Source organism: Engystomops pustulosus, chromosome 10, assembly GCF_040894005.1.
Source record: "Engystomops pustulosus chromosome 10, aEngPut4.maternal, whole genome shotgun sequence".
NCBI classification, from domain to species: Eukaryota; Metazoa; Chordata; class Amphibia; order Anura; family Leptodactylidae; genus Engystomops; species Engystomops pustulosus.
The window spans coordinates 26,208,226-26,352,404 of record NC_092420.1 but is presented as its reverse complement, the minus strand read 5'-3'; the positions used below and the strand labels follow the sequence as shown (position 1 = coordinate 26,352,404).

At 42.8% G+C, this 144,179-nt stretch overlaps 2 protein-coding genes and 1 long non-coding RNA gene across 4 annotated transcripts; 1 reads left to right on the top strand and 2 right to left on the bottom strand.

Moving 5' to 3' along the window:
* Positions 1-36,586: 36,586 nt before the first annotated feature.
* On the bottom strand, positions 36,587-42,636 carry LOC140105208 (uncharacterized). Its single transcript, XM_072129164.1, has 3 exons — positions 42,586-42,636; positions 40,216-41,150; positions 36,587-37,303 (listed from the first exon to the last, which is right to left on the bottom strand). Exons 1-3 carry the CDS (start codon positions 42,634-42,636, stop codon positions 37,264-37,266), a joined length of 1,026 nt encoding a protein of 341 aa, XP_071985265.1. The 3' UTR covers positions 36,587-37,263.
* Positions 42,637-64,834: 22,198 nt separating this feature from the next.
* Positions 64,835-122,282, bottom strand: LOC140103592 (protein Wnt-7a). Of its 2 annotated transcripts, none has more exons than XM_072126732.1 (4): positions 122,240-122,282; positions 109,479-109,705; positions 84,045-84,316; positions 64,835-68,256 (listed from the first exon to the last, which is right to left on the bottom strand). In XM_072126732.1, the coding sequence occupies exons 2-4, from the start codon at positions 109,573-109,575 to the stop codon at positions 67,777-67,779; spliced, it is 849 nt and encodes a 282-aa protein (XP_071982833.1). In that variant the 5' UTR covers positions 109,576-109,705; positions 122,240-122,282; the 3' UTR covers positions 64,835-67,776. The 2 variants fall into 2 exon arrangements, with proteins under 2 accessions (XP_071982833.1, XP_071982832.1); XM_072126731.1 differs by lacking the exon at positions 122,240-122,282 and adding an exon at positions 119,192-119,911.
* On the top strand, positions 86,557-143,704 carry LOC140103593 (uncharacterized). The gene is made up of 2 exons (XR_011850141.1): positions 86,557-86,626; positions 143,240-143,704. It is a non-coding gene; the product is annotated as an uncharacterized lncRNA (long non-coding RNA).
* Positions 143,705-144,179: the final 475 nt, after the last annotated feature.

Below are 144,179 nucleotides of genomic sequence, written 5' to 3'. Positions count from 1 at the left end.
ATAAACAACAACCCACAGGGGTTACAAAGAGTATGTACTGAAAAACTCAAATTCGGCTTATATTCGAGTAAAAAAACATATTCACCTATCCAAAGCCCCCCCAGTAAATCTGCCCCAATGGTTTGGTTTTAATACTGCATCATGTTATAAGGCTTCCTGAAGGTCATGCTTGATGTCAAAGGAGCTGCCTTAGGCCCCTTCCATACTTGCGAGTGTGATGCGTTGAGCTCGCATCACAATCGCAGCGAGTGCTGCCAGGATTGCACGGCCCGAACACTGCAAACTGAACTGACATGCTGAGTTCAGTTAGGTTCGCAGCATTCGGGCTGGGAGAATCCCCTAGTGGAGCATCCATGGCTGTAAGTCTTCGTATGCCTACACTTCGGCCTTAATTGGCAAACTCGCCGTAAGGAGAACTCTTACTTCCCAACATCTCCTCAGTCAGGACTTTGGGGGCTCCCATTTATTTGAATGGAGAGTGACCACGCATGTATAACAAACTCTCTGTTCAACGAGAAGAGGGTCAGCAGGCCAAGGGAAGCAGAAGCAGAAGGCTTCCCACATCTATCGAGGGACACATATGTCATTTCACGTGGATATATCAATAATAGGGATAAGCCGGACCAATCTGGTTTGGGCTCTACAGGTTCGACTTTACAAGTGGCATTTAAAGGGTTACCACACACATTATGGTTTGGGTCTTCTTATCCCTAGTCATAAACATCATACAAGAGGATACCCCTTTAAATCTATAGATTCAGCTGCAACATTGTGTTCCTGCAGTAGCAAAACATCTATGCAGGTCACTTTCAAGGTTACTTAAAAATCCTCTTTATAGTAGGGGGGTACATTACTTCTTATAACCTCAGATTCTGCAGAACATCTTGTTGTTTATTTTCGCTTTACAATCACTCTTGACTCGTGTGGTCTCTGATCACTTCAGTAATGTTTCATATTCCTATTTTTTGCATTAGGTTTAGGATATATGTTATCTTCTATAAAATACACAATACTGTACAAGGAAATTGAAATAATTCCACTTTAAAAAAAAAAAAATTATTTAAAATATTCATTGTACTCCGTTAGAGAGACTGATTTAAAAAAAGAAAATCACTTGGTCTCAGGTGAGCCTGACCATTATTAAAAAAGCATTAGGGTAATGGGTTCTCCTCTGTAATGGGACTTTTTAACTGTAGGTTTCATCACCTGCCTAAGGTGGGCCTGGGAACAACAAAGGATAATGACTGCGCTGATGGATCCTGTGCCGTCTCTCTGTGTGGCAGTCATTTTCGAGCTGTCAGCGTGGTGCTATCTCCTCAAACACAAAGCACCTCACATCTTGTGTTGGTTTTGATGAAAGAGACTATTTTCAGCCTCAGAGGGGAGACTTCTGAACATTTTGCTTCACAGCTGCTACTGTGCAGAGTTACACACAGGGCACCGACCGGCATCTTCTGCTCCAATTATAAAGTTCTCTGGGAAAATAAAATCTGGTGATTAAAGTTTTTCCCTTTAAATATAGTACATACATATTTATACTGATGACATCATTCCCCTTCATGTTTTTTAACAGAAAGATAAATATAGAGATAGATAGATATCAAGTAGATAGATGGATAGATTGTAGATAGATAGATAGATAGATAGATAGATAGATAGATAGATAGATAGATAGATAGATAGATTGTAGATAGACATATTGGGCCAATGCATCACTTGTTTTCGTGCTTTTTCATACTAGCACACCGTTTTTGCGCCATTTTTGCAACTAAACGCCAAACTAGTTGCACAGCAAAAATAACCTTGTTTCCCTCATTTATCCTACCAATCCAAATGTTTTCCTGTGACTAATAATATTCATCACTTGCAACTTTTCATTCAGGTGCAAAAACGGGCTCAAATACACCCTAGCCCAAAGGTGGCGTTAACTGAGAAGTAAGCACTGAGCCCCTGTGCAGAGCAGCTCATCCCAAGCAGCAGAGCTCAGCAGACACTAGTACAGATAATACAGACACTACACACAGATAATACAGACACTGCAGACTCTATTTACACTTCATGAGCTTCTATTTACTAAACAATCTACAGAAGCCTCAGCTCAGAGCAGGACAGAAGAGAGGTTTGTAGGATTTTGCAGATACTACTGTACAGAGAAGTATCCTGTGTAGCAGGATGACCCCACTGGCGTCTGAGGAGGATACTGGGCAGAATTACAGGGGTGCAGCAGGAGACCAGCACTGGGGGATCCCCTCCAAAAGAAGCCCCTGCTGAGGAGGTAACTAGGTGCAGGGTGTCACACACCTGGATGCTGCTGTGAGTGTTATCTTCATTCTGGGATGTGGGAGAGGAGCTTGTAGCAGGATCACATGTAACTGCCCCAATCTAACATTGCGCCTAAACTGTTCCAAAATTCGGCCTAAACTGTGTTAAAGTAAAGTGATTAATAAACTGTGTGATTGAAAGGAATTCGCTGGGGTGAAGATAGTGCCCGCCAGATCTCTCTCTGTGTATTGTCTTTATTGAAACAGTGTCGACATTTAGGTGTGAACCACCTTTATCAAGCGTCTTCATAAAGGTGGTTCACACTGAAATGTCGCCACTGTTTCCATAAACTTTACCTGTTTGGAATTGAGTCTTTTTCTCCATTGTGCAGACTTGTTTTTTTTTTACATTGATTATCTATCTATCTATGAACAATGGGCAAGATGTATTACTTTTCGGTGCGTAAGTGTAGTAGTTGCGCCAGAATTATCACAAGCTACAACCATCTGTGATAAGGTAATTTCCTGCCTCTGGACCATGGACCGGGACCAGTATACACAATGTAAGAGCCTCTGATGGTGCTCAGTCAGTATAGAAAGTATAGCTAGCAAGTAGAAGAAAGTAAAGGCATTTACCAGCTTTGATGGAAGCAATAACAACGTTCTTTATTGTGAACAAAACATACAGGGAGGTAACTTTGCAGGCCTCTGCAACGGGGCCGTTTCACACTATGGCGCATTCTCAAGCCAATGGCACCGCGGTGCCACCCTAAACTTTAAACAATGTATCTCGGAACCTGCAACATTTACAAAACATTGTTAACCAGTGTCAACAAAACAATCTTCAACGCTACAACGTGGATATGCACTGGAAATGTGCAAACAGGTGATTAATAAAGACAAAGGTAGGTGGACTACAGGTCTACCCATGCATCTACAGGTCTGGAAAGAGGGGGCGTTAGCAATTAGCGTTAGCAAAAGGCTAGAGTTCATAGGAATTCACTCAGTTGATTACGATCATTTAGTCCCAGGGGTCCCAAAGCTCCAAATTTTATGATACATCTACTCTCCTGCTGTCGGAGAAGTTTAGAGCGATCCCCTCCCATTGCGATGTAATTGACCCTCTCTATTCCGGAGAATCTAAGAACCCCTGGGTCACCCCCATGCTCTTTCTGCATGTGTTCTACTTCCATTCCCCTTCGTGCTTGGTCTCTGGTGCTCCATAAAGCGGGTGAACATTTTCCTAATGGTTTTACCAATGTACCAATAGATCATGTATACCACAAAATCGGAACGGCTGGTTATAAATGACATTATGACATGTTTTTCACCCCCCATCTCTTTCACCTTCAACTGGCCATTCAGATTACAGTAACCGTAGTTCCCACATCTATGATTTCCAATTGGTGCACACTTTTGAAGCCATGTGGCACCTAAAGATGGAAGTCTGCTGTGTACTAATTTATCCCTAATCGTAGTACTCCTTCTAAAGGTAACCAGCGGTCTGCTGGATGTAACGGTAGTCAGATCAGAATCCTGTACTAGTATATGCCAGTTTCTTTGTATAGCCGAACGTATCGTTTTTTCACATGGATTGTAATCAAATAGCCTTACTCTGTGCATTATCCAATAGCCCTGTAGGATACCCCCGGTCCAATAATCTTTCCCTCAATTCACTTGCTTGTGCCAAGAACCTATCCTCATTGCTATTAATCCTCCTGAATAAGTGGAATTGACTCTATGGGAGGCTACACTTTGTGTGTTCTGGATGAAAGCTACTGTGATGCAGCAAAGAGTTAGTGGCTGTGGGCTTACGGAAAGCAGTGGTGGATAAATCCCCCCCCCCCCCCGATTCTACCACAAGTATATCCAGAAATTCCAGGCTTTCGTTACCAAAAACAGATGTAAATCACATATTCATGGTATTGGTGGTATTCAAATAGTGCACAAAAGCCCGGAACCCTCCAAATAGCAGTAATATGCCTTCACGTTCGATGCATAGTGGTTGTCCAGAGAAAAAACATGGCGGCTCTCATGTTGCAGGTTCCGAGATACATTGTTTAAAGTCCAGGGTGGCGCCGCCCCCCGGCTTGAGAAAGCGCCAGGGCCGCATCTGCCATGAGGCGAGAAGAAAATCTCGCCTCAGGCGGCAGAATGCGGGTCCCTGTAAAGGGCGGCGAAATTTGCCGCTCTAAAGTGGGCGATTCGGGCGTCCATTAACGCCCGAATCGCCCACCAGCTAAATAAATCGAGCCTGTCTTTTTAAGACACAGGCGCGATTTATATGCGGAGCGACGCAGCGCCTTTCCGGCAGCTGCGTCGCTCCGTTCTAATCAGTGACACAGGCGTCATGACATCACGGCGCCTGTGTCACTGTGCGGAGCGGCGACTGCGAGAAGAGCCGCGTGAAGACGGGACCCGCGCGCCGAGGGAGCAGCTGTCTGCAGGTGAGTATTATTTTATTATTTTTCATGTACTGTCATTTATTTTATGTGGGGGAGTTATATGTGGCCATAATTGATGTATACTGGGGGGGGGGGGTATACATTACATGGGGCCATAATTGTTTTATACTGGGGGCGGGGGGGTTTGGTTACTGTATATATTGTATGGGTCCAGAATTATTTTATACTGGGGGGGGGGGGGGGGTTTGGTTACTGTATATATTTTATGGGGCCAGAATTGTTTTATACTGGGGGGGGGGTACTGTATATATTTTATGGGGCCAGAATTGTTTTATACTGGGGGGATGCAGTATATATTATATAGGGCCAGATACATTTAAACTGGGGCGGGGGGGGGGGTGCTCTATATATTATATGGGGCCAGAATAATTTTATACTGGCGGGCTGTATATATTGTATGAGGCCAGATTATTCTTTTCCTGGGGGGATTATATATTTATATGGGTCCAGATTTCAGCTGGGGGACTGTATATGGGGTACAGTATATTACTAAGCAGGGGCTGTATATGGGATACAGTTTATTATTAAGCTGGGGGGCTGTATATGGGATACAGTATATTACTAAGCTGGGGCTGTATATGGGATACAGTATATTACTAAGCGGGGGCTGTATATGGGATACAGTATATTACTAAGCTGGGGGGCTGTATATGGGGTACAGTATATTACTTAGCTTGGGGGCTGTATATGGGGTACAGTATATTACTAAGCTGGGGCTGTATATGGGGTACAGTATATTACTAAGCTGGGGGGCTGTATATGGGATACAGTACATTACTAAGCTGGGGGGGCTGTATATTAGAGGGTGCTATATATTCACATTGGTCAGGGGAGCACTGTATGTAAAAAAACATAATAACAGGGTGGGATATATTAGTTATAGGATACAGATTACTTTGCATAATTTAAGCTAAATGTTAGGGGTCTGTATTAATAAATTGGGGTGTTGTATATTGATTGGTGCTGGACCTGCTATAATTCCAGTAGAATATATATAATGAATGGATGTTTTATATGTGTGGAGAGTGCGGTCAGTTGTGCTGTGAGGGGTATATACTTTATACTGTAAGTGACTGTGGTATTTTTAGGGACGCCGGGTGGAGATGCTGCACGGAGCTGAAGATATCTGGCTGTGAATTCACCTTTGATACGTCATGGATTGGAGAACCCGGAATAAAGTCCTCCTGATGGAAGAGATTGTCATCTATAAGGTACTAGATGCCACTAATGCCTCTCAGATCCTGTAGTCAGTCACACAGTGTCAGGGAGCTGTCTGTAGGGTTGTTAATTGTTAGTAAAGTTTTCAGCATCTACTTAACAGGGACCGGGGGGGGGGGGCAGCATTTTAATATTCGCCTCAGGCAGCAAATATGCTAGAATCGGCCCTGGAAAGCGCCATAGTGCCACAGCACACCGAGGCTTGCAAAATTACCTGCCTTTATGTCTTGTTCACAATAAAGGATGTTGTTATTGCTTCCAACTGAGCTGGTGAGTGCCGTTACTTTCTTTTACTTTGCTTGCTATACTGTTTCAATAAACTTCACCATTTTGGAATCTTTGAAAGTCTGGAGTGCTGCCTATTCTATTCCTAGATAGATAGACAGATAGGGGGACATTAATCATAGTCTGTTAGACTGTTTTGAGTGTTTTTTTGCGCAAAAAACTGGCGCATCTTAATTTGGCGCATTTATGTGCCATTTTCTGGCGCACGGCAAAGTTCGGCACTTAGTGGTTTTGAGTCCCTGCGCCTTATCTGACATAGTGAGAGCCTCCAATACAGATGTTTGCACGGGATCTATCACAAATTTGCACCTAAAAAGGCACAAAATAGGTGCAAAAATGCACCTGCTCTGAGCAGCTGCACTTCCAAAAAAAATCACTTTTCATTACTAAAAACATAAATTTTAGGTTCTAAAATGAAAAATTCCCTCTATGCAACATGGAAAACACTTCGGAGCAGTTTTAAAATGTAAAATTTCTCCAGTAACGACTTCATGATTTTCTACAGGATCATCTCTGTGAGTGATTATTGTCTTATTGTACAGATCTGAGAATATTATCAGTCTCCATTTCTGTACATTATAATAAAAAACGAAAAGACTCATTTCAGCAAGAATTTTTTTTTTTTTTTTTTACATCTCTGTAACTTTGAGTCCCTGCTGTTACATCACAATGATAGTTTTTTTGGTGCAGAGATGAAGCCCTGAACTTTCTGTCATCTTTTCTAAGTCTCCTTTCATTATTGCTGACAAATGAGATCTAATAATTTGAGACAAATTTGGCGCAAATGAATCGGACAGGCGACAATTCCAAAGTGCATTTACTAAGGCAGAACTAGATCCATCATAGATCAGGAGCCAAAAAGAAGAGCAAACCAGGCGCAAAAATAGGCGAACCTGAGACCCCCTATGATTAATGTCCCCCATGGACATATAGACAGACAGACAGACAGACAGACAGATAGATAGATAGATAGATAAATGGATGGATCAAAGTTAGATAAATAAATATATAAAAAAGTCCAGAGTAGCACTGCAACCAACCCCAACTTCATGCACCTACTAAAAAAGGGGAAAAAAAGTGTTTTTTTATCCATAGCTACGTTTCCCAATACTGAAGCCTTTGTCAACATGGATAGATCCATTTAGATAGCAGATACATAAATGAATGGATAGAGAGAGGTCAACACGAAAATAAAGGGTAGACAGAATGCTGATAGATAGAATATAGACACACCAAAAAATTCTAATTCTCAATCAGAAACCTTTTTCAAGCCTAGATAGATAGAAAGATTGATATGAGATACATATATTTGATAGGTACACAGATAGAACCATGTCATGAGTGGCTGACATGTAATACCACATTTCCCCTCCAGAGGCCACTGCAGGGAAAATGTGCAGCCAGTATATTTGGCAGAAGTCAGATGCAGGACAGTCAGATGATTGATGCTGCAGCTCTTATATTTTGAGGGTCTTTCCATCTCAAAGCTTCCCTGTTGGCCTTTGAGAGCTTCAGAGTTTTGTTGTGAATCTCATCTGTGGTCAGGTAACTGCTGGATCAATCACTGACCACAACAATGACCTCTCCATGAGCAGTGTGTCGCTGCTGAGGCCAGTCAGTTATGTGACAATAATCTGGTGGCCGCAGAATAAATATTGGTTATAGGGACTTTCTAAGATATAGGGGCTCATTTTCTAAGGGTCCGAACGTCGCACTTTCGTCGGGTTTCCTGAATATTTCCGATTTGCCCTGAATTGCCCCGGGATTTTGGCGCACACGATCAGATTTTGGCGCATTGTTGCCGGCTTGCACGCAACAGAAATCGGGGGGTGCCGTCGGACAACCCAATGGATTCAGAAAAACCGCAGAATTTAAAAACGATTTGTGTCGATAGACACGCACTCACATGCATCGGGAAGAAGAAGGTGAACTCCGGCAGACCTCGGCGCAGCAGCGACACCTGCTGGATATTGGGCGCGCGACCTTAGTGAATTAACTGTGTTAAAGTAAAGTGATTAATAAGAGGCAGGAAATTACCTTATCACTGTTGGTGATAATTCTGGCAAAACAGTGCGCCAGAATTTAGGCGCAACTACTACACTTAGGCGCTGAAAAAGTGATAAATGTGGCCCGAAGATTGATAACAGTTTGATAACACACTCCTGTGCAGTGAAGGAATGTGGGCTTTGGATGATTTACTTTACTACCAATTCCAGGGAAAAAGACATCTTTTGTTTCTGGGATGCCCATGTGATAATTTACTAACTAATGAACCATGGACATTACTTCTTTATCTTTAACTAACCAAGCCCAGGTCCTGCCACACTGAAAGTTATGTATAATCCTTTGTGACACAAATAAAGCATCTCACATCTGCCTAGCCTTGCATGGTATCACTGCTCCACAGAGATTGAGATATTATACCATACTGTGTCTTGGTGTAATTTCTTTGAGCTCACTCTGTGAATTCTATTAGTTATTAGAGAACCTGAGGTTGTGTTAACAGGGGCAGAACCAACACTAGTACACTAGAGCGCACAGTACTACTAATGGACTTATGGACTCTTATGGACATATTAGTGGTGCAAGTATTATTGTTCCAGCTATGAGACTTTCATGAATATCTTTATATCTGAAAACCTACTTTCTTCTCTCCAAATGAGAGTTTCTGCTCAATTCCTTCTCGCTAGCAATATAGACAGAAGTAACTTGATACAGGGGTCGTAGCTGTTGTGACTCCCTGCATAGAGGGGGGGGGGGGGGGAGCAGTCAAAGCAGCTAGGTCTCCTGCCACCAGCTTAATAGGGCATTTATCAGGGCTTGTGCACCAGTTTTATGACCTACAGGGCCTGAAATAGGTGCAATGTTTGGAATATGGCCAGGAGTTGCGCCTATTTCCGCCACCTCCATGTCAAGTAGGAGTGGAGGGGTGTGAAGGGAGACATGTCTGTCAGTGCAATTCAGGACTGGGTGCCCGGGCTGATGTGCATTATTTTACTTCCACATATGCAGGAGCTGCCTGAACTGTCCAGACAGGACTAATCAACCTGAGCTGGATGACTCATGTACAGCGGCTGGGGGATGGTGCAGCGATTGATTACTTCTGCCTGTCAGTGAATACAGCGTTTTCTGAAGCAATGCATAATTAGAGTAAGAGGAAAAGTGCCGGGGCAGCTACAGAAGCGACAGAGCCTCAATATCATAATTTTATAATAGTTTTTTTCAGCAAAACCACTCAGCACAGGGATTATACAAGATATGCTTCTGCATCAGTGTCGCTACAGCATTCTCAAGGTAGGTTTGGTTCATAATGCATAAAAACAAATGGTAAGTTTCCTTTAAACAAATACATCAAAATCATTGGTAGACACTGTCTAAGCGCACAACAACGTCGTAATATATAAATCCAACCCACACATCCTTATTTCTTTTTACATCTTAATTTTGTTACATTTTTTAGATATTTGTAGCACTGACAATCAGAATACATGAGATGTTGTAGTATTTAGAGTCATTTTTCAGCACACACTCCAGCTCCAGCTAACACTGTCCTAAATTTCGACGCCTCTGGGCTCTATAAATACCATGGGTGTGTTCACCTGTACAGCCGGCATGTTGGGACCTTGCGGGTGCTTAGACCTGCAGAAATTTACCTTATACGAAGGAAGTATCTGTATGTTCTCATGTAGATTGTGTGCAGAGCGGAAGAAATCAGACTCCAGTAGCTGCGAGGGATTTCTGTTCACAAGCCCTTTTTCAGCTGTAAGATGAAGATCTCTTACAGTGCGAGATTTGTAGGAAATAGAAGAAATAGAATCTGCCTGATTTCGGATCATTTATCAGTTCATGTGAGACCCATGTCATTCAATATCTGGTCTCTGGTTGTAGCCCAACGATGAGGGGTAGAGCCCTAGGTGTCCAGGTAATGCATATATCTCACTCTGTTCCTGAACAACAGATAGTAGGTTCATAGTGGGTGTCCAGTGATGGGGGTCCTCATTCAAGACATTTGTCCCTGCACCAACCTCTAGTGATCTACAGATAGTTAGAGATAGATAGATAGATAGATAGATAGATAGATAGATAGATAGATAGGAGATAGATATATAGTTATAGATAGATAGATAGTTAGATAGATAAACAAATAGAAAATAAGCAGCACTCCAGACGTCCAAGTCAAGTGAAAAAGTGGTCCTTTTATTCCATGTGCAGTAGCGACGTTTCGGCTCGTGTTGAGCCTTTTTCTGGCTAACACCGAAACCTCGCCACTTACTGCAATAAAGATCACCAACTTTTAAACCATAATCTTGGAGTGCTGCCCGCTTTTTCCAGTATCTATTCATGTAAGGACCAAGCCAGGACCTGTGTGGGCTCTGCAAACCCCCCCCCCCCCCTTCCTCCAAGGGGTCTTGCAAATTGTGCGAACTTGAACTTTACTATTTTTTAGATAGATAGAGATAGATATATAGTTAGAGATAGATAGGGATAGACAGAAAGACAGATAGATAGATATGAGATGATAGATATGAGATGATAGATAGATAGATAGATAGATAGATAGATAGATAGATATAGATATATAGTTAAAGATAGATAGGGATAGATATATAGTTAGAGATAGATATATAGTTAGAGATAGAGATAGACAGATAGACAGATAGATAGATAGATAGATAGATAGATAGATAGTTAGAGATTAGAGATGAGCGAACAATAAAATGCTCGGGTACTCGTTATTCGAGACGAACTTTTCCCGATGCTCGAGTGCTCGTCTCGAATAACGAACCCCATTGAAGTCAATGGGAGACTCGAGCATTTTTCAAGGGGACCAAGGCTCTGCACAGGGAAGCTTGGCCAAACACCTGGGAACCTCAGAAAAGGATGGAAACACCACGGAAATGGACAGGAAACAGCAGGGGCAGCATGCATGGATGCCTCTGAGGCTGCATAATCGCACCATTATGCCAAAATTATGGGCAACAGCATGGCCATGACAGAGTGACAGAATGAAGCTAGATAGCATCTAAAACATGCAATAATTGACCCTGACACTATAGGGGACGGCATGCAGAGGCAGCGGCAGCAGGCTAGAGAGTGTCATGGCGACATACCCTAAATGGACTCAGGCTTCAAACCAATGGGTGGCAGAGAGGAACCAAAGGAGGTGAGCAAGAAGCGCTCAAATAATATCGGTACATGATAAAAGTTTGCCAGTATATTTTGTGGATTACACAGCAGGGTGGCGACAAAGTTAACATGGAAGCCATGAAAACAACCCAAAATTCTGCCTGACACAGCTCGTTTGATAAGGGGACCATGTATGGAGGCAGTGAACTAGTAGTAGATTAAAGGTGCTGCAGTTAAAACTATGTTAGTTGGATCTTGGCATGGAGCTGGCGCTCCGCTGCCAGGCGAGCTTTCGCCAATCCAAGCCCCTGTCTATAGGCTACTCCCCAAACAGCACTTCTAAGAACCTTTTGTATAAGATCAAGTGTAGTAGCGTTCTTATAAGTTTAGGATATGGCGGGTGAGGGGAATGTAAACAGATGCGCAAGAAGCGCTGAAATAATATCCCTAAATGGTAAAAGTTTGCAAGTATATTTTGTGGATTACACAGCAGGGTGGCGACAAAGTTAACAACTTTGATGTGGAATGCCCTGTAATAGCTCTTGGGCGGTGTGCCTTTTATCGCCTAGGCTCAGCAGTTTCAGCACCGCCTGCTGTCGCTTAGCGACGGCACTGCTGCTGTGCCTAGAGCTACCGACTGATGGCGCCATGCCCACGGATGGTAATTCGGAGGAGGAGGAGGTGGAGGAGGGGTGGGAGGAGGTATAGTAGGCCTTTGAGACCTGGACCGAGGTAGGCCCCGCAATTCTCTGCGTCGGCAGTATATGACCAGCCCCAGGGTCAGACTCGGTCCCAGCCTGCACCAAGTTAAGTGTAGTAGCGTTCTTATAAGTTTGGGATATGGCGGGTGAGGGGAATGTAAACAGATGCGCAAGAAGCGCATGATGCGCATGGAGCTGGCGTTCCGCTGCCAGGCGAGCTTTCGCCAATCCAAGCCCCTGTCTCTAGGCTACTCCCCAAACAGCACTTCTAAGAACCTTTTGTATAAGATCAAGTGTAGTAGCGTTCTTATAAGTTTAGGATATGCCGGGTGAGGGGAATGTAAACAGATGCGCAAGAAGCGCTGAAATAATATCCCTAAATGGTAAAAGTTTGCCAGTATATTTTGTGGATAACACAGCAGGGTGGCGACAAAGTTAACAACTTTGATGTGGAATCCATGAAAACAACCCAAATTTCTGCCTGACACACCTCGTTTGATAAAGGGACGATGTATGGAGGAAGCTATATGGACGACTTTTGGAGGTAGCAATGGAGACAACGTGTGGAGGCTGCTATGGAGACAATTTAATTTGGATAGTGCCTGTATGTGGCAGTCCCAAACATTTTTCAAACCAGAGGAGCAGGTAGGTGGCCCTCCAGTAAAATGGGATAGATTGAGTGCCTGTATGTGGCAGTCCCAAAAATGTTTCAAACCAGAGGAGCAGGTAGGTGGCCCTCCAGTAAAATGGAATAGATTGAGTGCCTGTATGTGGCAGTCCCAAAAATTCTTCAAACCAGAGGAGCAGGTAGGTGGCCCTCCAGTAAAATGGAATAGATTGAGTGCCTGTATGTGGCAGTCCCAAAAATTGTTCAAACCAGAGGAGCAGGTAGGTGGCCCTGCAGTAAAATGGAATAGATTGAGTGCCTGTATGTGGCAGTCCCAAAAATTGTTCAAACCAGAGGAGCAGGTAGGTGGCCCTGCAGTAAAATGGAATAGATTGAGTGCCTGTATGTGGCAGTCCCAAAAATGTTTCAAACCAGAGGAGCAGGTAGGTGGCCCTCCAGTAAAATGGAATAGATTGAGTGCCTGTATGTGGCAGTCCCAAAAATTGTTCAAACCAGAGGAGCAGGTAGGTGGCCCTGCAGTAAAATGGAATAGATTGAGTGCCTGTATGTGGCAGTCCCAAAAATGTTTCAAACCAGAGGAGCAGGTAGGTGGCCCTCCAGTAAAATGGAATAGATTGAGTGCCTGTATGTGGCAGTCCCAAAAATTTTTTAAAACAGAGGACCGGGTAGGTGGCCCTCCAGAAAAATGGAATAGATTGAGTGCCTGTATGTGGCACTCACAAAAATTGTTTCAAACAGAGGACCGGGTAGGTGGCCCTCCAGAAAAATTAAATGCATGAAGTACTATAGCAAGAGCCAGTGGGCCCTGTCAAAAAATAGCCATTTTCCTCTGCTTTACTGTACAAAGAGGAGGAGAAGGAGGAAAATGAGGAGGAGGAGGAGGAGTGGATCAATTATTCAGGTTGAGCTTCCTTCACCTGGTGGAGATTGGAAATTCTGAGAAATCCAGCCTTTATTCATTTTAATAAGCGTCAGCCTGTCAGCGCTGTCAGTCGACAGGCGTGTACGCTTATCGGTGATGATGCCACCAGCTGCACTGAAAACCCGCTCGGACAAGACGCTAGCGGCAGGGCAGGCAAGAACCTCCAAGGCGTACAGCGCCAGTTCGTGCCACATGTCCAGCTTTGAAACCCAGTAGTTGTAGGGAGCTGTGTGATCATTTAGGACGATGGTATGGTCAGCTACGTACTCCCTCACCATCTTTCTGTAAAGATCAGCCCTACTCTGCCGAGACTGGGGACAGGTGACAGTGTCTTGCTGGGGTGACATAAAGCTGGCAAAAGCCTTGTAAAGCGTACCCTTGCCAGTGCTGGACAAGCTGCCTGCTCGCCTACTCTCCCTCGCTACTTGTCCCGCAGAACTACGCACTCTGCCGCTAGCGCTGTCAGAAGGGAAATACTGTTTCAGCTTGTGCACCAGGGCCTGCTGGTATTCATGCATTCTCACACTCCTTTCCTCTCCAGGGATGAGAGTGGGAAGATTTTGCTTGTACCGTGGGTCCAGGAGAGTGAACACCCAGTAATCGGTGCTGGAATAAATTCTTTGAACGCGAGGGTCACGGGATAGGCAGCCTAGCATGAAATCTGCCATATGCGCCAGAGTACCAACGCGTAAGAATTCACTCCCCTCACTGGCCTGACTGTCCATTTCCTCCTCCTCCAACTCCTCCAACTCCTCTTCTTCTGCCCATACACGCTGAACAGTGAAGGACTCAACAATGGTCCCCTCTTGTGTCTCGCCAACATTCTCCTCCTCTTCCTCCTCATCCTCCTCCACCTCCACCTCCTCCGATATGCGCTGAGAAACAGACCTCAGGGTGCTTTGGCTATCAACAAGGGAATATTCTTCCCCCGTCTCTTGTGACGAGCGCAAAGCTTCCGACTTCATGCTGACCAGAGAGTTTTTCAACAGGCCAAGCAGCGGGATGGTGAGGCTGATGATGGCGGCATCGCCACTGACCATCTGTGTTGACTCCTCAAAGTTACTCAGCACCTGACAGATATCAGACATCCACGTCCACTCCTCATTGTAGACTTGAGGAAGCTGACTGACCTGACTACCAGTTCTGGTGGAAGTTGACATCTGGCAGTCTACAATCGCTCTGCGCTGCTGGTAAACTCTGGATAACATGGTCAGTGTTGAATTCCACCTCGTGGGCACGTCGCACAACAGTCGGTGAGCGGGCAGTTGGAGGCGGCGCTGCGCTGCCCTGAGAGTGGCAGCATCTGTGCTGGACTTCCTGAAATGCGCACAGATGCGGCGCACCTTCGTGAGCAAATCAGACAGATTGGGGTATGTCTTGAGGAAACGCTGCACTATCAGATTTAACACATGGGCCAGGCATGGCACATGTGTCAGTCTGCCGAGTTGCAGAGCCGCCACCAGGTTACGGCCGTTGTCACACACAACCATTCCCGGCTTGAGGTTCAGCGGTGCCAGCCACAGATCAGTCTGCGCCGTGATGCCCTGTAATAGCTCTTGGGCGGTGTGCCTTTTGTCGCCTAGGCTCAGCAGTTTGAGCACCGCCTGCTGTCGCTTAGCGACGGCACTGCTGCTGTGCCTAGAGCTACCGACTGATGGCGCCATGCCCACGGATGGTAGTTCGGAGGAGGAGATGGAGGAGGGGTGGGAGGAGGAGGAGGCATAGTAGGCCTGAAACACCTGGACCGAGGTAGGCCCCGCAATCCTCGGCGTCGGCAGTATATGAGCAGCCCCAGGGTCAGACTCGGTCCCAGCCTCCACCAAGTTAACCCAATGTGCCGTCAGCGATATATAGTGGCCCTGCCCGGCAGCACTCGTCCACGTGTCCGTGGTCAGGTGGACCTTGTCAGAAACGGCGTTGGTCAGGGCACGGATGATGTTGTCTGACACGTGCTGGTGCAGGGCTGGGACGGCACATCGGGAAAAGTAGTGGCGGCTGGGGACCGAATACCGAGGGGCGGCCGCCGCCATGAGGTTGCGAAAGGCCTCGGTCTCTACTAGCCTATAGGGCAGCATCTCCAGGCTAAGCAATCTGGAGATGTGCACATTAAGGGCTTGGGCGTGCGGGTGGGTTGCACTATATTTGCGTTTCCGCTCCAGCGTCTGGGGTATGGAGAGCTGAACGCTGGTGGATGCTGTGGAGGATCGTGGAGGCGACGATGGGGTTTTTGTGCCAGGGTCCTGGGCAGGGGGCTGACTAGCAGCTGACACAGGGGAAGGAGCAGTGGTGTGCACGGCCGGAGGTGAACGGGCTTGTTGCCACTGAGTGGGGTGCTTAGCATTCATATGCCTGCGCATACTGGTGGTAGTTAAGCTAGTAGTGGTGGAACCCCTGCTGAGCCTGGTTTGGCAAATGTTGCACACCACAGTCCGTCGGTCATCCGGTGTTTCCTTAAAGAACCTCCACACTTCTGAAGATCTAGCCCTCGCCGCAAGAGCCCTCACCACGGGAGCTTCACTAGTTGACAGTGGCGCTGATGCACCAGCTCTGGCCCTGCCTCTCCGTCTGGCCCCACCACTGCCTCTTCCAACCTGTTCAGGTCGAGGACTCTCCTCCGTCTCAGAAGCACTGTGTTCACCCGGCCTCTCAACCCAGCTTGGGTCTGTCACCTCATCATCCTCCGATCCCTCAGTCTGCTCCCCCCTCGGACTTCCTGCCCTGACAACAACTTCCCCACTGTCTGACAACCGTGTCTCCTCATCGTCGGACACCTCTTTACACACTTCCACTACGTCAAGAAGGTCATCATCACCCACAGACTGTGACTGGTGGAAAACCTGGGCATCGGAAAATTGCTCAGCAGCAACCGGACAAGTGGTTTGTGACTGTGGGAAGGGTCCAGAAAACAGTTCCTCAGAGTATGCCGGTTCAAATGCCAAATTTTCCTGGGAGGGGGCAGACTGGGGGGGAGGAGGCTGAGGTGCAGGAGCTGGAGGAGTGGGGATTTCGGTGACATGGGTGGACTTCGTGGAAGACTGACTGGTGGTGGACAAATTGCTCGAAGCATTGTCAGCAATCCACGACATCACCTGTTCGCACTGTTCTGGCCTCAACAGTGCTCTACCACGAGTCCCAGTAACTTCAGACATGAACCTAGGGAGTGTAGCTCTGCGGCGTTCCCCTGCTCCCTCATCAGCAGGTGGTGTCTCACCCCGCCCAGGACCACGGCCTCTGACCCCTGCAGTAGTTGGACGCCCACGTCCCCGCCCTCGTCCTCTACCCCTAGCCCTCGGGTTAAACATTTTTAAAATGAGAGTTATAACTTTTTTTTTTTTTTTACTTCTTTTTGTTTTTTTTTGTGTTTTTTTGTGTTTTTTTTTTTTTTTGTGTTTTTTGTTTTTTTTTGAGTTTTTAAAACCAAACAATCCTATCCTATTGCTATGGCTATTTTCTAGCCAAGTATCAAAGGAAGCACACTACTATGCCAGATGAGATGACACTGAGTTAGTGCCTAATAGAAATCCAACCCCTACTGAATTTTGCCACTTCGGCCTTTGCTATGGATATGTGCGCCACTAAGCGCAGAACACAGCGGTCGCAAGTCTCACTACAAATTGCTCAGAATTGGCAAGTACATGCACTGCAGAAACTACAGCCACCAGCAGATCAACCAGAAATCAAATATATAGAACGCTACTGTAGGCTTCAAGAAGCTGTTTGTATTCTCCTATGGCTATTTTCTAGCCAAGTATCAAAGGAAGCACACTACTATGCCAGATGAGATGACACTGAGTTATTGCCTAATAGAAATCCAACCCCTACTGAATTTTGCCACTTCGGCCTTTGCTATGGATATGTGCGCCACTAAGCGCAGAACACAGCGGTCGCAAGTCTCACTACAAATTGCTCAGAATTGGCAAGTACATGCACTGCAGAAACTACAGCCACCAGCAGATCAACCAGAAATCAAATATATAGAACGCTACTGTAGGCTTCAAGAAGCTGTTTGTATTCTCCTATGGCTATTTTCTAGCCAAGTATCAAAGGAAGCACACTACTATGCCAGATGAGATGACACTGAGTTATTGCCTAATAGAAATCAAACCCCTACTGAATTTTCCCACTTCGGTCTTTGCTATGGATATGTGTGCCACTAAGAGCTAAACACAACGGTAGCAAGTCCCCCTGCTAATTCCTCACAAAATGGTAAAAGATGCAAATTAAAATAAAAAAAGTAGAACGTTATTGTAGCCCTAAGAAGGGCTGTTGGGTTCTTTGAGAATCACTCCTGCCTAACAGTAAGCTAATAGAACACCCTAACGCTTTCCCTGACCAGCAGCAGCTCTCTCCCTAGCGGCATCCAGAGACAGAATGATCCGAGCAGCGCGGCCAGCGGCTAGTCTATCCCAGGGTCACCTGATCTGGCCAGCCAACCACTGCTATCGACGTGTAAGGGTACCACGTCATGCTGGGTGGAGTGCAGAGTCTCCTGGCTTGTGATTGGCTCTGTTTCTGGCCGCCAAAAAGCAAAACGGCGGGAGCTGCCATTTTCTCGAGCGGGCGAAGTATTCGTCCGAGTAACGAGCAGTTTCGAGTACCCTAATGCTCGACCGAGCATCAAGCTCGGACGAGCATGTTCGCTCATCTCTATTAGAGATCGATAGATAGAGATTAGAGATGAGCGAGCACTAAAATGCTCGGGTGCTCGTTATTTGAGACAAACTTTTCCAGATGCTCGAGTGCTCGTCTCGAATAACGAGCCCCATTGAAGTCAATGGGAGACCCGAGCATTTTTCAAAGGGACCATGGTTCAGGAATAAAATGTGTTATTTAATTGAAAAAGAATGTATGCAAACATCTGCAATCTATTCTTCACTGTTCCGCGCGTATATTATCTCCCGACAAGTTAGCAGATGTGAAGAACAGTGAAGAATAGAATAAAAACAGTGAACACAGGATCATTTAAGTGAAAAACGCAGTGAAAAACACAGTGAAGAATAGATTACAGATGTTCGGCACATCTGCTTACTTGTCGGGGTGATACGCTGTCCCGGGATCCGCTCCTCTTCTTCCACTGAAGTCTCCCCGTGCTGCCCGATGTCTCCCCGTGCTGCCCGATGTCTCCCCCGTGCTGCCCGATGTCTCCCCGTGCTGCCCGATGTCTCCCCCGTGCTGCCCGATATCTCCCCCGTGCTGCCCGATGTCTCCCCGTGCTGCCCGATGTCTCCCCAGTGCTGCCCGATGTCTCCCCCGTGCTGCCCGATGTCTCCCCCGTGCTGCCCGATGTCTCCCCGTGCTGCCCGATGTCTCCCCCGTGCTGCCCGATGTCTCCCCCGTGCTGCCCGATGTCTCCCCCCTGCTGCCCTATGTCTCCACCGCGCTGCCCGATGTCTCCCCGCGCTGCCCGATGTCTCCCCCGTGCTGCCCGATGTCTCCCCGCGCTGCCCGATGTCTCCCCCGTGCTGCCCGATGTCTCCCCGTGCTGCCCGATATCTCCCCCGTGCTGCCCGATGTCTCCCCCGCGCTGCCCGATGTCTCCCCCGCGCTGCCCGATGTCTCCCCCGCGCTGGCCGATGTCTCCCCCGCGCTGGCCGATGTCTCCCCCGTGCTGCCCGATGTCTGCCCCGTGCTGCCCGATGTCTCCCCCGTGCTGCCCGATGTCTCCCCCGTGCTGCCCGATGTCTCCCCCGTGCTGCCCGATGTCTCCCCCGTGCTGCCCGATGTCTCCCCGTGCTGCCCGATGTCTCCCCCGTGCTGCCCGATGTCTCCCCCGTGCTGCCCGATGTCTCCCCCGTGCTGCCCGATGTCTCCCCCGTGCTGCCCGATGTCTCCCCCGTGCTGCCCGATGTCTCCCCGTGCTGCTTGATGTCTCCCTGCTGCTTGATGTCTCCCTGCTGCCGTTCCGCGCGTATCTTCCGACAAGTAAGCAGATGTGCCGAACATCTGTAATCTATTCTTCACTGTGTTCTTCACTGTCTTTTTCACTTAAATGATCCTGTGTTCACTGTTTTTATTCTATTCTTCACTGTTCTTCACTGTGTTTTTTTAATTAAATGCTCGATCTCGAGCAGGGGAAATACTTGTCCGAGCAACGAGCCGTTTCGAGTACCTTAATACTCGAACGAGCAACAAGCTCGGACGAGTATACTCGCTCATCTCTATTAGAGATAGATAGATAGTTAGAGATAGATATAGATATATAGTTAGAGATAGATTTATGTGCACTTTATGATACTATGATCAGTCCTGAAGGTTTCAAAAGTTATTAAACTTCAGGTCTACAAAGTGTTAATGAGCCAGGTCTAGAATTTGCTCTCCATTATCTCTATTGGTTTCTAGTTCCATACAATATTTCCTCTTGGGCTCAGCGCTGTCATCTAAACTTTCTCCACTGAAGCGCTTATCACTTTGGAGAGGTGGTACCTGTGAGCGGTAGTGAGATATCTCCCAGCTGTCACCTGATAAAGTGTGCGGCAGATATTGGGAGAATCCACTCCGTGCGGATGGAAACACTTTGTCTAAAAGGAATTTGGGATCACTTTTCCTTTACTGACAAACGTCCGATTCTTTCTTCGCCCTTATCTAGAGGGAGTTTGTAATGGAGTCTGAGAGTGGAGTTGTGCCTTACAGTAACAAATCAGGTTAGGAATGTTCTCTGTCTGCAAATGGGTTTTAGGGTAATAAATTCTCTGATCGTCAGAGATTTCATACAGACAAAAGTGTTTAGACTTGTCTCAGAGAGAACCCTGTCACACGACTGGTGTGCACCTACCATTATTCTGAAATACCTTTAGAACACCTTGAAATGTGCCATAATAATATGAAAATTGATACTAAGAACAAATTTGTAAAGTTCTAGAAAAAAATTATAATCTGAGATGTTTTATGAAGATTTACCAAATTCCTGGTTAACATCTGACAGCATAGATTAGTAATAAATACTGTTATGCTCTAGTGGCCGGTACTGGGAACTGCAGCCAGCTATGAGCCCAGCTGCAGTTCCTGAATCAGCCACTAATCTGAACTGGACATCGAGCTCCGTTCTCTGTCATTGGTGGGAATTTATTAGGACTGGCGTTTCCAATACCAATCTTAAAATTCCCACCGCCGACGTTCAGGTGGATTTATCTACAAAGAAGCTCCAGTCTCGTTGTAGATGCGGGCACAGTCTGGCCTATTTAGACCTGTTTGGTCCAGATTTTTTTGAATTTTTGTCACCTATTCTGACACTGATAAATGTTTCATACTTTGGCATACGGAGGCAGGGACGGTGCTTGGGCCCAGAGCTGCTGGGGAGACCCACGTGAGGATGTACATAATACATAAATCGGGGTGAGGGGGGATGTATCTAGTGAATGCATCGGGGGTGAGGGGGACTTCATATAGAATAACCATGAGGGGGCGGTTTGGGATGATAAACTAGGGAATATTTTAGGGAACAGAAGACTGTTTGTTTTAGTTTCTGAATTTTTAATGCTGCCATGTGAGATCACTGCAAAAGGGCCTACTGAGGCTCCATTGCCCAGGGCAGGGGTATAACTACAGCGGTAGCAGCCATAGCAGCCGCTATGGGGCCCGCAGTGTCAGGGGGCCCTGTCCTCCATTTTGGAGACTGTTCAACCTTTTTAACACTTTTTATAAAAAAAATTTCATGTGTTGCAAATCGGCTAAAAAATGGCGTTTTGGACATTTGGGAGCTATCTTCTTTGACGGAGTTCACTGCCATGATTAACCATGTTTATATTTTGATCGACTTTTGGAATGGGCAATAAATATCATGTTTATGATTTTATTTGTTTATTTTTATTTCAGTTCTAGGGAAAGAAGGTGAATAGAATTTTTAGGTTCTGTACATTTTAATTTATTTATTAATATTTTTACTACTTTTTAGACTCCCTAGGTACTTTATCCGTAGGAGCTCTGCTTACTCCTACCATATACTGCAATACAACAGTATTGATTATCTCATTCGATCAATTGATTGAGATAACTTGTATTCCAGTAGCCTATGCTACGCTGATTTTAAAAATGCCTTTATCAGCATTCATGTATTTACTTTACCTGTGAGTTTCAGGGGAGGCAGGAGCAGCTTGTGTACCTGTATCAGTCTAGAGACGGAGTGAGCTGAATTGGTGTGGAAGAGAGGAGACTGAGACACAGACACAAACAGGCTGCAGCTGCAAACTCACCACACGTTCCTAGCAGGGTGCCAGGTAATGTGAAATAAAGTTTCATAAAGTGCTGAAATGATTTAGAATGCATTTTTAAAATCATCTTAGCATAGGCTATTGGGACCTGTCACCATTCCTGATGACAGGTTCCCTTTAAATTTCTGTGCGCTTCCATTTGTACTGAGAAAGGCTCGGTGTGTTTTAACGTTTCCACTGTTATGGATTAAATCACCCTTTTCCACTTTCTATTTTTTGTTTGGAATTCTGCCTTTTTAAATCCATATTCTGGAGGTCCGATTGTCTGGACCTTTAGCGGCTTTGCACCCTTTTTTTGTGATAAATTTAACTTTGCTGCTCTAAGCCTCTTTTTTGCATAATCTTAAAATATATTTTGCATCTGTATATGTTGTATACCAAAACACACTAAAAGAAAGATAAAATACAATTCCATGATACCTTCTGTTTGTACAATATATTACCAGTTTCCACTTACAAATGTGGTCACCATTGACTTAGCATCAAACCAATCCAATATTGTAACTAGTAATGAGTGGACCCAAACCCCGCTATTCATGTCCATGCCAAACAAAGTGGGGTCATGTCCCAGGACTTCAGCCAGAAGTTTGGGTTTGGTGACCCAACGAACCCACAAACCATAAATGCTGCTTTGTGGGCAGCTGAGCAGCCAATTAACCATCTGTTTAGGGCCAGTTTGGGCACGGCTGTGATATGCCAGGCGGGTCATGTGTCCCTGCTGCATAAGAGGCAGGGTCACCTATCCTAGGAGACAGATAAAGAGGGGCTGCAGCTGGAGGAACAGTGAGGGACAGAGTTTAGGTGTAATAATTTAAAAATTGCCCTTTTGAGGGCACATAGGAACCTATGTTCCTATGTGCCCTCAAAAGGGCAATTTTTAAATGGAGAAAAGGCTGTCAGGGACAAATAGACAATAGACAAAATGTTTTCCCTATTCATGGGTAAAAGAACTGAAGAACTGCGACAGACCATAACTGCATTTGTTTATTCTTTAACAACTGTTTTGAAATTATTGTTGAATTTGTTTGAATAAGTTTCTTTTTTTCAATGGGGTTCAGGTTTAGGGTCAAGTTTGGGTCAAGTCCGGGTAACCCGAACTGCACTTTATCCAGAAGATCAGTCAAACTTATCAAAGCCAAACTTCGACCGATCCACTTATCACTCATTGTAATATTGATAGTTAAGAAGGGAATTCTTTCAAAGACGTGGCACGCATACTGAAGATTCCGAAACACAACCCTACCTCCTCGTTTGTCATATTTTCGGATTTACTATAAAGTGGGCCGTTGCAGTTCATCGCTTCTTAAACTCCTTACATTTTTGACCACATGTTTCTATATGACCTAAGGATGAATTTCCTTAAGAACAATTGGGAGGATTTTGTTTGAAATGCCTTGAAGAAGTCTGGAGTGATGGCTGTAATAGAAGGAGATGTAACAGATCTCACTATGGAGAATCTTAGCTTTGTGAAGCAATTGTTGTGATCACAGAGGAAGCAAAGGTACAGTGTGGGAAGTTACATAAAAGACGAAGGATGAAATCGTGGGAATATCGTGGGAATAGTGCGCTGCGCTGTCATAAATTGTTTGGAAATCTCTTGTGTACAAAGAGCTGCCCTTCTTTAATAAATGTTCTGTCTCCAGCGCTCGGATGACTTACATTATAAGCTTTTTGTTCAAAAATGGGAGATTGCCTGGTTTCCATCTAAACGATCACTCCTCCGTATCACACTTTATGCCGCTCACAGACTGTATTGATTCAGAATGAGGAGTGCTGCATACCAGCTCCATGACATCTTCACTATCTACCTCATCAGGGGGTAACGCTTGGTAAACCTCCAAATGAATCCGATATTAATGTATTTTATGGTTTACATGTTGGAAGTTCATTCCTTCCAAAATGTAACAATTTACGGAAGCTGTATACATATATAAAAGTGTATGAAAAGCCTTGATTCCCCTAAAAAGGGCATATATCAGACAAAAGGGCAAAAGTTTAAAGAGAGAACATCTCTGTTGTGCTGGATTTTGCTACCCAAGACAGAAGAGATTGTTTCTTGTTTGCCTTTTCCCCAGTTGCGTAACTAGGAGAGGCAGGGCCCCATATCAGACTTCCGAATGGGGCCCACTACCCCCTAAGAAAATATACATATTTGTATACTCACACATTTATGCACTGATATCTACATTTATACACTTACACGGATCTGCCCCAGTAGTTGCCGACCACATGTGGGAAATAGATAGAAGGAATTAGAGATGAGTGATCCCTAGTCCTGTCACTTTGCTGTCCCCTTCCTCTCCATTTATTACCTGAGCTGCTGATTCATGCTGTGTAGTATGAATGATGTGCACTGTTATATACATATTCTAATGTACAATGTGCAGTATAAAATGTATATAATAGTGCACATTCTCTATTCTTTAGTGTGTCATGTTGGATGCCCCCCTGACCCGATGGGCCCCATAGCAGCTGTTATGTCTGCTACCTGTTATGTCTGTAGTTACACCCCTGCTTTTTCCCGTAATTCCCCAAGTTTTGCTTTCTACCAAACTTGGGTAGTTCCTCTAGATATGTTTAGACCTGAACAAGTTCCCACCAACCAGGGCTAGGCCCTCTCCATACAGTACACGCTCCACACACCCACTGCTAACGCACATAGTCAATGCTGGGACCATTTCCGTGTTAGTCCATGCATGCCATCATCCTGGATTCAAACACCGCTTTTTTGTTGGAGCTACAATTGGAAACACAAAAACATTAAAGGGCAGTTTGTTACGTTTTGTTCATGGTAGGATAAAGATCAGAAGGGATTGATCAAGAATTTGCGATTGTTGTGCGACTTTCTTTATAAATACCAACAGACTCACCCTTCATCACCCTCTAAGATAAATAAAACAAGACCACCCCCCATAAAAATGCAAAAAAAGATTAAGAATGTTTTGTATAGATCAAACTGTAAAAGATTTAGAAAGATCATATATTTGATTTAATTATAAGTGTCTTTTGTCTTGAAGAAATTGCCTGAGGTGCTAAAATCAAAAGAATATTCCTCTAAAAACTCCTCTAGAAATCCCCCCATGCTTTCAGAAGCCCCTCCCACAAGTTGTATCAGCTTTTTGCGTACCATTAGGTCAAGCTATCCCCACAACAGCTCAATGGCAATACAATTGATAGGGGTAAGTCGTTGACGTACCACCATAGGGAAACTGAGGCGTCAGTTTCTCAAATGAGTCTCTAATGCACCTGTCTTGTTGCTTAGTTGTGCAGTGGGTCTCCCACCTCTCTTTCTACTCTGGTTAGAGCCTCCTCTGTAGGGAGTAGTACCCACCGTTGTAGAAAATCTCCGTTTTTTTTGACAATTTGTCGCATGGGGTGTCCTTGATTTCTAAGAACAAGAATAGACTTTCGAGTTTCATAGAACAAACAAATGTGATGCTCCAGATTCTCAACCACCTCAAAGGAAGTTCAGTTTTACAACTTCTCCAATCAGCAAAACTGTTTTCAGCTGTGCTTGCATACTTAAACAAGGGTTTTCTAAACATGCATTAGCCTTCTTACACTGTTACCAAACACAGTGTACCATTAAACCCCTGGAGTGTTGTTTTTGCAAATGAGCCTAGATATACCTATGTAGATATTGCATTAAAAACCAGAAGTTTGCAGCAGTTTGCAGAAGTTTGCAGCTTAACAATGTATAGAGTATATTTATGATTCATTTAATTCATTGAGAGAAAATGTGCTTTTCTTTCAAAAATAAACAAATTTCTAAGTGCCCCCTAACTTTTGACCCCATACACATTAATTTTTTTTTGGGGGGGGGGGCTATAAGACACAATTTTTAGCAAGAAATTTTTTGCCAAAACGTATCCATGTCGCATAGTTCGAAGGTCAGGTAGATCCAGTACTGCCAGATGAAGCGTTGACAGAGACACAATCCGGTGGAGCGATGTAAAACTATAACCTCCAAAACAGCAGAACCTCTCCTTGTTTGTCCTAAGAATAATGTCAAAAGCATGTGACTGATCACATGCTCCCTGTAGGTTATGAGGTCACATAATAAGGATCAGGATCTTGTTCCTTTCTGTAGTTATAGAGAGATGACTGCTGAAAAGTGATTTCTACAAAATAGAAGCTATTAAACTGATGGCTCAGTTTTTTTGTGGAACAACCTCCTTAAAGTGTATATAAACTTTTCAACAACCTTTGCATAACTCATATGTCCAGTGTGGGCACAAGAGAAAATAAAGCACTGTTTTTGACCATTTTGTGACTTGTGATGTTCATGTTCCAGCAGATTTTCCCTCTGTAGACGTTATCTGTTGTTTGTCTGGGGACTGGGGTTGAACTGGGGACAGAGATCTAGCTTCTAAGACTCACTCCTCTTCTTTTCCTGTCCTTACGGCTTCTATGAAATCTGCAAGCCTCTTTCCAACTTGCTAGCAAGACAGAATTCAGCAATTATGTCAGATTGAAAAGCAAATAAGAAGGGAAGGAGGAGAGAGGTAAAGAGCCAAAGTAAGTCGTGAAAGAGACACTGGGGGAAATTTATAAAGCTTTGGCCATCAATTTTCTGGTAGACAAGACCCATCTTTGCCAGTTTCCTGGCCTTTCTGCTACACATGCCACTTTGGGCATGATGGGGTGGAGAGTGGGGCAGGAAAATGGTAGGCTGGGGGTGGGAGGGTGCATGAATGCCTTAGCCCAACATATTTACTATAGTCTCTACCAGAAAACCTGCTGAGACTGTAGCTAAAACTTTCACCTTGTCAGACAGTTGGTCTAAACAGGCGGAGATATCATCTGGATCTACTAAGAGGCTAGAATCTCTTAGTAGACCTGGGATGCCATGTTAATTTTAAGGGAATTTTAAGGCTGTGATTTAAAATCCCACTCTTAATAAATTCTCCACACTGTGCTCTGATAAGATACATTACAAAATGTATTATATTCACTTATAAAATTTATTTAAGTTTGTTGAAAAATAAGTGGCCATTTTAGTTTCATCTTGGACAGTCATCACACAAGGGTCAAAGGTGAAAAAAGTAAATACCCCCAATTTAATAATATTTATAATAATATATAAATAATTCAAAATGAATGGCTTTTATAATGATTATTTATGCTTCATAAGGCAATTATTTCGTTTTAAAATAAGATATGTGTTTTATGGATTTTATGTCAACACAATGATCTAATAAAAGATACTTATTGTCTTATAAAATCCTACACAGACATTAATGCAATTCCATGAAAGTTCTATAAGTGAAGTGTTAAAACCTGCTTCGTGATAAACTCATTAACTTCATCATTTTTCATGCTGGTAAGGTTTCTTTACTACCCCTATCATAACTCTAAGAAGGAAAGTAAGGATTAATAAAATAAAAATTACAATTCTGCTTAAGGACAAGGTGGAGTTGGCACAGATTTCACTTTCCTCTTATCTTTATTCTTGTTGTCTTTCTTCCAAATAAGCCTTCTCTTCATCACCTACGGGTACAAACAGTACAATTCTGAACAAAAGAATAAAGGTTTTTGTATATTGAAGTCAAAATTTAAAGGGAAGACAAACTCTTGTCAAGGAGAGAAAGCCCTCGCTTAGAAAACCTTCTCAAGCTTAACAATCGCACTTGGCCATGATGTGACCTCAACATCAGTAAACAGTGTTGATAATTCCTTAGCCTTGGAAGAGTACCATGAAAACATATTCAAGACGATATTCTGAAGACTATTTCAATGTTTATTATTGTTTTATTCTCTTTGTTTTCTACTGTTTTGGACCTGGACCCGTGAAATCCCACCCGACCTTTCCTAAATTTTATATTGTTTTATGTACCTTTATTCTATTGATTGCCTAATGTCTAGCATTATGGGGCACATTTACTTACCCGGTCCAGTCGCAATCCACCGGCGCTTTCTCCGACGCTGATTCGGGTTCTGCCGGGATTACCCCCCCCCCCCCAAATCTCTGGTTCTGATCGCGTGCGCCAAAATCCCAGGGCAAATTGGTGCAAATCGGAAAAATTCGGGAAACCCGGCGGAAAAACGCGATTCGGACCATCATTAAATGTGACCCTATGTATTTTTGTAAATATGTTCAGAATTTGTGGCGGAACTTGGCATTGGTGTACAATTGTTTTATAGTGCCACCGCGTGAAGTGTCTGCTCATGAAATTGCCTCCAGATCAAGAAAAAGGCTTCTCTTCTGGAGAATAGCATTCGAAAAAGCACTTAGTCTTTTAGCCCCGTTAGTTGCTTAACATCTATAATGGATTATCAATTTGGTAGCAAAAGAACAAGGCACATGGAGTAGACTAGATGTGGACATCCAGGTTTAATGCTATTAGCAACCATAGAACCTCTTGTATTGCTCAAAAGAATTGACTTGAACAGTAACATCGAATGTCATAATGATTTTTAACCAATTGTCAAATGTGACTCCCCCATTGAAAACAAACAGAGCAATTCCTCACCCTTTTCTTGTTATGGCATTTTCTGTTCTGAAACTGTTTCTGAAAAATCTTGATGAACAGCAGGGAAGTGGGGAGGGGGGAACTAACCTCTTCCTGTATCTGCCCTAAAGCTGAGACAAATTTAAGTAATTTAGCAGTAAATCCAGTGGGATTCTGAGATGTAAATCCACTGAACACTGCATAGAGTACGTGCAGGATCTATATAGTGACTAGCCTTGTAGTTTTCACATGGAGGACCATTCAGCATGTAATAAGTAGTAGAAACCAGCAGTGAAATGCTGTATGAGCATAGAAAGGTCTTTGGTTCCGTCATGTTTTCCCACAATGCATGTATGACTTGATGACAGAGAGAGGGTGCATTTTTTGCAACCAAAAAGGGAAAAAGACAAAAACAAATGGGAAATAGACATAGGGGACATTTATCATGTGCCCCATATTAAACCAGTGCAGAGTAGGACTAGACAGTCGTTTGCTGCACCTAAAGTTATCATGGAATGATAAATCTGGAGTAGTTTAAGAATGTATAGTCATACTTAAATCCATCTATTAATTAGTCGAGTTCCCAGGCCACACAATTTTAATAGCAAGTTCCTCAGAATTGTGTAAAACCATAATGAATTTGGCATGAGCCATACATTTTTTGGCTCATATTACTCATAATTTACCAGCTTCATAAAACTCCACCTAAAAGCAAATCAAAAAGCAATAATTTATATCATCAATTGTCTGTGCATATATGTTTAGCCTATTAGAACTTTGGGGAATAATCTTCCACACTATTGCATTGTCCCTATTCTTGTGGTTTATAAAAGTGTGTGTGGCTGTTTTGAGAGTTGCATTCCTAAATATATGATTATTGCATTACATGCATGTAATAAGTACATTACACAGGTTATTAAGTCAATTATAAAAAAGCCTCTGAGAATATAATTAACCTAAAAGACAAAAAAAGTGCTCCTAGAAAAAGGTTCAAAAGAGAATATGAAATGTGCCTTGCTCCCAAGTGTGAAATCTCCTGGATATTTCTCTATTTACTGTAAATATCTTACTTTGTAGTTGCCAATATACCCAGTTTATACGCAATAAATATAATTACTCCTAAATCTCAAGTAAGATCAGAAGTTCATCAAAAAGGCAATTGTTGGTAATTAAAGGCAATCTTATGTAGTACAACGTGTCATTAGAAGTAGAAAACATCTATATAATGGGATAATTTCGGCACAAAGGCCATGGTTCATATGAATGTCATTACAGATTACAGGCTGGTAGTCACCTAAGGAAAAGTAATCGGACCCTTGATTGATTCTGTAATTTTACAAAAAAAATATAAAACATTGAGGAATTTTTCTTTAAAGTGTTTCAACATTTTTTTAAATTATATAATGTATTTGAAATATACTCTATGGTGCCTCCACGAGGCATATATCAGTGCCTCGTGGAGGTGGCCTAGTGGGTCGCACAGGGGGTTCCTGCCCCGTTCCTGTTTCTAAGAACCTGAGAACATTCACTGCTGAATGCCAGCGTAGCACAGCCGGCAGAATCATCATGAGGTCTAAGCATCATGAAGAATCCGCCATGGCGGCGAAGGTTGGGGCTTTATCGTACACCGGCTTATGGAACACCAGTATATGAAAAATCTCCCCTATGATTTTGTGTACTCATGCACTCATAGGGAACATACAACAAGCTTAGTGTTTTTTTCACTTTGCTCTCTAGAGTTTACACCTCAATGTAGCAATGGCCAACAAGATATGGACCTGCTGGACAACTAGCCAATTTGGTGGAGGGTTAAACCAAAAAGTCAAAGAGTTCTTCAATTACAAATCATACAAGGGAATGTGGACTTTGCTAAAAGGCCACTACCTCCAGAGCAGTATCAGTAGTAAGCTGGAATTCTTACTAGAACCGGGGTTGACAGAATACAGGAAGATAAAAAGAAAGTACTATCCAGGCAACAACCAGATGCACGCTGATGCTCACGCACATGCCTTGTATACTTTGCAGTGGTGGAAAGCAGGAATATTTTGAGTACACTGGCTCTTGAAGACCCCCATAGTTATGAGATACAACATATTATGCAACCCAAGCAGGAGAGTGAATGGTCTATTGACCTCTAACCATAGCGACCTCTAGTCATAGCGATATAATATGATGTAAATTTGACATGAACCAAATTGGCCCTGTTGCTAAGGCAAAGACCATTAGGAAGAACCCTTGAATGCCTTAATTATTTTGCACTAGTGGAGAGCAGGAATCTTTGCATGTCCTGGCTCCTGAAGAGACCAATAGTTGGGTGTAGCGACTCATCCTACACAATGGGGCTCATTTACTAAGGGCCCCGCGGACCGCACTTTCGTAGGACACCCCGACGATTTCCATTTTGCGGCGCCGGGACAGGGATTTAAAAGAGGTTTTTGGTGCAAGCGATCAGATTTTGGTGCAATTGCGCCTGCTTTCATGCAACACAACTCGGGGGGCCGGCCACCGGACGATTCGACAAACCATGGGATTTAACTTCAAAATTGTGTCGCAAGCCGAGCACTTACATGCACCGGGAGGAAGATGGTGAACTCCGGCGGACCTGAGTGGGAAAACGACAGATGCAGGAAATTGGGTGCACGATCTAAGTGAATCGTGGCACAGTGCATTCCGGACGGACAAGTATATGTGCCCCAATATGACTTAACTTCCCTCTCACCACCTTTAAAATATTAAATGTGTATGGACAGCATAAACATAAATCATAAATAAAAATTGTTAGACGTGAAAATAAAGTCAAATCACCCAATGAAATGAAATTTAAAAAATTAGCCATTTTCCTGAGAGGAACCATGCAGTCACGGGCTGTCCCCACCCTTCCAGCTCTTTTGTACATCATGTTGTGTTTTTGGTTTTCTTTTGAAATGTTAAGACAACTGTGTTGCCACATGTGTTAGATCACTGACCCTAACAGCTGCCTCAGTCTCCAACCACCCACCTCATCATCCCTTGGCTCCACTGTGTGGGCGTGAACCCTATCCAACTCATTTCTTCTTAGGACTTTCCCATACAACCTGTTTTGAAGCTGAAATATTCTTCGGCATTGGGCACTAGGACGCATTGGGAACTACCTGTTCTCTACCTCTGGATTGTAGTCCTATGGCTATGACCCATATATGTGACATATAATGGTAAATTTATCAGAAAGATTTGTTATTGCTAAATTTTACCTTTGGTTTTTTGTTACTGTTTTGGAAAACACAAAAACCCGATATAGACACAGGGGGCCATTTAGTCATTGAAAAAACAAAGCTCCCAGTCGCATCTCTTGTTGAGTTATGTCAATATCATTATTTTACATGGAACATCCCCTCTGCCTGTATACAAAAACAATACAAACAGCATGAATAGAACAATGACTCAGAACATGGAACATTAGTGTTAGTAAGGAAAAAGGCTTTTCCATTGGGTCACAAATAATTTAAACTGCTTTACTAGTAGATAAAAGAAAGTGTCTCTCACTCAATAAACTCTATTTGTTAACCACTTCAAATAGCCAATGTAAAGAGTGGCCTGTTCTCTGCCTGCTAGGACCTCCAGGTTATACCTTGGACTCAACCAAACCCTCGACTGACTTTAAAGCGTAACTGTAAAGTTACTGACAAAAAAATAGTGTTAGCACAGGTGGAGAGAGCCTTTAATAACAATTCCATTGATGCATGTATCATGCTGCTGACTTCTTCCCTGTCTGAGATACTGTATATCTGGAATATTTAACATTAGATTCAGATTAAGCTATTCCTGATGTGGGTGGGAACTTCCAGGTTATGACATCAGCTCGGGGCAATGAAGCCAGAACAGGACAGCATTTTTGTAGTTGGCCGATCCGAAGATGACATTACTGAAGGGCCTTTGCCATCACACTAAGTACTTTCAAATGATGCAGGCAGCTTGTTTGTAATTGGCGGACCCAAAGCATTTGATAAGTCACATGCTTCTGACATCACTACAGGTCCTATGGGCCTTCACAACACGCCTCCTGTCATCTTTAGGTGTACTATACGGTTTCCAAAGGCAACCAGAAAGCATGGCAACTGGAGATTACCTGGGGGGGGGGGGTGCAAGGTAAAACCTCTGCTAGATGCTAAACAGCTGTAGAAAGCTAATTATAGTAAATTTGAGAAGTACTTATTTTTGCTTAGTGCAGAGCACATTGGCCTCCTCCAACCTATCGAAACCAGTGACATCCTTTTCAGATCCTTTGATACAAGTAAAAGGGTAAAAACCAATGTGGACGCTTGGATTATTCAAAAGTCAAACTGGTTAGCTGACACAGTGTGTAAACATCCCACAACTTGTTATCAGCAGCCAGTCTATGAATAGGTCTACACAGAAGGAGCCGATATGTCTTGGCTCAGGAACAACAGTTTATAAACTGCAATATGATAGGTGCTGCTAAATGGCAAGGATCTTGAGATAGAAGGCCTTGTTTCAAGGTGCCTGCCGGGCTACAAAAGGACAATGCACTTACTATGGCACCCAGCAATTAGAAGTTGCTGAACTCTGTAATAATTCTGGCAGAATCTCATGTGTTTGGGTCACCATGATCACAAAGCCCAATTATCATATAATGAATCATAACCATTCAGGTGTACCAAATTGGAACTAGGGAGATGGTTCATGTTTGGTCTTCTCAAAAGTCAGTTGGACATTATAATTTGGTTTCTCTTCATACAGCATGTCCACACAAAAATATTGTTGACTCGACAACTTCATTGGCCTGGGTCAGAAACCTTCTAAAGAATTAGATTCAGCTTTTTCTGTCATTCAAATACAGTTATTCAGCTCGACATAGAACATTCAGATATTTTTGGACCTTCATGTGAGATGAAGTAAAGTGATGAGAGTACACATAAAAGCAAGAAAAAGTCTTGATTGTAAATTTCAATTACCATCCCATAAATTTCCCAAGATTAAGGTCCTTTCATGCAATCAACGCTTTCTATCTCCTTATGTAAGTCATCACATATTCTAATTAGCTAGGGCGTCTTCCAATGTATTACCCCAAGCTGATATGCAGTGTGGACGGGATCTTGGCTGAGGCACAGAGTTTAATCATTGGTTTCACTAAGTCATTTGAAAGAAATAAAATAACTCGCCAAAAATTTTCTTGCATGAACAAGTGAAATAACTATTTGCATGATTAACAACAAGCCACACACAGCGCGTTTTATGAAGTTATTTCACAACAAAAAACCAATTTTGTCCAAAGCACCTTGGATAATTTTGCTGCAGACTGGTGAGGAGCTCAATATTTTATGGACCCTATTGTCTAATATTAACTGTACAGGCGGTCCCCTACTTAAGGACACCCGACTTACAGATGATCCCTAGTTAAAGATGGACCCTCTGCCCACTATGACCTCTGGTGATGCTCTCTGGATGTTACTATAGCCCGAGGCTGCAATGATCAGCTGTAAGGGGTCTGTAATGAAGCGTTAGTGATAATCCTTGCTCCAATTACAGCTAAAAATTTGGAAACTATAATTGTCAGTGGGGCGAAAAAAAATATTTTGTCTGGATTTACAATTATAAAATATACAGTTTAGACAAACCTATGGAACCAATCTTGTATGTAACCCGGGGACTGCCTGTATTGTATGTGGGTAAGACTTAGGGCTAAAATTAGGGCTATTGGTTTGGCAGAAATCATTTGCAATTGGATTGAGAACTGGCTGAAGGATCGTATCCAGAGAGATGTGGTAAATGATTCCTACTCGGAATGGTCACTAGTTATGAGTGGTGGACCCCAGGGTTCTGGCTTGGCCCACTACTATTTAATATATTTATTAATGATAGAGAGGCAGGAATTAATAGCACTGTGTCTATTTTTGCAGATGACACCAAGCTGTGTAGTGTAATAAAGTCTACGGAGGATGGGAGTAGTAGTACAAGCTGTGTAGTGTAATACAGTCTATGGAGGATGTTCATAGGCTGCAGGGTGACTTGGACAAACTGAGTGTTTGGTAGTCCACTTGGCAAATGAGGTTGGCAAATTGAATAACAGCACGCAATGTCCATCAGCTGCCTCTAAAGCCAGTAGGAACTTGTCATGTATCAAAAGTGGTATGGACTCTCGTGATAGGGATGTAATATTACCACTATACAAGGCATTGGTTCGGCCTCACCTGGAATATGCTGTCCAGTTCTGGGCACCGGTCCTTAAAAAGGATGTCCTGGAGCTGGAGAGGGTTCAACGAAGAGCCACAAAAAGGGGGTATGGAGGGTCTCAGTTATGAGGAAAGATTAAAACAACTAGATTTATTTAGTCTGGAAAAGGGACGACTACGAGGGGACATGATTAATTTATTTAAATATATGAATGGTCCATACAAAAAATATGGTAGTAAGTTGTTTCAACTTAAATCAAATCAAAAGACAAGGGGGCACTGTCTCCGTCTGGAGAAAACAAGTTTTAATCACCAGAGGCGACAGGGATTTTTTACTATGAGAACGGTCAATCTGTGGAATAGCCTGCCTCAGGCGCTGGTCACAGCAGGGACAGCAGAGAGCTTCAAGAAGGGTCTAACATTGATGGTTATGTTATATAGAAATGTTTCCCCTAAATCCCTTCCTCATCAAATCCCTTCCATTCCTTGGTTGAACTTGATGGACAAGTGTCTTTTTTCAACCATATAAACTATGAAATTATGAAAGACACCAACCATGGTTCTCACCCAGGAGGGAGGTACAACACTGTCATGCATACATTGAAAAAAACAGGAAATGGGATACATTTCTCAAAAAAAAGGCACTGGTTTATTTAAGAGGCAATAATAAGCGGACTACGCGTTTCGGGGGCGTACTGCTCCCTTCCTCAGGTCCATATGATTACACAGTGTTCTAATAAAACAAAAAAATAAATACAGAAATTGGCCCAGGAATCTATGTAATTGGACCAATTTTACATTAACCATAGACTATAAAGATGTATATGTACATTTGGTAATAGAGAATGTAATATTGAGTATGTAATATTTTGACCAGAATAAAATAAAATAATCATATGTAATAAAAAATTCTATCACATAAAATAAAATGTGTCTATTATAATTCATGCAATAGGTAAATAAATAAGTAAATATATAGTTAATCAGTATATAAATAGATGGGTAATTAATATTCCATGCCACATACTGGAAAGCTGGAAAAAAATGTGGTGAAATTGGCAAAAAAACACATTAGCATCATTGTGGACTCCAAATGACACCCCAATTTTTGTTCTTTGGTTCAGTGTGATCACAGCAAATATGTATAGGTTTTATGTTTTAATAGATTTTAAAAAATTAAAAGCTTTTGTACAAAAAAACGTGATTTAGCCCAATTTTGATGCTCATTTCTAAGGAAAGGGGGATGATTTCAACCACATGATACCGTCAGAGTTCTTGGCAAGTCCATGCTTTGAATGGTCATAGTTGAGGTGGCACAAGGAAGGCCTGCACAATTTTAGGTCCCTATTGAATGCAGCTTTTTGAGTAGTTCACAGTATAATTTAGAGCTGATATGTTTTAGTTAGGTAGACAAAATCAGTTCAGTGAACTCTAATAACCCCCGGTCCTTACTGTGAGGACTGTGCAGGACAAAGAACATATTTTAGCTTTCTAAATTGTCGAATTTCATAGGGTTTCAACATGGATTGAATCCATATAGATTCCAATCTAAATGAATATTTTATTGTCCATTTTGGACATTTTGGGTGAAGTGATATCCAGAATTCCTTCAAACATCTTGCAGTTATTGGGCCTTGATAGGTCAAATCATAGCAGTACAAGAAGGTCCTAAACAATATCAGCTAAGGCTGACATGTATATATACCCTGAACAGTGATTTAGGATACATTTCAAAAACTTTTACTAAAGCAAAGATAAAGGGCAAATCTTGTAAATCTTACACTGACATTTACAAGTAATAAATTAGCGCTATCAAGATTTCAACAGTAATACAAGATGGTAAATCAGCTCCTTCACTCGTGGTTACAATTTGACGGATGAGTTGATGTATTGGAGTACAAAGCCAGGATAGAACATTCAAGTCGAAACCTGTAACAGGTTAATTGCTGTTTGAGTGATCCGATCCATGCTTGACCCTATGCTGTTACATGGGACTTACCACTACTACACCCTGGTTAAGAGAAAACAGCTCTACGTGAATGATTTGGGGAGGGGACCTCTGTCCCGCTGCTTGTGTTACACATGTATATTCTAAGTGTGTCCTGTAATCCTGTCCATTTGGCAGAAAAAAAGATACAATTTTGATAGCAACAATCACACAAGTATCACTTAACAATTCTATGTCACATTTTCTTTGGTAAAATAGCAGCAACAACAATGGCTCCTAGTAATAGCAGAATGACTCCTGGCCCTCGGGGACAGGTAAAGAATGCTATCTGGTCATATGATCTCATTTCTTTTAAGCTTTACACTAACCGCTGACATATCACATAAATGCCTCTTTTATTAGCTGCCAGAGATTGTCTGCCGTTTTGGGAATAACCTCCAGAACCCAAGTCCACCTCCGAGCAAAGTGCCTCACTTATTCCATGTGAATTTTCTCTCTGTCTATCGCTCCAGAACCCACTATTATATCCCAGGCTGTTCCAGCTCCACCAGGTAGCCTCAATTACACTGTCTATAAAAGGCCTTTGTTCACATTGGATGATTGTAAAGAGTATTTAGTCCTGGCGCGGAACATGCCATGTGTTTCTATATGACAAACCAGTGCCCCCTCCGGTAGGTGATGTCGGGCAGGTACCACGTCGTGTTGCCTCATGCCGGCGCTGACTCCTCCGCTCTTCGGAGTCGGAGTGATATTAAAGACAAGTAATCCATTCAGTCTTGAGTGTCTCCTAATAAAGATTTGGCCAGGGTCCACGGCTATTTTTAAATTGTTATAATTGTCTTCCTGTCTTATCCCAAATGAATTAAAATAGTTGCTAAATTAAATGGATGTTGATCCTTTTTTTATAATGGATTCAGACCTAGAAAAAAAAAGGATGAAAAGTAAAGTTTAGAAAATTCTTGCTCTGTAAAACATGACAATTTTTATACTGTAGACGGAACAGTTTATAGTTACTGTTATATATATATTATCAATCCGAGGATTGGAAGGACACTGAGTGCTCCTCTTGTGGGGCTTATCTAATTTCCTTCATTTTAAAGGGAACCTGTCACCAAATTTTTACATACCGTATTTTCTGGACTATAAGACGCACTTTTTAGCAAGAAAAAATCTTGCTAAAAAGTGCCTGCGTCTTATAGTCCGGAGGTCAGGATCCAGCACTGCCAGACCCTCCTGACCCCTGTAAGGGAGATCGGGTGCTGCCCAGAACTGCACCCGATCTCCCAGAGAAGAGCCTCCGCACTACTCTTACCTCTCCCCGAAGTCCTACTGTACGGGACCTGCTGTGATGTCAGAATCATGTGACTGATCACATGCTTCTTACATCACTGCAGGACTCATACTGTCATGCTGCGCTGGGACAGGGTGAGAAGAAGAGGAATGGGGGAAGTATGTGTGTGTATAGGTGAGCTGTGTGTGTGTATAGGTGGGCTGAGTGAGTGTGTATAGGTGAACTGTGTGTGTATAGGTGAGCTGTGTGTGTGTATGTATAGGTGAGCTGTGTGTGTGTGTGTATAGGTGAGCTGTGTGTGTGTGTATAGGTGAGCTGTGTGTGTGTGTGTAGGTGAGCTGTGTGTGTGTATAGGTGAGCTGTGTGTGTGTATAGGTGAGCAGTGTGTGTGTATAGGTGAGCAGTGTGTGTGTATAGGTGAGCAGTGTGTGTGTATAGGTGAGCAGTGTGTGTATAGGTGAGCAGTGTGTGTATAGGTGAGCAGTGTGTGTGTGCGTATAGGTGAGCTGTGTGTGTGTGCGTATAGGTGAGCTGTGTGAGTGTGCGTATAGGTGAGCTGAGTGAGTGTGCGTATAGGTGAGCTGTGTGAGTGTGCGTATAGGTGAGCTGTGTGAGTGTGCGTATAGGTGAGCTGTGTGAGTGTGCGTATAGGTGAGCTGTGTGTGTAAATGTATGTCTGTGTGCGCTGTGCTTTAGTGCAACCGACAGAAATATTTTAATTGGTGTAAAATATATGGGGTGCGTCTTATAGTAAGAAGCATCTTATAGTCCGAAAAATACGGTATATAGCTAGTGACAGGTTCCCATAGAGCCCTATTAACTAACTGACTCCGTTCTTTTAGCTGAAAATAGTTTACCTCATAATCCCCATATCCCTATATATCAACTTTATGTTATATTCCCTGGCATCAGAGGGGGCATACCCTGCTTAGCCAGCCCCTCCCAGCTACTCCTCTCCATTTCTCATGCCTCTTCTCAGCATGTTATATGACCAGGGGGACATCATCTAATGTCCTGTTACATTTGCAACATATACCCCATTTATGTATCTGATCACATGAAATCACAGCAGCCTCCATGTACTTCTACTCCTCCCCATCCTCTAAAGACTTCTACTCCTCCCCATACTCCATTGAGGCATGTCTTCAGATACATACATGGGCTATATGTTGCAAATGTAACTGGGTAAAGGACCTTAGATGGCATCACCCTGGTCACATGACATGAACTGGTCAATGATGTAACAGATATCTTTCTCAATATTTCATACATTGTCCTAGCTGTGAGAACCGTCAATCAGGAACAAGGAGGCAGGGCATATTCCAGGACATACGGCATATTCCAACAATGGGGGAATTTATTAAGACTGATAATTTAAACACATGGCTGCGACCTGTTGGTTGATATGGACAAAATCTCTGCCAGGTAAGACCTGTTTAAACTTGGTCAACCTTTCCAGAGATTTCAGCTACATTCTCCACCAGTTTTCCAATGAAGACTACAGAAAATACAGCGGGCTAGGGCATTCATGCATCCGCCTGCCCCCTGTCCAACCCACTCTCTGCCCTTTCATGCCCAAAGTGGTGTGTGGGGCGGGAAAACTACAAAACATGTGGAGATCAGGATTTTAACATGTCTTCTCCACCTGTAACTTAGTAAATTTCCCTCAAATGGGATGGAAACCAACTTTTCATCAGCAGTCAAATTCATAGCCCAGTGATTTACAATATTATGTTAAATTAGTCATTTGAAAACTACAGCATACATGCAATAAGTTTTAGCTAAAAGAGGCAGTCTGAAGCAAGGAGAGCTGGACTTCAGTGCTAGATTCTCTGCCTCCCTGATCAGTCTCACGTGGATAATGGAAGGTGATAATTCAGAACAAACTGAAAGTGCCTTATTAGGTCGATTTTTGGTGACAGGCTACCTTTAAGGAAGTGCAGCAGTTACTGTGATTATAGGACTTTGGCCAACAAGTTTGATCTACAGATATACAAGTTTAAAGGAAAGCAAAACCAAAGTCAAGCATGATAAACCGGACACACAGATCCAGACACTGTGACTGTGGTAATCCACTTAAATATGTTGTCCATGGATTCCTTCCTTTTAAAACCAACCTTTAAAATTATGCTAATGAGCCAGAAGGATAATAGGAGCTTTACCAGAACCCATGGCTGCAGTAGCTTTACATGCTACTACACTGTGTAGGAGCACTCTTCTCCTCCTTAGTGATGGGTCGTTCAAGAGCTCACTAAACCCCGCTCCTAAACGGCTTACCACCCCCACCCCCCCCTTTAGAACAATAAAATCAGGTTAAAAGTGGTCTGGTGTGACTGACTGGCCTGCGGCTCCCTATTATATATTTAATAGGGAGCTGTTCAGGAGCCAGAAGAGCCGGCTCTTCTTATTGAGCGGAGCCTAATGAGCCAGCTCACTAAGAAGAGCCAGACATCCCATCACTACTCCTCCCACTTTGTGCTGAAACTTCCTCTGCAGCAGTGAGCAGGGGGAGAGATGCTGGCTGCTGTGATGGAACTGACTGCTGTGATGGCACTGGCTGCTGTGATGGCACTGGCTGCTGTGATGGCACTGGCTGCTGTGATGGAACTGGCTGCTGTGATGGAACTGGCTGCTGTGATGGCACTGGCTTCTGTGATGGAAATGGCTGCTGTGATGGAACTGGCTGCTGTGATGGCACTGGCTTCTGTGATGGAACTGGCTGCTGTGATGGCACTGGCTTCTGTGATGGAACTGGCTGCTGTGATGGCACTGGCTTCTGTGATGGAACTGGCTGCTGTGATGGCACTGGCTTCTGTGATGGAACTGGCTGCTGTGATGGTACTGGCTTCTGTGATGGAACTGGCTGCTGTGATGGAACTGGCTGCTGTGATGGCACTGGCTTCTGTGATGGAACTGGCTGCTGTGATGGAACTGGCTGCTGTGATGGTACTGGCTTCTGTGATGGTACTGGCTGCTGTGATGGAACTGGCTGCTGTGATGGCACTGGCTTCTGTGATGGAACTGGCTGCTGTGATGGAACTGGCTGCTGTGATGGCACTGGCTTCTGTGATGGAACTGGCTGCTGTGATGGAACTGGCTGCTGTGATGGCACTGGCTTCTTTGATGGAACTGGCTGCTGTGATGGAACTGGCTGCTGTGATGGCACTGGCTTCTGTGATGGAACTGGCTGCTGTGATGGAACTGGCTGCTGTGATGGCACTGGCTTCTGTGATGGAACTGGCTGCTGTGATGGAACTGGCTGCTGTGATGGCACTGGCTTCTGTGATGGAACTGGCTGCTGTGATGGAACTGGCTGCTGTGATGGCACTGGCTTCTGTGATGGAACTGGCTGCTGTGATGGAACTGGCTGCTGTGATGGCACTGGCTTCTGTGATGGAACTGGCTGCTGTGATGGAACTGGCTGCTGTGATGGCACTGGCTTCTGTGATGGAACTGGCTGCTGCGATGGAACTGGCTGCTAATGGACACGGTGCCATCTGCTTCTGACTCCATGTCCTCAGTCTTAATGGCCCCAAACACCTGATCCTGCCCCCTTGACCAATTATTGAGGATTTTTTCTCAGCACTGACAGTCAATAGCAATTGCTGGCGGACCCCTGTTATCGAAATCAACACAAATACAGAAGCTTGCTAATGTCGCTTGCTATACTCTGCTCGTATGTTTTGCATTTTCAATTAATGTGAATGAGCCTTTAGATTTTGATGTTATAATTAATTTTCATCCAATTAACTTCAAGGAAATCATATTTTTGTAATCGTGTTTAACGACAGTGATGTAGATGACTTCAGAGGGTTGGATCAGTAGAAAGGTAAAAAAAAAAGGTAAAATAACCTTAGGCTCATATAAAATGGATAATGTTTTCACAATGATTTTTCCCAACAGGAAATTGTTCCCTTGAAGGCTATAATTAACCCGAGAGGCAATTATAGAAAATCATGATAGATCTTATTTTATATTTAAAGTCTTTTTTATAGCTATAGTTCCCTTATTGTATGGGAAGCCAATTTTCTCATGATTCCCAGACCTACCATAAAAAATTCCAAGGAGCTTTATGTAATACCTCATAATAAAGGGAACAGTTTTGTTAAGGTTTTGTTCACACTAACAATAACCTTTCATTGAGGAGTTGAGGACTGTTTCTGGTTACTATATGACGTGAATCTTCGTTTTTAATCTCTGTATTCTGGGGGTGGGGAAGGCAGGATGGGTCTCTTCTGCCTGCTTTCAATGGCATTAGGAGGACCTTCAAAGGTCCTGAAATGGCTTTTGTGTACACAAGCGGAAACTGATGTAAAAGGATGGCTGCAGGTCCTTCTTAGTATAAAATTTGCTGGTGGCCTTGGGCCTAGAAGGCCTAGAAGGTGTGGCCCAAACTGCTTATATTAGAATCTGCTGCTGAATTTGGGCATACCAGACTGTGGAGTGGGCCAGAGCGGACCACAGGTTATAGTGCAAAGAATTGTTCAACTGCACGGCCTGCCTCTCAATTTATGAGGATGATATATCCAACAAAAGGGTTATTGTGGGATAAATCCCCCTCTTTAAGTCCTTGGAGGAGAGAGATCTAGTTGTTTAGGGATGAGCAGACCTGAACGGGTCTGTGCCAAACATTGTGGGTTCCCCAAACCTAGAATTTAGACTGAAGTTAGGGTCCAAAGTTTGGTCTGACCCCTCTGAAAATCCTGCTATTGATGCTGGCACCGATCAAGTTTTACGCTCTAAATTTTAAAGGCAAAGCAAATAGGGCACATTTATTTACCCGGTCCAGTAGAGTTGACCTTCTTCTTCCTGGTGCATGCAAGTGCTTGACTTTGCACAATTTGAAAGTTAAATCACGCGCTTAGTCCGTATCAGTCGGATCGCGTGTGACACAATCCCCTGTTAAATACCTGTTCCAGCAGCACAAAGCCCAAAAGTGGGATAAATCGGCGAAAGTGCATCCGTGGACCCTTAGTACATCAGTCCCAATGTCTATATTTAAGTTTCCATGCACATGCACCATTTAAATGCATTTAAATATCAGTGATGGGCAGGGGCCAGTCATGTGCCAGCGGCTTTGCTGATGGCATTGAAAGAGACCCAGGGTTCTAGCACGAATCACAGGTATTAAATTATGATGAGCGGACCATGCCATAGTGAAGAGTATTCGGAAGTGATGGTTTTTAATCACTGGATACAGGGTAGTATTTATTTTCCTCCTTGGCATTCCCTTCATTGTAACAATTTGATAATTATTAAATTAATAAATATGTCAACCCCCCCCCCCCACACACACACACACACACCTCCCCGTCCTGGATATGCAGATGGAAGTGCAGATCCAGGTGACTGTGCTGAAAGTGCTTCATTTTTCTAGTCTTTGCTTTGAATACTTGGAGTACATGGAACAAAAGATTCATGTTCTGTGCTGGAGTAGTGCGGGAAAATAAAATAGGTCTCCGTTATTTTGTTTTCATCATGTTATAATAAGTACGAGGCTCTGATGCCAACACTCTCATTTCTCAACTAAAACATTTTTTCTGTTCAAAGAGGCTCCACACAAGCGGGGATTTGTATTACTCTCCTGCAAACACTACTATGTACAGATATGTTGTTATTTCGATCTGCAGGGATGAGGTAAAGCTTACAGCAGGTCTAAGCTGCAGTTCATCCTTGAAACCTCCATCCACATGAAACTTCCCCTAATGTCCACCAGTTGTGGCCCATCCATTACTTTAGCAGCATTACATAAGAATAAGAATTCCTTATTTATATAGTGCCTACAGATTACACAGTGCTGCACAGAGCTTGCCAAATTGGTCCCTGTCCCCAATGGGCCTCACAATCTAATCAACCTACCAGTATGTTTTGGAGTGTGGGAGGAAACCGGAGGACCCAGAGGAAACCCACGTAAACACGGAGAGAACATACAAACTCTTTGCAGATGTTGTCCCTGGGACCTGAACTCAGTACCCCTGCGCTGAAGGCTGTAATGCTAACCACTAAGCCACCGTGCTGCCCCTTGACCCATTGATGCTCCACTAGCAGCTAGGGTCTCAATAATCAGAGATTTCATGGATCCGCTTGAGTCTTTGGTGCATGCGCAGCACGTCTTGAACATCACACCACACTTCACTGTGAAGTCACCCAGTATCTGAAGCCTGTCCAATGACGCAAGGTGTACTACCCCCGACTACACAAAGCTCAATATGTTTGAGTGCCTAACACATGATCATCCTGCTGCTCCACTCATTATTGAGAGTGGGATTGGGTTGTCCTGACTGCCCGGGGTCCATTCTTATGATCTAGGGGGCTCGCAGCTATCAGGCACCTTAAGGACTAGGAACTCATCCTCTATCCTGTGGATTACAGATAACTTCCAGAGTTCGGACAACCCCTTTAAGAAACAGTACCCCATCAGATACCTATACATACTATAAGATTTACCCACTGTGGTATGTAAACTCCTGATAACTTGATGTATAATAGTTATAATAATATTAGTATAATACATTTATTTCAATCAAAATATTATTGTTATGATTACAGATGCATATTTGCACACTTCACTACATGTGATGGCCATTATCCTTTCATTTAGATCAGGATCGCTCATTTTCCACGTGCTGCTCTGCAGGAGACAGACGTCTGCCGTGTTATTGGAAATGCCCACCATGGAAAGAGCTGACTGCCCTTCCTGTGTTAGCATCACATATACATGAGTCATTGTCTCCAGGTTTGGCATGTTCTGTATCGTGCTGATAATCCAGCATTGGAAAAATGGATGACATGTGATCGATCTGCACAATCTCACCTTTCTGGGGTAGGAGTGTAAACAATGTGTCTATCTATACTGGACACATTATATCATTAGCAATGATATATGTAATACAATGAGAAATCAGTTATTATGATAATGACTCCAACATGGTCTACAGCATGGGAAGGATTGTCCTGTAGGTATTTGATTAAGAGATGGAGTATATCCATGTTAAATCGTGGTACAGCCTAAATGCAGGAAGATTAGTAGGGGAACGTTTCCTAGGACCTCTAAACTCCACTATTTAGTTTCCATTTTTTGCTCCCCACCCTCAAAAACCCATAACTTTTATATAACAAGAGTTTGTATTCTACACAATAAATTGCCCTTCCTAGTTACGATTCATATATACTTGATTATAAACCGCCCCAAGTATAAGCCAAGACCCCTAATTTAACCACCAAAAACTGTGAAAACCTATTGACTCGAGTATAAGCCGAGGATGGGAAATGCAATGGTCACAGCCCCCCCAGTATATAGCCAGCAACCCCCCTGTATTATATAGCCAGCCCCCAGTAGTATACAGCCAGCCCCTAGTAGTATATAGCCTGCCAGCCCTCTGTAGTATATATCCAGCCCCCAGTAATATATAGTCATCCCCCAGTAGTATATAGCCAGCCCCCTGTAGTATATAGCCAGCCCCCCGTAGTACATAGCCAGCCCCCAGTAGTACATAGCTATCCCCCAGTAGTATATAGCCAGCACCCTGTAGTATATAGCCAGCCCCCAGTAGTACATAGCCAGCCCCCAGTAGTACATAGCCAGCCCCCAGTAGTACATAGCTATCACAGCCCCTGTAGTATGTAGCCTGCCAGCCAAAAATGGCAAAAGTTATGCTCGCCAGGACAGGAGAAACTAAACATGTATCACAAGACAAAATACACAATCTTACATAAGGCACCAAAAAAACCTACTAAAAGTCTCAGTTATACACCAAAGAAAAATAAACTAAGATACATGTCCCCCACTGACTTGCAGGGGAACTTAGTATTTGCCAGGGACGGTGAACATCAGACAAGGCAATCTTGGCATGTTCCTTGAAAGACAAGAAAAAATTGTTTGGTTTTTCAGTTGTGGTTTGATAAGAAAAAAAATTTAAAAAAATACAACTGAGTTTGTCTGCTATAATTATACCTGCCACAGAATATGTCTCATAAAACAGGCATAATCTGCCTGTATAAGAACATCCAATTATGATCTATTGATGGGATGAACAGAGGCGTTTGTTAAAAGTGCAACTGATACACGCAGAATCTTCGGAGACGGAAAAAAAAATCAAATAAAAAGTGGATTTTCATAATCTCTCCATGGAATAAAACTGACTGCTGAAAATGATACATCATAGTGAGAATTTCATTAAGCTCCTTCCTGGCAACATAACAACAAACATTTTTGATGAAAAGTTGAAATGTTGCGGAGTTAACTGAGGATCTCGAGGATGATTCTTCAATCTTGAATCTGTATTTTGCTTTTGTTGCTATCTTTTCCTGTAAAACAGATGGCATTTACGATTTGGAAAGTTTATCTCGAGACAAGTAAAAAAAATGTAGGAAATGTTTTTGTCATTGTACAGTACAGGCAGTCCCCAGGTTACTGTCAGTCATTATGTTATTCTTAGAGTGTTACATTACAGTGTATGGGTCTACTATGATACCACCTATTTTATGTTAAATTAACTCATGACTATGAGACCAGTTCTCAATAAGGTTGTCTTCTGCTGGACCTTTGGGGCCAACTTTAAGAGGGGCCCACTATAGAACCTGTAATGCTGTTGGCCAGGCTAACCCTAGTGGAAACGAAAACGAAATTCAATTGTTAAATGGGCTGTACCAACATAGGAAGTCTGGAAAAAGATTACTACACAAAGGTAGAAAAAGAAACACCAGCTCGCCTACCTCGGACTTCCACCAGGTGTTGTAGCTCTAACAACTCCCAAGGTGCTCGGAGCAAGGTCCAACCACAGCCGTCAGGTAACCACGAGAATAATAGAACGGACCTGCACTCACTGAAGAGTCCAATGATGATACTTATTCAAAGATATATGTCCTTTATTGACAAAAAATGCATTATCCAACACAAGGGCACAAGGGTTAATGCTTTTCGACACCTAGCGTCTTACTCATAACCAGAGTAAGGACATATATCTTTGAATAAGTCTCTACGTTGGACTCTACCATGAGTACTGGTCTGTTCTATTATTCTAAACTTAGGAAGTCATCCCCTATCCACAGATGATTGGTAAGTGTCCTACCGATGGGTGAAACGGCAAGATGAAAATGCGTCCTGCCACGCCATTCAATGCAATGGAAGGATTGATAATTGCCAAGCATTGTTGAGTGGCAGGACAAACCCAAGTTCTCCTACTCCATTATTGATAACAGAGCTCCAATTATTTTGAACACTGGAGGTCCCATTCTCATGATCAGTAGAAGTCCCAGCAGTTGAACCCTGACACAGGATAGGGGAGACTTTCCAAGGTCGGTACAAACCCTTTAAGGAATACATTTCTATTTTTTGTCTCATGCTTTTATTAGGTTTTCCATTTTCAATACATATTTCTAATTCTATATTAGGCTTGAAAACCTGCATGTGCAACTAGAACCTGACATTACAGTTAAAGAGAATCATTCAATTAGATCCAGAAAGTCGGAAAATAAAGACATGAGAAACAGATGAGAAGAAAAATTAGATTATAATATTATTATAATTATGAAGGGAAAATGCTTCACTCCAACATCAGGGTGAAATGTTCAAGATTTATTGGTTATTAAGGTGAATATATTGTAAGTACTTCATCCAATCATGTTTTATCCAAATAAAGAAGTACAGAACATTTCGGTCCAAAACAGTTCTTCTCAAGTTATCTCTGGCATAGAAATGAAGACACCTGTAGGCAGATGAATATTGCCTTATACTGGGAGGCGATTGGGCTGAGGTTTCATTCTTTCTCAAGTACTAAATACTAAAACTGTTTTACATTGATAACAAAATAAAAATCTTATTGGCTTGAAGGTCAAGAGATACTCAGAGACCTAGTCATTTTGGTTTTTAACTTGGAGACCTCAGGTACAAGAGTGAGAGGGGAACATATTTTATGATCTTTCTTAGATTGCTCCTACTCACTTTTACCCTTTCGAGAACTTTCAGTGGTTATTCTAAAAAAGTTTGAAGAAACACTAAAACTGTCATCTTCTCAGTAATATCTACTTTATTTTCCATTACACCGTTAACCAAAGCAAGCAATGGCCTCTTGTGCTATTTCCAATAATGCTTGAGTCACCAAGATGAATTGGGAAGAGGACTAAAAATATTTCCTTTCTCCATGCGGAAAGAAGAATCGATTTTACACTAAATATCTTTGTTATACAGTAAGGGAATGGCTTTGGATGGACTAGAGGACAGGGAAGGAAAGTGAGCCCTAAGGCTAGATCATCTTCCCAGCTGTCCCTAGCAAATTCCTCAGCCTACCCTAAATGGTAGGTGACAACTGGCCTAACGTTCCTGCACCAAAGTGAGACAAAAACTGGACAATAAAAACATAGAAGACTAGTGAACAAATATGGGTTAAAATCAAGAGGTCCAGGTTGTACAAAATCGATAGGCAAAATGGAGAGATCAGAAAATAAGCAATCATGATACAGAAGTCAAGATAAATGCCAGCTAGCTCCAAAGAAAGCTTACAGCACGCATGGGGAAAATGGCAGAATCCCAGTCCAGAAGGGGATTGGACCAGATCCTTGACATTCAGACACAGCTGACCAGCAGGGTAGAAATGTGAGTGGAGGAAGAAACTGTCAATCTCAGCTAACTGAACTGTTTGCAACCCACAGCAAAATCAAAAGCAGACAGGTGGGTGTGGTGGAAATCAATAGGCAGCCAGGAAAGGAATTAATCAGTGTTCAGACTAGTATTTACAGAATGCAACCTAAGAACAAAATCATATTGCTCATTGCATCCTCACCTCACCTTACTTTACAGAAAGAGATTGGAGCTGAAGACCCAACAGGCACGTATGTCAGTCTCTATAAACCAGAGCAAGATTCAACTAAGTGTCAGTTTTTCATGAGCCGTTGGGCCATGTCTACCCACAAATAGCTTAATTGATCATTCATTGAATCTGCAGTAATGCCTTTCTCCTACAGTGTCACTAAAATATGCTGCCATAAAGAACTTTCCTTGAAACCAACCACTAAACTTTGTAGGTTCTAGGTACACCAGCTGATCATAAGGAAGACCTTCTTTAAAGAAGGATTTCATCTGCCATTACATAGTTTATACGGTTGGAAAAAAAAACACTTATCCATCAAGTTCAACCTAGGAAGGAAAGGGATTGGATGAAGGGATTTAGGGGAAACAATTCTACATAACATAACTGTCAATGTTATTTTGATTTAAAAAGGCATCTAGGCCCTTCTTCAAGCTCTCTGCTCTTCCTACTGTGACCAGTGCCTGAGGCAGGCTACATCTTGAAATGGCAATTTATTTTTCTACTGACATTCTTGGAGTCTCCTGAGAGAACCTAGAGTTTTCGCACAAGCATCTGATTTATTACAGACAATACTGGAACTAGAGATCAGCTTCATACGTCACAACAGAGTTGCTTTAGATGCAGGGGCATGAATTTTCACGAACCCTACTGAGATTCTTGAAACTTTGGAAAACTGAATTGTTATATGTAAAACTTATATTTACAGTCATCATAAGCTGAGACTCCGAAAATATTGGTAACACATTTAATATTTAAGTTTATCTTGCATAACCATCATAAACGTATTGCATGAACAAGAAGCGCACCTTCGCTGAATTATCAGCCCCATTATGTCCTATAAAACGTTTTTCTTTGGCCCTTTCTAAGGAAAGTACAATGGAAGACTTAAAGGCAACAAAGACCGAATATAAATAAGGAATTAAAGGAATAAAAGTTAAAAGAATGAGCCAGATTTAAATGCACCCGTCCAGTGTATTGAGACATTCCAGCTTTCACCCCATGACCAGGTCACCTCTGGGGTATTCAGCAGTACAATGCATGGACTGCGCACAAAACTATAGGGGGATTTTTATTTGGCCTTTTTCTTATACCAAGCAGATTATAGACTAAGTAACCTGTTCATTTTAGTTTCGGAACTCAATCAAGATAATTTAACTTGACATGTGAATCCATCTTCTCTGTAATAGGGAAAAACCTGGTTGCCTCATATGGAGCACAACAACTCAAGTCAATAGAGAAAGAGCTCCATAAAGTCAGTGACCTTAAGTAAAATGTATTATCAAAAATGAGTTATTATATTTTTGGTGTCAGAATTTTTCCCACAATCCTCTTCAGTATTTTTTATTCCATGTGTATGGGTACTATGAAAACATTTTTCATTCTATGGGGTTTTCAGATACCCTGTTAGGTAATTTAAGTTCCAACAAAGGAATTTCCCAACCAACACCCCACATGCTAGAGCAGAGAGCAAATACAAAAAGTATTCTTGGTCTGTAAGACTTGAATCATTATTACCTGGAAGTCTGGAGGAATTTACTCACATCGGTCTGGAGGACTTGACTAATCTTGATCTAAAGGACTTGAATCACCTTGGTTTGGAGGCCTTGACTCACCATTGTGTGGAGGACTTCACTCACCTTGGTCTGGAGGACTTGACTCACCATTGTCTGGAGGCCTTGACTCACCATTGTGTGGAGGACTTGACTCACCATTGTGTGGAGGACTTGACTCACCTTGGTCTGGAGGCCTTGACTCACCTTGGTCTGGAGGCCTTGACTCACCTTGGTCTGGAGGCCTTGACTCACCATTGTGTGGAGGACTTGATTCATCTTGGTCTTGAGGAATCAAATCATTTTAGTCTGGAGGGCTTTGTCTTGGTCTTGAGGAATCAACTCATTTTAGTCTGAAGGACTTAGTCTTGGTCTGATGAACTTAATTTTGGTCTGGAGAAAGTGATTTGTCTTGGTCTGGAAGACTTGACTTATCCTTTCTTGGACAGCCCTTTAATTTCAGTAGAAGATGTGTAAGGTTATGTTAGTCCTGTGGTGAAAATGTGGTGGGATTGAACACCTGCTCTCAAGTTCCTCATAAATTATAATTGATCTTTGAATTTGCAGCAATAGCTCACACTGTGATTGGCTTTTGATATTTTTTTGACATTATCCTTGCAGACAATGTATGGGCAGATCAGGGGGTTAGAAACTGGCCTGGTAATTAAAAATACAATGGGACACAAAGCAAAAAATATTCTGGCTCTTTGGATAAGCCTTTGCTGATGCAGTCTTCCTGGATCCTCTTCCAGGCCAGTAGAGCACATGGATTTATCTTTTATCATGGTGCAGTAGGGTTCTATGTAGATGTTAAATAAGAAGCATTAGCACCCTCCACACATAGGGGCAAATTTACTTACCCGGTCCATTCGCGTTCCAGCGGCGGCTTCTCCGCTCTGGATTCGGGTCCGGCCGGGATTTAATAAGGTAGTTCTTCCGCCGTCCACCAGGTGGCGCTGCTGCGCTGAAAGTAAACTCATCGCGCCGGAATGCACCGAGCTGGACCAGGTGAAGGTAAGCGGTCCTTATGCGACACATTTTCGGGTTTTAAATGCGGCGGTTTTTCCGAATACGTCGGGTTTTCGTTCGGCCACGCCCCCCGATTTCCGTCGCGCGCATGCCAGCGCCGATGCGCCACAATCCGATCGCGTGCGCCAAAATCCCGGGGCAATTTAAGTACAAGCGGCGCAAAACGGAAATATTCGGGTAACACGTCGGGAAAACGCGAATCGGGCCCTTAATAAATGACCCCCATAGTGTTTGCCACTAGTCAAATACCAGCATTATGGGTTAGGGAGGAACTTATAACCAAGCAGGAACGGTGAACCACTGCTTGAGCAATCTGCCCGGTAAAACAGGTGGTCCACCTCGGCCTTCATTTCAAGGAGAAGAGATGTCCTGGTGGCTGGTTGATTGACCCTTATGATCAAGTTGAACTATTTGCCATTAAAAGAAACCTGTCATCAGTAAATGACATTTAACCTGATGACAGATTCCAATAGCTTGTGTATTAAACATTGCAAAAATGCTTTTATAGCCCAGATTTACCATTCCTATAAGATATAAAAGTATATTTAAGTTTACTTGGCTTCCTAACAGCAACCTCCATTGAGTCATGAGGGCGCCGGCTTCAACAGACAGAGTCCCTGTCTCCTCCAGTCATCCTCCTCCTCCCTTATCCCCTCCCTCCCGCATGAGTCACACAGTTGCGTCAAGTGGTTGGGACCTCTCTTACCTATGTGCATGACAGAGAAAAGCAGCTGACTGCACAAGCGCAGGCTGTGTTTGCTGCGGTCAGCTCCTGTAGTAATTCAGGAGGGATGGGGGACGAGTGAGAAGGAGGGAGGATGACTCGAGAGACACAGACTTCCTGGCAGGCAACCAAGTAAACTATGATATACTTTTATAACTTACAGGTACAGAGAAGCAGGAATATAACTGCATATTTTCAATTTTTATAACACTGGCTATTGGAACCTGTCATTACATTAAAATGTCATATCCTGATAACAGGTTCCCTTTAGGTTGGTGCAACTAGATCAGGTTTGCATGTGGATTTTATTTGATTTATGCTGAACTAATACCTTATTATATACTAAATAATATCCTTTTGGATCATGCAGACGAGTATGCACTGATATCCGTTTTTACTGCATGAGACAACACAGTAAATCAACAAAAAAGCGAAAGACCCATGTGTCACTCATTATACAAATTTTTAAACAAAGACCCATCTGACATCTTGTCTCCATGGTAAAACTGGTAACAAATGTAGTTTGCTGTGGAAGCCTCAGGGAGTCTTTTGGCTACATGGTCCCAGCGTGGGCTTTTATCAGTAACCGGCCTAATCCCATTCTTAGTCTTTTCCTAATAGAAGTGTGTTGCCTTGGAGACAGACATTACATTGTATCTTTTAGAGATGTTAATTCTTGCTGAGTATACACAAGCGGTTGTATTTACATGGAGATCATTCCTATTATTTTACTCACACATCCTTATCTGCGTCTATGAGTTATACCGGTTGGCAGTTTTTTAATAGAAGTAGATACAGACAGTATTTTTTGTTATTTTTTTCCAATATAATGTTTTCCTTTAATTATATGAAATAGCGAGGAAGAAATGACATTTTAGATAATATGTGATATTTTACCCAATGGGAAGAGTCCTTATGTTTAGGTTGCAGAAACTTATATATTTCATCTTGCAGGAAGTCAATGAGAAAACTAGAACTACACAATGATGTCACTTCCTGCTCAAGCCCCTTCCCAAACTGCAGTGGTAAATCAGAGACCACTCCAGCACGGTGTCCAGTATCACAGCCGGGGGCGGATTAAGAGCTGTATGAATATTATAGCCCCTACAAGTCTGGAATCAATTCCTACATGTGGGACTAGAATCAGCTTCTTGGAGAATGGAGGATGCGTCCCTTCTACCTGGTTTCAATCTGTGGTTTCAGGACCTTTGGAGGACCTTCAAAGGCTATGAAATGTAGCTTGTGTACATGTGTATTGAGAGCAGGAACAGATGTACAAGGATTTCATGGGTGAAAGTCTGTCTCAGTATAAAATTTGGTAGGTGGTATTGGTGACCAGGAATCCCCTAGAAGGCTCGAGCCCCAGGCTACCACCCAAGCTGCCTATATTTTAAACCATTAATAGTCACAGGCATTCCGGGATTTGTAGTTGACAGGACTGATCTGTAAGGGAAACAGAGATCAATTTGGCTTTTTTTTTACAGACAAAGGTAGTGTGCAATGGTTACCTCAGAGGTTGGAGTCAGATGGCATAGGTTGTGCCATCCACCATTTTTTCTGGCATTTTGTATGAAATTAGGGACAATTTTTCCAGTAAACCAGGTCCTTCTCAACAAGGGACTCTCTCAGATATACTCCCCCCAAGGACATATGTTGCCTGTGGATTATTAGCCCCCAGGTGCATAACCTTACATTTATCCACATTAGGCCCCTTCCACACTAGCGTTGCATTTCACGTCAGGGTGCAATGCGTGAAAAACTGGCGTTTTTGGCTGCATTTTTGTTCCATTTTTCCTTGGAGTCATTAGCGTTTTTGCGTTTTTCACGCGCGTGTTGTTCGGGTTTTTCTTGCGTTTTTGGTGCGTTTTTCATGCACGTTTTTTAAGTCAATGGGAGACTTGAGCATTTTTCAAAGGGACCATGGTTCGGGAATAAAATGTTTTATTTAATTGAAAAAGAATGTCTTCTGATAAGATAGCAGATGTATGCAAACATCTACAATCTATTCTTCACTGTTCCGCGCGTGTATTATCCCCCGACAAGTTAGCAGATGTGAAGAACAGTGAAGAATAGAATAAAAACAGTGAACACAGTGAACACAGGAAAAACACAGCGAAGAACACAGTGAAGAATAGATTACAGATGTTCGGCACATCTGCTTACTTGTCCGGAGCGCGGAACGGTGCGAACAAAATGGTATGTGACGAACAATATATATGTGTGAAGAAGACATTGCAGATGTATGGAAACATCTGCAATGTGTTCTTCACACACATGTATAGTGTTCTTCACATGCTATTTTGTTCACACCGTTCCGCGCGTATCTCCCGACAAGTAAGCAGATGTGCCGAACATCTGTAATCTATTCCTCACTGTTTTTATTCTATTCTTCACTGTTCTTCACTGTGTTTTTTTAATTAAATGCTCGATCTCGAGCAGGGGAATTATTCATGTCACCTAGCAACCCATCCGTTTAAAACGCATTGCACTTGCATTGCTTGCGAGTGCAATGCGTTTTTGATGTGTCTCCATAGACTTGAATTGGGCGGGAAAAACGTACATGAAACGCCAAAGCAGAGCATGCTGCGATTTTGATGCGCGTCAAAACAAATGCACGCACGCGCGTGAAAAACAACGCAAACGAGGAAAGGCCCATTGGAAACAATGGGACAGAGTGCAATGCAAGTTCTGCGCGTTAAAAGCACGCGCAGAACTCGCGCGTGAAGAACGCTAGTGTGGCAAACCTCATTTGCCAAGTGGACAACCAAACACTCAGTGGGGGTTATTTATCATACGTATGATAGCGGTGCCGCTGCTCTGGCCTCTTGATGTATTCAGCGGGGGCCTGCGCAGCATTTATTTTCGTTTTATCATGTATGAAAGGGAGGCCTGCCCAGCCCACTCCCCTCCGGCCGAACTGCCCCTTCATGCCCCATCCACACCTCCCTGGCGTGGAAGTAAGGGGAAAATAACCGCAAGTGCTAGCAATAAGCGTAGCGCAGAAGACAAATACCCCCAGTGTGTCCAAGTCACCCTCCAGCATATGCACATCCTTCATAGACTGCATTATAATGTTGTGTGAGTTATCACAATGTAAGAGACCTGGAGGGTTTTCCAGACCAAAACTATTGGTAAAATATAACATGAAATATCACATTGGTGGGGCCCAACATCCAGCGCCCCTGTAGATCAGCTGTTCTTCTAGAACAGGGAGAAGATAATTCCATTATCTGCGTAGTGGTCAGACTAGGTTACTGCAAATCAGTTTCCTTTTATGTAAATGCAACCTAAGCTGCAAGGACATGGTTCAGCCACTACACTGTAAACAGAGCTGTTGTCCCTATTCCATTCTCTGTTCATCAGATGCTGATAACATCCGATCTATGAGGGTGCTGGTTGCTGGACCTCAACAGATTTGATACTGAGAACCTATTTTATTGCTCTGTTCTCAATATTTTTAGCCCCTTTAAAACCCCTTTAACAATCCATCAATTTATATGGTAATAGATATTAAACATCTTTCCTGCTGTTATACTCCTGAAAAAAATGTCAACATTAGTTCAATGGGCAAAATTGAATATTCTACTTAAATAGAATATTATGTAACATTATCTAATTTACTTTCGCTTTGAGTGATAAAACAATAAATAAAATAGTAAAGTGTGTGATATTATATGTACAGAGCGGGGGCTTATCTGTGCCTCCCCTGGTCCATGATGTCATCTATCAGCTGCCTTGCTTCCCTTCCCTGCTGTTATACATGACATGTTGTATATGTGTTTCCTCTGTGATCTACATGTGTTTCACCATTACTAGAAAATAGAAAATTCTTTTGAGCATATTTGTTGTTACTTTGTGATCCAGACGGATCTTTTATCTTCAAAAACATAGCAGAATGTTGTGGTCATCATATACTGCATCACATATTAGGCATTTGTTGTGATAGCGTCATTGTGGCGAAGGTCTTACTCCATCAAAAAGAAATGTCTATCCCCATCTCTGCCCGGTCCTCACAGTTTAAAGGGGTTTTCCACTAAGCAAACTGTTTGATCTTTAGGAGTTCCCCCCACTGAATCGCCCCTTATTCACAAGAACAGGGGAATTTGAATGAAGCAGAGTCATTTAAAGGCTCATCAGAAAACCGATAGGAAGCAGTGGTCTTGTTCACTCTTCTTATATGGACACTGTCACTGTTGGATTTTACCCCATTAAGCTACTAGCCCCCTCAGCAGGGGCGTAACTACAGCGGTAGTAGCCATAGCGGCTGCTATGGGGCCCGCAGTGTCACGGGGCCCCGGCATCTAACCTGACACAATAAAGAATGGAGGATGTGCATCATTTAATACATATAATGCTGCGAATTGTACATAATAATATGTATATAACAGTGAAATCTTCTACAGTACACAGTCAGGAACTCGGATAAGAATTGTCAGGGGAGGGGACAGCAGGACTTGAAATCTCTCATCTCTAGCTTCCTGCCGTCTACTTCCCCCATGTGGTCTACAGTTACTTGAGTGCCCTCACCCTGGGATAATAAGACTGCCCAATGTAGGGGGGAAGGGGCCCCATTCAAAAGTTTGCTATAGGGCCCGATCTTTCCTAGTTACGCCCCTGCCCTTCAGGTATGGTATGAATGATACTTTCTAGAATTCCCTCTTTTATGTGAAATCTTTGCCTTTTACCTATAAAAAATCTCCTACAAAGTCATGGGAAAATTCTGGTGACAGAATCCATTTTAACCCCTTAATAACCTGGCCCTTTTTTGGTTTTTCATTTCCATTTTTCACTCCCCACCATCAAAAATGTATAACTTTTTAATTTTTACATGTAAAGAGCTCTGTGACAGCTTGTTTTCTGCGTAACAAATTGCACTTCATAGTGATGGTATTTAATATTCCATGCCATGTACTGGGAAGTGGGAAAAAAATTCCAAATGCAGTAAAAGTGATGAAAAAATGCATTTGCGCCATTTTCTTGTGTTTGGATTTTATGGCTTGCACTGTGCGCCACAAATGAGATGTCTACTTTATTCTTTGGGTTGGTGTGATCACGAGGGATACCAAACTTGTATAGGTATACAAATATATATTTTTTTATTTTGCCATCTTCTGGTGCCAATAACTTTTTCATACTTCGATATACGGAGCTGTGGATGGTGTCATTTTTTTGTGGCTTTTGATTACGTTTTCAATGCCACCATTTGTAGGACTGTACAACCTTTTGATCACTTTTTATTACATTTTGTTATATTTTTCAAAATGGCAAAAAAGCGCCAATTTCAACTTTGAGCGCTATTTTCTGTTACGGGGTTAAACGCAGTGAAAAAAACGTTATTATATTTTGATAGATCGGGCATTTGTGGACGCAGTGATACTTAATGTGTTTATGATTTTTATTGTTTATTTAAATGTATATGATTTCTAGGGAAAGGGGGGGTGATTTTAATTTTTATTTTTTTATATAATTTTTTTTTTACTTTTTTTTTTTTAGTATTTTTCAGACTTTTTAGGGTACTTTAACCCTAGGTTGTCTGATCAATTCTTCCATATATGGAAGTATATGGGGATTTTCCTCCTCATTCTTTACAATGTGCAAATCGCACAATGAAATGAATGTGTTAAAACTAGACAGCCTCGGGTCTTCAGAAGATCCAAGGCTGTCATGGGGAATGATCGATGCTCCCTGATGATGTAACAGAGAGCCACAATCTTCACCATCTTTTTGAAGCCGGTGGCAGCTTTGCCGGGCCATGATGGCTGCACTATGCAGCAAAGACTTACCGGCTATGGAGAAGGCTCAGCCCATGAGCCCTTTCCATGCACCTACACCCAACACACGCCGTACTATTATGAAGTGCGTTGGGAAGGGGTTACCAAGGACTTCATAGATTTTCTAAATAGATTGTCTAGATCATTTGGGTTATCTACACTTAGTTGATATTTAGACTTACATTACCTTAAAGGGGTTGTCCACTTTAAGCACATTACAGCAAATAATTAATATTGTTTGTTTAATGAAAGGTTATAATATCAATATACAAATTTCCAATATACTTTCTGTATCAATTCCTCACAGTCTTCTAGATCTCTGCTTGCTGTATTTCTATATGAAGCTTCATTGTTTACTTCCTGTAGATAAACACCGGCCCCTGGTCATGTGATGTCACACTGGTGTATGGCTCATTAGCCGCACACAACTTTGATTACACTGTGTGACATCACATGACAATGGACCAGTATTTATCTACAGGAAGTAAACAATGAAGTCTCCTGTTGCATGACGAGGTGAACAGCCCTTTTAAGAATTGAGTTGAAATTCAATTCTACAATTCTGTTAAATCTGCCATCAAAATCCATCATGATAAACCAGGGACACTTACTCATAGATCCAGGCACCATGACTGTGGTAATCATCTTTTGTTTTCCATGGCCTCCTGATTTTAAAATCAACTATTAAAATTACGCTAATTAGCCAGAAGAACTCTGGAGGCCATTACTGGAGCCCCTCTGAGCTCTGCCTGGTGTAATCTCACACAGTTGGAGGAGCTTTCATGGGAACAAGGATTATCAATAAAGTTTCATTACAGACACCTTACAGCTGACCATTGCAGTCTAGGACCGTCTGGACCCTGCCCCTGTGTGTTTACAGGAGCATGGAAGCTGTGCTCGGGGAGCTTCTGACCGGCCAAGGTAACTGGCCACACCCTCCCGTTACCAAATCTCAGCATCTGATACAGTGCTTAGGTGGGCATGGTTGGCTACCTTGCCGGTGGCTTACATGATCTTGTAAACCAACAGGGCAGGGATCATTGGGAGCAAAACAGCACGGAGGAGGTGAGTACATGTTTATTTTTTTTAAATGCCCGCTACAGCCTGGCTCCTAATTTTTTTGAACTCTCGGACAACCCCTTTAATTACCATTTGTATGGAAAAATCAAACAAATTCAAGAAACTGGTTTATATGTTCAAGTAACTAACCCAGGACTTGTAGTCTCCTTAGATACTGCCCCCTGCATTCTTGTATGTGCCGCATATATCTCGGGTCATTCTAGCGCTTGTCAGACTTGAGCAAAAACAAGACCCCACTTTGAAGCACTTAATCCAAAGTGAGTTAGTTAAATGGCACATAAAATTCGAGCTCTCCTCTACTCTTAACAAGAAATCTACAATATTTCATGATGTTTTATTGCCCTAGAAACCACATTAATTACCTCCATAACAAGAGCAAGATCCCAGCATTAAATAACCAGGATCCGCTGAAAAGAGATTTGCTTCTCCTCGCCGGCCATACATCACGTTACTTCCTCTCCTCAATAGAAAGTGTCTCTGAGTGATTGTGACATCATGTGCTAAACATTTCTCCTTTTTTAATGTAAATTCTTTTCAGCCATCTCTCCCCATTGCCCAAGTTTGACTTTATTTTACGGCTCAGTCAGAAGAAAATCCGAAATGTTGTTTGGTTTCACATAGCTGGCATTGTGTGTTGGATAGCCAGGATTCTCTCAGCAGCTCAGCAGCATTTTCCAATGAGTAGTCGCCGTTGTTGTAGCAACTGGTAGCTGATTTGTAGATAAAGGACATGTCAGGGTGGCAAGGCAAAGAAAGAGCCATCCATCACCATGTTCCTACCACTCTCTCTGCCCAAGCAAGTCTCGAAAACGATGGTGCCCGCTCTGGCATTCACTCATTAGCGAAAGAAAATGCAATTTTTTTTCATGTCCCCAGAAAGGAAAGCGATATGCTCCTACTTGTGTTACATATTTCTACGCCTGCCAAAGGTTTATCATCGCCAAAAAAATGAATGCGCGAAATCTGGAAGTGTGAACAGTTCAAGGAGGAAGCATAAGGCAGTTTATCATCTCTAAATAGTTTGTTTCTAAGCTCAAAGTCAACAAGATTAGATAAAAGTGGTTTTGTTATATATCAGCCTTCGAAATAATAAATCGTGTCATAACAAAGGCTTATAGACGTTGGACTCCAGGAGGTAATGCTCTTATGACTTCCCCAAAGACAGATGCCAAGGAACCGTGCCATACTCAAGTTCAGTGAGGATTGCCTTATATAACTCAGGTGGCGTAACTCTTACTCCAAACTATAACTAGAATCAGGAGTGGAATAAGACTGCCATGGGCCCTGGGCTGTACGATTATTATGGCCACTACAAGTCTGCAATTACTTCTTAAATATGGGACTAGTATCAGTGTCTTGGGGAATGGAGGATGTGTCCCTTCTGCCTGCTTTCAATCTGCGGCTTCAGGATCTTTGGAGGACCTTCATAGGTCCTAACATGGCTGTATACATGTGTTTTGAGAGCAGGACAGATTTGGCAGGTGGTTTGGGTGGCCATAAGCAACCTAGAAGCCTTGGGCTACCGCCCAAACTGCCTATATCAGTGGTGGCGAACCTATTTCACTGATGCCAGAGGCGGCACTCGGAGCCCTCTCTGTGGGCACCCAGGCCATCGACCCAGCATGAAGTTCACCAGACATCACTCAAAGAATCTTTAGGAGGCTGAACGATTGAAAGTTGTCAATGAACAAGGAGAAATAAATTACGGCTTAAATTGCTGTGTTGGCACTTTGTAATAAATAAGTGGCTTTTGGTTGAAGTTTGGGGACTCAGGCTCTAAAAGGTTCGCCATCACTGGCCTATATTATAATCCACTATTGGATATGTTACTATTTTATACAAAATAGTACAGGCAGTCCTGGGGCTACATACAAGTACTATAGGTTTGTTTTTAAGCTGCATTCAAGATTGGTTCTCTAGGCTTGTTCTTAAAGGGCTTGTCCGGTAACATCAAGTTAGCTCCACTGGATAGGGGACAACTTGGTAATCGGTGGGTGCCTCAGTGATAGGACCCCCACGGATCACTAAAACAGGAGTCAGGTGAACATCCGTGCCTCTCTGTGTGGCAGAGCGCACCCCGGCCTGGACTTATCTCTCCACGAGCCTACATACCGTCTGACTAGGCCACTCACTCATTCTTCAAGGAACTTCCAGGGTTTCCAGACCTCGGTTTCCAAAGCGGTTCCTGTTGAAGTGAAAGCCAGACGCTCCTGTGTATCTCCAACGTTCCCAGACGCTCCTATTTGTCTTCAGCCTGCCACTGTGTTCCTGCTGTGCCTTCCAGTCCAGCGTCGTCTTCAGTCCGTGCCAGCGTTACCAGTGTTCCTCTATGTTCCTGTGTTACCAGTGCTCCTACATGTTCCTGCTGTCATCCCTGGCTCGGACTGTGTCCTGCACTTCCTCTTATCCCTTCTAACTTGGCTACCACCACAGGCCTAGTCGCACCCGTGGAATGACCTGGTGGCACCCCACCGCAGCAGGACCATCCTGCTCTGCGGCGGGCTCTGATGAAGACCAGGTGCCACTTAGAATCCGGTCCCGGGTGTCAGCTAGTACCATCACCTCCCGCGGTGGTCCAAAGGGTCCACAGACTCTTCCTCCTGGTACTACCTAGTACCCTCCGTAACTGTGACAGTTGTCCCCACGAACTATGCCAGTACAGTGACAGTATGTAAGTCAGATCAGGTATATTCCAGGTATACTTTAACTCTGTGACTAATTGAATTTCAAAATTTTTGGGTTGTAATGGAAACAAGAATTAACAATAAAGCGTCATTGCAGGCATCTGTGAAAACACTTACAGTTGATCATTACAGCCTGGGGCTAACGTTCAATTAATTACCAGAGGTCACACTAGGAAGAGAGGTCCATCTCTAACTAGGTGTTCTTATGTCAGGGACTGCCTGTACAACTTAAAGGGGCAGTCAGACTTTACACTAAGATGATTACAGATTGTCCTGATGGAAAAACCCTTGGAATTCGCTTAGTTCGGCAGCAAAACACATCCAGTTCACCTGTAGAACCTCCAGAGGAAAAATGTGCCCAGGAATTTATATTAATAACCTATCCCCACCATAGACACAATAAATTCACAATCTTCAGACAAGAAAAAGACACAGTAAAAATACAAGAAATGTAGGAATAGCTCAGCACTCTTGTTAAAGCAAACCTACAATTTGATTTGAAACATTATGAAGCAAACCTACCATGTGACTGCTGTAGCTACACTGACTGGTTTTGCTGAAAAAACAATTATAACATTCAGGACCTTGGGAAAGCTGGGACAGCATGGCTGTCTAGATAAACACATTACACAAGGGAGCTTGGAATTACAAATGGCTGCTAAGTAAAGCATGACTATTTAAGCACTAATCAACCTGAGCTGGATCACACACACACAGCAGCTGGGGGATGGTGCAGCAATTGATTATTCTGGCAGGGAGAAAACATCCTGTGCAGTGAGAAACTCTCCTGCTATGAGAAGCAGGAAAGCAAGTGCTGGAGCAACCATAGAAGTGACATAATGTTATATCTGTTTTATTAGCAAAACAATTCAGCACAGGGATTAACCAAGATATGATCCTGCATCAGTGTAGCTACAACATTCTCAATGTATGTTTGCTTCATAATGCATCAAATCAAATGGTAGGTTTCCTGTAAGTATCTGTATAGCTAGAAACATTGAAGAAATATTAATAACATGGAGGAATACACAATTAGTAAGGTGTCGCAATTGGACCCAATTCTTTTAAAACTACAGTATATTTTTTCATGACCCTATGGTTGAAGATCAGGTTTTTTTTTTAGAGAAACTTAAAGGCGTTTGCCCATGAAAGAACATTCTCAGATTTTAATCAACTAGTGAAGTTTACACAATAGAGATCATTTTTAACCCCTTACTTTTCCATTTTACCTATTTTTATTCCTATTTTTGGTCCTATCACTCAGTGATGGTCAGTGCAAGATTCAGCAGTGTGAGCAGGCAGTAGCTGAGTAGACACTTCATAATCCCTCTCTGCTGTGAGATACTGTGTGCTGACAATGTGCTTCGATTATCAGGGTACAGGGTTTATCTACACTTTCATTTAGCTTCTGGAGATTCTACTATCATCTGATGCATAAAAAAAGATGAGACAGATCAGAGTCATGAGATGGATATAAGACACAATGACACACTCAGCCCTGCTACCTCCCCTTTAAAACACACAGTCAGCACTGCTATGCCCCCTCCACTCGCATCCAGAGCTTAACTTGACAGAAGAGCTGCTGCTGGACAGGAAGTGACCCTGTCTGTAGTGCTCCCTGTCTGCTGCCACTCCACCTGTAGTACAAGAGAAGCTATTCATACCAATGGAATCTGCCCGACCATAGTCAGGAGTTTATGGTCGTATCCAGGGACAACCAAAATGTAAACACCAGGACTGATTGAGACAGGTTGGAATTATATCTGTGAAATGCTGTATTTTTGTTAATAACAGGGAATTAGAGAATGTGTTATTTTGTTATCCTGAGTATATTAAAGAAACTTGTATTTGTGGTAATACCCCTTTATAGCTTAGCTTAGTTGTGAAATTTTACAGAAGGATATTGATAAGCTGTCAGATAAATTTTTATGTTGCTCAATGTAAAGTTATGTTCTTTGTGTGCAGTAACTGTAACATTAAATTTACATTACACAGAGCAGAACTGCGAGTAACAGGACAAGCCAAAGACTTGAGGTTTGTGGTCACAAGTAGGCTTAGCTACGATACTCAATGTCAAGCAGCAGGTAATAAAGCAAATAAACTGAGATCAATGTACATCTATTTAAAGCCATTTTTTTAATTTTTATTTAAGTCCCTATCTTGCAGATATACACAGGCCCTACATATACACACATTCACTGTATAAGCATTACACACACATAAAAACACATATACCATGTATACTCTACACACACTTACACATATAAGTTTATATGATGACGTTCAAATATTCACACTGTGAATTTTCCACTTTCGGCTGGAGAGGTAGAGGGATGAGAGCTGCTCACCATCCCCTCTCCGTAGTACGGCTTGGTGCCTAGCCGTAAATACGGGAAAAGATAGAGTATGCTCTATATTTTACCCATGGGCGGTATGATGTTGCACTCACCTTATCATGGTCGGGCGCCATAGGCTTCTATGGGGAACGGTACCCCGCCACACAGTTTGCTTTTGTGTGAAAGGAGCCTTATATAGAGAACAAAGATTTATGGTTCTCCCCGCTAATTTGGTAACCACCCTACTACCACTATTGTTATGCCTCTGTCTCCTAGATTGATAGACAGGCAGAACTGCTCCTCCATTGCTACTGCCTTTCCTCACACAACTGAGTACTCCAGAATAGCGAACTTCCAAAGCTTCTGCTTTTATTGGGGTAGTCACACTTGCTGATGATCAATTGTTAATATCTATGGAAGTAGTAAAAGTGTACTTAACATTTCACAAACTCTATCTTCATTTTGGTGTAGTTCATGAGAAATGAATAATATATACGGTAACACTTATAGAGCTAGACGCAGTGACTGTGGTAATCTTCATATATTTCTTATCCATGGCCTCCTTGTAAAATCAACTTTTAAAATGATGCTAATTAGCCAGAAGTGCTCTCCGTGCTGCAGAATCACAGATTGTTACACTGTCTCCCATCCCCCTGCTCCCTCAGCACAGCGCAGGGAGGGGCCCTAGTAATGCCGGCTATCAGAATAATGTTAAAAGTTGATTTTAGAAGGAAGGAAGCCATGGATAACAAATATGAAAAGATTACCACAGTCACGGTACGTGGAACTATGAGTAAGTCTCCCTGGTTTATCACAATGGATTTTGATGATAGATTTCCTATTACGACTTTCTAAGGACCAGATTTTGTTTTATTTTGTCCTGCAGCACAAAACCACATATATTTAGGCCGCCAAAACTTATAGCAAACTTCCTATCCAGTGCAGACCATCTCATAGCCACATCAACACCCAACACCAACCCCCCCCCCCCCAAGCCCATGTTTATTCTTCAAGCCAATTAACTATTTATTGTATGATCCCAACACAAAGAATTTTATTTTACATTATGTCATAAATAACAGTTTAGGGAGGAGGGGGCTGTTGAAAATAAATCAATAAATAACAAATAAAAACAGGCATAAAAAACATTTTTTCAGATCCATGATTTTATTGGAACTACATTGGATTGAAGAGTTGATATAGTCATTGAGTTCACACTGCATATTACTGATCAATGGCAAAAAAAAAAAAAAAATACATTTCTGAAAAAAAAACTCCATCTTAGCTGAGCGCCTGAAGATGAAAACATACTGTAATATTAGAGATGTGACCATGTCATATCCAAAGACACATTCCACACGGTGTAATAAATGTGTCCCCATGGTCAATTTCCAGTCGTAAAATGATGATGAAAAACATTACCCCCTTACCAGAACTACAGCATTGTGCATTGCATATATATATATATCAGTAGTTAATAAAACCAGAAAATTCTTTATAAAAATATTTTTCATCTCTTATCAGTTCAGTAGTCTGACAATAAATTAATCTCACCTAGTAGCTATTCCGATATCTCATACATTGATGTACATTGGTCTAACACTGTTTACAAAAAAAATAAAAAAAAATAATTACAGGAGGACTAAAAACAAATACTGGACTAACTGTTAACAGTGTAGAGGACATTTTTTTAATGTTTTTTTTAATGTTTTTTTTTTTTTTTACTGTTAACATTTAGCATCCCACATGTTTTTTGAGGAGACAAAGTGGGCGAATGCTCCGAGCAATTGGATAAAAAAAAAAGCGTGAGCTTTGTGTGTTATCTGTGAGAATCAGGCTGCGTATGTGAAGTTAGTTTGTACAGTTCATAGTCTACAGTCTGTCAGTGATAAAATCTAATTTGACAGTAAGACAATATAGAGATTTAATAGGCAGCATACACAGCACATTTGCTAATAATAACCAAAGGGTTTAATGACTGAGGCATGTGGGAAGCGCAAACACAATTTTGCTTTTTTCCTCTTCCGAATGGGATAAGCTAACAAATATTTAATACTAATCAAAAAATTTAAGCCATGTGACAAATTGTAGCCCTTACGACGACCCCTGTCAGTTATGAGTGTTCTGCAAATTGCTCACCAGGAAACACGCAACATCTAGCGACCGGTAATTTCCCAATTTTTGGAAATTATTTAAGGTAACAAATGTTTAATACTAATCAAAAAATTTAAGCCATGCGACAAATTGCAGCCTCCACAGTAATGTGCGTTCTGCAAATTGCTCAACCGGAAAACACGCAACATCTAGTGACCGGTAATTTCCCAATTTTTGGAAATTTTTTTAAGTTAACAAATATTTAATACCAATCAAAAACTTTTGGCCATGTGACAAATTGTAACCCCCACGACGACCCCTGTCAGTTATGTGACCCCTGCAAATTGCTCACCAGAAAACACGCAACATCTAGTGACCGGTAATTTCCCAATTTTTTGAAAATTTTAAAGCTAACAAATATTTAATACTAATCAAAAAATTTAAGCCATGTTACAAATTGTAGCCCCCACGATAACCCCTGCCAGTTATGTGCGTTCTGCAAATTGCTTAACAGAAAACACGCAACATCTAGTGACCAGTAATTTCCCAATTTTTTTAAGCTAACAAATATTCAATACTAATCAAAAAATTTAAGCCATGTGACAAATTGTAGCCCCTACAACGACCTCTGTCAGTTATGTGCGTTCTACAAATTGCTTACCAGAAAACATATAACATCTAATTTCCCGTGTTTTTTTTATTTTACAATTTTTTTTTTTATTGAATAAAATCGGTATGAATTTGCTTAACCCCATGAGTGAGATACTGAGTGCTTTGTGAAGAAAAAAACTGAAGATTATAGAAATTATACAGGCAGGCATAAAATATAAATAAAATATTCATATAAAAATAGTCTCTTACAAAATATACTCTTTTTTTTTTCCCGTGGTCCATTTTCCATAAGATTTAAGTTTTGTCTGGAACATTCCAATAACAAATGAAAATCCAATAAATTTACACAAAAAAAAAAAAATATCAGAAAAATCTAATTAATTAAATATCGAATGTGATTATTCCAGACAGCTAGCAGCAAACAGCATTAAAGTTTTTTTTTTTAAGAAAAAAATGTCTGCTTTCTCCATAAAACAGGAAAACAAACAAGATTATCCCTTGTACACAACTATAAATGGGATCTGAGTATTACATATTATTTACAGCTCCAGTTTTTTTTTTTACCAATACAGAGATTTTACAAATTAAAACTAAAGAAAAACGTATTTTCGGTATAAAACAAGTTCCAAATGGCAGTAGGTTTTTTTTTTAAATGTTAAATAAATTAATATTAGTTTACTCTAAAAATATCTCGTTAAATATCAACACTAATATTTAAAGTCCCTGTGCCAATAAAATAATAATTAAAATATATTTATATGTATATAACAGCGCCTTATTAACAAAAAAATCTATTTTTTTTTTTACAAAAATGACGGCGAAAAATTAGGAGCATTAACAACCTTTTATCAGTATAATCCACACTCCAAGCGGAAAGTCACACAATTAATTGTTAACCTATCCATTTCGCATGGCAGCTGTTGTTATAATATCACTCCAGTCCCAGTCATGTGGTTTACAATCCGTTTTTCTTTTAGGTTTGACCGACCGGTGGCCGGATTCTTTTACGTATTTGTGTCCATCCTGGAAAATATGGGAAAATACAGTGTATAGGCTCTGATTTCTTATGCAACATCCCTCAATCTGTAGTGTGCGCCTTGACGGAATGGATGACTGAAGAAGAAGACCTCTTAGATAGGGTTAGCTCCTCCAAAAGGTTGGATCGTTCTTGTTCTCTTCACAGCTGTAGACAGTCTACACTCATCTACCATGAAGAATTTAGACATATTAGACTGTCAATGAATGAGCGGTCTCAGAAATACTCAAACAAAAGACAAGAACGGTCCATTGACTTTGCTTCCTACATGGCCATTGGGGCTGTAGGCCACAATCTTGCCACATGTAGCTTGAGATTTTGTGCAAATGTACGATATTAGTCCCAGGACTAAACATGTCCTCCTCTGGGTAAAGCTCTCATTTACAGGTGAAAACTTCTGTTCTCTCGCTGCATGTGTTACATTTGACATAGCAGCACCAGTGGAATTTACAGTTACACTGCCATACCCGAGAGTACTGGTGGGTATTGTATCCTCTCCCACAGCACATTAAGTCACAGCCATTCGTGTGTTGAGCTGTTTTGTTGCAAAGTCGACCCTGTGTCCCCACACTGCCCGTTATTGGGTCTTCGTCGCAATAATTTGGGGATTTTTCTATGTACACCAAGTCTGTCTCCATTGGTTTGCGATATGACAATGGTTTCTTGATTTTGAGGAATATTGGTCTCTTATTCCTGCTCCCTCGAACCGGCTCTACTTGAACAGCATCACTGTATTTCTCCTTCAAGAGAAATCCTATTTCCCGGAACTTTGGTAGCGTGGTCCAGCAGGTTTTTGTCGTACAAGATCCTGATACTCCATGACATTTACACTCCAGTTTCATGTTCTCCTCCAAGACCTGCAAAGAAAAAAACATATGTTCATAGAGGAACCAAATTATATGCAAAGTATGATCAAATTATTTGTAATTAGAAAAATATTGGGTTGGATCCTGGTCACCCTGGTCTTGTCATTGACCATCATAGAGTGATGACTGTAGAGAAGCCACGAAAATCAAAAAGAGATAGAGAAACATACAATTCTTTCACTTATATATTTCCATAACTCTCACCAAAATCAAAAGAGAAACGGCATGGACAAGTATCCTGCCCCATAACTGGTACATAAAGAGGACCTTTCACCACCCTCATCAACTCTAACTCTTTGTATCTTTTATTACGTGTTACTCTATTGATTTTGACACAGTTAGATTTTTTTCTCTAATCCACTCCGTTCCAAAGTAATCATTGTTGTTAGTTTTGGCACTCAATATGCTAATTAGCCTCTAAACTGTCAGATGGGAGGTAATGGGCTGAAGCAAACAGCTTGGGACTGCTGCCACAAACAGTAGTTTGGCTAATGAACGTACTGGGTGTTGAAACCTAAGGCAGTAGGCCAATAGAACCAGTGGGACAGCATCCATTAAAAGGTCCTAGTGGGGAAGGATATGAAATAGCAATAAGGCCTGGGCCATTCCCTCTGTCTCCTTGGCAGATTGTCAGGCCCCTTTCTACTCTAAAGATCAATTGACAAGTATACGGATTCATGTAGATCAATTTGGACGCCGGTTTCATATCCAAAGCCCTAAGACCAATAATAGGGCAAGTTTTATGGGAAGTCGATTCAGATACCAGTTCTCTAAGAGGTAGGGGTAGATGTATGGTGTAGGCTTTTCAATCTAACAAAGTACATACGAAGGACCATAGATTAAGTGAGGTTAGATATCAGTAGGCCAAAGATGTATGGAAGGGACTGGTTGTGGACAACTGTATATGTCATTGTTGAAGAGTCATTTTTAATATTGTGTTGGGGGAAGGGGAGTGTTCCAAACATTAATATTATATCTAATATTCTTCATTACGAAACTTTGCTTAGTTTTTTATAGAAAGAGGCAGCAAAGTAACAGCTTTACTTTTCTGTTGTCAAGGTTATGGGACTACCAGCCCACTACCAGGCTGAGGACAGGACTTTGTCTCATCTCCTCTTTGTTTACAGAGCTCTGAGCAGAGAGTGTTAACCCTTTCTGATTCTCCCTGACTGTAGTATGCTATGAGCATTATTTTCAAACATCAAGCTGAAAGTGAAGGGTTATTCCTCACTGCTCAGTGATGGAGATTAGATGTCAAGTCATGGTTAGCTTTTTAGACAGACCCTATACAGGTTGAAATTTAGACCTCTATGGGAAGGAGCTTTGGAGCCTGTTTTAATTAAAAACTAAGCAAAATTTCTCAATAAATTACAGTAGAAAAAGAGTGATAACGTCATAGAAGATATGAGGATGTGATAGAACACAGGATCTGGCAATCTCCAAATAAATCCCCACTGCTTGGTCCCCCTCCACGTGGCAGGTTGTGGTGGGGGATACCTCCGCCCTCAAGATCACCGGAGTGATCAAAATTATTAAGAGACCAGAAAGTGTTAATAGTTGTGGTACATCTAGCACCAGAGGGCCATATAATTTAGAATGGTGAGTAACAAACGCTTCTTAATAAATCAGCCCTATTACATTTTTTCAAGAAGTCCTACCTGCGACCCAACATCCATATGATATATATACGTTCAGAATTCATACATACATATAATTTACAGGTTTTGTCCAACTTCAGGATGAGGTTCAACTCTGTTTGACAGGTTTAGTTTGACTGTCTAAAATAATAGAAAACTAAGAAAAGGCCAATCTCATCACTGCCCAGCCAGGATCCAAGTACCCAGTGGAGCTGCTAATTGAAAGTGTCAATATATTGTCTCTCCATCCACGTGTGCCTAACAAGCCGCTTTCAAACAGCGTAAATTTCCTATCAACGTATTTCATTAGCAGCCAAGCTCCAGACAATGGTGATGATCTGATGGAATAAACTGTTTGATTGGAAAAAGCTGAGTGTGCTGCTCCAAAACAATCCAAAGAGTCCGCTGTTCATGGAGCTCCTATCAATGCCACACAATGTGCCCGCTGACTCAGGAGCTTGGGGGGCTCACAGCATTCAGGGTGTCGCATACCTGGCATAGGACCACTGGACGGATTCGGCGTCCCTCGTAAATCGATAAATATCTCACTAAATGTTGCCTAACCCAGACGGTTATATGGCTGTTATATATATCCAAAACATTTATAGAAACTAAACTATAGAGAGAGGAGCAGACATAGAGGTAATATTATATACAGACATCAGACACTACGAGGGGGATTTACTACCTGTGTCATAGGATACAACTCTGGTTTCTACACTTAATAGATTAATGTGGTGCACAGATGTAATTTATTTGGTGAGCTGTGATAATAAATGAAGCAGAAGGACTGGTGGCTCAGTGGTTATCACTACAGCCTTACAGCACTGGGGACCTGGGTTCAAGTCCCAGGTCAACATCTGCAAAGAGTTTATATGTTCTCTCCGTGATTGTGTGGGTTTCCTCCGGGTCCTCCGGTTTCCTCCCACACTCCAAAACATACTGGTAGGTCGATTAGATTGTGAGCCCCATTAGGGACAGGGACTGATTTGGCAAACTCTGTGCAGCCCTGCGTAATATATGTGCGCTATATAAATAAAGGAATTATTATTGTGGGAGCTTACATCATAATTGGGTCAGTTCGCCATATTAAAGGGGTTGTCCACTTTCAGCAAATAATTGATATTTGTTTGTTTAAGGTCAAGTTATACAATTTTCCAATATACTTTTGTATCAATTCCTCACTGTTTTATTGACCTCTGCTTGACCTGTCTAATTTACTTCCTGTGGATAGAAATCTGTCCATGGTCTTGTGAAAGACAGGCAGGTGGAGGAGCCGCTATATGATAATTACAGTTCCTGCACCTGTCTGGCCATAACATCACATGGTCAGATGTCTATGCATTGGAAGTAAACACAGAAGATTTCTATAGAAGGACAACAAGCAGAGATCTAGAAAAAATGTCAGGAATGGATACAGAAAGTATATTGGAAAATTGTAGAACTTTATACACAAACAATATCAATTATTTGCTGAAAAATTCCCATTATAATATTCTAGTCCTTGCCGTATATTATACAACATTATTATATAGCATACCAGATTATGTAATAATACCTAAGACAGTACTATATGATGTTCTAATACACTATTTGATACAATTTTATTTTATAGAGTGCTATAATATATCCTCTGTACTACACATTATTATTCTAGACCGTACTAAATCATCATTTCCCCTTGTGGGATTACAGGCGGTCCCCTACTTAAGAACACCTGACTTACATACAACCCCTAGTTACAAACGGACCTCTGGATATTGGTAATTTACTGTACTTTAGTCCTAGGCTACAATAAATAGCTGTAACAGTTATCACTGGTGTCTGTAATGAAGCTTTAGTGTTAATTCTGGTTCTAATGACAATTCAACATTTTTAAAATCCAATTGTCACAGAGACCAAAAAAAATTGGCTGGGGTTACAATAAAGTATACAGTTCCGACTTACATACAAATTCAACTTAAGAACAAACCTACAGACCCTATCTTGATTGTAACCCGGGGACTGCCTGTATTAAGGTTTTATCGTATTGTAAATATTGAGCTATGATTACATTTTTTTTTATCATTTTATTGAAATATACAAATACATCTAAGATTATTTTAGGCTACACTATACAGGCAGTCCCCGGGTTACGCACAAGATAGCTTCCATAGGTTTGTTCTTAAGTTGAATTTGTATGTAAGTCGAAACTGTATATTTTATAATTGTAGCTCCAGGGGTTTTTTTGCCCCATTGACAATTGGATTTTCAACATTTTAGCTGCAATGGGACCAAGGATCATCAATAAAGCTTCAGTACAGACACCTTACAGCTGATCATTGCAGCCTGGCACTATAGTAATAGCATCCAGAGAGTTTCACCAGAGGTCACAGGGGGCAGAGGGGTCCGTCTGTAAGTAGTATTGTATTGTGTTATGCTAGAATTTATTATTATATTCACATTCATTAATTTTATCCAAAACAATTTTCTAATTAATGCTATCCTCCACAATGCTATTTGAGTTTATTCTATGAATACTGTGTTGTACAATATTACTTTAAGCTACAGTATTTTTAAACATTATAGCTACATAATTCTTTAAATTTTGGCCTTAAATTAATATTTGTTATCAATTGCCTCCAAAATTCTAAATTCAATTTTCAACATTATGATAATGAACCAGAAGGGCTCTTGAGGGGCATTACCAAAGCCCCTCCATGCTGTCACAATCAACATCAATATTTGTTATCAGTTGCCTCCAAAATTCTTAAATCAATTTTAGACTTTATAATAATGAGCAAGAAGGGTTCTGGAGGGGCATTACCATAGCCCTTCCATGCTGTCACTATTAAAATCAGTATATGTTATCAATTGCCTCCAAAATTTAAAATCAATTTTCAAGATTATGATAATGAGCCAGAAGGTCCCTGGGAGGCATTACCAGAGCCCCTCCATGCTATCGCTTTACATACTGTTATGCTGTGCAGGAGCATTTCCCCCCAGATAGAGAAATGGGGGAAGTGCTGAGGGAGCAGGGGGCTACAGCCCAGAGAGACCCTGGAAACACCCTTCAGAGCCCTTCTGGCTCATCATGATGGTGGTAAAAGTTAATTTTAGAGAGAAGATAACAAATATAAGATTACCACAGTGACAGTGTCTGGATCTATTAGTAAGTGTCCCTGGTTTATCATGATGGTAGATTTCCTTTAAGAGCTTATTGGGTGGTCCTGGTTAGTGATCGGCATCCACTTTTTATGCATAGTGCATTGCCAATGAGTGACAAGAACTACCCATTTGACTTGAGTCAAAATTCAATGTGTGAACTTGAAGTTTTTGTATGCAATGGTATCAGAATCACGAGAAAAATAAAGAGGATTCACTTGTCCTATGATGGAAAGTGTCATTTGGTTGTCCCTTACATTGGGCTTTTCGGCTATTTTTACACTGCATGTCTAAGCTACTTTCACCCTAGTGATCGTGTATTTAGCACCATCAGCAGTTTGGTATGTTCAAAACTGATGATAGACTCCCTTTTAGATGAGTCACTAGAAGGGTCCCAATGTTGACAAATGGCTCCCTACCATATGCTAATACAGGCAGTCCCCGGGTTACATACAAGATAGGGTCTGTAGGTTTGTTCTTAAGTTGAATTTGTATGTAAGTCGGAACTGTATATTTTATCATTGTAATCCCAGACAGAACTTTTTTGGTCTCTGTGACAATTGGATTTTAAAAATGTTGGGTTGTCATAAGAATCAGGATTAAAACTAAAGCTTCATTGCAGACACCTTTGTTACAGCTGATCATTGTAGCCTAGGACTAAAGTACAATAAATTACAAATATCCAGAGGTCCGTTTGTCACTAGGGGTCGTATGTAAGTCGAGTGTTCTTAAGTAGGGGACCGCCTGTATACAAATAGCTATTAAAAATCAAAATCACTGGTCTTATAGCTTAAAACCCTCCATAAAAATGCCAGAAATGACCGTGTGTAATTCCTCCATAATTACCTTTACCTTCGTGACCTGAGCAGAAGTTCAGCGGCTTCTACAACGACGTCCTGTACAACATTTCCAACTATGCAACCAAACAGCAACTCAGCCCGAAGCACCAAGCATGAACTTACATGTATACATTCAGATCATACTATCTTGAACTTGTCATTTACTGTACGTCTCATGAAAGGAGCAGGCGGCCATAAATCTTTCCTGCTGACAAGTCAGTTTATCAATTTCTCTCTGTTTCTTTGGTATGTTAATAGAATAGGGAAAAAGTTTGGAGGGAACTTACGATAAGTCGGAAAGTTTTGAAGTTTTCAGTATTTGTAAGGAATATTGCCTCGGGAGTCAATGGAAATAAGACGTGCCAAATTGGCCAGCACATGATTGGATGGTGCCGAGCTGTAAAACTTCTGTAGACCAAGAGGTGTGTCCAAATAATACAGGCAGACTTAAAGGGGTGTTCCCATTACAACAAATTAATGCTATTGTTTATATTATAAAAAGTTATATAATTATCCAATATACTTTCTGTATCAAATTCCTCACTGTTTTCTAGATCTCTGCTTGCTGTCATTCTATAGAAAGCTTCTATGTTTACTTCCAGGGGACAAAAATGGTCACACAGGTGCATGGCTCGTTACACAGAGAGTAATCAGAGCTGTGTGATATAACGAGGCGTGCACCTGTGTGACCATGGACAGATTTCTGTCCACTGCAAGCTTTCTATGGAATAACAGCAAGCAGAGATGTAGAAAAGTATGAGAAATTGATACAGAAAGTATATCGGAAAATTATATAACTTTTTGTAATATGAACAATAACATTAATTTGCTGTAATGGGAATACCTTCTTACTTCTAAAATCAACTTTTAAAATTATTCTAATGTGCTTGTGGTGCTCTGGTGGGTGTTTCCAGAGTCCCACAGTGATGTCTTATCACTCCCTGTTACAATGAGCAAAGCATGTGATCTATCCTAACCAACCTGACGGTATCAAAATTACATGTTGGGTGGGATATTGGGTAAGAGTTACCACAATATCATTGATTTTATAATATACTTTACTAAGAGCGTTAGTGGAGGTGCAACAAACACTCTTAACTTCAGGAGGGCAAATTTTCAGCAGCTAAAGGAGGACCTTATAGGCCTGTGAGAAATACATACCATATGAGAAAAAGCATAAGAGGAACAAGAAAAAGCCAATGTGATTAACTAGTACTTTAAGGAGAGCAATAAGCAACAAAGGTGTTTAAGGTGCTATAACGCAAAGGTAGCAATGAGGCGTTACAGGATAAAAGAGAGAAATATAATTTCTGTAAAAAAAGAGATAAAGGCAGCGAAAAAGACATATCACCGGCCCATATGGCATACACCCCCGGGTTCTGCATGAACTATGTAACATCATAGACAAACTGTTATTTTTAATAATTGAATATTCCTCGAGAACTGGTTCTGTTCCATGGGACTTAGCATAGCAAATGTTGTACCAATAAACAAAAAGGATCAAAAGTGAAACCTGGAAACTACAGCCCTGTGAATCTAACTTCTGTTGTGGGGATATTTATGGGGTTTGTTAGAGATGCCCTCCTGTAGTATTTTATTGTACATAACCTTATAACCCAGCAACAGCGTGGGTTTATGAGGGATCGGTCCTGTCAGACAATTCTAATTGGCTTCTATGAGGAGGTAAGTTACAGACTGGACCTGGGGGATGCTGTGGAAGTTGTATGCCTGGACTTTTCAAAGGCATTTGATACAGTATATTTAAGAACTGTGGTGTTCACACCACCTGCCACTGTCCTGCAGTAACTACATCAATGTGGAGCTTGAGGCGTCAATCATATCTGCTGGGCACCTAAGCCCATCTGTATCAGACACAATGGTTGTAATGTGTCATGCCAACTATCAGTCACATTATACGAGGAACAAAAACCTTTTGGGACACCTTAAGTTCCTGGGCATAACTCTGACTGTATCCTCAATACCCCCTCAAGTGACATCCCTCGCATTCAATCACCAGACAGTGATTGGCTGCAATGGATCCATGTGTGTAGTTGGGGTATTATCAGTACATAGCAATGAAGGAAGAGTAGTATTAGCCCCAGGTGTGGTAGTTCTGGAGCAAATGGGATGAGAAATTATTTTTTAGACTTTTATGCTATTTTAAATCATTGAATTCTATAATTTTTACAATTTTTTTTTTACAATTCACAAGGCATTTGCGTTGAAAAAAGGTACCTAAAATCAAAAATCAAAGTACAGTACCCCTACAGGAGACATGGTGAATTACACCATAAATTTGCCATGCGCGGTGTCCTCTGTGGAGCCAGTTGGCACTGTACTGGCAGGTGCACTGATCATGTGGGGTAAATCCCTAAGAATTCTGTGATATGGGGATGGCGGGAGGATAGGCAGGGGAGTGGTCTGAGGTTGAGCGGTCTGGAGGAGGCGGGGTATAGCTTGACTGGATAACTGAGCTCCCCCAAGCTCCATGACTAGATATCTTGTCTAGCATAGAAGGAATAAAAGTATTTTTTCAACACCGTTCACACATAAAGAAAAAAATTCAAACACCTATTGAACACATGTACATCCATGAATAAGATATTTTAGGGCTTATGGGGCTTTATGGTCCCCTTTAAGTCCTTGTGCCAAAATCTAGCATGCCAGCCTACATTTCTGCACAATCCATGCACCAAAATAACGGACCCTGCTACACTATTAATAAATGCCCCCCAAAATGCCTACAACAGGTTCTCCAAAGCAGACAACCCCAGGGGGTTTATATAAATTCTGAAAACATGTAAAATAATGGCAATGTCTAACTTCATATCTCATATCTTTCTATAAACCATTCCTAGGTGTAAGGGAGGAATAAAATCATGTCCTTCTAGAACATCACGTGTGATAACCTGAAGAAGATAAAAGATTCGCGAGACAGGGATCATCTCCTGACTTTTGTTCTAATCTAATTCCCATTCCTAATGTCTTGTTATCTGCTGCGGTTGAGAAGACCCAGAACCTGCGTGTCAGGTCTAACCGTCCCATGTAACATCCCATAGTAGAAGACTTCTGACATCTCGTAATCTCGCCCCGAGATCTCTTCACACAGAAACAAAATATTGTGTAAACTCCGGGGCATCAGCAATTTGTCAAGTCCGACAAATATTCATCCCATTACATCTGTGGGGGAGTACAGGCAAAAGTGTGAACAAGATACCTGTAGTAAGATTACATTGCTAGGAGACGGCCGCTGTTTACAATGTCTTGTCAATCCCTGTAGGAGGGTGAGAAGCAAAAACCAAATATTCTCTGAAAAGCTAGGAAATAATCAGGACTGGATGTATCCTGAATCCAGGGGTAGTATAACCGATATCAGGGAACGCGGCTGATAATGATCCCCAGAGACAATTGTCTTCTTTGTGTTAGTAAGATCTATTTTAGTAACTTTATGTACTGATCTCTCTTGGGGGAGATTTATCAGAAGTGTCTGAAGTAAAACTGTTGTAGTTGTCCATGGGAACCAATCAGAGCTCAGCTTTAAGTTTATAAACAGCTGTAGGAAAATGAAAGCTGAGCTCTGATTGGTTGCCGTGAACAACTAGAACAGTTTTGCTCACAGACACTTCTGATAAATCTCCTCTTCAGTTTAAAGGGAACCTGTCAGCTAAAGGCATTAAGCCCCGGAGCAGTGAACTGCGCAGACGTCAGGGTGTATGGCTCACCGCGCAAACGCAAGGTTTCCTGTGCGGTGAGCGGACGTCACCGATGGAGGGATGAGAACAGGGAGGATGTGGGAGAGGAAATAATTCAATAATTACCAACAAGGGCCGAGCGGAAACCTATGTAAATGAGCAAGGAAGCGTTGGTGATTTGAAAAGAGGCATCACCCGGGGACTTGGCCAGGACCTGTTGGCAGGGAGCCATGTAATCTTATTCAAGGGATATTACATGTACGGAGGGGAACTCAGATGCCATTGTAACTGTTATATAATATACTCTGCTGTCCTTCTGCTGACAGGTTCCCTATAACTTTGTACAGGCGGTCCCCAACTTAAGAACACCAGACTTACAGAAGACCCCTAGTTACAAACAGACTTTTGGATGTTGGTAATTTACTGTACTTTAGCCTTAGGCTACAATAAACAGATGTAACAGTTATCACAGGTGTCTGCAGTTAAGCTTTATTGTTAATCCTGGTTCTTATGACAATCCAACATTTTAAAAATTCGGTTTTCCCAGAGTCCATAAAAAATTGGTCTGTAGTTACAATTATAAAATATATAGTTCCGACTTACATACAAATTCAACTTAAGAACAAACCTACAGAAATCTTGTACGTAACCCGGGGACTGCCTGTATTATGAATGGGAAACATTAATCTGGATTAGTAGGTGAATTATAATGTAATTTCCGATAGTCACTGTATGAAGGTATAACTTCTGCTATAGGGGGAGTTCTTTTGTACCCAGTCTATAACTTTTTCAAATGTTAAATCACCTGTGTAGCGTTTTCTCTGGAAAGTCTTGTGACAAGTATTTAGGGGATTAGAGATGAGCAAATCTATTTGTTAGTTCATGTATTCGGGATGAATCTGCTATTTATCCGGCACCGAACTGAATCCAAATCTTTTCTAATTCGCTTTGGTAAAACTTTCAATACTTTACAAAATGGAGCCTAGCAATTATTGTCATTTATCCCAGATCTTAGGGATTTGAAAAAATTTACTAAACAAAAATTTGGGAACAACATTTAGAATGATTCAGACCCAAACCAAATCTTTTGAAGTCAAATCTTGGATGATTTATTAATGTCTTGGCAGGATATATGTAGATTTTAAAATTTCCAAAGGCTATCAATATGGGGGGGGCAGAAACCCATTTTACGATTACTAGTAAAAAAAAGTCTGGTTATAGTCAGACAGTAACAATAGAGGAGTTCACAGTTTAGCCTCCCTGACTATATACTTAAGGTATGAAGGATATAGATAAGGAGAATAATCCCAGAACACTTTCAGCTAGCAGTGATGACTCTGTCTCTAAATGATCAACTCATGCTATGCTGATACATCATGGGATTGATAGCTAAGCCAAATGGAAGTGAAGGCAAGTAAGTGCAGTGTGTATAAATTAACACAGAGTGATATGCAGTCAAAATGAAAGGTTGTGTATTTGTAGGAGATCTTCTAATCCATGAAGAGAGTTTATGTGCAAGATTATTGCATTTTTTAATGATTGGTTTAAAGGGAATCTGTCAGCAGTTTTGACCAAACAAAACTGCAGGCGGTGTTGGGTAACAGCCCTGGAGAGCTTTGTAATATTGACTTTATATATAGTGTTATAAATTATAATTCAGCTATACAGCTCATGCAAGGGCTCTGGGCAGGTCTTAAAGTCTGAAGAGCTCTCATAAATGACCCGCCTAAAGCACTTGAAGGAGCTGCAAACCTTTTTTTTTATTATTTTTGACAGTCCTGCTGCTACTTACTATACACACAAAAATAAGGTTACACAGAGACTTAGATGCACACAGAAGCAGTGAAATATTAGGCTGGGTTCACACCTCGATATTTGCCATATATTGTGAGGAGGATTTTGACCGGTCCTTACAACGTACGGTATACAGACGTATCCCAATGTATGGCTATACAATGGTATACGTCGCCCGGGGACCCTTCCATCCCCTGAATGCGGGGGGAGGCATGTACATTGGCAGCAGCTGGCAGTTGGCTGCTGCCGATGAACAGGGTGTTGCCCCAGGGATGTAACTGTCCTAATATGGACAGTGACATCACCGGGTCCTCTCTGCTGCCAAAAGATGTATGCGCTCAGCGAGACTGTGAGAAGAAATGCAATACGCTGCATCCGCTCTCCATAGCCGTCCATTACCTCCGCTTAGCGCTTACGTTGCTCAGACGGACAGAGTTTTGGACATACGGGATGTTTAGTGGCCATATGGAGGCAACAACTATGCCTCCGCCTGCAACTATTTGTCAATGTATAGGGTAAGCGCATACATTGGGTGCTTTCTCGACCTATACGCTTACTTTATACAAAAATATGTGGTGTGAACCCAGCCTTATTCTCATACTCAAAAGATAACCCCCCCCCCTCTCTTACCACAATGACATCCATCATACATGAAGAAGGGAGGTCCAGGCTATAAACATGGCTGCCAGTGTCTACTACTGTACACAGCAGAGATTTACTGGCAGTGACTTGTAAACTACTGTAGAAAATGTGGGTGCTTTATAAATAAAAAATATTATTTAGAATCTCTTGTTAAGAAGACACTATGACAACGTGGCTTATTCACTAAGGGTCCACGGACGTACTTTCGTCGGACTACCTGTCGTTTTCAGGTTTTGCACGGTTGTGACAGATATTAAACAGGGGATCGGATTTTGGCGCAGCTGCGCCGGCTTTCATGTGACAGAAATCGGGGGACGGGCCATCGTACGATCCAACTGATTTGGACTGAGCACGAGATTTAACTTTGAAATTGTGTCGCAAGATCAAGCACTTACATGCACCAGAAAGAAGAAGGTGAACTCCGGTGGACCTGAGCGGGGAAGTGACACATGCAGGATATCGGGCGCAAGATCTTAGTGAATTGAGTGCATGATCGTCAGACAATACACTTACTGTGAACTCCTCCGGATGGGTAAGTAAATGTACTCCAATATGTACCTTATGCTCAGCTCCTCCTGCTCTATAACATGCTGCCTATAGATCAGACATTGGGGCACATTTACTTACCCGGTCCATTCGCGTTCCAGCGGCGGCTTCTCTGACCAGCGTTGGGGTCTTCCGGCGATTCATGAAGGTCCTGCGTCCGATGTCCACCAGTTGTCGCTGCTGCGCCGAGGTCTGCCGAGTTGCGTCGGTGTTCACTGATCTCTTCCTGGTGCATGTGAGTATGGCCCGTGCGACCAATTTTTTGTTTTAAATGCGGCGGTTTTTTTCCGAATCCGTCGGGTTTTCGTTCGGCCACGCCCCCCGATTTCCATCGCGGCAGCGCCGTTGTGCCACAATCCGATCGCATGCGCCAAAAACCCAGGGCAATTCAAGAAAAATCGTCGCAAACGGAAATATTCGGGTAACACGTCGGTAAAACGCGAATCGGCCCCTTAGTAAATGACCCCCATTGTGAACAATCTGTTCAGCTCCTTCTGCTCTATAACATGCTGCCTGCAGATAGAACACTATGTACAATATGCTCAGCTTTCCCTGCTCTATAACAAGCCGCCTGCAGATAGGACACTATGTACAATCTGCTCAGCTTCTACTGCTCTATAACATGCCACCTGCAGATAGGACACTATATTCAATCTTCTTAGCTCCTCCTGCTCTATAACATGCTGCCTGCAGATAGAACACTATGTACAATCTGCTCGGCTCAGCTCCTATATAACCTGCTGCCTGCAGATAGGACACTATGTACAATCTGCTCGGCTCAGCTCCTATATAACATGCTGCCTGCAGATAGGACACTATGTACAATCTGCTTGGCTCAGCTCCTTTATAACATGCTGCCTGCAGATTGAAATTCATGTTCATAGGCAAAGTTTTGATATATAGCAAAATGGCAAGTCTTATTGTGACCATCAGAATATTATGAGATTTAAAAAAAAGAGTTCCTTTCATAAAATTTTTATTTTAACGGAGAACCACCATGGGTTTATTAACCATTCACGCTGCTGGGTAGCTTGGTAACTCCCACTGTCTGCCCAAATCCTACAGCAGCAGGGAGTATGGTGCTCACAGCTACCGTGAGATTTCCAGTGCACATCAAGTCTTTAAAAAGTTATAAAAATAAAAAACATGAAAAATTAAAGGTGCGAATAAACTATGAAACACTCTGCACTGCACATAGTAGAAATATTATAGAAAACGTTTAACAAAATAATTGTAAAAAAATTCTTAAAAATGTTGACATTTCACCCTCCTACACAGGAGTTGGTGTCAGGGTAACATATCCCTTGTAGTGTGTGAGCTCATCCTGACAGAAGTGCAGAGAATCCAGGAGCAGCACGGGGGCCGGGAATCTCTTCCTGCCTCGCTAGGACTTTTCTTGGCCAGATGACTCTGCCACTAGGAATGAAAAATGAGCCTCTCTCAGCTGCCATTGTTGAAACCTTGACTTCATTCTTCAGGAAATGCTGCGTCTGACCCATAGATAAAGGCAACTCCCAAATTCTAAATCATTTCATTTTACTAACCCAGCAGGAAAGAAATACTCTATCATTATCAGACACCGCCGAATACAAATGAACATTGTTCTGTAATGTGCGGATAAACAACTAAGGCGTAATAGTGAAAGTGCTGTAATGGTGTATACTGAGTACATACAGCACTGGACTATCCTGTTATATCATTTTTTGTTATCCCTTAACTCAGAAAATTTGTAGAACCAACATTCTGCTTGGAATATTTAAAGGAAACCTACCATGAGAAATCTACCATCAGAAGTATATGTGATGGTACATTCCTCCTGCCTGTCTCTGCCCTAATCTGTAATTTAATAATCCTGAAACCTAATGTAACTTATTAAAAACTTCATTTTCGTAATATGTAAATTAAGTGCAGAGGCTACTGGGGCGTGTACTAGTCTGGACGGGCACTAGGAGCTACGGCTACTTCATGCCCCAGTAGCCTTTGCAGTTAATTTACATATTATTAAAATAAAGTTTTTAACAAGTTAGGTTAACAAGTAAGGGTGTGACCACACCCCTATAAAACCGGTCACCAGCTCACTCCTGATTGTCATCCTATGGATAAAAGATGATGATTTCTAAGGTCTCATGCACACAGCCGTTATTGGGGGCGTAATCTGGCCACAAAATTGGCAACCATATCACGACCCCGATAGAGGTCTATGTCACCAGTCATGGTGCGGTGAATGGACAACCTTTGCCGATGTGAAAAAAGCAGATCGAAACATCATCCCCCTAACCACCATAAACCACGTGCTCACCAAATTATGAGATCCTACTTGGATCCAATAACGACAGATCTATGATTCATGTTAAAATAATCCTTCAAGTCATGGAGATACAACAGGAACATAGATGGTTTTCCTAAATCTGGTGGAATCAGATTGAATATGCTCGAAAAATGCCATTCTCCATGCGGCTCCAAAAATATATTCTTATTCCTTCCAGCAGAGACTTTTGTCATATAATAGTCTGACTACATCTAATATTCATGGTTTGGTACAATCTACGTAGACAGGTCCCTTTAACAGCCCCATTGTTGGCTCAAATACATTCAACCTGAATTAGGATGGTTTGTATGGACACATCATAAGTAAGACCAGGTGGTATCAATCAGCATACCCTGCTAGATTCAGTTTATTTGGGTTTTTATGTAGTTGGCCAAGTCTAAAAATGCTTATTTTAAAAACAAAAAAACTGGTTTTCTTTGGAGGCCTCTAAGACATCTGGAGTGTATAATCTTGCCCATAAATAAAGACTCAACACTTGTTACTGATAGAAAGGTTATAAAGGTGATTCCCTTGTACCTACTAGAAGCCTAGTTTGGTTACAGTCTTTGTCTAACCCAATGACCACTAACCACTGGTGTAGGAGCACTTTGTACATAACCAAGAATGAATCCAACATAGTAAATCTTGACCCACAAAATATTGGGTATTTCTGTTCACACAAACCAATACAGAGAGTGTCATGAGATGGGCAGTTCTTGTATGTTCGTCTTGTAGTCAAAGTGGACCTTGTGCCTAAAAATCATAGCTATGCCTTAACCCATGGTAGATTCCTACAATGAGCTTTATTTTTTTTAGAGTACATCCATTTCTGGGCCCTTCGCTGATCTAGAACAGGTGTCCACCAAAGTCCTCTTTATGACTCTGATCTATGTGAATGAAGAGTGGGCCACAAAAATGTGCGCAGCTCATTTTGGATATTCCATAATAAATGCAAAACATGGTCTATAGGGTGAGGGAACCCTCATTCCGGAGACAAGTGTGGGACCCAAATCCCTAGTGCCATGACAGGGACCATTGAGAAGGCGATAAAAAAATTCCTTTAACATGTAGACACTGTGGCCATATATGTCTCCACAGATGAGCGTAATAATGGACTATGAATGACCTCAATGAACATCACCTTCAAGTAATAGATGATGGAATATAAGACTCATACCTTACGTCCAGCCTCATTGTTGTGCAAATTCATGAGAGTCCGTGCATTCTGCTTGATCTCTCTGGAGTCCACAAATTCCTTGGAAAACACTAATCCATAACGGATATCAGCAGAACAGCCTCCCCATTTCCATCCTTCGTCTCGATGAAATTGTCCTTGTTTTTCCTTATCACACCCACAGTCACTCATGTTTCCTTGAGTACAAGCAGAAGTGATGGCATGGGCCACACCCGCTGCAATGATGGCATATGTAAACGCTGCCTCCCTGCTGCCTAAAGAGAGAAAAAAAGGTTATGTCAGACACAACTGGAAGATGGGGAAAATATGATGAACCTAAAAATAAATAGCCTTAAAAATTTAAAAAAATTGCTTTATCATAAAATGTCATTTTTAATGTATCCACCAGATATGGAACGTATAGAAGGGTCAAGGGTATCTTCTATGAGTCTCCTCAACAATAGGACTTCTTTATTTCAGCTGCTGGACAGATCACTACAAGTACCTATGGTTCATAGGTTCCCAGACTATTTTTAGATAACCTCAGCACTATTCCATCATATTAACAAACAGAAAGCTAAAGAAAGCCAATCAGAACATACGGATCAGCAATTCCACCACATTTATATCATTCGACAGGAAGATCTACAAGTCTTAAGCGTTTCGAGTCATTATGACTCTTAATTATAGAAGCTAATGAAAGGTTTTTCACAAAAGTTGTCTTTACGATCAGTAATATTTTTATTCATTTGGAAATTCTGTCGTGTTAACGCTGTTTATTAATTTAAGCCCAATCTAAATTGAATGGGATATACGGTGGTGATATGGTGATAAGTTCGGATAGGTAAAAGGTGTATCAATTTTTATTGTCTCACATTCACAACACGTTTCGGAGTTAGTAGACTCCTTTTTCAAGTGTAAGAGACTATGTTAAAAAAAATAGTAAAAGTACATGCATTTTTTCTTGAAAAGAACATATTTCATTGGAATAAAACAATAGCATCTTGGTTTTTGGTTTCTAGGTGTTGGGTCTAGCGCTGGAGGTGGTTTTTCTCCCTCCTTTGTTGCCTCTTCTGTATTTTTTCTTTTTTGTCCTTTATGAGATCCTTGTAGAAAAAAATTATAGATGTTCTCTATTTCCTTTGGGTTGCGCCTAAGTAAGTAGGTCGCTACTGGAATGATAACTTCTGGGAGTTGGAGGAAGAATACCAAGTGACTAAGCGTCTTGATGCTATTGGATCTAGAAGGAGTGCAGATAGAGCTAGAGAGTAAACCAGAGTTGTTGTGGGTGGTGAGAAGAGAGTCATCAAAGGCAGGGCCGGATTATAGGCGGGGCTCCCGGGGCTCGAGCCCCGGGGCCCCCACCATCTTGCCCCCCAGGGGGCCCCCACCAGATCGCGCCCCCCCGGGCCCTTCCTCCTCAGCCGCCACCTGCCTGAGCCGTCCGCCCGATCCCGGAACAAGTTACTGCCTCCCCGCCCGCCCTTCAGCTGCATGGCCGAGCCGTCCGCCCCCTGGCACAGGTACCCGCCTCCCCGCCCGCCCATCCTGCTGCATGGCCCGGCCTACCCACCCGCTCCAACCCCGTTCGCGCTCCCTCCTCCCCCGCCCGAACAAGCAGACGTCCTCCGCTGCTCCCCCCCCCCCACCCCACGCCCGAACAAGAAGCTGCGCTCTGCTCCATCCCCTTCGCGGCCCGAAGAAGCAGCCGTTCTCCGCTACCACCCCGCCCGCGCCGAACAAGCAGCTGTCCTCCGCTCCATCCCCCTCGCCGCCCGAAGAAACAGCCGTCCCGCTCCCCCCGCCCGAAGAAACATCCGTCCCCGCTCCCCCCGCCCGAAGAAACAGCCGTCCCCGCTCCCCCCGCCCGAAGAAACAGCCGTCCCCGCTCCCCCCGCCCGAAGAAACAGCCGTCCCCGCTCCCCCCGCCCGAAGAAACAGCCGTCCTCCGCTCCCCCCCCCCCGCCCGAAGAAGCAGCTGTCCTCCGCTCTCCCCCCCCCCGCCCAAAGAAGCAGCTGTCAACCGCTCTCCCCCCCCCCCGCCCGAAGAATCAGCTGTCCTCCGCGTTCCCCCCCCCCGCCAGAAGAATCAGCCGTCCCCGCTCCCCCCGCCCGAAGAAACAGCCGTCCCCGCTCCCCCCGCCCGAAGAAACAGCCGTCCTCCGCTCCCCCCCCCCCGCCCGAAGAAGCAGCTGTCCTCCGCTCTCCCCCCCCGCCCGAAGAAGCAGCTGTCAACCGCTCTCCCCCCCCCCCGCCCGAAGAATCAGCTGTCCTCCGCGATCCCCCCCCCCCCGCCAGAAGAATCAGCTGCCCTCCGCGATCCCCCCCCCCCCGCCCGAAGTAGCAGCTGTCCTCCGCGATCCAACCCCCCCCCCGCCCGAAGAAGCAGCTGACCTCCGCGATCCCCCCCGCCCGACGAAGCAAGTGTCCTCCGCGATCCCCCCCCCCCGCGCGCGAAGAGGCAGCCGTCCTCCGACCGAACCCCCCCCCTGCCCGTACAACCCCCCCTCCTGTCGGAACAAGCAACCGACAGACCCCCAGATCCCCCCCACCAGCCTGACGCCACAGCCAGTCAACATAAAAGGGTAAGTATATACATTAAATACAATATGTATTTATCTGTGTATATATGGTGTATATTGTGTTTATATATGTATATACAGTATATATACTGTGTGTATATACTGTGTATATTGTGCATATACTGTATATATGTGTAACTGTGTATATACTGTGTATATACTGTATATATGTGTAATTGTGTATATACTGTGTATTTATGCATCTACTGTGTATATAATGTTTATATACTGTGTATATGTGTGTATATATGCATCTACTGTGTATATAATGTTTATATACTGTGTATATGTGTATATATGCATCTACTGTGTATATAATGTTTATATACTGTGTATATGTGTATATATGCATCTACTGTGTATATAATGTGTATATACTGTGTATATGTGTATATATGCATCTACTGTGTATATAATGTGTATATACTGTGTATATGTGTATATATGCATCTACTGTGCATATAATGTGTATATACTGTGTATATGTGTATACATGCATCTACTGTGCATATAATGTGTATATACTGTGTATATGTGTATACATGCATCTACTATGCATATAATGTGTATATACTGTGTATATGTGTATACATGCATCTACTGTATATATAATGTGTATATACTGTGTATATGTGTATATATGCATCTACTGTGTATATACTGTGTATATGTGTATACATGCATCTACTGTGTATATAATGTGTATATACTGTGTATATGTGTATACATGCATCTACTGTATATATAATGTGTATATACTGTGTATATGTGTATACATGCATCTACTGTATATATAATGTGTATATACTGTGTATATGTGTATATATGCATCTACTGTGTATATAATGTGTATATACTGTGTATATGTGTATACATGCATCTACTGTATATATACTGTGTAAATGTGTATACATGCATCTACTGTGTATATAATGTGTATATACTGTATTTATATGTATATACTGTGTATAGTTGCATATACTGTATTTATACACGCATATATTTGTATAAGCATATATATGTGCACATTTAAATATATATGATTATGTTTATATGCTGTGTATGTGGTATGTATGTATATGCTCTGTGTACTGAATGTGTGTGTGTGTGTGTGTATTTCCCGTATGTGTGTGAAAATGCTGTATATACTGAATGTGTGTGTATTTGCTGTATGTGTGTATATGGTGTTTTTATACTGCATGTATGTGTATATATGGTCAGTGTATATGTGTGTGATGTATATATACCGTATGTGTGTATATACTTTATGAGTTCGAGTATACTCTGTGTATTAGTGTATAAATGTATATGGATACATAAATGTGTGTGTATACTTGTATATATATGGGTGCAAGCATACCAGTGTAGAACTTTATGTGTGTATATATCAGTGTATAAATGTGTGTAATTGTATAAACTGCAGGACTGGGTGTCTGGTGCGGGCTGAGGTGTATGTTAAATGGGACTGCATATCTGGTAGCGGTGAAGGTTTATATAAAGATGTGTTACTGGGGTCGAGGCGGCTGTGTGTAGCTGTGTTACTGGGGGTGAGGCGGCTGTGTTACTGGGGCCAAGGCGGTTGTATGTAGTGGTGTTACTGGGGGCGAGGCGGTTGTATGTAGTGGTGTTACTGGGGGCGAGGCGGCAGTATGTAGCGGTGTTACTGGGGGTGAGGCGGCTGTATGTAGCTGTGTTACTGGGGACGAGGCGGCTGTATGTAGCTGTGTTACTGGGGATGAGGCTGCTGTATGTAGCTGTGTTACTGGGGATGAGGCGGATGTATGTAGCTGTGTTACTGGGGGCGAGGCGGCTGTATGTAGCTGTGTTACTGGGGGCGAGGCAGCTGTATGTAGCTGTGTTACTGGGGGCGAGGCAGCTGTATGTAGCTGTGTTACTAGGGACGAGGCAGCTGTATGTAGCTGTGTTACTGGGGATGAGGCGGATGTATGTAGCTGTGTTACTGGGGATGAGGCGGCTGTATGTAGCTGTGTTACTGGGGGCGAGGCAGCTGTATGTAGCTGTGTTACTGGGGGCGAGGCAGCTGTATGTAGCTGTGTTACTGGGGGCGAGGTGGCTGTATGTAGCTGTGTTACTGGGGGCGAGGTGGCTGTATGTAGCAGTGTTACTGGGGGCGAGGCGGCTGTATGTAGCTGTGTTACTAGGGATGAGGTGGCTGTATGTAGCTGTGTTACTGGGGGTGAGGCGGCTGTATGTAGCTGTGTTACTGGGGGCGAGGCGGCTGTATGTAGCTGTGTTACTAGGGATGAGGTGGCTGTATGTAGCTGTGTTACTGGGGGTGAGGCGGCTGTGTGTAGCTGTGTTACTGGGGGCAAGGCGGCTGTATGTAGCTGTGTTACTAGGGATGAGGCGGCTGTATGTAGCTGTGTTACTGGGGGCGAGGCGGCTGTATGTAGCTGTGTTACTGGGGATGAGGCGGCTGTATGTAGCTGTGTTACTGGGGGCGAGGTGGCTGTATGTAGCTGTGTTACTAGGGATGAGGCGGCTGTATGTAGCTGTGTTACTAGGGATGAGGCGGCTGTATGTAGCTGTGTTACTGGGGGTGAGGCGGCTGTATGTAGCTGTGTTACTGGGGGTGAGGCGGCTGTGTGTAGCTGTGTTACTGGGGGCAAGGCGGCTGTATGTAGCTGTGTTACTAGGGATGAGGCGGCTGTATGTAGCTGTGTTACTGGGGGCGAGGCGGCTGTATGTAGCTGTGTTACTGGGGATGAGGCGGCTGTATGTAGCTGTGTTACTGGGGGCGAGGTGGCTGTATGTAGCTGTGTTACTGGGGATGAGGCGGCTGTATGTAGCTGTGTTACTGGGGGCGAGGCGGCTGTATGTAGCGTTGTTACAGGGGATGAGGCGGCTGTGTGTAGATGTGTTACTGGGGTGAGGCGGCTGCATGTAGCTGTGTTACTAGGGATGAGGCGGCTGTATGTAGCTGTGTTACTGGGGGTGAGGCGGCTGTATGTAGCTGTGTTACTGGGGGTGAGGCGGCTGTGTGTAGCTGTGTTACTGGGGGCAAGGCGGCTGTATGTAGCTGTGTTACTAGGGATGAGGCGGCTGTATGTAGCTGTGTTACTGGGGGCGAGGCGGCTGTATGTAGCTGTGTTACTGGGGATGAGGCGGCTGTATGTAGCTGTGTTACTGGGGGCGAGGTGGCTGTATGTAGCTGTGTTACTGGGGATGAGGCGGCTGTATGTAGCTGTGTTACTGGGGGCGAGGCGGCTGTATGTAGCGTTGTTACAGGGGATGAGGCGGCTGTGTGTAGATGTGTTACTGGGGTGAGGCGGCTGCATGTAGCTGTGTTACTAGGGATGAGGCGGCTGTATGTAGCGGTGTTACTGCGGGGATAGTGGATAGTGAGCAGGAGGACGAGTATGCACGCTGCACTCAGTGGGGGCCTCCACCAGATTTTGCGCCCAGGGGCCCCCACCACCCTTAATCCGGCCCTGATCAAAGGGGTTATCTGGCTGTGAGTGGTCAAGACTATGTCTGATAGAATGATTGTCTTGTATACTTTGGAACTTTGGAAAGTGGTTGGTGGTAGGTTAAGATGCCAAACTTTGTTAATATTGAAGTTAGTGATGTGTGTAGGAATGGTGAGCAAAGGTAAAAAGGATGTGGATCTGTAGGTTTTTTGAGGTCTTTGTTGATGATGGTGTTAGAGCAGGCTGGATTTGGGAGTAGTGGAGGTCATGGAGGGCATGGGGGGTTTGGGATGTTTTGTTCAATGACCGGTTGATGAGATGACCGGTTGTTGGGATTGTTAGGATACTTTGCTTATTGCAAGTTGACATGCTGTCTTGGATTGTTAGAGGATGTGTGGCAAGGCTCTAGGTTAAAACTGCTACTTTTTAAGTTGTGTATTTTGGTGCTGTTTAGAACATGTTGAATATTTGAAATGGGGGGTGAGTGGTTTGAATGTTTGGTGGTTGGACTCTGTTTGGGCCAGAATTTGATGTTTCCTGTTTGGAAGTTTACTCTGTCTCTTTTTAGTTTGTTCAGCTTTTTCTTGATGGTTTATTTTTCAAAAGCTAACACTCTACTAGTAATCAATCGATTGGATTTGAGACATTCAAGGTGATGGCCATAACTTTTAAGAAAATTATAACAGACTAGTTTTAATCTGAGATTAAGTCTTAAAAATAGAATATGGAAATGTTAAAGTGTGTCCTTGGGTAATTTTTCTAGACGGTGGAAAAAAGTAAAAACATCTTAAGTATTTATCACAGATTCTCTGTGTCAACAGGAACAGGCTCAATAGTATCTAACTGAGACCATTGTGCTATAGGAAGTTCCGTCTGCTGGACCCATTGATGGTAGTAGTGCATATTGGATGCTGCGACAGACTCTTGCTACTAGCATGATTTTAAAGAGGGGTAGTTAGTTAGTTGTTAGTTGGAACACTCAGCACCAATACATTGAATCATTAGCTGAGCTGTGATGTTGCGTAGACACTGCTCCTCAAGGTAGGATGGGCGGAGCATCATCACTCAGCTGTTGATTGGCTGTCATGGAAATGAGCATCCCAGGCTCATAACAGACACAAGTAGCACTGTATTTGGTCCACAAATGGATCTTCTAGGAAATGAGATACTAGTATTACTGGTAAACATGATGTGGTGGCATTAAAATTAAATATGTGATCTTTAAAGGAAATCTACGATCAAACTCCAACAAGATAAACCAGGGACAGTTACTCGTAGATCCCATCACCATAACTGCGGTAATCTTCTTATATTTGCTATCCAATGTGGCATGTGGAGCCAGATGACTCATTGCAAATGGATTTATTAGCATAATTTTAAAAGTTGATTTTAGAAGGAAGGAGGCCATACATAACAAAGATAAGAAGATTAGCACAGTCACGGTGCCTGGATTTGTTAGTAAGTGTGCAGCAATGTTTTATAATTCCATACAATTGGTTAATAATGTTCAATAACACAGCAGGTAGGTCCTACCAGCTTTAGCATTGTCTGCAGAAGGGAGAACTGTTAAAAGATGAAGCCACATAATTCCCAGACCCTGCTCATGTACACACACTGGATACTGATGACTGCAAAGTTTGTTGATGAGCAAAGAACATTTTAATCTCCACTTGGCAAATGCCCGTTTCAATCCCTTTGAAATCTGGTCCTCTTTTTTATTTAACACTGGAAAAAATGGAAACACGCTGCATTGTTTTGGAAGTGTAAATGATTTCCGGAGCACATTAATATGATTTTAGAATAATCTTAACATAAAAAACGGTATACATGGAAATTCCACTTTCCACTCTTACCAGATGTTTTCCACATGGGCTGAGGAAAGTCTTATCTTAATTTTCTAAGAATAGTTTTCTTGTAGGTCTCTCACGCAGGTTTCTGTGATTTTCGTAATGTGGAATTATCTGAAGGCCCTAAATTAGACCACTATAGTAACTTTTACAAAATAAATAGGATTGGTCTCACCTTTAGTCCAACAAAAAAAGTATTAGTCTAAAAGAAGAAATGTTGATTCCTTCATGACTTCAATGTTCCTGACCTCCATTGGTTGGCTTTCCAACATGGACATTTGACTACAGCCAGTCACTGGCTTAAGATTAATAAGACCTGTCAGGACGATTCGGGACACTAAACCACCACAAGACCTAACAGACCAGTGGGTTACTGTCCCAAATCGCCCTTTATCAAGTCCCTCCATTGGTACAATCAAAAAAAATCCCTTTATATTTTCAAAGAGGGACATACAAAGGGCGATTTGGGACACTAAACCACTGGTCCATATTAAGACTATAGAACTATGGACACTACTCCTTCAACCTCTTCCTGAGACGCATATTATTTAGAAAAGAGTTACTATAGGACATTATGGCACGGGTGCCAGAGGTGGCACTCAGAGCCCTTTCTGTGGGCACCCAGGCCTTCACCCCAACACAGAGTTTGCCAGATATGACTCAAGGCTTCCTCCTGTAGCCCAAGACATGCCATGCTCAGCTCTATTTTAAAGCAACATCCTTGGCTGCCAGGACTACACGAGAAGCGAGACGGTGTGGATATAGATGGTTGTCATTGGAGCTCCTGATCTGGGTCCCCTCATTCTCTCTCTTCAGGGGTCCCTGGAGGGAAGCTACAATCCAAATTTCTCCATCTTCTTTCTATTGTAGTGGTGAACTCAGGACACCAATACGATTAAAACTCACGATACAGCAGAGATCAATAAGTTACTGCTTAAATTGTCATGTTGGCACTTTGTGACATATAAGTGGGTTTTAATTGTAGTTTGGACACTCTGGGGGTCATTTACTAAGGGCCCGAATCGCGTTTTCCCGACGTGTTACCCGAATATTTCCGATTTGCGCCGATTGTACATGAATTGCCCCGGGATTGTGTCGCACGCGATCGGATTGTGGCGCATCGGCGCCGGCATGCGCGCGACGGAAATCGGGGGGCGTGGCCGAACGAAAACCCGACGTATTCGGAAAAACCGCCGCATTTAAAACCCGAAAAAGTGTCGCTTGGTGACCGCTTACCTTCACCTGGTCCGAGGTGGTGCATTCCGGCGCGTGGAGATGATTTTCAGCGCAGCAGCGCCACCTGGTGGACGGCGGAGGAACTACCTTCATGAATCCCGGCCGGACCCGAATCCAGAGCAGAGAACGCGCCGCTGGATCGCGAATGGGCCGGGTAAGTAAATTTGCCCCTCTGTCTCCAAAAGGTTCGCCATCACTGCTATAGGAGATAGCTATGGGTGGTGCACAAATGCATTAAGATACAAGATACAGTCCATAGCATAATAGCCAAAATAGAAAAGAAATCAGCGGCACTCATATTATTTATTCTGTGTCTTCTAAAACATGAACAACAACACACAAAAAGAATATCTACAATGTATAAATCCATGCATCTTTATTATACAGTTATATAAAACACACTCAAAATCACATAGCAAACCCAATAGGATAAAGGGTTCAAGGAAACATAAACAAACACAGGGATAGACAATCAGCCCAAATGAAGGTGTGATCCCCTGAAACATGCATAGGCAGGGCCGGCGCCAGCACTGGGTATACCTGGGCAAGTGCTGGGGCCCATAGCTGCTGGGGGGCCCGCATAAGGCTGTACATAAGGAGGGTGGTACGGGATGTATCTAAGGAATCCATAGAGTGTTTTGGGGGGGCCTATATAAAATAACCATGAGGGGTCTGTTTGTTATGATAAACTAGAGAATATTTTATGAAACAGGCAACTGTTTTAGTTTCTGAATTTTTATTGCTGCCATGTGAGTTCACTGCAAAGGGGCCTACTGAGGCTCTGTCACCCAGGGGCCTACTGAAACCTGGAGTCGTCCCTGTGCGTAGGGGTGGTGTACTGACACGATTCACACATGGTTAAGATGCTATAACCATTCATTATATGTACCGTATGTGTATCACAGAGTTTGTGAGGCTGGTTATGAAATACCAGTTTATGCAACTTTATTAATCTGGGTGTTTAATTAGAACTGCACTGGCTCTGCATAACATATGAATTGTATACGGTATCTCCCACCAGTCTGTGTCAGGTTGTTCCTTTGAACCCTTTATCCTATTGGATTTGCTATTTTAAGTGTGTATAATAAAGATGAATTTATTTATACATTGCACATGAAATATTCTTTTTGTGTGTTGGTTGTTTCATTTATAGCTTTAATAATTTCCAGGCATATACAGGGAGGTATATTTACTGACTTTATGATCTCAGGTTCAATAGTGGCTTATAGTATAAGTGTTTGGGTGGTAGTCTGGGGCCCAAGCCTTCTAGGGGGCCCATGGCCACCCAAACCACCCACCGAATTTTATACTGAGAAGGACCTTTACCCATGTACATCAGTTCCTGTTTTCAATGCACATTTACAAAAGAGACATTTAAGGACCTTTGAAGGCTCCCCAAAGGGCTGAAACCACAGATTGAAAGCAAGCAGAAGCAGAAGAAGAACACATCCTCCATTCCCCAAGAAACCTGACTCTAGTTGCATATGTAGCAAGTGATTCCAGACTTGTAGGGGCTATAATATTCATACAGGTCTTAATCCACCCCTGCTCAGGTTGTTATATATTTTTTTGGTTTGTCTTCTAAAACATCCACGATTGGATGTTTTAGAAGAAACACAATAAAAATTGGACTTTGTAAGTGGTGCGTGCTGTTGATTTCTTTTCTATTTGGGCTATTTTGGAATATTACGACTGGCGTTCAATACATTAGGCCTAATAAATAATAAATCCCCCCCCATTGGATTTATAGGGATTTTCAAGCCTATTTTGCAAGAATTTCTCCAGTCACTATTAAATATTATTCTAATGAGCCCCAATCCTGAGCGCTGTATTCCCAGGACACACATGTTTATGCATAGATGAATGACAATCCCTCCGCATTTGCATGTCATAAGGACAAAATACATAAAACATACATACTTCTTAACATCCCGCTTTGGTTTAAAGTTTCTGACATCTACTTCTTACAGAAAGGTAATGTAGAGCACATGAAACAGAAGATGTATGAATAGAATATGAGATCTTTTTCCAGAGTTCACTCCAGCACATCAGTAAATGTCTGCTATTGTTCGGTATAATACAGTATTCCACTAATAATACCAGTGTATAATCGGTAAAAATGAAAAACGATGAATACGAAAGAGCACATTGTTTTCGGTATTTTTACAATTTACTAAAGAAAACTTGATTAAAGATTAGAATATCAAATAGAAATACAGAAAACATAGAAAATGTTGTGTATCCGACAATAAAGCAATGTTATAAAGAGAAAAATCGTTATGAACTACAGTAGCAAGAATCATAGAATCGGTTATTATTGTTTGCTGTACCACTGGGCCGATTGTGTAGGATAGTTGGGTTTCCCCTGTATGACCATTAAGCACGCTCTGCGCCGCGCATGTACGCCACAGAGGTGCTGAGGTTGTATGAAGACAGATCACGGGCTGCATGTTGCAGCAAACACCCACCACTAATACCCGAGATTGGTGCTAGAGCCTATCGCAAGTAACAACCCTTCAGATGCCGCCGGCAGCATTTGTTACAATCGCCGTTCCCAGTGATTTCATCAGGGATCGGATGCCATGACAGCCTCGGGTCTCTGTCAGACCTGAGGCTGCATGGCATCTGCAGTTTCGTTACAATGAGCCAGTGGCTCATTGTAATTATACGATGTAAAAATGCCATATACAGGCAGTCCCTGGGTTACATACAAGAACAGTTCTGTAGGTTTGTCAAGTTGAGTTTGTATGTAAGTCGGAACTGTATATTTTACAATGGTAACCCCAGCCCAAATTTTTTTTGGTCTCTGTGACAATTGTATTTTAAAGATGTTGGGTTGTCATAAGAACAAGGATTAACAATAAATCTTAGTTGCAGACACAACTTTAACTAGGGGGCGTCTGTAAGTCGGGTGTTCTTAAGTAGGGGACTGCCTGTACTGCAATACAGTAGTATCAGACCATCTAGGTTTAAAGTAGGGTCTAAAACTCTACTTTAGGTTGAAAGGAGGGTCTAAAAAATAGGTTGAAAAGAGGGTCTAAAAAACTCAAAGTAAAAAAAAATGTAAATAAAAATAAATAAAAAACCCGAAAAATTTAAATCTCCCCTTTTCCCTCGAACTTATATAAAAATAGCAGATGCACTAAAATATCCCCATAAATTGCAATACAGTAGGGTTCAAGCCCCTAGGGTTCAAGTACCCTGGGGGGACTAAAAATACAGTGGAAATTTTTTTACAAGTTTAAAAGAATAAAAAAAATCACAAAGTAACTAAAAGTTCAAATCACCCCCCCCTTTCCCTGGAACTGATATAAAAATAAATAAAACATTAAAAATCAAAAACATGTTAGGTATCACCCGTCTCAAAATATAATACCGCGTCTATCAAAATATAAAAACGGTTGTTCCAGGCGGTGAACCACATAACGGAAAATAGCGCCCAAATGTCTAAAATGTGACTTTCACACCATTGTACATCACATAAAAAATGTAATAAAAAGTGATCAAACAGTTTCAAAGTCCTCAAAATGGTAACAATGAAAACATCATCTCGCCAATAATAACACCTCACACAGGTCTGTACACCGAAGTATGAAAAGTTATTAGCGTCAGAAGATGGTGTAACTATTTTTTTCTACATATTATTTTTTTTGAAAATGTAGTAAAACATGATATATAAAACCTATATAAATGTGATATCACCATACCAAAGAATAAAGTACCGTATTTTTCGTTCTATAAGGCGCACCGGATCATAAGGCGCACCATCAATAAATGCCTGCTAAAATGTCTAGGTTCATATATAAGGCGCACTGGATTATAAGGTGCACCTAATTATAAGGGTGAATGACCAGCAGGTGGCAGACCTGTGCACAGTACAAGGCAGCTGTTGTCTGTAAGTACGATTCATATATAAGGCGCACTGGACTATAAGGCGCACCTTTGATTTCTGAGAATATTAAAGGATTTTTTGTGCACCTTATAGTCCAAAAAATACGGTAGATTTATCAATTGGAGCGCACAGTGAGATTTGTAAAAACTGAGCCCACAAGAAAATGCATTGTTTTGCCAATTCCAGCTTCCTAGTACATGGCATTGAATAATAAATAATGTCACTGAGAAATAAAATTTGTTACGCAGAAAATAAGCCCTCACACAGCTCTGTACACAGAAAAATGGAAAAAAAATCTGCGTCCTTAAGGGGTTAACCATGCAAAGCTCCAGACCATGTTAGGTATGGGCCCTGGAGACCTGTGTAACCTTACCTATGTGTGTGTTGTTAGTAGCAGCAGGACTGTGAAGAATACATTTATATTACTCTATGCAGTGCTGTGTGATCTGTGTGTGCTATATAAATAAAGGAATTATTATTATTACAATATTCCAGCTTCTTTAAGTGCACCAGGGGGTTTCCTCACTGCTGCACTCTTAGCTCTCTGCATCTACTCGAAAGCCCATCCCCTCAATTCCTAGACACTTCTGTAATGTGCAGGGTCTGGGTTGGATATTACAGCAGCCAATCAAAGCAGAGGGGAAGGACTATGAAGCTGCTCAGTGCAAAGAGCACAGCAGTGTGAGTAAAGCGACAATACTGGATTATAAAGTGGCAGAAGTTCCCATGTCTGAAATTACTGCGTGTACCAAATAGAGCAAAAATCAAAGGAGTTTTTGTAATTCAGGTGGTAAACTACACCATAAGCACATACTGTATATATTAATTCAATTTTTCGTGCATTATGATTACTTTCCATATTTGTTGTCTCAGATCTTTTCAGGGGGCAGTGCTCTTAAGCAATGTTCCTCCAAGTCGTCTGGGGGTTGGTTTGGCCTTCACTTTTTTCATCTGTCTAAATCCCCCTATCTTGGATGCCAAATTTTGATTTTGCTTACTTTAGATACTGGGTTGGAAGATTCAACATGGGACACGGTGGGATTCCTGAAACTTATGGGACCTCCTGGCTCAGTACAATTATTCATTATTAGTCGCTATTAGAGATGAGCGAACATGCTTGTCCGAGCTTGATGCTCGTTCGAGCATTAGCGTACTCGAAACTGCTCGTTGCTCGGACGAATACTTCGCCCGCTCGAGAAAATGGCAGCTCCCGCCGTTTTGCTTTTTGGCGGCCAGAAACAGAGCCAATCACAAGCCAGGAGACTCTGCACTCCACCCAGCATGACGTGGTACCCTTACACGTCGATAGCAGTGGTTGGCTGGCCAGATCAGGACCCTGGGATAGACTAGCCGCTGCCCGCGCTGCTCGGATCATTCTGTGTCTGGATGCCGCTAGGGAGAGAGCTGCTGCTGGTCAGGGAAAGCGTTAGGGTGTTCTATTAGTTTACTGTTAGGCAGGAGTGATTCTCCAAGAACCCAACAGCCCTTCTTAGGGCTACAATAACGTTCTACTTTTTTTTTTTTTTATTTGCATCTAGTACCATTTTGTGAGGAATTAGCAGGGGGACTTGCTACCGTTGTGTTTAGCTCTTAGTGGCACACATATCCACCTCAAACACCAAAGTGGGAAAATTTAGTAGGGGTTGGATTTCAATTAGGCACAGTCTGCCATTTTTCCTTTTTTATTTTACGTTTATTTTGTTTAATAACTCAGTGTCATCTCATCTGGCATAGTAGTGTGCTTTCATACTTGGCTAGAAAATAGCCATAGGAGAATCCAAACGGCTTACGCCTACAGTAGCGTTATATATTTGATTTCTGGTTGATCTGCTGGTGGCTGTACTTGCTGCAGTGCATCTACTAGCCAATTGTGAGCAATTTGCAGTGAGACTTGCGACCGCTGTGTTTTGCGCTTAGTGACGCACATATCCATTGCAAAGACCGAAGTGGGAAAATTTAGTAGGGGTTGGATTTCAATTAGGCACAGTCTGCCATTTGTCCTTTTTTATTTTACGTTTATTTTGTTTAATAACTCAGTGTCATCTCATCTGGCATAGTAGTGTGCTTTCATACTTGGCTAGAAAATAGCCATAGGAGAATCCAAACGGCTTACGCCTACAGTAGCGTTATATATTTGATTTCTGGTTGATCTGCTGGTGGCTGTACTTGCTGCAGTGCATCTACTAGCCAATTGTGAGCAATTTGTAGTGAGACTTGCGACCGCTGTGTTTTGCGCTTAGTGACGCACATATCCATTGCAAAGACCGAAGTGGGAAAATTTAGTAGGGGTTGGATTTCAATTAGGCACAGTCTGCCATTTGTCCTTTTTTATTTTACGTTTATTTTGTTTAATAACTCAGTGTCATCTCATCTGGCATAGTAGTGTGCTTTCATACTTGGCTAGAAAATAGCCATAGGAGAATCCAAACGGCTTACGCCTACAGTAGCGTTATATATTTGATTTCTGGTTGATCTGCTGGTGGCTGTACTTGCTGCAGTGCATCTACTAGCCAATTGTGAGCAATTTGTAGTGAGACTTGCGACCGCTGTGTTTTGCGCTTAGTGACGCACATATCCATTGCAAAGACCGAAGTGGGAAAATTTAGTAGGGGTTGGATTTCAATTAGGCACAGTCTGCCATTTGTCCTTTTTTATTTTACGTTTATTTTGTTTAATAACTCAGTGTCATCTCATCTGGCATAGTAGTGTGCTTTCATACTTGGCTAGAAAATAGCCATAGCAATAGGATAGCATTGTTTGGTTTTAAAAACTCAAAAACACAAAAAAAAAAAAAAACACAAAAAAAAGTTAAAAAAAAATTAAAGCTATAACTCTCATTTTAAAAATGTTTAACCCGAGGGCTAGGGGTAGAGGACGAGGGCGGGGACGTGGGCGTCCAACTACTGCAGGGGTCAGAGGCCGTGGTCCTGGCCGGGGTGAGACACCACCTGCTTATGAGGGAGCAGGGGAACGCCGCAGGGCTACACTCCCTAGGTTCATGTCTGAAGTTACTGGGACTCGTGGTAGAGCACTGTTGAGGCCAGAACAGTGCGAACAGGTGATGTCGTGGATTGCTGACAATGCTTCGAGCAATTTGTCCACCAGTCAGTCTTCCACGCAGTCCACCCATGTCACCGAAATCGCCACTCCTCCAGCTCCTGCACCTCAGCCTCCTCCCCCCCAGTCTGCCCCCTCCCAGGAAAATTTGGCATTTGAACCGGCATACTCTGAGGAACTGTTTTCTGGACCCTTCCCACAGTCACAAACCACTTGTCCGGTTGCTGCTGAGCAATTTTCCGATGCCCAGGTTTTCCACCAGTCACAGTCTGTGGGTGATGATGACCTTCTTGACGTAGTGGAAGTGTGTAAAGAGGTGTCCGACGATGAGGAGACACGGTTGTCAGACAGTGGGGAAGTTGTTGTCAGGGCAGGAAGTCCGAGGGGGGAGCAGACTGAGGGATCGGAGGATGATGAGGTGACAGACCCAAGCTGGGTTGAGAGGCCGGGTGAACACAGTGCTTCTGAGACGGAGGAGAGTCCTCGACCAGAACAGGTTGGAAGAGGCAGTGGTGGGGCCAGACGGAGAGGCAGGGCCAGAGCTGGTGCATCAGCGCCAAATGTGTCAACTAGTGAAGCTCCCGTGGCGAGGGCTCTTGCGGCGAGGGCTAGATCTTCAGAAGTCTGGAGGTTCTTTAAGGAAACACCGGATGACCGACGGACTGTGGTGTGCAACATTTGCCAAACCAGGCTCAGCAGGGGTTCCACCACTACTAGCTTAACTACCACCAGTATGCGCAGGCATATGAATGCTAAACACCCCACTCAGTGGCAACAAGCCCGTTCACCTCCGGCCGTGCACACCAGTGCTCCTTCCCCTGTGTCAGCTGATAGTCAGCCCCCTGCCCAGGACCCTGCCACAAAAACCCCATCGTCGCCTCCACGATCCTCCACAGCATCCACCAGCGTTCAGCTCTCCATACCCCAGACGCTGGAGCGGAAACGCAAATATAGTGCAACCCACCCGCACACCAAAGCCCTTAATGTGCACATCTCCAGATTGCTTAGCCTGGAGATGCTGCCCTATAGGCTAGTAGAGACCGAGGCCTTTCGCAACCTCATGGCGGCGGCCGCCCCTCGGTATTCGGTCCCCAGCCGCCACTACTTTTCCCGATGTGCCGTCCCAGCCCTGCACCAGCACGTGTCAGACAACATCACCCGTGCCCTGACCAACGCCGTTTCTGACAAGGTCCACCTGACCACGGACACGTGGACGAGTGCTGCCGGGCAGGGCCACTATATATCGCTGACGGCACATTGGGTTAACTTGGTGGAGGCTGGGACCGAGTCTGACCCTGGGGCTGGTCATATACTGCCGACGCCGAGGATTGCGGGGCCTACCTCGGTCCAGGTGTTTCAGGCCTACTATGCCTCCTCCTCCTCCCACCCCTCCTCCACCTCCTCCTCCGAACTACCATCCGTGGGCACGGCGCCATCAGTCGGTAGCTCTAGGCACAGCAGCAGTGCCGTTGCTAAGCGACAGCAGGCGGTGCTCAAACTGCTGAGCCTAGGCGATAAAAGGCACACCGCCCAAGAGCTATTACAGGGCATCACGGCGCAGACTGATCTGTGGCTGGCACCGCTGAACCTGAAGCCAGGCATGGTTGTGTGTGACAACGGCCGTAACCTGGTGGCGGCTCTGCAACTCGGCAGACAGACACATGTGCCATGCCTGGCCCATGTGTTAAATCTGATAGTTCAGCGTTTCCTCAAGACATACCCCAATCTGTCAGATTTGCTCACGAAGGTGCGCCGCATCTGTGCGCATTTCAGGAAGTCCAGCACAGATGCTGCCACTCTCAGGGCAGCGCAGCGCCGCCTCCAACTGCCCGCTCACCGACTGTTGTGCGACGTGCCCACGAGGTGGAATTCAACACTGACCATGTTATGCAGAGTTTACCAGCAGCGCCGAGCCATTGTAGACTGCCAGATGTCAACTTCCACCAGAACTGGTAGTCAGGTCAGTCAGCTTCCTCAAGTCTACAATGAGGAGTGGACGTGGATGTCTGATATCTGTCAGGTGCTGAGTAACTTTGAGGAGTCAACACAGATGGTCAGTGGCGATGCCGCCATCATCAGCCTCACCATCCCGCTGCTTGGCCTGTTGAAAAACTCTCTGATCAGCATGAAGTCGGAAGCTTTGCGCTCGTCACAAGAGACGGGGGAAGAAGATTCCCTTGTTGATAGCCAAAGCACCCTTAGGTCTGTTTCTCAGCGCATATCGGAGGAGGTGGAGGTGGAGGAGGATGAGGAGGAAGAGGAGGAGAATGTTGGCGAGACACAAGAGGGGACCATTGTTGAGTCCTTCACTGTTCAGCGTGTATGGGCAGAAGAAGAGGAGTTGGAGGAGTTGGAGGAGGAGGAAATGGACAGTCAGGCCAGTGAGGGGAGTGAATTCTTACGCGTTGGTACTCTGGCGCATATGGCAGATTTCATGCTAGGCTGCCTATCCCGTGACCCTCGCGTTCAAAGAATTTATTCCAGCACCGATTACTGGGTGTTCACTCTCCTGGACCCACGGTACAAGCAAAATCTTTCCACTCTCATCCCTGCAGAGGAAAGGAGTGTGAGAATGCATGAATACCAGCAGGCCCTGGTTCACAAGCTGAAACAGTATTTCCCTTCTGACAGCGCTAGCGGCAGAGTGCGTAGTTCTGCGGGACAAGTAGCGAGGGAGAGTAGGCGAGCAGGCAGCTTGTCCAGCACTGGCAAGGGTACGCTTTACAAGGCTTTTGCCAGCTTTATGTCACCCCAGCAAGACACTGTCACCTGTCCCCAGTCTCGGCAGAGTAGGGCTGATCTTTACAGAAAGATGGTGAGGGAGTACGTAGCTGACCATACCATCGTCCTAAATGATCACACAGCTCCCTACAACTACTGGGTTTCAAAGCTGGACATGTGGCACGAACTGGCGCTGTACGCCTTGGAGGTTCTTGCCTGCCCTGCCGCTAGCGTCTTGTCCGAGCGGGTTTTCAGTGCAGCTGGTGGCATCATCACCGATAAGCGTACACGCCTGTCGACTGACAGCGCTGACAGGCTGACGCTTGTTAAGATGAATAAAGCCTGGATTTCTCATAATTTCCAATCTCCACCAGGTGAAGGAAGCTCAACCTGAATAATTTATCCACTCCTCCTCCTCCTCATTTTCCTCCTTCTCCTCCTCTTTGTACAGTAAAGCAGAGGAAACTGGCTATTTTTTGACAGGGCCCACTGGCTCTAGCTATAGTACTTTATGCATTTAATTTTTCTGGAGGGCCACCGACCCGGTCCTCTGTTTTAAACAATTTTTGGGAGTGCCACATACAGGCACTCAATCTATTCAATTTTTCTGGAGGGCCACCTACCCGGTCCTCTGTTTTAAACAATTTTTGGGAGTGCCACATACAGGCACTCAATCTATTCAATTTTTCTGGAGGGCCACCTACCTGCTCCTCTGGTTTGAAAACTTTTTTGGACTGCCACATACAGGCACTCAATCTATTCCATTTTACTGGAGGGCCACCTACCTGCTCCTCTGGTTTGAAAAGTTTTTTGGACTGCCACATACAGGCACTCAATCTATTCAATTTTTCTGGAGGGCCACCTACCCGCTCCTCTGGTTTGAAAACTTTTTTGGACTGCCACATACAGGCACTCAATCTATTCCATTTTACTGGAGGGCCACCTACCTGCTCCTCTGGTTTGAAAAGTTTTTTGGACTGCCACATACAGGCACTCAATCTATTTCATTTTTCTGGAGGGCCACCTACCCGCTCCTCTGGTTTGAAAACTTTTTTGGACTGCCACATACAGGCACTCAATCTATTTCATTTTTCTGGAGGGCCACCTACCTGCTCCTCTGGTTTGAAAACTTTTTTGGACTGCCACATACAGGCACTATCCAAATTAAATTGTCTCCATAGCAGCCTCCACACGTTGTCTCCATTGCTACCTCCAAACGAGGTGTGTCAGGCAGAAATTTGGGTTGTTTTCATGGATTCCACATCAAAGTTGTTAACTTTGTCGCCACCCAGCTGTGTTATCCACAAAATATACTGGCAAACTTTTATCATTTACCAATATTATTTCAGCGCTTCTTGCGCATCTGTTTACATTCCCCTCACCCGGCATATCCTAAACTTATAAGAACGCTACTACACTTGATCTTATACAAAAGGTTCTTAGAAGTGCTGTTTGGGGAGTAGCCTAGAGACAGGGGCTTGGATTGGCGAAAGCTCACCTGGCAGCGGAGCGCCAGCTCCATGCGCATCATGCGCTTCTTGCGCATCTGTTTACATTCCCTTCACCCGCCATATCCCAAACTTATAAGAACGCTACTACACTTAACTTGGTGCAGGCTGGGACCGAGTCTGACCCTGGGGCTGGTCATATACTGCCGACGCAGAGAATTGCGGGGCCTACCTCGGTCCAGGTCTCAAAGGTCTAGTATACCTCCTCCTCCTCCCACCCCTCCTCCACCTCCTCCTCCTCCGAATTACCATCCGTGGCCATGGCGCCATCAGTCGGTAGCTCTAGGCACAGCAGCAGTGCCGTCACTAAGCGACAGCAGGCGGTGCTCAAACTGCTGAGCCTAGGCGATAAAAGGCACACCGCCCAAGAGCTATTACAGGGCATTCCACATCAAACTTGTTAACTTTGTCGCCACCCTGCTGTGTAATCCACAAAATATACTTGCAAACTTTTATCATTTACCGATATTATTTCAGCGCTTCTTGCGCATCTGTTTACATTCCCCTCACCCGCCATATCCTAAACTTATAAGAACGCTACTACACTTGATCTTATACAAAAGGTTCTTAGAAGTGCTGTTTGGGGAGTAGCCTAGAGACAGGGGCTTGGATTGGCAAAAGCTCGCCTGGCAGCGGAGCGCCAGCTCCATGCCAAGATCCAACTAACATAGTTTTAACTGCAGCACCTTTAATCTACTACTAGTTCACTGCCTCCATACATGGTCCCCTTATCAAACGAGCTGTGTCAGGCAGAATTTTGGGTTGTTTTCATGGCTTCCATGTTAACTTTGTCGCCACCCTGCTGTGTAATCCACAAAATATACTGGCAAACTTTTATCATGTACCGATATTATTTGAGCGCTTCTTGCTCACCTCCTTTGGTTCCTCTCTGCCACCCATTGGTTTGAAGCCTGAGTCCATTTAGGGTATGTCGCCATGACACTCTCTAGCCTGCCGCTGCTGCCGCTGCCTCTGCATGCCGTCCCCTATAGTGTCAGGGTCAATTATTGGATGTTTTAGATGCTATCTAGCTTCATTCTGTCACTCTGTCATGGCCATGCTGTTGCCCATAATTTTGGCATAATGGTGCGATTAAGCAGCCTCAGAGGCATCCATGCATGCTGCCCCTGCTGTTTCCTGTCCATTTCCGTGGTGTTTCCATCCTTTTCTGAGGTTCCCAGGTGTTTGGCCAAGCTTCCCTGTGCAGAGCCTTGGTCCCCTTGAAAAATGCTCGAGTCTCCCATTGACTTCAATGGGGTTCTTCGAGACGAGCACTCGAGCATCGGGAAAAGTTCGTCTCGAATAACGAGTACCCGAGCATTTTAGTGCTCACTCATCTCTAGTCGCTATCCACAGGAAAAGGGGATAACAATCTGATTGGTGGAGATCTGATCCTGCAGCGCCATTTAATATTATGGTAGCGTTGCACCATACAGTAGCGTATAATTGCTGAGGACAGCATTCAGATATCTCTGGCACTCACACAGTGGATGTTAGTGATAGAGATACTTTAGCATTGTGCTGTGCAAATTATATTCCTTACATGTAGGGGTGCACAAACCATGAGGCAAGTTGAGCATCATCTGCAGCAAATTGGGGTGAAGCATCCAGAGTACATTCACTTGCAGGACCTGACACTTATGTTTCTTCTCATCCAACATCAGCACAGGCATGAAACACTACATGGAGAACCAAATTACTAACAAAACATCTGTAAGGGAAAGAGGCGGCATTCTAATAATTATAGTAATAATAATTCCTTTATTTATATAGTGCACACAGATTACGCAGTGCTGCACGGAGCTTGCCAAATCAGTCCCTGTACCCAATGCGGCTCACAATCTAATCAACCTACCAGTATGTTTTGGAGTATGGGAGGAAACCGGAGGACCTGGAGGAAATCTACACAAACACGGGGAGAACATACAAACTCTTTGCAAATGTTGACCCTGAGTTTAGGGTCACCCCTACTCACATGGAATAAACTGAGGATATGCTCAAGCTCCCACTACATCAATTGATGTGAACAGGACCCTTATTTGTGTGATCATTGTGGTCCCAGCAGTCAGACTCCCACCAATCAGGTCTTTATCCTGTGTATAGGGGATAACAAACTTGATACAACTTCTTTTTACAGGAAATGGAATTGACATAAAGCTAAAAATATGTTAAAAAAATCCAAAGTTTGGCAACTGCAAATTTACAAAAATACAGACCCTTTCTACATCGGCAGTGGAGCCTAGAGGAATTGTGAAACCCCCCCATTTGTTCTGCTCCATTGCACATGGTGAGAAATTGACACCTAGGTCCCTCTTCTTTACGCTATTGACGACGTCTTCTTAAAGTTAAAGAGTTTGGTTTTCTTTAAATGAAAAGATCACCATTTCTTTAGCCTGGAGAGGACATCTTTATATAATGGTGCGTAGGACCCCCCCCCCCCCCCCATTCTCATTTGTCTTGTTGTGTGCAGTGATAATAAGCTGAATACTGAACCAGATAGAGGCGGGATGTTGTCAGATCCGTCTTTGTTGAGTTTTTCAAATTTGGAAATTCACTGTCAAATGATTTTCTCTTCGCTTTTGAAGCCTGCAATCTATTGAATGTCAACTAACCCCCGGGTCATTAGCGACCTAATCAGCCAACCCTGTCTTCTCCTCTCCATATGCTGAGACATTGCTTAAACCCCAAAATTAAAATCCAAACTATTTCACAGGAATAAAACTTCGGTAAAAAAGTTAAAAGACCTTTAAAAAATTTTAACTTGTTTTTATTTCATGTTGTTGTACTTATTTTAGTGGATACTTATTTTTCTTAATTACAAAGATGAGTGTGAAAATATTATTATTTTTAGCACTTTTTGCATTTTATTATTTATTTCTTCATGTTTCTTAAAATTTGTAAATAATTTGGACGTTTAGAAAATATCAAAATTTACTGAATTACTAATTACCGAAAAAAAATTTTTTACTGCTTTGAAGCAAAATGCTTTTCCCAATTTTTTTCATTAAAAACATTACAACTTTTAACATTAAACTATCAAACTATTAAATTGAGCGTAATAAAAAGTTATGATTTTTAAAATGCTATACTTTTTTTCTTATTAATGCCATGTAGACAACATGGCCCCATAGCATCTTTTACAAGTCATATCTAATGGGTTTTGATAAAAAAAAAAAAGAAAAGAAAAAACTTTTTTGAAATTCATGAGAGTTAACATAGGACAAATGGTTGGGTGACAATGAAACCCTGGAACAGTTCTCTATAGAGATGGATGAATTGAGACATCCACAGGCTTATTAACATAGAAGAAAATGCGTGAAAAATTGCCAAGAAAAAGAGCCTAAATATGTCATTCTGTTGTATTAAAATTCAGAGGGTTTAAACATGTATAAAACACTACGGGGGATGGGTAGTAAAAAGCAGCAAGCTGCACATTACACGTCACTGCTCAGGATTTCATCGTTTTTAACATTATTTTTGGCGGTCAAGTGGAACCTAATGAAAAAATTACTCCAAGAGGTAGCTACCTGGTGGCTCTGTGGCAATAAAGCCTAGATCTCTGTACAGAGGTTGAATGGTAAAAAATTACTGTTCATCTGCACGCTGCCCTTGGAAGTGGTTCTAAGCCAAAACAGCTAAAGTGGCTGTCCAGGAATTAAACAAAAGGATAAATGGCTGGGATTAAAAACAATAATAGTTCTGTTATGTGGAATTGTTATCCACAGTGGCTCAATGATTAAAACTACAGCCTTGCACTGGGGTCCTGGGTACCATCCAGGTCAACATCTGCATAGAGATTGTATGTTCTCTCTGTGGGTTTCCCCTAGGTCCTCCGGTTTCTTCCCACACTCCAAAACATACTGGTAGGTCGATTAGATTGTGAGCCCCATTGGGGACAGGGACTGATTTGGCAAGCACTGTGCAGCGCTGTGTAATCAGTGTGCGCTATATAAATAAAGGAATTATTATTTATTATTCCCCTAAATCCCTTCCTCATCCAATCCCTTCCCTTCCTATGTAACTAATACTCACCTCCACTAGTGATCCCGTTCTTCTATGGCACCACCCATCACTGCCTTTGTTTGTTTACAGAGGCCGGTTGTACCATCACAACCACAACCTGCTACAAAAGGAGTTCAGGCAATAGCAGGCGCCCGGGACAACCCTGCTGGCCTCTGTAAACGAACATTGCAGTGACCGGCAGTGCCATGGGCAGGGGCGTACCTTGAGGGGGTGCAGAGGGTGTGGTCGCAACCAGGGCCAGAGGCTTAGGGGGCCCATAAAATGTTACTTTCCCATATGAGGAGACTAGTATTATAAACCATAGATTATCTTAGGGGGCCTGGTACAGACTTTGCACTGGGGTCCGTCAACTTCAAGTTACGCCACTGACCATGGGAGAACCTGAGTAACAGAGGAGATAAGGACAAGTATTTTTTTTATTAAACCCACCAACCATATATCAGTCTTTTTATACCCAGACATAAAGCTATGTTAATTGGGCAACCACCTATATAACAAACATATACGCATATATGCAGTGTAGTTACCTGCACAGTGCTTGACAGTACCCCATCAAAAAGAAAGGCACTATACAATATAAGACTGACCTGTAAGTGAACTATATAAAATTTGATTTGTATTATTATACTGCTACATTCACACAAACGTATGGGGGAAATATATACGGCCGACGTATATATGGCGTGTATACATCCCCTATACACTTCTACGGGCTCACGGCCCTGTAAGGGAGCGGTACGGTGCAGCAACGTGCGTCACAGTACCGCTCCGTAGCCCGTAGAAAGATAGGACATGTCTTACCTTTCTACGGAATATGGTGCCATGCGCCATATATTACTATGGAGAGGGGCGGGTTATAAGCGCTCATCCCCTGCTCCTCTCCGCAGCGCCGATGTATGCCCGCCGTACTACGGTCATACATTGTGTGAATGTAGCCTAAGTATAAAAACAATAAATACACATTAACATTTCTAAATCTTACAAAAAGAACAAACCCGTTAATTTGCACAGAATTCTTGTTGTGGATCATTTCGGACCATACAATGATATTGTGTACTGGTATATCCGCAGTATGTGACCCAGCTCTGGAGTGAGACAGACAAGTGTCACGTGTACAGTATCATGTCATTGGTAACATACCCACTTTCAGCTCTTTCCCAAACACTGTCCTTTCTCCCAGCGCTGAACAGTTCCACCGTCCGTTTCTGAACTGAAACTGACACTCATTGATCCCCATCTGCGCTCCTTCTCCGATCACAATGATAGCATCAGGTCGGTTGAGACAGATAGTCCTCTGTCTAGGTGCCAGGCCTGGAATCTTACTGCAAATCACGCTGGCCCCCAGTGCCACCACAGAAGAGAAGCCTCTATTATGGGAGACAGGAGAAGAAGTAACATTAGTACCATCAGTTCCATGGGCCGAGGAAATCAATCAGAGCTCTGTCTATGCAGAACGATGCCAAGAAGATCTCCTGATCTGTGTAATGGCGTACGCAATGTACAGCAGCTTCTAAAACGCATTATGTTACCTCCCAGCTCTTCTTACGTAAGGCTGAGTTTTTATAGTTTTCAATGAATTAGTTTAAAGGAAATCAATCATCTAAATCAAGTCACTTACTCATAGATCCAGGCTCCGAGACTGTGGTAATCTTCTTATATTTGGTATCCACGGCATTCTGCCTTCTAAAATCAACTTTTACAATTATGCTTATGAGCCTTAAGGGCTCTGGGATGGGTTATCACAGTCCCTCCATGATGTAGCTTTATAGGTTGTTACACTGTGCAGTTTTAAAAGTTTTATTAGATAGAAGGATGGCATGGATAACAAATAGTCCCGGTGCCTGGATCTACGAGCCTTTCACACTTGCATGTTTTTCATGTGCGTGTTCTGCGCATGCTTTTGATGTGCAGAACTCTGACCCATTGTAATCAATGAGTTTTTTCAGACTTGCTTTATTTTTCCCGCACACACACGCGTGTATTTTGTTTAAATATCTGCATGCTCTACTTTCACACACGTGAAAGAGGCTCCATACAAGTCTATGGAGATGCATCAAAAACGCATTGCACTCTGAGACACATGCAAGTCCAATGCAAGTACAATGCGTTTTTCACTGATCAATTTCCATAGAAAAGATAGAGCTCAGTCCTGAGTCCTTTTCACGCACGTTATCTGCGTGTGAAAAATGCATTGAAAATACCAAAAAAAACGTGAGTGAAAAACTGAGACACTGAACAAACTCTGACGGAAAACTGATTGAACTCTGATGCAAAATGTCAGTTTTTCACTGACCAAACCCTAATCGCACCCTGACGTGTGTGAAATAGGCCTAAGTGTCCCTGGTTTATCATGATGGATTTTGATGGTAGATTTCCTTTAAAAGGCAATTCTATGATCCTGTGTACATTCAGCCCTTATTATCTCCTATAGTGTGCTATGGACTATACTGGGCCCTTGTGTACCCACAACGTTATGCAAGGTCCCCCCACACACCATAGAGTCATCTAATGGAGGACCCTATAGACTCCAATGCTGCCATTCACACTCACATCTGCAGAGTCATTTATCAGTCAGTAAAATTGTGAATTTCCTGGAATCTTAAAAGACCTTATGTATCTCTTCAGGAGCAAAATTGAGAAATTGCATCAGTAACACCATGTCGGATAAGAGTGAACCTGCCAGGTGATTTAGCTTGCAGAAAACAGAATATGATAGAGCAAGAGAAGCGGAATTCTGTGATACATGCAGGAGTGGATCATAATATATATAGGCAGTTTGGGCGGTAGCCCTGGGCTAAAGCCTTTTAGGGAGGTCCATTGCCACCAAAATCACCCACCAAATTTTATACCGAGACGGACCTTCACCCATGAAATCCTCATACATCTGTTCTGCTCTCAATATACATGTACACATTTACAAGGTCATTTCAGGACCTTTGAAGGACCAGAGATCCTGAAGCCACAGATTGAAGGCAGTCAGACATTCCCCAAGAATTTATATTCTAGTACCAAATGTAGCAAGTGAATTCCAGACTTGTAGGGGCTATAACATTCATACAGTCCAGGGTCCATGGCAGTCTTAATCCACCCATGGATTAATATGGTTTGGAGCTAGAATGTAGATAAATCCTGTCAGGACTCCTAATAAGAGTCCTGTTTACTCCGCCCACACACTGGATGATTGACAGCTCTCTGAATATCAGTGAGTGGCATCTGTAGGTTGATTTTCACCAGTAAAACATCTCCCTGTATTATGACATGTGCAGTTGTTATCTGACTACAACAAAACAGCTAAATGGATCTGCGCTGCAGGGAAATGGTTCCGTGTAGGTCCATACAGGAAACCCCCCAGCAAGTTGTACCAACAGATGGATTTTATCAATGTTAGAACAAAATAGACACAATGCGGCACATTTATTAAGGGTCCGTAGGACTCATTTCCGTCGGGTTTCATGACATTTTCCGATTTGCCCTGAATTGCCCCAGGTTTTTGGCGCACGCGATCGGATTGTGGCGCATCGGCGCTGGCAACCCAACTCATTCGGACAAACCGCGGAATTTAAAAATGAAATTGTGTCGCAAGATCAGCACTCACATACACCGGGAACAAGATGGTGAACTCCGGCGGACCACAGCGGGGAAGCGACACCTGCAGGAAATTGGATGCACGATCTTAGTGAATCGCGGCAGCTCCGAATCCTCGCCGGACATTCCGGATCGTCGGCGTCAATGGGACGGGTAAGTAAATGTGCCCCAATCGGGTACATTTACTTACCCGGTCCTGTTGCGATCCCTGAGGTGCGTTGTCCGACGAGGATGAAGTCTTGCGACACAATTTGAATTTTAAATCCTACACTTAGTCCGAATCCGTCGGGTTGCCGACGGCCATGCCTCCCAATTTGAGTCGCATGAAAGTCGGCGCCAAAAATCCCTGTTGTAACCCCTGATACGGCGCAAATCGGAAATAGTCGGGAAACCCGATGGAAATGCGGTGTGCGGACCCTTAGTAAATGTGCCCCAATGTGCAGCACAATCTATACAGAATAGATAAAAGAGAGAATATGGGAGACTGTATACTGTGACGGCAAGTTGTGGTGCGCCATTGTCTACCTGTGCTGGAGAGGCTGACAATACAACCTTTGTACCAGGACAATAGGCAGAACAAGGGAGGCCGTGCCCCGCAGCTGTCTAAATACAAGGGCAGACAGTGACAACTACAAGAAAAGCCTAAAAGAGCAGAGAAACATCACATAGTCACAAGGACCTAATAACAGGGAGAAGCGCTGATGAGAGCGGAGAGTCACAACGTGGTGATGTCCTCCAGACTCAAAGAACAGAATAAAAATAGACTTTGGCCTGAGCCGTCTCCTCACTATTCAGACTGTGACATCTGGAGGGTTACATCGCTGCACATGTGGAAACATGGATATGCTACATTAAGTGGATGTGGAATTGAAAGTGGTACATTCCAGATTTCCCTGTGAAATCAAATGGTTACACCTAATATATGCATAATCTCTTCTTCATTATCATCATTACATCATTATTACTGTGACATCATCTGTTAGCTGTCCTCACACTGACATCACTGTGAGCAATATCCCTAATACTGTGACATCAATGGGGCAGCTTTATTGATCTGTATATGACAGAATTCTGTCCTAATTTGCACCAAAAAACTATCTGTGCCACATTTATGAAGGGTTTTAGACAGCTTTCAGGCACATGTCAGACTAACATGACAAAGGAGGCATGGCCTATGAATGTGACATCACTGTTATATATGTACTGTGGCATCACTGTGAATCTATTATCTTTGTACTTTTACACCACTGTGTGTATTATCCCTGTACTGTGACATCACTGTGTGTATTATGTCTGTACTGTGACATCACTGTATCATCCTTGTACTGTGATATCATTGTGTGAATCATCCCTCTACTGTGACATCACTGTGTGCAAAGTACAGAGAGATAACTGGGTTTATGTCAGTATTATGTCAGTATTATGACATCACCGTGTGTATTATGCCTGTACTGTGACATAACTGTTTGTATTATACCTGTACTGTGACATCACTGTGTGTATTATCCCTGTTTGTGACATCACTGTGTGTATTATCCCTGTACTGTGACATCACTGTGTGTATTATCCCTGTACTGTGACATCACTGTGTGTATTATCCCTGTACTGTGATATCACTGTGTGTATTATCTCTGTACTGTGACATCACTGTGTGTATTATCCTGTACTGTGACATCACTATGTGTATTATTCCTGTACTGTGACATCACTGTGTGTATTATCCCTGTACTGTGACATCACTGTGTGTATTATCCCCTGTACTGTGACATCACTGTGTGTATTATCCCTGTACTGTGACATCACTGTGTGTATTATCCCTGTACTGTGACAGCACTGTGTGTATAATCCCTGTGCTGTGATATCACTGTGTGTATTATCCCTGTACTGTGGCATCACTGTGTGTATTATCACTGTACTGTGACATCACTGTGTGTATTATCCCTGTACTGTGACATCACTGTGTGTATTATCCCTGTGCTGTGACATCACTGTGTGTATTACCCCTGTACTGTGACATCACTGTGTGTATTATCCCTGTACTGTGACATCACTGTGTGTGTTATCCTGTGCTGTGACGTCACTGTGTGTATTATCCCTGTGCTGTGACATCACTGTGTGTATTATCCCTGTACTGTGACATCACTGTGTGTATTATCCCTGTACTGTGACATCACTGTGTGTATTATCTCTGTACTGTGACATCACTGTGTGTATTATCCCTGTACTGTGACATCACTGTGTGTGTTATCCCTGTACTGTGACATCACTGTGTGTATTATCTCTGTACTGTGACATCACTGTGTGTATTATCCCTGTTCTCTGTACTTTGATATCACTGTGTGTATTATCCCTGTACTGTGACATCACTGTGTATTATCCCTGTACTGTGACATCACTGTGTGTATTATCCCTGTGCTGTGACATCACTGTGTGTATTATCCCCTGTACTGTGACATCACTGTGTGTATTATCCCTGTACTGTGACATCACTGTCTGTATTATCCCTGTACTGTGATATCACTGTGTGTATTATCCCTGTACTGTGAAATAACTGTGTGTATTATCCCTGTGTGTGTATCGTATACCTTCCATGGATACGACCACCCTGCACCATGGGCAGCAGTGGACAGACATGTGCTATTCAGTCCTGCCTGACCACCTGGATTAAGCATTTATGGATGGCTGTGGGACAAGCAATAACTCCTGGACATTTCATATGCAAAAGTAAAAAGAGGTGGTCGTAACCAAGGACTAGAATCTTGTATCTGAGGAACAAAATTACTACGTTTATGGGAATTTTTTTGTCCCACAGGTACATACATTTTAATAGCATCCAATCCAATGTATGTATATAGTAGATGAGTTAAATGAAATGTCATTGTGCAGGTGAGAATACCCCTTTTAAACCCCCACCCCTTTTACAGGGTAGCAGAGTTGTGTGCCCAGGTATGTGCTGGTGTAATTGCTCTAATATTAACCTTTTGCCTCCCACTGAATACCAGAACTATGACAAGTCCCATTATCTGCAGGGAACACAGAGATTTGCCGCTCACAGATTATTTTCCATGTTTCCAAATTTGTTACCAAACAATTTTTCCCTTTCCTACAGTAGCTGGAGGTAATCACAGCAATGACGTTGGAAGGAAGGAGTGTGGACAATTCGTGGACATTTCAACCTCGCCTTTCCCTATCAGTTTATATGTGTGTGTGTTTTTTCTACTTTTTTTTTTTTTTGCTATAATTATAACAGAGATAAAAAGCCAGCGGCTCGTGCCAAAACGTGACAAACACTTCCTGAGCCATAAATTACAGCCTGAGCGGGTGTGCGGCCTTGTCTGCAGCATGGAGGGATCCCTGGCTGTGACACAGGGCATTTCAATAGGGATTAGTATCATTTTATATTGTACACTATGCTTTTACGTACAGTAGATGACGATGTAGCAGAGCTGAAACTGTAGCTCCGCTTTATAGAGCTGCGCTGTCGGCACAATGTAAAGATGATTTAGTATAGTAGGTTTGACCTTCCTGCAGTACCACAGATAGATCCCTAATCTTAGTGTACTATCCTGCCGCTTCAATTATTGAGTATCATATAGATGAATGTGTCATATAGCTCTGGAAATAAAATATATGTGTATTAGTATTTGTATTGAAAACCTGCTGGAGAATGTGACTTCAATATCATCATGCTGTTATGGTGGCCTAATGGGGGGGCTCCTATTGTGGCCCCTATGGACACTAAAATTCTGCCATTATGTGAACCAGGGCTTTAAGGGGGTTGTACCAACTTTGATTGTTATCCCATTTCCACAGGATAGAGGATAACAATCTGATCAGTGGATGTCCAAATGTTGATCACGAAAATCAACCCCCAACATTCAATATAATGGGAGAGTGGATAATTTCTGAGCACAGCGCTCATGTATCTCCAGCACTCGCATCTTGGGGGAGATTTATCATGTCTCTCAGAGCAGAACTGTTCTAGTTTCTGAGGTAAAACTGTTCTAGTTGCCCACAGGAACCAATCAGAGGTCGGCTTTCAGCTCCCCCCAGACGGTTTATAAAATGAAAGCTGAGCTTTGATTGGTTTCAATGGGCATCTAGAACAGTTTAACCTTGATGATAAATCTCCCCCAAGTTACTATTCACATAGTCTACCCATTAAATTGGGTTGAATTAGGAAGTCAAATTGATGGGCCATGGGGGTCTCACACTTGTGCCCCAATATATTGTATATAATATGGTAAAATATATTGAGGACCTATTCTCAGTATGTGACTGACGGCGGCCCAAAACCATCATTGATTAATTGTTCTGGATGCCATTGGGTACCCAATGTAAGCTGAGCGTAAGCAGAAGTTTCTATCCAGTTGAATGGGTGTTGGGCTCCAATAGCCCGGCGCACCTGTTAACCCCTTTAACCATGAGTCAAGGAGGTCCCCAAGTAAAGTCTCTGTGCAATGTTATAGACAGCCGTGCATTGTGGGAGCTAAGATGACACTTAGGATGCATTCACAAGTGAGTTGAGGGTTCTCTCGCAGTCAAAGAGTTATCCCCATCAAATTACAGAAGTCATGGGGGTCATTTATCTTATTTCCCCTTCTCTGCGCTCTTTTTGCACCTGTTAGTCTATTTTTTGCACCTCATTTGTCTTTGTCGTTTTTGGCTCTTTGTCAAATGTAGGGTTTTTTTCGCCTTATTAGGCGCAAATTTAAAAAAAAGGTGCAAATTGTTGCGCCAATCATAACAGTGCCTTGCGCAATTATTTGCACCTATATAGGCGCAATAGTATAATAAATCGGGTGCAAACATCTGTAATGAGGTGCAATGTAATGACAAATAGGGCGCAACAGCACACGGCGAATTGAGGCGTAATATTCCAAAAAAAAAAGCAAAATAGGCACAAAAACACCGACGGCAAGGAAAAGATAAATGACCCCAATGGGGTCTGTTGCGTCAAAGGTTAATCTCAGCGCCTGCACTTTAAAACCAGGAGAGCTAAGAAGTGTGGTCGCACAAAAAACATATGTTCGAAAACATTCCAATTTTTACGTGAGCTCAAATTGTAAAATATTGTTAGAAGTAGAATTACCGTTGACGTGATTTCTATCTGCCATAGGTGGGGGATCACTCTCATACCCGTCGTTATAGGAAGTCCCATGTAAGCAGTGATGGGATAGAAGCAGGGGCCTAGGTGCTCTAACACCTTACTTTATACATCTACGAGGTTCATTCAGATCTATCCTGTATGTCATTAATTAACCGCGATGGTGTCACTGGGGCGGTCAATGATTTACTACACGTAGAAGCCAATTATAGTCTGATAAACGCGTCCATTCATAGTCCTGCTCTGTACACGAATGATATCACCTACAGTAAACCCGCCACAGAAGTAATGATTTTCCCAACATGATCACATGCAAAATATCAAGAATCTATAAGGTTCACTCCAAACTCAAGGGCTCTGATGCTAAATCTGCAATAGTTCATAAGCCAGTGGTGCGATCTTATGTGATAGAGAAGACTTTATACCATCTCTGGTACAAGGGTCCAGGTAAGACTCTGACTTCTGCACATACAACTGAGCTTTTGCCTTAAAAATCTATGGAAATCCAAAGATTCCGGATTTATTTACTACATAAGAATAAGGAATAGTGAAGGAAGTGTCCTACACATCAGATTGGGAATTCCATGATATATACACAGGGGGGTTTCTTCATAAATGTTTGATTTCCTGGAAGTGACAGAGCAGTGAAAACAAAGCATCATGATGTCCAATACTACCAGGGGTTTCCACTACTTATCATGGACATTGCTGGTGCTCCACAGCGGTAGCCCACTCCGGACACATCAGAGATGTCAGCTTCACATGATCTAAAATCCCGATGTACAAAAAGGGATCGTTTGTCTTATTTCCTCCTTCCCTGAGTTGTTTTTTTGCACCTCATTTGTCTTTTGTAGTTTTGGCTCTTTTTCAAATGCGTAATTTTTGCGCCACTCATACCATTGTCTTTCCCAAGCATGGTCGAGATTGGCGTAGTTTTGCGCAATCTGGAAGCAGGAGAAATACAAAGACAACTTAGGCGCAAACCAGGATTACTGCTATACAGCGAACTCAGGCGAACTGCTGGGAAAAGGCACAAAAAAATTGCACAAATACCCAAATGTGCCCAAAAAGTCAGTAAAATACAACAGACTATCTAAAGATATATCTGCCCCAAAGTCCCCAGCAAAATTAGGAGATAGATAATAAATGGATAGATGATAGATAGAGACAGGTGGATAGATGGACATATTCATGGATAGATAGATAGATAGATAGATAGATAGATAGATAGATAGATAGATAGATAGATAGATAGATAGATAGATAGACATGAGATAGATAGATAGATAGATAGATAGATAGATAGATAGATAGATAGATAGATAGACATGAGATAGATAGATAGATAGATAGATAGATAGGAGATGGATAGATAGATAGATAGATAGATAGATATAGGCAGATAGATTGATAGACTAGAAAGTAAGATACATACAAAGATAGATACATACAGAGGTGAAAGATAGATAGATAATGAATGGATAGATGATTGATAGATAGATATATAGATAGATAGATAGATAGATAGATAGATAGATAGATAGATAGATAGATAGATAGATAGATCGATAGATAGAGTTGAAAAACAGAAACAGCGAATAGATAAAAATAGAGACATTAAAGCTAAATAGAGGGAGAAAAAGAGGTAAAGAGCAAGAGATAAATATAGATAAATAGAAATAAACATAGTTAAATATATAAATAATATAATAGATAATTTAAAAAAAAATAGAAACATAAAAACAAAATAAAAAGAGCAACAACGATCACTACATGAATAGTTATGGACAGAGTGATAATAAACATACAGAAAGCTTATAGATGGATAGATACATATAGATATAAAAAAAATAGAAAATATAGAAGTATAGCTCTAAAGAAAGAAGGAAAGTAGAACATAGATAAATATATATAATATTTCTTACTAGGCAGTGAATAAACTCTAAATACATCTATAGACAATAGGCAGTGAAACATCATCAATTCTAACTTTAATATTTGTATCTTAAACTGTTGCAGAACTACAAGTACCAGCACGTGTGGCCAGATGCTGGGGGTTGTAGTTCTGCCACAGCTGGAGTGATCCTCGCGCAGTCACCTGTGCACTGGCAGAATGAATGGAGAGATGTCACTGGTCAGCACTGGGATGGTCACCACTTACCCAATCTTAATGTAGACAATCCCCAGACTGAGAAAGATATGAAAGATCCAGCGCCTCGTCTTCTTGTTCATATTCCTGGATTAGGGGGCTCCACCAGTGATCAGTGCTGACAGATTGGGGGGATCTTGTGGAGCAGACAGGGGAGCTCCAGGTCAAAGTATCACAGACACAGCACAGCAAACCAAACCCACTTTTAGTGATGTGATCAGGCAGTTTTTTAGTGTTTTGTAAATCCCAAGAGAAGCTGAGCCAGGATCAGTGCGTGAGTGCTGACCACCCCCCTCTTCTCTGCCTCCTCTGCTCAGGGGGTCCTGGGGATTTGTATGCAGGTCACACACTTGGTGTGATGGGAGTGTGCAATACACCCACTAGTGATAATGCAGCCCCATCAGCCTGGGCACGTCTTCTTCTTCTTCTCTCTTCTGGGGAGTGGGGAAATAAATCCAAAAAAAAATATGGCAAAAAAATAAAACAATCCAAAAATTGAGAAGATGGTGATAACTCAGCAGGAAAATTCACCTGTTGCCTGAAGTTCTGCAGCAGCTGCGTCCCTGTGTGAGGGCAAGAGGCATGGTGCTTCCTCAGCCAGGCTAGTCACCAGGTAGACTGAGGAGTACCTGGAGCCAGGAGGACACTGGGATCCTGTTTCATGGTGCGCATTCCTCTGGTGGAGTGCTGTCAGGGAGGGATGCAGCTGGGTGTGTGGAGATATTGGTGTTCCTCTCCTGTACTATGGACAATGCTGCAGGGGGGGGGGGGGTTATATATGTTTACCACTCATACAACTGCCCCTCCCTCTACTCCTTAAACTTTTTTTTTTAACTTTTTACAGTGGCTTCCTTCCTAAAGTTATGTTATGTTGCCCTGGGATATTCTGACACCCCCCTCCTCCTCCTTTGTGAGTCAGTGACAAGGCAGCCCAATGCCTGCCACCCTCATCTATTTAGATCTTATCAAAATTTATTAAAGAAAAGCTAGACAGCACCCACAAAGAAACAGCCCATTGTTGTCTGAGACAGATGCCCTCCTCACTTAGTTCTGATTGATTGAGAACCTCCAACCTTCTGCTCCTGGCATAGGGACAGGACTAGTCATCCTTATACATGAACTTGGGGAAGGGGGTCACTTACTTCTGGCTATAGGCAGCAGAACATATTATGTCTAGGGAAGGTAAGTCATTGTTGTTTCTAGTGTCTTCTTATTGTGACGTTTTAGGCAGTGTTTATAGGATCCTGGGAAAGTTGGGTGTCAACTAGGGTCCACCCCTACAACCTCTGTTACCTAATAATACTACCAATTACTTAGTCATAAGTGTCATATAGAAGCAGTGACCACTTATGGGTGGCAGCAGCTTTATTAGGAACAGGGTTCAAGGACTTGTGTCATGTCTCTGTTATTCCTTTCTGTGATAGGAATCAGCAGGAATGAAACTCCGCTAAAAGTGAATGGAGAAGAAAAATACTGGAAAACCACCTATTCACAGCGGTCATGGTCATCACTCACAAGAGGAGGTCGGTGGAGATCTATCAGGCACATGTTACAGAGCAGGATGAGCAGTGCAGATTATACACAGGGGCAGATTTATCTTAGTCTAATTTTTGCACTTTTTTGTTGTATTTTAGCAACTTTTTTGGTACATTTAGGTATTGGATTGCAATTGTTTTGTGCCTTTTTCCAGCAGTTCTCCAGAGTCCGTGTTGCAGCAGTAATCCTGTATTGTACTTCTCCTGCTTCCAGATGTGTGCGCCTTATTTGACATTGATTTGCATCTAAAAGGGCGCAAATAATTGTGCAAAAACATTCCTGTCCGACCGTACGTAGGAAAAGCAATGGCATGACTTGTACAAAAAAATTGCACTTAAAAGTCTAAAAAAAAAAAAAGCCAAAGCTACAAAAGACAAATGAGGTGCAAAAAGAGGTCAACTACAGGCAGCACGTTATAGAGCAGGAGGAGCTGACTGCATTGTACATACCGTGCTATCTGCGTGCAGGATATTATACAGCACAAGGCCCAGAGCAGATGGTATATTGGAGGTCATTTATTTTATTTCCCCTTTCCCTGAGCTCTTTTTGCACTTTTTGTGAGTCTATTTTTTACACCTAATTTGTCGTTTTGATTCTTTGTCAATGCTTTTTTTTCAGACTTATCAGGCGCAATTTTTTTAAAGGCCCAAATATTTGCGCTACTCATGCCATTGCTTTTCCTATGCAAGGTCAGGACTGGTGTGTATTTGCGAAATTATTTGCGACCTTTTAGACACCAATCAATGTTAAATAAGCAGGAGAAATACAAATAAGGCACAAACCAGGATTACTGCTACATGGCGAACTCCAGCAAACTGCTGGAAAAAAACGCAAAAAATTGCACAAATGCCCAAATGCGCCCAAAATGTCACTAATACACAACCAAAAAATGGGCATCAGACTAGGATAAATCTGCCCCATTATGTCCTATCGGCAGCATGTTATAGAGTAGGAGGAGCTGAGCAGATTGTACATAGTGTCCTATTTGCAGGTAGCATGTTATAGAGCAGGAGTAGCTGAGCAGGTTGTACATAGCGTCCTATCTGCAGGCAGCATGTTATGGAGCAGGAGGGGCTGAGCAGATTGTACATAGTGTTCTATCTGCAGGCAGCATGTTATAGAGCAGGAGGAGCTGAGCAGATTGTACATAGTGTCCTATCTGCAGGCAGCATGTTATAGAGCAGGGGGAGCTGAGCAGATTGCACATAGTCCTATCTGCAGGCAGCATGCTATAGAGCAGGAGGAGCTGGCCAGATTGTACATAGTGTCCTATCTGCAGGTAGCATGTTATAGAGCAGGAGGAGCTGGCCAGATTGTACATAGTGTCCTATCTGCAGGTAGCAGAATGGCCAAATAAAATGATAATTGTAAAAATACTGTGGATGCTACTGATGTCATGCACCAGGAAGCTGGAATCATCTTACCATCAGAGAGCTTTTTCCCTAATGTTTAAGAAGGAAAATTCTTTGAACCCTTTTTGAAGAATGGATGAATTTGTTTGTGATAAAGCAGTTGCCTCCTCACCTTACACCTTGGTGCTTTCATACTTGGGTTTGGTGACTCTTTGATAGCCGCTGGACCCTTGGATCACCCCTGGTAAAAAAAGAACCAGGACGAGTAACACAGAATTAGGAATGTACCAATAAAAGGAGGCCGCACTTGATCTTGGTTCCTAGTAAAACTATATTGGGTTCTAGCACCCCACTACATGAGATATTTGGAAGCAAAGGATCAATATATAGCATAATTTCTGACCGGTCCTCATTATCAGATCAGTGGTGTTGGGTATAGTGTAAGGACCACCAATTTTGCAGTCATCCCCTATGCCGCCCCTAGTGCTGAGTGGTTTGGTGTCCAGAGGTTGAATGGCCTTTCATCACTTGCAGGAAGCCTGATGACATCAATCAGTTACTGCTGACAGCATATGGCTTCCTGTCCCCGCATCTTCTCTGTCTCCAAGATTGATGCTAGAGACAAGGGGGAGGCCTGACGGCTGCTTTCTTCTTTTCTCCTATAGCCTGGACGCTCCGGCTCATGGTGGACTCCAGAGAAATTGGTCCATAGGCAGTGACATCTATTTATCTACCTGTCCTTGCTGGGTTTGGTAAAATCACTGAATCTAAAGTAAAATATATACATATATAATATTCTGTATTTTAGGCTTCCTGGACACTCGCGCCATTCTACAGCGCAGGATCCGTAACAATATTGTTGGTGGTTTAGTTACATATAAGTTGTATTTGTAGAATGTTATAGAGCATCCGGAGAAGCAGAATTTTTTGCATACATAAAATGTACATATAAGACATATATGAAGGCAATGGGATACATTAGATACATTGTACAGTGCAGTACTAGATACATTGCAGAATATTGTAGCGCTGTGGATCGTTTAGTGTGCCCTCTTGTGGTGCATAGCAGTTAGTACAGGTCCTGAGTCAGTAGAAGGTCCTGGATATTATTCAGCATCTTCTGCCATTTGGGAGACAGGGAGATGGCTGCGTCTGGAGAATTCACAGTGTTATCTACCTACAAGTGCATTCTAGAGGATTTATACACCTTCCAACTTTCATAGCAAAGAGAGAGGGACAAAAGATGTGGCGCGCAAATGTTTTTGCCTTAAGCCATGCCTTTTGCTCCACCCCTTATGCCACCCCCATACAGTATAATTTCCCCTTAGTTCCCTTAATTTCCCCCCTCATTGTGTTCCCCTCTGTACATCACATTGCAGCCCCTCTGATATTGTGCCCCCATCTCCCCCTCATATTAAAGCCCCTGCTATTGTGTCCCCGAGCAGCTCCACCTGATATTGTGTCCCCCTCTTACTGTGCCCCAGAAGCTCCCTCTCTTATTTTGCCCTCCAGGAGCCTCCACTCTTACTATGCCCCCAAGCAGTTCCCCCTTACATTGTGCCCCCCAATCAGCTTTCCTTCTTATTGTACCCCCTCTTACTGTGCCCCAGAAGCTCCCCCTCTTTGCCACCACAGCAGCTGCCCCTTTTATTTTGCCTCTCCAATCAGCTCCTCCTCTTACTAAGCCCCCCAGCAGTTCCCCTTTACATTGTGCCCCCAAATAGCTTTACCCCCTCTTACTGTGTCCCCAGCAGCTCCCCCTCTTTGCCACCACAGCAGCTGCCCCTTTTATTTTGCCTCTCCAAGCAGCTCCTCCTCTTGTTTTGCCCCCCAGCAGCTCCCCATCATATTGTGCCCCTTAGTAGCTCCCCCTCATTTTGTACCTCCTCTTACTGGGTCACCCAGCAGCTCCCCATCTTAGTGTGCTCCCCAGAAGCTCCTGCTCTTATATTTCCCCATTCCCCCGCAGCAGCTCCTCTCCCCTCTGCTCCTGCAGTTTGTAGCTCTGAGGCTGACAGGCTGATGACATCATCACATCACGCCTGCCAGCTCTCCGCATTATCACTGTATTCAGCTACGGATGACGACAGAGTTGATGTCCCAGCACATACCTAAAATACCACCTATTCATCCCCAATTCCGTATATAACAGTCCACTTTTTGGGTTTGTATGAATGTCCAGGCAGGAAGTAGGTCCCGAATTTCAACATTATCTGGGTAAGCAGGGAGCAGTCAGCTGTTCGCTCCACTATTCTGCCACTTCTGTGAGGATCTAGGGCCGGAAGGTGCAAGGTTATGATGTGATGGAACCTACTGGTTTCAGAGTCATTGGCTGCAGGGATAGGGGTCATAATCGTCAGGTCATGACCACAATAGAGGAAGCAGGGTGGGCCTCTATGGTATGGGGGCATTACAAATTTGGGGGCTACCATAAGTAAAGGGACACATTAAGGGTATTTAACATTTGTCGCAATTGGAGAAGGGGGTACAATAAGGGGATAATAACTTTGGCGGCCACAATTGGTGGAGGAAAGTATAAGGGGGGTGGACACAGGTTTGGGTTCATTGTCATTTGGAGGCCTTAGGGAATGGCTTTATACCTTAAGGGGGAAACTAAGAGAGATTAAAAGGAGGGATATTATATTGTGTAGGGACACTAGGGGGTGGGATCCATATGTATAGCATGCAGGTTTTACCATAGGTTTCCCATGTAATGTGCAGGTTCAGTGGTGGAGGACACTAGACTAGTTGTCCATGACTGCCCAAGGCACACACATGCCCACTGACTGTTCCAAGTAGCGGCAAACCCCTTGGTCAGTTGATCACCTGAAGAAACTTCTAAGGAAATAGAATTATCTGCAGATCTTAGATTCTAGATTTTTTTTAGAGACTTGTATTTTAAGATCATTTTGTTTTATAAAAAAAAATGTTGAATATTGTGAAGGAAATGATGTAACCGCGCTGGAATATGAGAAGTCACTGTGAAGAACTTTAACCCTTCAAAGCCCCACCGACAAGTGCTGACATATTTTGGCTGGGGGTCTGAGAAGTGAGTGCCCTGTAGTACCTTATCACGGCTATAAATGTTGATAATTACAGGTTATTATGGGAGGAATGCAGAGGTAAGAACTTGTCTCCAGCCTCCATTGTCCTTCTGAGGGATAATTAGGGTTCAGACTATTTTGTCTTTGGAAGCCTTAAGGGTAGATGTGCCATATAGCTGCACATACAGGTCAGCCGCGCAGGTGTTACGTAGCTGCCAACACACAACTGGAATTGCTTTGATATGTAAGAAATGAGGATCCTGAACAGAGAACCTTCCTCTAGTGCCTTATCATATATCACAAGGGATTATCCGAGACATACAGCTTCGTACACCACTTGAGGTTGACGTAGGATGGGAATGCTCATCCTAAGAGGTAACCGGCCGCTCAGTGTCATTTATGAAGTTAAATAATACAACGTAATACTAATATACAGTTATTGCACCTAAAGATGTCATGTACAACTCAACCTGAAAGTACACAGCATCATGTAGCTACAACAGAGAAGGAGTAAAAAACGCAAATTTGGACCAGGATTTAAGGGGTTTAAAGAACCTTTCCATTGTACACATTTTTGGGGGTATTCCGAGAGATTTTTTTATTATTCATCTCTAGGATCAGGGTTGGGTTCCATGTTTCAGAAGGCCCCATGGGCGACAGAGCCTCAGTGGGCCCCTTTGCTGTAAATTCACGTGGCCCCATTAACAATTCAGAAACCAAAACGGTCTCCTGTTCCCTAAAATAGTTCCTAGTTTATTATACCAAACAGCCTCCTCATGGTTATCTTATATAAAGCCCCCCTTACCCTCTATGGATTCATTACATACAACCCCCTCACCCTCATGGATTCCTTATGTACAGGCTTATGTGGGTCCCCCAGCAGCTCTGGGCCTCGGCACTTTCCCGGGTTTGCCCAGTGCTGGCACCAGCCCTGTCTAGGATAAGTGTTTTATATCAGATGGGTCAGCGATATTTGGATGAGTGCTGTTGCTCCTTTGCAGTCTATTAAGCAGAGCGTCACACATTTCATAGTGGTTATACTTGGTATTGCAGGAGAGACCGATTCACCTAAATGGAACTGAACTACAAAGAGGCAATGGGTCCAACTGATAAACAAGCATCTTCCGTTTTGTAGGTTGCCAGACCCCTGGTGTACTGATTTTGATGACCTACCCTAACCCCTTAACATAGCTGGTCTTTTTCGTTATTCGGTTTCTATTTTTTGCTCCCCATCTTCAAAAATCCATAACTTTTCTATGTGCACAGAGCTGTATAAGAGCTTGTTTTCCATGCAAAAAATTGTCCTTCATAGTGTAATATTCCATGACGTGTACTGGAAAGATGGGAAAAAATTCCAAATGTGATGAAATCGGCAAAAAAACACATTTGCGTAATTTTCTTGTGGGCTCTGTTTTTACAACTTTAACTGTGCACTCCAAATGACCCCTCAGATTTATTTTTTGGTTAAGTACAATCACAGCGATACCAAATTTTTATTATGTTTTAATAGAGTTTTAAAAATGAAAACCAGGGACCTCATTTTCATTTAAGGCAGGTTGTAGAAACCCATCACACCTGCATTGCAAATATGTCTTTCTGCTTTCTCTTTGCAGTGCAATATAACTGTGTGTAATAACTTACCCTGCACCCTGACAGAATCCTCTGTGTAGTCCCAGCGGTTAGACTTTGGCTTGGATGCATTTCAAAAACATCATGTGACTTGTCTGTACTGCAGACTCCTCAGCTCTTGGCCCCCACCTTTGTGCTCTTGTACAGCTCCCCCCTGTCCCACTGATGTCAGCTCACTAGGCTGTGAGCTCTATGAAGGAGCAGGAAGGAGTGGCTGTACAGGAGCACAAAGGTGGGGACCAAAAGCTGAGGAGTGAGTAACACAGACAAGTCACATGTTGTTTTTTGAAATGCATCCAAACCAAAGCCCAACCCATGGGACTACACAGAGGAATATGTCAGGGTGCAAGGTAAGTTACAACATACAATTATATTGTTATGCAAATGCTTAGAGAAGGAAGAATGACATATTCACATTGTAGGTGTGATGGGCTTCTGCAACCTGTCTTTAGTGAAAATTATGTCCCTGGTGACAGGTTCCCTTTAAACCTCAGTGCTTTACTTTTTTTTAACATAGGTAAGAAACAGAGGTTTAAATGGTTTTGTGAACTGAGCCTTAGTCGTTGCTTCACATGGCCATGACTTGTGTAGTCAGTGAAATGCATGAATTATTGCTGTTTTAAAAATCCACTAAAACACAGCAATATCTTACCTGAGGCAAGACAGTAACAGAGGTTGAGGTCATGGATCCCAACTTTAGCTATCCGAAATGTTCTCACGGCTGCCGAGGAGATAAACTTCACAATATCGGAATAAAAGAGAAAGAGAGGAGATACCTGTAGTAAGGCCAATGTTTTTTTTGTGTTGTTATGATCTATTAAAGGGGTTTAAAAAAAACATGGATGGTTTCTTCCAAAAAGTTGAATTGTAACTAAGCTCCGTTTAATTTCAATACAGCTGAGTTATAATACAAAGACAAACCATGGTCAGGTGTGGCGCTGTTTTTGGAAGCAATCTGACATGTTTTCAACCCCTTTATGTTAAAAAAAATTCTCGTTTTCCGGCTCGCCTGCAATCCATGGTTAGAAAATATATAAATTTTGTTAAAAAATTGGTTCTTACATTGTGAATATTTGTGATCTTTGTTTGAACTTCCATTTGGTAGAAGCCCATTGATAAATGACATGAAAATGTGTAAGTGCAGCACACATCATAGACTTAGTCATATCCGCCTGATCAAAGGTAAGATAAATTGGCAGACCGCAGCCGAGACAATGAAAATCAATATAATGTTTGACACATACATCGCACCGTGTAATTTTAGGCAGGAACTGCCTTAAATAGTTCATTCCTCTGCTATTTTTAGTACATGTAGTAATAAAAACATGAATACAATACATGGGTCTATATCTATATCACATTGGTGCCAAGAGATGCCAGTCCAGGAGTTCCTTCATAATGTGGATATTGGTATTGTGGATGTTATTCTGGATATCTGGTAGGAAAATATCTAAGTAAATAGTTCTACACTCTCTTATGGTTCATAATTATTTGACGCCGCTCAGGAAAAGAGGGTGAGACCCCCTGAGAACACGCTCTAAACCAGTCTCTTCATTTTGGAGTATACAATTACTCTGTTTTTTTCTGCTTTTTTTATGAGAATAGTCCCGCATTGACATAATAATGGACCCCGACCGATGATGAGAAAGGTCCCGCATCAATCATGATAATGGTCCCCCACCGATCATGATAATGGACCCTGACCGATCATGATAATGGTCCCACATAGATCATGAGAATGCTCCCGCATCAATCATAAGAATGGTCCCCCACCGATTATGAGAATGGTCCCCCACTGATCATGAGAATGGTTCTGCATCTATCATGAGAATGGACCCTGACCGATCATGAGAATGCTCCCGCATCAATCATAAGAATGGTCCCCAACTGATCATGAGAATGCTCCCCCCCTGATCATGAGAATGCTCCCCCACTGATCATGAGAATGCTCCCCCACTGATCATGAGAATGCTCCCCCACTGATCATGAGAATGCTCCCGCACTGATCATGAGAATGCTCCCCCACAGATCAAGAGAATGCTCCCCCACAGATCATGAGAATGCTCCCCCACTGATCATGAGAATGCTCCCCCACTGATCATGAGAATGCTCCCCCACTGATCATGAGAATGGTTCTGCATCTATCTTGAGAATGGACCCTGACCGATCATGAGAATGCTCCTGCATCGATCATAAAAATGGTCCCCCACCGATTATGAGAATGCTCCCCAACTGATCATGAGAATGCTCCCCCACTGATCATGAGAATGCTCCCCCACTGATCATGAGAATGCTCCCCAAATGATCATGAGAATGCTCCCCAAATGATCATGAGAATGCTCCCCCACAGATCATGAGAATGCTCCCCCACTGATCATAAGAATGCTCCCCAACTGATCATGAGAATGCTCCCCCACTGATTATGAGAATGGTTCTGCATCTATCATGAGAATGGACCCCGGCCGATCATGAGAATGGCCCCGCATCGATCATAAGAATGGTCCCCCACCGATTATGAGAATGGTCCCCCACTGATCATGAGAATGGCCCCGCATCGATCAAGAGAATTGACCCCCAACAATCATGACAGTGGTCCCCCACCAATGCCTGGGGTCCCATTTTCACAAATTGAATGAAAAGGCAGGTAGCGCTTCCAAGTTGCCTCTTCATTCAATTCTATTGGGGTGTCAGAAATATAGACAAATTTGACTCTTTAGATCATTGGGAGTCCATTCTCATAATCGGTGGCGGTCCCAGCAGTTGACCCCTCAATATCAGATTGTTATAAGAATAATAACTTGTACAACCCCTTTAAGATGCTACCCTCTGTGTTTATGTACACAGTTGGTTATAATAATACTAATGATAAAATAGTGCAACACAAACGTGTTACGCACTCTTACATTACTTAAAGTATATGGTGCTTGTACAGAAACATTCAAGACTGATGGCTGAGAGTCCATTGTCCATCGGCCCTTAATAAACTAAACGCCTATAAAAAGTATTTTTCTGATTCATTTCAAATGGCATCATGTAATACCTAGTTTGTCCTGCAGAGGGATTGTAAAAAACAAACAAACACATGCTATAAGGTCCCTCATATATGGTAGCTAATCACTGATGGTCATAGTAGAAGGATTCTCTCTTATTTAGAGGGACTCTTCTACAAAAAGGGATTGTTGAAGACTGACACCCACTTCGAACACTTACTCATAGATCCAGGCACCGTGATTGTGGTAATCTTCTTATGTTTGTTACACATGGCCTCCTTCTAAAATTTACTTATACTAATGAACCTGAAGGGTTCTGGGGGGAGGGTCGGGTTCCATGGCCCCTCTGTGTTGCATGTTGGCAGGCTGTAACACTGCTCCCTCAGCACTTCCATCTGTAATCTCACTCAATGGAAGGGGGGAAGTGCTCCTGCACAATGTAACAGCTTGTGAGCCCTTCTGGATAACAAATATAATAAGATTACCACAGTCACAGTGCCTGGATCTATAAGCAAGGTTTATCAGGCGTGATTTTGATAGGAAATTTTCATTAAAGTGTTGGCAGATATTTACTTGCACATTTTTTTTTTTATGTTAAAGGGATATTCCCATTTTGGCAATTACATTTAGTTTACTTCATCTGTCATATACATGCATTTATTCAATTGCATGTTATTAAAAATAATTTACCTGTATGAAGAGAATCCCCCATAAATGTAGTCATGTTGTCCCTAGAAATGAGATAGTTGTCCTTAAATACGACCATCCCTCACTCTGGTAGCAGTGGCCAGAGCTGGCCAACCACCGGGATTCAGCGTTCATTACCACAGGACGGCTGTGGGACATGCAGTAACTCCCAGACATTTCATATGCAAAAACAATTTGTTTCTTTGTGCAACTGCTCAAGCAGAGGTGGTCGTATCCATGGACAGCAATCTGGTTACATGGCTACATTTATTGGAAATTATCTTCACATGGGTAATTTTTTTAAAAATAACATACAACTGAAGAAATGTTTATATGTGTCAGATTAATTCAATTAATTAAATGTCAATGCCCAGGTGAGAAAACCCCTGTAAAGGGGTGTTCCCATGAAGACATTTTAAATATACTCAGGATAACAAAATAACACATTAATTATTTCACTGTTATTAACAAATATACAGCATTTCACAGATACAAGTCGATCCTGTCTCTATCAGTCCTGGTGTTTAAAATTTTTGTTGTTCCTGGATCCAACCATAAATCTTCTGACTATGAACGGATTCTTTTCATGAATAGCTTCTCTTGTCTGCACACTGCAGTGCTCACTGCTTCCTGCCCCTCCCCCCAACATTACAACAGCTCAGACACAGGCACTTCCTGTTGGCAAGCCGCAGCAGGCAGAGACTTACTCTACCAGCTGCAGGCAAGATCTTGATCCGGGAGGCATTTAGCAGAGCTGACTCTATGGGGGTCATTTACTAAGGGCCCGATTTGCGTTTTCCCGACGTGTTACCCGAATATTTCCGATTTGCGCCGATTTTCCCTGTATTGCCCCGGGATTTTGGTGCACACGCTCAGATTTTGCCGCATCGGCCCTGGCATGCACGCGACAGAAATCGGGGGCGTGGCCGAGGGAAAACCCGACGGATTTGGAAAAACCACCGCATTTAAAACAAAAAAAGTGGCGCTTGGGACGCGCTTACCTTCACTTGGTCCGGCTCGGTGAATTCCAGTGCGCAAAAAGATGCTTTTCAGCGCAGCAGCGCCACCTGGTGGACATCGGAGGAACTACCTTAGTGAATCCCGGCCGGACCCGAATCCACCGCAGAGAACACGCTGCTGGATCGCAAACGGAGCGGGTAAGTAAATCTGCCCCAATGAGTGTTATAGCTGCGATATAACTGAGCTGAAAGAGTCATTGGGGCACATTTACTTACCGGGTCCAGTCGCGATCCCGTGGCGCGTTCTCCAACGCGAATTCGGGTTCTGCCGCGATTCACTAAGGTTGTGCGCCTCATGTCCACTAGGTGTCGCTGCTGCGCTGAAGTCTGCCGGAGTTCACCTTCTCCGTCTTGGTGTATGTGAGTGCTATTCTTGCGACACAAATTTTTTTTTTAATTCCGCGTTTTTTCCGAATCCGTTGTGTGCGCAAAATCCCGGGGCAATTCAGCGCAAATCGGAAAAATATGGGAAACCCGACGAAAGCGCGCAATTCGGACCCATAGTGTGTTATATCCATCTCATGGATCTCATCATCTCTCATTCCTGATCTGTCTCATCTCTCTTTTTCTATGTGTCAGATACTTGTAGAATGTTCAGAAGTTAAAAGAAAGTGTAAATAAACCCTGTACCCTGATAATCTAAGCACATTGTCAGCACACAGGAACTCACAGCGCTAGAGGAATCATGAAGTGTCTGCTTAGGGAGTGATGGGAGCTAAAACAGATATAAAACTGAGTAAAATTGCAAAGTAATGGGTTAAAAATGATATTATGTAAACATCACTAGAACTTTCTTTCATAGGCAAACCCCTTTAACTATCTTTATAGCGGCTGTGGACTAGCAACCATATAACTGAACTTAGTAACACGAAGATGCCTCTGGACGTTGGCCAGCATGTTTCTAGTCTGGCTCGGTTTCTTGCTGAATGGCTTGGCAGTGATCGTACCCACAACCCTTCCACTCAGACAATAGGCAGAGCTGAAACAGTTTACTCAGCTTATTTCCTACCCACTATCCATCCATTGTGTTGTCCGTACCGGAGAATCGAAAACAAATCTAACTAATCCTCAATAAAAGAGGCTTCATTTATGGATCTGAATGGCAGCGGATGTGTAGAATTACCACCCAATAATAGAAAAAACACAAGTTTATATAATAACGCCGCTCATTGAGTTATGCAGTGGGGGTTGTCGATAAACACGCTTGTCCCGATGTGCTATGACTATGAAAGGATCGAGGCAGGTGATGCCATTCACTTGCTGGACGCTTGTTATATCCCTTCCGGCTTCTCTGTAAATCTTCGGGTGGGAGGGAGGTTGTATCTCTGTATTTGATCTGGAGCTCAATAAAGCTCATCCTGTTTTTGACAGATTTCAGTTTTGTGTATCGTCTTCTTATCTTTAACTGAGTTGTCTAGTTTAAAATACCTATTTTTCATACAACCAAATAGGCTTTTATCAGAATAAATCTCTTTCTCTTGCTCTGGGTCATCAATAATAATAATAATTCTTTATATAGCGCACACAGATTACGCAGCACTGTACAAAGCATGCCAAATTGGTCCCTGTCCCCAATGGGGCACACAATCTAATCAATCTACCAGTATGTTTTGGAGTGAGGGAGGAAACCGGAGGAACCGGGGGAAACCCACGTAAACATGGACAGAGCATACAAACTTTTTGCAGATGTTGACCTTGGTGGGACTTGAACCCAGGACTCCAGCGCTGCAAGGCAGGAGTGCTACCCACTCAGCCACCGTGCTGCCCTTATCATGACATCCATTCATACCTGGACCCTCGATACTAACTACATCTTGTTGACACAGGAAACGATATGGTAAGCACCTCCTTAGTGTCGGGAGACAACAGGGAGTGGAGAGAATAGGGACCCAGGTAGTTTTGGGACAGGTTTTAGGACTGGAGATCATAGAAAGGTAGGTAACCTTTATCATACGGCCTCCATGGTTATCCCTTATGTATTTAAATTACCCTGGGAAATCCCTTAAGCAAATTTAAGGTTGTATGACAGTGAACAGTGGTAAAACTTTAAATAATTGCAGTTTTTCATGAAAATGGCCACCTTAAGAAATAAAAAACACATCCTACAAAACTCCGACTCCCTGTTTTATGGACTTTCCAATTTTGTCCCTATGTCCGATCAGAATTAAGGAAGGGTCAAGGGATCTGTTTCCTCCAAAGAATGGCCTCCACCGATGCGGGATATCCTTTTCCCTTTTACAAGGGGGTTCACTTCCTGTGTTCTCCAATGGTTCAAGGAGGCCAATCATTGGATGAATCAGATCCTGTGACACCATAGAATTTGTGGTTGGGTGCAGAGCCAGAAACCGGAAGTACTGGAGCCACTAGGGAACCAGAAGCCGGGGCAGGGTAAGTATTTGTTCTATTCTTTTCTTACCTTTCCCACAGGGGCTCTCCATGTTAAAAAAAAAAACAATTTAAATGGAGTCTACCACATCCCAATTCACCCACAAGTAAATATTGCATCGGGGTAGAGCACTTAGAAAGCTCAAACTTACCATCTCTCATTTTGGATAAAATACAGTAGGGCTTATTTACTAAGGGTCCAGCGGCCACATTTCCGTCGGGTTTCCCGCTGGGGATTGTGTCGCTTGTGATCGATTTGTTTCGCAATTGCGCTGGCTTTCAAGCGACACAAATCGGGGGCCAACTGTCGGGATTTAACAATTCAATTTGTGTTGCCAACCATGCACTCACATACACTGGGAGGAAGAAGGTGAACTCCGGCGGACCTGATGGGGGAAGCGGCACATGCAGGAAATCGGGCGCACGATCTTCATGAATCGCAGCAGATGGGCATTCCAGCAGATAACGCACAGCCGGGACCGGGTAAGTAAATGTGCCCCAGTATCTATTTTTATGTAAATGAGCTTATTCCATGTTATTTCACCTCGTCTCTTTTTTTATGCTTGCATATACAACCAGCAGCATCTATTTGAACAAGGACTGGCACAAAGAACATCTCTTGCTCTGGAGTAATATACAGGTCCATGCATCACACAGACAGCCCACTATATTCATGGTAAATGTGTAATACTCTGTTCCTCCTGTGGCGGTGCTGTGGGGAAATTGAGCATTTTTCCCAGGTTCTACCACAGATGATCACTGATTCCTGGTAAAATATCCATCTTTTGGTCAGTTTGAGGTTACAACAAGAAGAGTCTCAGACAGACAACCTCCATGCAGGTATAACAGTAGTTTTAACAAATCATTTTTCACAATGTTTTTTGCCCCCGTATCTCTTCGTAATGGCTGCTGGTGCTTAAACAATTATACTGTAAATGAGTAAAACACGTTTTGTGAGATGAGATGTTTGCAGAGTAAAATACCTGCCGAGTAACAAAGCATTTCAGTTACATCTTTCTACCTTGACATTAGGTTTTAGTCAATTAGATCCCGTCATGCAAGACAACAATGCTTTGACTTCCTATAAACCTGACCTGGATTTGACTCGACCTCAGACAGGAAGAGTGAGCAGTCCCTATATAGATTATTGGAGATAATGCTCTAGACTTTACAAACATTACAAACATGTCAAACGCTGAGGGAGCTGGAACGAACCTGCCCATGTACATGTCTCAGTGTCTACATCTCCTGATTTACTCAAGAAACGTTACATTGGGACAATCACGTGCTGAGCGAAGGATAGCCATGAATATTCATAAGGATGATGCAAAACCAAGGAAACTTAATTCCTTATCCAGGGTCCAAACTACTGGCACAATATCTGTTGGTTGGACAAGTCTTTGATCTGAATATGTGATTGTTCTAGACAATTTATTTCTGTTTCTTTCTGAATGTGGAAGGAAACTTCCACACTATAAAAATAATAATTTGAAATCTTGAGTTGTGTCTACAGGCTCTATTCAGGACTATGGGGCACATTTACTAAGGGTCCACGGACCACGATTCCATCGGATTTTCCAGAATATTTCCGTTTTCGCTGAATTGCCCCAGGTTTTTGTGTGCCAGTGACAAGCGGCCAGTGACCTTAATCTTCGGCCGCTATTAAAAAGAAAACAAATACTTATACTGTACTTACCTAGAGATGAGTCCTATAAGACACATCTGACGTGTCTCGGCTTAATTTAAACCAGTATTGTACAGTCTACATGCTGGGATTATGACATGTGCGGTGAAGCCCGGGTGTACTGCGTTGGCTTCACTGAATGACCTTGTAGGGGCAGAGAGGAGTAAATATGAGTGTTTGTTTTTTTATTGAGAGAGGTGATATAAGGCAATTTGGGAAATCAATCCACCAATCTATAAAAATCTGAGGCTGCTTTAGTGTCCCGAATAGCCCTGATATTTCCCATTCACTGTGGTGCACAAAGGAGGTCGGGAGGGTGACGAGAGTTGACCCCTCAAGCTTCATCGGTATGAAGAAGCTTCGTACACCAGAAATAGCTAGGTCATCGAGTGACACAATGAGTGTGCGGCACAGGACAGACGTGTATGTGGGTGGGATTGGAAGAGTTTAGGAATGGAAAACATCATCCATTGAACTTTTTGGACACAACAGGTGACCTTGGCCTTAGCTGGCAAACAAGCCAAACTAAACATAGTGCAGTGCTGATTGTCACAGGGTCAGTGCAAGTAGCTGAGAGGTCAAGTGAGACCTCCTGCACATGGACGTGTGTGCAAATGGGCTGCAAACAAGGGAAAGTGGACACAATGTAGCTCATCTACTAAGGGTCCTAGGAGCACATTTTCATTGGGTTTCCTGACGATTTACGTTTTGCTCCGAATTGCCCCGGGATTTTGGCGCACGCAATTGGATTTTGCACGCGACAGAAATTGGGGGCAGGCCTTCGGACAACCCGACGGATTTGGACAACGCATGGGATATAACATTTAGAATTGTGCTGCAAGACACGCACTTACAAGCACCGGGCACACTTGCAGGAACTCGGGCACACAAGCTTAGTGTATCGCAGCAGACCTGAATCCTCGTCGGACAACGCACCGCTGGGTCGCAACAGGACCGGGTAAGTAAATCTGCCCCATTGCTATAGCTCTGGGGGCTGAACAAACACAATTAAAATCTGTGCATGTACAAGCGGCCATCAGGGTATAGTTCCAGATGTGAACAAAAAAAACAAAAAAGAAACACCACATCATTTTCCAAAAATATCCATCATTATTTAAGCTTGGCACATGAACATTATTTTTGGCATTTTTTATCTATAAATAGTTGCAAGAAAATTGCAGACTACAGAAGAAGTACGGACACAGAAGTCCAATCCCTAGAATGAGACTCTATAGTTACCACCAATGGACAAATTGCTTTTGAGGGCACAAAATTGGCTAATTTCAGGAACAAATTCCACATTTTATGAGTTTGGGGGAAAGGAGACATATTTGCCACACTGGAAGGTCTCTGGGCACCAGTGGAACATTCCGGAGAGGAGACATCATTCCTATTTATGATGACTGCTGTGTCAGTAAACATATTTGCCTGCTTGCAATATTCCGATAGGCCTTGGGATGACCTGCTCCGCCTGCAGATTACAAAGGCGTAATGCTAGGTTATACGGCTGGCAGGCATCCTGGCTTTTTTAACATAATCCCAAAAGTATAGCATAGTAGCAGTTAGTGTGAATTTTAACATGTATTTTGCTGAATGGTATATGAGAGACATGGACAGAGCACCCTTACATTAACATCTGCAGGAATGTAAGCTACGACTTTGAAGACATGGTATATAAACCAAATAAAGATTGATGCATTGATGATACAGTAGGTGAGACAACCAGTTTTTCACACATTATAGCAATATCTATAACGGTGTAGCTATAAACTTATTGTACTGTGTACAGGAGGGCAAATTGGCTAAACGCTGTAAATGCTAGAATTTTAGCAATGATATTTGTACATTAATAAGGTTAGACCAACTTTTAATCATCATCTATAGTCAGTGATGTAATGATGGGTTGGTGTTATCTATATAGAGGTCATTGTAATGAGAGGGGGGGGAGATAAGCTGTGACATCATCTATTGTCAGTAGTGATGCAATGATGGGTCAGTGTTATCTATATAGAGGACATTGTACAGGGAGGGGGAGGAGATAAGCTGTGACATCATCTATTGTCAGTAGTGATGTAATGATGGGTCAGTGTTATCTATATAGAGGTGATTGTACAGGGAGGGGGAGGGGATAAGCTGTGACATCATCTATTGTCAGTAGTGATGTAATGATGGGTCAGTGTTATCTATATAGAGGCCATTGTACAGGGAGTAGGAGGAGATAAGCTGTGACATCATCTATTGTCAGTAGTGATGTAATGATTGGTCAGTCTTATCTATATAGAGGTCATTGTACAGGGAGGGGGAGGAGATAAGCTGTGACATCATCTATTGTCAGTAGTGATGTAATGATGGGTCAGTGTTATCTATATAGAGGTCATTGTACAGGGAGGGGAGGAGATAAGCTGTGACGTCATCTATTGTCAGTAGTGATGTAATGATGGGTCAGTGTTATCTATATAGAGGTAGTTGTACAGGGAGGGGGAGGGGATAAGCTGTGACATCAGCAATTGTCAGAAGTGATGTAATGATGGGTCATTTGTTATCTATATAGAGGCCATTGTAAAGGGAGGAGGAGGAGATAAGCTGTGACATCATCTATTGTCAGTAGTGATGTAATGATGGGTCAGTGTTATCTATATAGAGGTCATTGTACAGGGAGGAGGAGGAGATAAGCTGTGACATCATCTATTGTCAGTAGTGATGTAATGATGGGTCAGTGTTATCAATATAGAGGCCATTGTACAGGGAGGGGGAGGAGATAAGCTGTGACATCATCTATTGTCAGTAGTGATGTAATGATGGGTCAGTGTTATCTATATAAAGGTAGTTGTACAGGGAGGGGGAGGGGATAAGCTGTGACATCATCAATTGTCAGTAGTGATGTAATAATGGGTCAGTGTTATCTATATAGAGGCCATTGTACAGGGAGTAGGAGGAGATAAGCTGTGACATCATCTATTGTCAGTAGTGATGTAATGATGGGTCAGTGTTATCTATATAGAGTTATTTGTACAAAGAGGGGGAGGAGATAAGCTGTGACATCATCTATTGTCTTTAGTGATGTAATGATGGGTCAGTGTTATCTATATAGAGGTCATTGTACAGGGAGGGGGAGGAGATAATCTGTGACATCATCTATTGTCTTTAGTGATGTAATGATGGGTCAGTGTTATCTATATAGAGGTCATTGTACAGGGAGGGGGAGGAGATAAGCTGTGACATCATCTATGGTCAGTAGTGATGTAATGATGGGTCAGTGTTATCTATATAGAGGTCATTGTACAGGGAGGAGGTGGAGATAAGCTGTGACATCATCTATTGTCAGTAGTGATGTAATGATGGGTCAGTGTTATCTATATAGAGGTCATTGTACAGGGAGGAGGAAATAAGCTGTGACGTCATTTATTGTCATTAGTGATGTAATGATGGCTCAGTGTTATCTATGTACACTCACCGGCCACTTTATTAGGTAAACCTGTCCAACTGCTCGTTAACACTTAATTTCTAATCAGCCAATCACATGGCGGCAACTCAGTGCATTTAGGCATGTAGACATGGTCAAGACAATCTCATGCAGTTCAAACCGAGCATCAGTATGGGGAAGAAAGGTGATTTACTGGGATTTTCACGCACAACCATCACTAGGGTTTACAGATAATGGTTTGAAAAAGAAAAAACATCCAGTGAGCGGCAGTTCTGTGGGCGGAAATGCCTTGTTGATGCCAGAGGTCAGAGGAGAATAGGCAGACTGGTTCAAGCTGATAGAAAGGCAACAGTGACTCAAATCGCCACCCATTACAACCAAGGTAGACAGAAGAGCATCTCTGAATGCACAGTACGTCGAACTTTGAGGCAGATGGGCTACAGCAGCAGAAGACCACACCGGGTGCCACTCCTTTCAGCTAAGAACAGGAAACTGAGGCTACAATTTGCACAAGCTCATCGAAATTGGACAGTAGAAGATTGAAAAAACGTTGCCTGGTCTGATGAGTCTCGATTTCTGCTGCGACATTCGGATGGTAGGGTCAGAATTTGGCGTCAACAACATAAAAGCATGGATCCATCCTGCCTTGTATCAACGGTTCATGCTGGTGGTGGTGGTGTCATGGTGTGGGGAATATTTTCTTGGCACTCTTTGGGCCCCTTGGTACCAATTGAGTATCGTTGCAATGCCACAGCCTACCTGAGTACTGTTGCTGACCATGTCCATCCCTTTATGACCACAATGTACCCAACATCTGATGGCTACTTTCAGCACGATAATGCGCCATGTCATAAAGCTGGAATCATCTCAGACTGGTTTCTTGAACATGACAATGAGTTCACTGTACTCAAATGGCCTCCACAGTCACCAGATCTCAATCCAATAGAGCATCTTTGGGAGGTGGTGGAATGGGAGATTCGCAACATGGATGTGCAGCCTACAAATCTGCGGCAACTGTGTGATGCCATCATGTCAATATGGACCAAAATCTCTGAGGAGCTTCCAGCACCTTGTTGAATCTATGCCACGAAGAATTGAGGCAGTTCTGAAGGCAAAAGGGGGTCCAACCCGTTACTAGCATGGTGTACCTAATAAAGTGGCCGGTGAGTGTAGAGGTCATTGTACAGGGAGGAGGAGATAAGCTGTGACATCATTTATTGTCAGTAGTGATGTAATGATGGGTCAGTGTTATCTATATAGAAGTCATTGTACGGGGAGAGGGAGGAAATAAGCTGTGACATCATCTATAGTCAGTAGTGATGTAATGATGGGTTGGTATTATCTATATAGAGGTCATTGTACAGGGAGGGGAGGAGATAAGTTGTGACATCATCTATTGTCAGTAGTGATGTAATGATGGGTTGGTGTTATCTATATAGAGGCCATTGTACAGGGAGGCGGAAGAGATAAGCTGTGACATCATCTATTGTCAGTAGTTATGTAATGATGGGTCAGTGTTATCTATATAGAAGTCATTGTACAGGGAGAGGGAGGAAATAAGCTGTGACATCATCTATAGTCAGTAGTGATGTAATGATGGGTCAGTGTTATCTATATAGAGGTCACTGTACAGGGTGGAGGAGATAAGCTGTGACATCATCTATTGTCAGTAGTGATGTAATGATGGGTCAGTGTTATCTATATAGAGGTCATTGTACAGGGAGGAGGAGATAAGCTGTGACATCATCTATTGTCAGTAGTGATGTAATGATGGGTCAGTGTTATCTATATAGAGGCCATTGTACAGGGAGGAGGAGATAAGCTGTGACATCATCTATTGTCAGTCTTGATGTAATAAGGGGTCAGTGTTATCTATATAGAGGTCATTGTACAGGGAGGGGGGGGGGATAAGCTGTGACATCATCTATTGTCAGTAGTGATGTAATGATGGGTCAGTGTTATCTATATAGAGGTCATTGTACCGGGAGGGGGATGAGATAAGCTGTGACATCGTCTATTGTCAGTAGTGATGTACTGATGGGTCAGTGTTATCTATATAGAGGTCATTGTACAGGAAGGAGGCGGAAGAGATAAGCTGTGACATCATCTATTGTCAGTAGTGATGTAATGATGGGTCAGTGTTATCTATTTAGTGGTCATTGTACAGGGAGGGGGAGGAGATAAGCTGTGACATCATCTATTGTCAGTAGTGATGTAATGATGGGTCAGTGTTATCTATATAGAGGACATTGTACAGGGAGGGGGAGGAGATACGTTGTGACATCATCTATTGTCCGTTGTGGTGTAATGATGGGTCAGTTTTATCTATATAGAGGTCATTGTACAGGGAGGGGGAGGAGATAAGCTGTGACATCATATATTGTCAGTAGTGATGTAATGATGGGTCAGTGTTATCTATATAGAGGTCATTGTACAGGGATGGGGAGGAGGTAAGCTGTGACGTCATCTATTGTCAGTAGTGATGTAATGATGTGTCAGTGTTATCTATATAGAGGTCATTGTACAGGGAGGGGGAGGAGATAAGCTGTGACATCATCTATTGTCCATATTTATGTAATGATGGGTCAGTGTTATCTATATAGTGGTTATTGTACAGGGAGGGGGAGGTGATAAGCTGTGACATCATCTATTGTCAGTAGTGATGTAATGATGGGTCAGTGTTATCTATATAGAGGTCACTGTACAGGGAGGTGGAGGAGATAAGCTGTGACATCATCTATTGTCAGTCTTGATGTAATGATGGGTCAGTGTTATCTATATAGAGGTCATTGTACAGGGAGGGGGAGGAGATAAGCTGTGACATCATCTATTGTCAGTAGTGATGAAATGATGGGTCAGTGTTATCTATACAGGGGTCATTGTACAGGGAGGGGGAGGAGACAAGCTGTGACATCATCTATTGTCAGTAGTGATGTAATGATGGGTCAGTGTTATCTTTATAGAGTTCATTGTACCGGGAGGGGGATGAGATAAGCTGTGACATCATCTATTGTCAGTAGTGATGTAATGATGGGTCATTGTTATCTATATAGAGGTCATTGTACAGGGAGGGGGAGGTGATAAACTGTGACATCATCTGTTGTCAGTAGTGATGTAATGATGATATTTTCTATAAAGCTCTCATCTTCTATACCAGTGATGGGCAACCTTTTGAGCTTGGTGTGTCAAAATTCGCCAAAAAACCGAGCATAACTCGGGTGGTGTGTCACCTTGACAAAAAAACATAATTTTGTGATATTTATAGTTTAAATAACAAATATGTATACTATTTAACTTCTAGGGTACTTTAACCGTAGGTTGTCTGATTGATCCTACCATGTACTGCCATACTACAATATGGCAGTATATGGGGATTTTCCCAATCATCTATTACTATGTGCAAATCGCACATTGTAATAGATCGGTTACAATCAGACAAGTGTGGAAATGCTTAGTAACCTGTGAACTTTCTGTCATGAAAGTTCACAGGTTATAGCGAGGGCGCAGGCCCCGCTGTCTGCATCTCCTTCATGCCCTCTTGGCATGGAGAAGGTGTGAGGAGCAAAATAATCGCAATGTCTGGCGATTTGCAAGGCGTTGCGATTATTTCAGGAGCTGCAGTGGAGCCTCCTGGGTGTATGGCCGGGTCACCTCTTCTGCTGTGCCCCATGCTGATACCTGTGCTGACTGGAGACACTAGGCACAGCTCACACATGGGGAGGGGCCGGCCCGGGGGAGGAGGAGGAGGGGGGGAGTGCTGGAAGCTCAGTGCAATCTCTCAGCCTCCTGGCTACTGCACCTGGTCATGTAGGATGAAACTTAACTCTCAGGCAGCCGCGTGTCAGTGAAAATGGCTACGCGTGTCAGCACTGACACGCGTGTCATAGGTTAGCCATCACTGTTCTATACTAATCCGGTTTAGTCTGTGATGTAAGTTAGGGGACTGGATCATAAACCTCTCAGTGTAAGTCTATTAGGCATAGCTACATGGAAAAATAAAATCTTTTATAAATTCCTACATATATGTGTAATGTCAAAACTTTCTGGTGACACATTCCCTTTAAGGTCAATTATGTTAATACATTTTTGAATACTATTCAATAGAATAAAACGTAACTATGTGAGAAACCCAATACTGTGCAAGGATGGACAAGGCTGGAGATGTGCCAGGAATTCTCCACATGTGGGCATGACGGAGCATTCTTGGCTTTCTCCCAGGTGCCAGCTGTATACACTGCAATTTTATCAACCATGTTGGTCAACTGAAATGCATCCAAACCTCCAAAATGTGATTTTCTTTTTTTTTTCAGCTACCAAATGTCTGAATTCCAGATAAAAGGGGTAAGAAGTCTTTATGCAAAACCTGTGGGTTGGTGAGTTCACAAATGTTAATGAAGCGTGCCATGTTTTCATAACAACTGGTCGAATTATCCCGCGTTCCTTGGTGATTAAAGGCAGAGAAGTTTTGTTTCGGACTTGGCTCTGTTGGGACAGATCTCATCACTCACTGCTTCCAGCTTCTTCTAAGGGATAAAATCTCACTCACCGAGCAGAATGCTGTTCAAATACAATCCTGCGCTCTTCATAAGGTGTATAGACTGAAGAGAAGGCTGAATCAATAGTGGAGATCTGCCCGGTGGACATCAATGGAGACATGAATGGAGCTACATGATGGATTTCCTTCAGGTTTAATTGTTTATTTGTTTTGCCGCGTGCCTCATTGGTTGTATGTACATAGGAAGACGTATTAAAGAGAATAAGACATTGTCCTTAAAGGACCAGTATTCTGAAGACACTCGTCCAACAATAACCACTTTTAAGGTTTTAGAAGGTTCTCGGGGCTGGACTAGGTGGCATAGTGGTTGGCATCACTGCCTTCTAATATCAGATGGCATCTGAATGTTCTGGATGGTTTTAGACTCCAACATCATTGCTTTAATGAGACCTTTAGACTCTCTTAACATGTCTGTTTTAGTACATAATTATAATAATAATTATTATTTAAAGGGATTCTCCAGGCTTGGTAGAAATCCCCCAACAGGCCAGGGAATGAAGAAAATGAAAAAATTAAGTATATTCACCCTGCCCCTACTCAACTGTTCCTGGGATGGAGTCCCCAATATATCTGTCCCCAATGACCAAAGCGGGGTCACAGGAGCGGTGACTTCATTGTTCTTGCATCTTTGACCACTGAAGCTAGTGATTACCCACAACTGGATCCTATTTTTTTTGGAAAGGGGGGGTTTTCAA

What these genes read in the sequence shown, in the direction of transcription:
- LOC140105208 (XM_072129164.1), bottom strand. Translation starts at nt 42,636, where the DNA reads ATGCACTTTCGCCGATTTATCCCACTTTTGGGCTTTGTGCTGCTGGAA. An exon ending in GCTTTGTGCTGCTGGAACAG is followed by an intron (nt 41,151 to 42,585) that starts GTATTTAACAGG and finishes GTCCATTAGCAG; the next exon opens with CCAGTTCCATCGCAGCAGCC. An exon ending in CAGCCAGTGCCATCACAGCA is followed by an intron (nt 37,304 to 40,215) that starts GTCAGTTCCATC and finishes TTTTTTTTCTAG; the next exon opens with GTCTGAATCCATTATAAAAA.
- LOC140103592 (XM_072126731.1), bottom strand. Translation starts at nt 119,262, where the DNA reads ATGAACAAGAAGACGAGGCGCTGGATCTTTCATATCTTTCTCAGTCTG. An exon ending in TGGGAAAGAGCTGAAAGTGG is followed by an intron (nt 84,317 to 109,478) that starts GTATGTTACCAA and finishes TTCTCTCTTTAG; the next exon opens with GCAGCAGGGAGGCAGCGTTT. An exon ending in ACAATGAGGCTGGACGTAAG is followed by an intron (nt 68,257 to 84,044) that starts GTATGAGTCTTA and finishes TTTTCTTTGCAG; the next exon opens with GTCTTGGAGGAGAACATGAA.